The sequence below is a fragment of the Lagenorhynchus albirostris genome, chromosome 1, assembly GCF_949774975.1.
Source record: "Lagenorhynchus albirostris chromosome 1, mLagAlb1.1, whole genome shotgun sequence".
Classification (NCBI taxonomy): domain Eukaryota; kingdom Metazoa; phylum Chordata; class Mammalia; order Artiodactyla; family Delphinidae; genus Lagenorhynchus; species Lagenorhynchus albirostris.
Window position 1 is genome coordinate 192,175,099 of NC_083095.1, and position 144,179 is coordinate 192,319,277.

At 42.8% G+C, this 144,179-nt stretch overlaps 1 protein-coding gene across 1 annotated transcript; it reads left to right on the forward strand.

Moving 5' to 3' along the window:
* Positions 1-34,127: 34,127 nt before the first annotated feature.
* Positions 34,128-94,238, forward strand: MKX (mohawk homeobox). Its single transcript, XM_060121874.1, has 6 exons — positions 34,128-34,315; positions 36,044-36,203; positions 44,254-44,407; positions 44,837-45,172; positions 93,650-93,683; positions 93,789-94,238. Exons 1-6 carry the CDS (start codon positions 34,128-34,130, stop codon positions 93,973-93,975), a joined length of 1,059 nt encoding a protein of 352 aa, XP_059977857.1. The 3' UTR covers positions 93,976-94,238.
* The last annotated feature ends 49,941 nt before the right edge of the window (positions 94,239-144,179 follow it).

Here is a 144,179-nt window from a genome sequence, read left to right on the forward strand (position 1 = left end):
CATGTGTTTGTGTTTTTTACAGTTTTTTCCCCTGTAATTGATTTCTAATCTTACAGCATTGTGGTTGGAAAAGATGCTTGATACAATTTCAATTTTCTTAAATTTAGCAAGGCTTGATTTGGGACCCAAGATGGGATGTAGCCTCGGGAATGTTCCATGTACACTTGAGAAGAAAAGCGTATTTGCTGCTTTCAGATGGAATGTCCTATAAATATCAATTAAATCTATGTGGTCTAATGTGTAATCTAAGGTTTCTGTTTCCTTATTTTCTGTCTGGATGATCTGTTCATTGGTGTAAGTGGGGTGTTAAAGTCCCCTACTAATATTGTGTTACTGTCAATTTCCCCTTTTATAGCTGTTAGCATTTGCCTTATGTATTGAGGTACTTGCATGTTGGGTGCATAAATATTTACAATTGTTTTATCTTCTTCATGGATTGATCCCTTGATCATTATGTAGTGTCCTTCCTTGTCTCTTGTAATAGTCTTTATTTTAAAGTCATTTTGTCTAATATGAGTATTGTTACTCCAGCTTTCTTTTGACTTCCATTTGTATGGGATATGTTTTTCCATCCCCTCACTTTCAGTCTGAATGTGTCCCTAGGTCTTAAGTGGGTTTCTTGTAGACAGCATATATATGGGTCTTGTTTTTGTATCCATTCAGTCAGTCTGTGTCTTGGTTGGAGCATTAAATCCATTTACATTTAAGGTAATTATTGATATGTATGTTCCTATTACCATTTTCTTTATTGTTTTGGGTTTGTTTTTTGCAGGTCTTTTTCTTCTCTTGTGTTTCTGGCCTAGAAAAGTTCCTTTAGCATTTGTTAAAAATCTGGTTTGGTTGGTGCTGAATCCTCTTAACTTTTGCTTGTCTAAAGCTTTTGATTTCTCCGTCAAATCTGAATGATATCCTTGCTGGGTAGAGTAATCTTGGTTGTAGGTTTTTCCCTTTTGTCACTTTAAATATATCCTGTCACTCCCTTCTGACCTGCAGTGTTTCTGCTGAAAAATCAGCTGATAACCTTATGGGGATTCCCTTGTATGTTATTTGTTGCTTTCCCCTTGCTGCTTTTTAATATTTTTTCTTTGTATTTAATTTTTGTTATTTTGATTAACGTGTGTCTTGGCGTGTCTTTTGAGATGTTTCAGAAATAAAGAAGGAGTTTTCTAAAGTGATGGAGATTGGGTATCAGTGCTTGGAGGAGAGATTTAACCTCCCCCTTTTCTTATGAGTTTTCCCATTTCTTCTTTTCACCGCTGAGCACTCCTCCAGCTTTCCTTGAGGAAGCAATGCTCATCAACAACACATTCTTGTTATCAACTCACCTCCGTGTACTCACCACAGGTCCCCCAAGACGGACAGGGCAGACCTGGGGCTGCTGACACATGTGGCGTTTAGGGTCTCTCCTCACCCAAAGAGGCAATGATTTAAGGAAGCAAACACTCTCACCACGGCCTGACTGACGACAGGGTTCCAAACAGACAGTGTGTGAAAAACTATCCCAAAGAGCTTATGAGTTTCTTCCACGTTTAAAAGGGCCTGTTAACACCAAGCCATGTGAAAAAATAATACTCTAGAGGGGTTTCCCCCACTTCCTGATGCGATTCACATCTGAAACTACTCAAATTATGCTCCTATGAGGAAAACTTAAACAAGAAAATCTCTCTTGAACGTTAAAAGAACCTGCTTGCCTTGGAGCCTGCCCTTTGGTCTCCAGGCCTCACTCCACACTGCCTGCAGCGTGGCCTTCCTCAGGCTGCACACTGTGATGTTAGCGTCGAAACTGGTGAACAGTCACAGGTTTTGAAGTATTTTGAAAGCAGTTCTTAGCTGCTAAGAGTAGAGCCACATGAGACACAGTCCTCTGACGGTGAACAGACCTGACAGGGTTTGGGTAACTCTAGGTCTTGCTTACAGCTCTTCTGCCAGGCCTCATCATGTGACTCAGGCAGTTTATCTTTGTCCTTTCTATCTTTCCTTTTGGAAAACATTTTTTTGTCTTCCCTTTGATCTCTGTATGCTCTTATGTCAAATTTTAATTTAATAATCACCTAAACAAAAGGGAAGTTACTTAAAGCTAATAAAAAGCAGCAGTAAGGTGTATAGTAGAAAAATCTTTTTGGGACTTCCTGGTTGTGCAGTGGTTAAAAATCCGCCTGCTAATGCAGGGGACATGGGTTCGAGCCCTGGTCCGGGAAGATCCCACATGCTACGGAGAAGCTAAGTTCGTGCACCACAGCTACTGAGCCTGCGCTCTAGAGCCCACGAGCCACAACTACTGAGCCTGCGAGCCACAACTACTGAAGCCTGCGCACCTAGAGCCTGTGCTCCCCAACAAGAGAAGCCACCGCAATGAGAAGCCCGCGCACTGCAACGAAGAGTAGCCCCCGCTCGCCACAACTAGAGAAAGCCCGCGCACAGCAACAAAGACCCAGTGCAGCCAAAAATAAATAAATAAATTTATAAAAATAAAAAAAAAGAAAGAAAAATCTTCATGATGAAGTCAGGCAGGGCCTGTTCAGACCCTGTGACCTCTTTGAGTTGCCTCAGTTTCCTCATCTATAAAATGGGGTTAGACAGGACTCTCCAAGGCAGGGTTTCTAAGACTTAATTAATATATGGAGACCTTTTAAAAAATAGAACCTTAGTGTTGATTCAAAATGTTTTCTAACTTAATGCTACTGAGTTATGTGTAAATATAAAACTAGGTATGAAGTTTTTTATGCTTCTTATGCCACTTGTGTTGGTCGACTATAACAGTGCAGCAGAGCTGACAACCCCCAAGTCTCAGCAACTGATGAATGAGTTTGTTTTCAATTCACAGTAGGGTTGGGCTCCTCTCAGCTGGACTGGATAAGGATTCTGCTCCCCACACCCACGTCTTCATTCTGAGACCACAGGCAACACGGGGCACGGGTTTTAGGGTTTGTTTGGTTGGTTTGGCTTTGAGTGTTTCTTTTAATGATGTATCATGGGACTGCAAAGACCAAAGCAAATCATGCATACATATTTAAAGCCTCATCTTGTGTCACGTTCGTTAACATTCCACCCAAGTTCAGCTTCCATGGGGCAGTGGAATACACCCTGTGTACTCTCTCAGAGGCACTGCATGGTCCCACAGTCTCGCTCACGGTAATTACTCACTTTGCACACTTATGCAGTGCACTCTTCCCCACCTCTCAAAACATGCCATAAGCCTCATCCAATCACGGCGTCAGGCTCCAAGTTCAGAATCTGTGCTCTACATTGGGGCCAGATGTGGCTCTTCTTAATCCAGATATTGATCAGGAGCACTTAGCCACTTTTCTCAAAGTTGTTTTGTGCAGGTAAAAGTATCTACTGTCGGACATTGCCCTGAGGTTTGTCTTAATGGGGTTATACCTGGATTTTGTCATTTCCCTGAGGCTATTTTAGTAGGTCATTCAAATACAAGGCATTTAAAAATTTTATCTTCTACTGATTGGAAACAAGGAACAATTTTATTTATTAACCCTACAGCTGCTGGAACTTCTAGCCTCCCTACATTCCCTCTCAGTTTTGCTTACAAACTGGCCAATTCTTTTCTGAGCTCATCACTTTCTTGTTGTACCTTACCAAATGCAGTGAATTGCAGCCCGCCCAGATGGTCTACATTCTGATTCAGAAACTGCTTGTCCAGTGCTATAAGTTCATTAGGTACATGTTTTTTTTTGGCCTTTACGTTATTGAAAGGGACAGTTTTGGAGCTTCCCTGGTGGCACAGTGGTTAAGAATCCGTCTGCCAATGCAGGGGACACGAGTTCAAGCCCTGGTCCGGGAAGATCCCATATGCTCCGGAGCAACTAAGCCCGTGCGCCACAACTACTGAGCCTGCGCTCTAGAGCCTGCGAGCCACAACTACTGAGCCCATGTGCCACAACTACTGAACCTGTGCGCCTAGAGCCCGTGCTCCGCAACAAGAGGAGCCACGGCAACGAGAAGCCCGCACACCGCAAGGAAGAGTAGCCCCCGCTCGCTGCAACTAGAGAAAGCCACATGCAGCAACAGAGACCCAACCCAGCCCCCCCACAAAGAAAGTTATAACAGTTATAAACTCTTATGCCCTACTATATAGCATTAAACTATATAAATAAAAACTATGAATAAAAGATCTCATTTTAAAAAAATACCTAAAAAAAAAAAAAGAAAGTGACAGTTTTGCCAATGTTTCACTGCCACATAATACAGGTTGCTTTCTTCCCAGCCTCCTATGACATTCTGTCTTCTCTGGTGGAAGGCACTGCAAAGGCACAGGACATAAGCTTGGCTGTATAATAACATAATAGAGAAGGACTGAAAAGTTGGGAAGAATAATCCAATTTACCACACTGATATAAATCAACACAAATTGGTAGATTTGTTACAATACTCATAAAAACAACAAAACTCAAAGAAACAGCATTAACAGTGTGATGATGTTGTCTTGCTTGTACCCAGTTATTAACATGACACTGCCATGATGCATGTCCTTTAGAATATGACTTCGCTACCACAGGCCAGGTGATGACTCAAATCTCTTAGCCCTATTCTGAATCTAAACTCCTGCAAAGCCATCATTCGTTTCCTACAATATGAGATCTTTTGGCCTCTACTTGGCATACTGGTGGCATTTATTAAGTCTGCCTTTATGCCCTTCTCATCAGTCTACCTCAATTAAAGTCGCACACTGAGATACTGTGTGACTCTTTGGCTTCAAGTATTTGATGATAAAATAAGTCCTCCTGATGACCCAGAATATGCTCATGGGCTTTGTGTTGGTCTCATCCTACTGACAGTGGTGCTATCCCCAGGAATGCCAGAGGGCATTCACCAGGGCCCATATGACCTATGGCAAGGTCCCCAGACATTTACCAATGAGAGCCAATGTAGTGACTGGACCAGCCCTTGTCATTCTTATTATGACTGCAAGATGTACCTCAGCAACAAGCATCAGGGCACTGGAAAAAGCAAGGTTTATTACTCACAGGTTCTGGTGGGTATGGAACCACACAGCAAGGTCACGGGTAGAGAGCGAGAGGCAGCATGCACCCGGGGCTCTGCCTTTACTGGGGTCTTAGCGTGGGTGCCTAGGGTTTTATGGGTTCACTCTTCATTGGCAAATTTAAAGCATGAGGTGGGGATTAGGGTGCAGGAGGGAAAAGTGGGATCACTCCAGCAGTCAGTTATCGAAATTACCCAGGACTTTCTAAAAGGGGAACTTCATGGGAAGGGCCAGCCTAGTTCCTTGTCTAGCTGTTTGGCTACTAACTGTGGCGCACAGCTAGCAATCTGTTTACAGGAGATGAGGTCTTTGAAATGGATGCTTCTGTGATCAAAAGCTTAATGTCAGGCACTTACGTTCAAAGAGCTTATTGTCAGGCATTTGCACTACAACGTGTTAAACATTTTAAAATTATTTTTGATGTGAACACACAAGCATTTTAAAATCTCACCACTCACGGACTAGCAAGAATATGGTCTGTAGATCTCCAAGCTAAGAACATTGATCCGAAGGGTTAATGGGTGGTTTAAATTACATGACATTGTTTAAAGGGTTAATGAGGGTTGTAAATGACATGACACTGTTTAAAGAGTTTAACACAATACTTGAGTAAGTGCTCAATAATTTTTAGTTCCCTTCCCTTCCCTTCCCTTTGCACCTTACAGATTATAGAGTTTCGCAGTCCGCTGTGAGCATTAATTTGTTCAGCTCTGCCTTCAGGTGGGACACCTGTATAAACCCAGCTTTGAGACTATTTTTAAACTGAGAGACTTTCCATCTGTTTCGGAGTTAGAGCAGTCCGCATTATCCTCACGAGAGCTCTTAATAGCATACGTGTGGTGGAAACAAGGCTTTTAATGCAGAGGCGTTCACAGCCTGCTTGTTTCGTCTGTGCAGACTTCCCCCACCCCCATCGCAGGCACCCTTTCTGTACCAGTCTAGTTCTTCGTATTTCTGTGATGCAAACTTAGGGGACAGGGAGATGCATGAAGAACAGGGAGGGGGTTTTGCTTCCTGGGTCAGCCCTGGGTGCTTTCTTGAGGACAGTCCAGGTGATGAGCAAAGCAGAAATGAAACTATGAAAAGAAGCTCAATTCTAAACTGATCTAAATAAGAAGGAGCCAGATGTGCGGGCAGGAGGTAGAAGACAGAAGCCATAAAAGGTGGACGTTGGGAACATGCGGAGAATGAAGGAAGTGTGGAAGACAGATAATATCTTAAAAATAATTGTGTGGGTTATAACACAGATCTCAACATGTCTTTAGAAATGCACATAAAGTATTAAAATTCCTTTTAAGTTACTTTGGGCCACTGCAGTATATATTTCTTCAGATGGAACACTATGTTAAAACTGATTCATCTGGGGCTTCCCTGGTGGCGCAGTGGTTGAGAATCTGCCTGCTAATGCAGGGGACATGGGTTTGAGCCCTGGTCTGGGAGGATCCCACATGCTGCGGAGCAACTAGGCCCGTGAGCCACAACTACTGACCCTGCGTGTCTGGAGCCTGTGCTCCGCAACAAGAGAGGCCGCGATAGTGAGAGGCCCGCGCACCGTGATGAAGAGTGGCCCCCGCTCGCCGCAACTAGAGAAAGCCCTCGCACAGAAACGAAGACCCAACACAGCAAAAATAAATTAATTAATAAACTCCTACCCCCAACATCTTCTTTAAAAAACAACAACAACAACAAACCGATTCATCTGAAACCATGCCCCAACACAGACACACACACTTCACATTTAGATCAAACTAAACAGCAAGCATCCGCATTACATACTCATTAGTCTCTGAAACTCCACAAAATCACTAAAGCGCATTTTCCAGAGTGTCTTCTGTGTATTTAGTGGAAGACTTTCATTTGAACCTACTTTTAAGAAGAGAAAGTTACTAATATTGATATCACTTATAAACACAGGCACTTTTGTTGGACTTCAAAATGCATTTTAAAACTTCTAAGCAAGGCTATGTTCTCCCCAGGCACAGAGTCACGCAGTGCTAGAGAAGATCGCTAATTGATCCTCAGTCCATCCTCCTGATATCTACCTACACAGCTAGAGACTACATTTCCCAGCCTCCCTCACAGTTAGTTGGCCACTGGACTAAGTGTGCGTCAGCGGAGGTGAGCAGAGGTCACTGTGCAAGTTCTGCATCACTTACAAGAAGATTGCCTGTTCTCTAGATTTTCTCTTTCTTGAGGCTGAAGTGTGAAGGAGCTGAGCCCATTTCAAGCACTTGGACAGAACGGCACTGCAGCAGCCAAACACAGGAGGAACCCAGGTCTCTGCAGGCTCTTTTGCCATCCGTACTGGTCAAGTACCTCCTCCCAAACTGTTCCCGTGAGAGCGGAGTATACCTCTAATATGTAAGAAGTATTTGTTACTGTAGCTTAGCCATACCATGATCAATACATGTAGAATATGTCGCTTTTAGTTTAGGGAGTTATTGACTAAAATGGGTAATATAACTTACACATGCTGCTTTCTGTATTATGCCAACAATCTGGTGTAGCAAAATAGTCAATCATAGGGGATCCTCATCATGTTTAAGAAGCACCTTTCGCTGGTATGAAAGTGCATCTCTTCCTGTACAATTACGTTGTGATTGATTAAAATACAGTTCAGATTTGCAAAACTAGAGCAAAGTGTAGTGAAGCAACCAATAGCTGTCCATTCCTACAGCATTTATTCAACTCATTCGTAAAAAAAGTATCGAAGGATTTCCAGTTTCCAGCCCAGCATGTAAGGAGCTTGGAAGTCATCTCTCCCATCGACTCAAAAGAAAAAAGCTGAACAAACAGAACCTATCAGAGAACTGAGGTCAGGGGGCAAACCTCCAAAATTGTAGACAGATGGGTGGATCCCACCAGGGGAAATGTCCTTGGGAACCAGTGCAATGGCAGGAAACCTAAGCTGTAAGTGACAAGTTGCTGGAGGCCCCATGTGGACAAGTTTGGAAATTAAAAACTCTGCGGGTTAGGGGGCGAAGGGGGCGGGGTCCTGCCTTGGGGGGTTGGGCCTTGGGTTTTACCTACGGGTTCTCACAGTAAATACCAGAGGGAGTTCCCCTCTTGCTTCTGGCAGGGGGAGGAGAGAACAGCCATTCTAAATATGCCCAGCGCACCTGTCCTGCCCTCAAGAGAAACTACTTTTCAAGAGCCTTATCTACAGAGGTTATACCGGAGCCTGACTGACCTAGAGGAAGGGAAACACCCAACTCTCTTCCATTCTAGAAATCCTGTCTGACCTAAGGCAGGGAGACGTGGTCACAGCCTCACATGCGGAGGTCACAGCCCAGGGTCACAGGCTACTGAAGACTGAGACCTGATCCCAGGAGGTCAAGGATGCGTCCCTCCCTCCACACCTCCCTGCCCATCAGTAGGGCCCCTGTGAAACAGCTGAGGAATACAACCGAGAGAACTGTGTGTCTCAGATGATACCTGAGAACGAGTCTCCAGGGAAACCTAAACAATACCGAGTGCCTTACTAGGTACCAGGCCATGTCTCTGTCGGAGACATACTTATGTTAAGTGAAAGCTCTCCGTCCTGGAGCTCACATGCTCCCGGAAAAGTAGGACAAAGACAACCTAATTTCAGTCAGTGGTAAAAGCAATATGAAGAAAATAAGGTACAGCGGGGCCTGGGAAGTGCTGGGGAGAAGTGCAGACCGTTTCGGCCTAGGTGGTCAGGGAGGATCTCTCTGAGCTGAGGCCTGAATACATCAGAAGCTCGCACCGTTACAGCAGAGACAGCTGCACTCGGTCCACTCACACTTTTGCTCCTGACCCTCCAGGCGTGTGAGACCACCATGAGTCCCCAAGAAGTGGACAGAGACACAGTCCGACCTCTGATGCGTCAGGAAGATCAACTGCTTGATCTCTGATGCCTAAGGTTATTACAGGGTTATGTTTGATGAGGAGAAGAAAGTCATCAGATCCCCGGATGAGTCATGTAGTGTGTCTGTGACCTAAGCTTCCAATCCAAAGGTCTGTCAGTCTTTCAGAGAAGCCCTTCTGACTTTTGCGACCTATTTGTTGAGATTGTTTCTCATGGGCTGATGGGTTAGTTCCAGAATCATGTTCCTTATTAAATAAAATGTGCTGTGATTTGGCTAATACATCTTCCCATTTACTTGAATAATATGACTTTATTTTGATATGCTAATCAATTATACTGTTTCTATCTGGTTAAACATTGTACCTGTAGTAATTTTTATTTCAGAAATTGGGCTTTTACTCAGCAAACTTAGTCTCTATATTAACATTATTTCTATGGAAAAGTCAGACTCAAATGAGAGCAAATTATATCACTTTGACAAACAATGTTCTCTCCAGAAAAGGAAACTGGATTCCATATATAATACATTAAAAATCTGAAAACAATGGATTTTACACTCTTTCTGAGCAGTGGAAGTTCCATATGTAAAACATAAATTCTTTACGAAGTGCAATAGGGAATCAGAACCTGCTCTCCCCACCCCCCTTCTGTTGTTCCAGGATTTATCTCTACTTGTAATATTCATTTTTTATAGCTTTTTACATCCCAAAACCAGAGGAGAGGGCATGTTAAAAGCCTATGGTTGGGACTTCCCTGGTGGCACAGTGGTTAAGAATCCACCTGCCGATGCAGGGGACACGGGTTCGTGCTCCGGTCCGGGAGGATCCCACATGCCACGGAGCGGCTGGGCCCGTGAGCCATGGCCGCTGAGCCTGCGCGTCTGGAGCCTGTGCTCCGCAACGGGAGAGGCCACAACAGTGACAGGCCCGCGTACCGCAAAAAAAAAAAAAAAAAGAATCCACCTGCCAAGGCAAGGGACACGGGTTCGAGCCCTGGTCCGGGAAGATCCCACATGCTGCGGAGCAACTAAGCCCGTGTGCCACAACTACTGAGCCTGTGCTCTACAGCCCGCGAGCCACAACTACTGAGCCTGCGCTCTAGAGCCTGTGAGCCACAACTACTGAGCCTGCGCTCTACAGCCTGTGCTCCACAACGAGAAGCCACCGCAATGAGAAGCCTGCCCACTGCAACGAAGAGTAGCCCCCGCTCGCTGCAACTAGAGAAAGCAGCAACAAAGACCCAAGGCAGCCAAAAATAAATAAATAAAAAATAAAATAAATTTATTAAAAAAAAAAAGCCTATGGTTTACAAATTGTGCTTCCCAGAAACAGCTGGGTGGAGTTGCCTTAGGAGTTGGGTAGGACCAGGGAGAGAAGCAGCAGAGACAGGCGGTGACTGTAGGACCCCAGGCCCACTGTGTCAAGAGAGACAGGCTCTGTTGTGACAACACAGGGTCTCAGCGGCGTCATACCACAGACATTTACTTCTCATCCCACAAACAACCAGTGCTGTCACATGGTCCCAATCTAACTGCAAGGAAATCTGGGAGACATAAGCAAGCATCTGGAATATACCAGGAACACAAAATACTTCTGCCACAGGGCCCTGTGGCTGCCTCAGTGAGAGTAGCTATTTATTTATTTACTTGTATACAATGTTTCCAAGGGGTATTTTATATGAAGAAAGTTCTCTGCCAAAAAAAAAAAAATGTATGAAGGCATCAATTCAATGATAAAAATGATTATGTCAAATCTAAGATCACCTGATTTTGGTATACTTCTGAAAATATAAAACTTTCATGGTTTGATCAAGTTGAGGGAGATTGTTGATAGATTAACATACTGACTTGTCAGAATCAAGAAAAAAGGACACTGTCCCATATAAATGTTGAGTTTCCGTTCTAGTTCCAGAACAAGCATGAGGTATTGGTGCCCAACATCCACTCCACCCTTTCTCTAGTCGGCCTTCACATGCTACAGAAACTGGAAAACTAAGATCTACATTTCCCAGACTGCCTTGCAGCTTGAATTCCCTAAATGCATTTAGAGTTGACAAATTAGATGCGTCCCGTGTGAGACTTGGCATTCGGAAGTAAGGTAGAGGCCCTGCCTGTGCAGTTTTGCTGTTTCTGCTTGCAGACCTCCGCCCAGAGACCGCTGCAGCTTCTTGTTCCAGCGTCAGCAGATGTCCCAAGGCCCACACGCGAGGTCCACGGGTGTCAGGGGCACCGAGCAGGCCACCGATGCTCCCTGTGTGAGCCTTAGTTCTGGTGCCCCCACAAGTGGTGGCTTGTAATCACGACGTTTCCCGACGGTGCCGCAGAAGTGGTGGTGGGTCAGGGACAAGAGAGAAGCCCTTCTGTTGGTCCTGCTCTGTGCTGTACTTAGAGTCATTTCTGAAAAATCTACCTAGAGCTTACTTGTTTGGCCCCTCCCTCCTCACCACCTTAAGCTCTCAGTGATTCTGTGTGTTGCTTAGTGTCCTGTAATAAATTCCTTCCTGATTATCCTAGCTAAAGCGGGTTCTGTTTGCATCAATTTTGGCCAGACTGATACAAGACCCAAATGTCGAACAATTATAAATCTTACCTTGATAAAATAAAGAAAAAGACAGTAATATGGGGGAACATCTTGGTACCTTACTCCTAACATCCGGTACCATGGCAAGTGCAACTCAGACCCTACTTCTTAGCACTTTGTAAAGGCTGCTGGATTTTATAAATGAGCTAAACTTGGCTAAAGATGAGAGAAGAGAGGGCAATCGCCTAAGAAATGTAACAGGGGCTACAAGTTATCCCTCCTTTTCTCTCACAGCAGGAACCAGCAAACATTTCCTGTAAAGGGCCAGACAGAAAAGATTTAGACTTTGTGGCCCATATGGTCTCTTTCTCAACTACTCAGCTCCACCACTGCACAGAGAGCTCAACAGTGGACATTATGTAAATGAATGGGTGTGGTAATGTCCTAATCAAACGTTATTCACAAGATTCAGCCTGCGGATCCCTGGATCCCTCGTCCTCCTCATTTTGTAGATGGGCACATGGCCGTCTGGAATAAAGACTACAGCTCCCAGCCTTCCTCAGCTCAGTATGGCCATGGGATTATACACCATCTATGGGAGCCAAAGAAAGGTAGTGTGGGAGTGGAGGAAGCAGGCATTTTTATCTCCTGTTCTCCCTGCCCTCTGGCTGGGATGTGGTGGTAATGGCTGAGACCCCGGCAGCCATTCTGGACCAGATAATAATCTCAGGACCGAAAGCCATGCATTGGGAAGCAACAAGGCAGAAGGTTACTACACCCTTGACATCTTGGAATACCAGGTGGACTCCCGGATATAAGGAAGACGTAAACTACTATCTTGTTTAAACTATTCTGATTTGTTTTTTTTCTGTCACTCACAACCAAACAATCCTAACAGATCAGGAAAAAATTCCCAAAGTACAATAAATGAATAAAGAGCTGCTCAGTAAATAAGTTCTGCTGGATTAATAAATGACCATGAATTGAAGTAAGCACTACATGAAATAAGGCTATTGGGGCTTGGCTCAAAAGATCTAAATGCCAACTTTGGGTAAAAACATATAATTTTATTTGGTTTACAGTATTTGCAATACCAAATTTCTGTATGTGAAGTTTCTTTGTAGAAAGTGATTTGGTGTTTTCATGATAGAAAATAGAGAAAAATACATTTCCTTAAAGGGGAATAAAACAAGTCTAACTCTACTTATAAAGTGTGGATTAAAAATTCAAACTAAAACACTAAGCAATTATGGGCTAAGCTGCCATTATAGACAGTGTTCAGATTTATATCCACATTCTAGTCACTGTGCTACAGAAAGAGCTTTCTTAATTAGTTTTACAAGTTTTATTCATTAGTTTACCAGTAGCCTTATTAGTTTTAATTAGAAATTCAAATATTCCACTATACCAATAGTACTATAAAGGTGTTTTTTCTCGTCCCTACCCATGTCCACACCTCTCTCTATAATGATAGTTTCTCATTGTATGCTATTTGTTTTTCTAGGTTAAGAAAAGAAAGGCTGAATTAGGCTGTAGGGAAATTCTTTACAATCTTGCTATTCAAAGTGTAGTCCTTGGGCCATCAGCACCACCTAGGAGTTTGGTAGGAATACAGAGCTTGGGCAACCTTGCACCAGAATTGGATTTTAATAAGATCCTCCAGGTGAGTTTGCATGCATGTTAAAGTTTGGGAAAGCTGTTTTTCAATTCTTCTACACTAACATCAAGTGGCAAATACCCTTTAACTTCAGTTAGCGCTTTCAATCTCAAAAATACTAACCACCTAAAAAAAATACTTCTGATCCCTAAACTACCCGCAAAATGCAGTAACTCCGGTCAAAGATCTGGAAACCAGAAAAGGGACTAAAATGAAAACGTATGTCTCATAGCATCATATTCTTTCCCTTTTATGGGCTCAAAGCACTTAAAAAAAATTTTTTTTACTAGAAAGCATCCAGGATTGGGTTCCTCTCTGGTCCTGAGATGAAGAATGGGATTTTAGTGATAAATCCTAAGAATCAGATGTCCTACCTGTAGAACCATTTGGAGATCCTGCAAAATCTATTAAACTCTGATAAGTTAAACTAATAGTTTTATTCCTTGAGACATGAATTTATTAAGGGTTTTCAACAATAGGCTATTATATAATACTTTGTTCATTATAAATGTCAGTTTCATGAGTGCCATAATTCAAATATAAAAACTTGTATTACAAAGTAGAAATTGTTTTCTCCCAAAGAAAAACCTCTGCTTGCAGCCCTGCTTGGTTAATACACCCATATCTATGCTTCAGGAATTTAGAGGAGAGCCACAAGTATAAATAAGGGTTTGAAAATACACTTCGAAAAAAAATTAAAACCTTCTAGAATTAAAATACTGCAAGAGAATTGAAAAATAATCTCTAAACTTTTGTTAAAGAATGATGCCCTACTGTTCACAATTACTAGCAGCAACCAGAGAAAAAGATTAGTCTCCTGTAAAGCATGAGAATTTTAGGTAAGATATAAAATTGAAAATAGAATATTCTCTTCTTTGAGGGTATTTTAAAAATATATTGGGTAGAATCCCACCATGGTCTAATTGTGGCCTTGACTAGATATGGAAAACAGACTCTATAACTTCTCAAGGTCCCTTTCAATCTAACATTCAATGAATAGTCTCTATAGAATAGTACTTACTATAAATAAAATTCCATAGTGAAAATCAACTCAAGCACATTTTACCTCACACCATTCCATTTTCTAAGCTTTGGCTGAAATATTCAATATATTGGCAACTATATTACCTCTTCTAAAGTAGTTAGATACTTGGACCCTTTTATACTGGCAGTTTTAGACACTTTTAATGCATTCCTGATATTTCTAACAATTCATATGTACTTAAAAGGTAATTTCCCTGCCAGTTTGACATATCAATTTGTTTTTGAATTAAAGACTTCATTAAACATTTGAGGCAGTTTTAGACACTTTTAGTGCATTCCTGATATTTCTAACAATTCATATGTACTTAAAAGGTAATTTCCCTGCCAGTCTGACATATCAATTTGTTTTTGAATTGAAGACTTCATTAAACATTTGAGTTAAGACCAGGAAGATCCATCAGAGATCCGTTGCTTGAATGCCAGGCTGTTTCTCATTCTGACAACTTTAGGGTGACCAACCAGCCCATTTTGCCTGGGACTGGAGGGTTTACTGCGACACGTGACTTTCAGCACTAAAACCGAGACAACTGGTCACTCTATAATTTAGTAATACACCTCTCAATGCGCGTGTGTGCCTGTCTGTGTCTGTGTGCATACTCACACGTTTATCATTATCATTTTCTTCTGGGTTTAACGTCACTTTAGAGAGCAGAATGATAGCCAAATATAAAGCTCTTTTCAACGGATGTGCTCTGTAATGAACTGTGCAATTAAGCCAACAGTTGGCTATTCAGCAACTCATTTTTTAAAAAAGGAAGGAAAAAAGTATAAAGTTCAATAGCCACAGTGTTAAATTTTTTAAAAATTCCCCAAACAGAAACTTCTTGTCTGGACTGTGGTACAGGTGAACAGTTCTTGAAATGGTGTTTCTCTTTAAGTCTCAGTGAACCCATTTTCCAAGAGTAAATTCATTGTAATCACTTGAGGCTGACAGATTGAACATTAGACACCACACCTGGTGGAGGGCATTTTCTGGGCTGAGTGACCCGTCATGTGTAATGAAAGCTATTTTCACTGTTTGGGTCAATCTCATTTTTTCAAAATGTTCATAAAATTGTAGATTAGGCGGTATCTGAATAACACTAAAGAGTAAAACAACTGATACTGAATTATTCAACTCACAACTTCTTAGACCAAAAATGTTACAGGGATGTAGGGGCATTGACTGAATCACTGAAAATCCATGAATAGATAATGATACTCAAAAAAAAGAAAGCAGCCTCCAACTTATATGTCATCATTTGAAGCAGTTATTAGGTCACCTCCTTCCTTTGATAACATGTATCTAGTGGGAAAAATTAAACATTTATCCTATGTTTCCCGTAAGACTATATTTCATAGTAACCAAAAAAAAAAAGAAAAAAAAGAAAAACTTCACGTAATGAAAGAAAGCTTTATTTTACAGAAGTATGCCACCTATTAAGAGAAAAGGAAGGATTAAATTAGAGTTTAATCATTGTCAATCCCTAATGAAATTACTGACCCAGGCAAGGGTAGTCAACTAGTGTTAAAAGCATTAAGTGGGGCTTCCCTGGTGGCGCAGTGGTTGAGAATCTGCCTGCTAATGCAGGGGACTCGGGTTTGAGCCCTGGTCTGGGAGGATCCCACATGCCGCGGAGCGACTAAGCCCATGCGCCACAACTACTGAGCCTGCACGTCTGGAGCCTGTGCTCCGCAACAAGAGAGGCCGCGATAGTGAGAGGCCCGCGCACAGCGATGAAGAGCGGCCCCCGCTCGCCACAACTAGAGAAAGCCCTCGCACAGAAACGAAGACGCAACACAGCAAAAATAAATAAATTAATTAATAAACTCCTACCCGCAACAGCTTCTTTAAACAAAAAAAAAAGCATTAAGTGCATGGTTTATGGGGAATCCGACATTCCCAGGGTCCCAAAGTAACCCCACAAAGGTTTCCTTCTAGCCACAGGAGTAGGACCTAAGTGCCAGTTCATGGAGGGGTCAGACTTTCATCCCAACGCAGTGGTCAGATCTGGCCCCGTGGATGGTGGAACCATCAGCTGCTGTGCCTCCCGCTGTGCTACACAATAAAGCACAAACCATCGGCTGTGGCATAGTCTAGTCCAAATGTTTAACATGAGTCCAGCAAGCGTTTAGACTTAATTTTCACCATAAGAAAACAGAGGGAATAGGGAAAGTTCAATGACAGCACCAGAGGTACCCAGACAAATGAAGATGGCGAATCATCCTTTGGGATCCTTGGTCTGGTCTATCCACCAAGTCAAGTGTGTAGCAGGAAGAGAAATTAGGGATGATTCTACATTAGAAGAAAACCGAGGGACATACAACTAGGTTCAATATGTGGGCCTGAATTAGACTCAAATTTGGGCAAACTAGCTCTAAAGGGTATTTTGGGGTTAATTGAGGAAATTTAAATATGGATAGACTAATAGACAACAAAAATTTTGAATTATAGAAGTAAAGATCATTAACCTATAAAATCAGGATATAAAACAACTTGCAAAGTATTATTTCATCTTAATAAATACATACACACACACATATATGTGGTACCTGAAAATGTAATCAAAAAGATATTAAAGATAATCTCCAGTGGTAGGAATCCAGTGCTTTTATTTTCTTATTTTTATCTTATTTTCTAGCTTTCTCAAGGCACATATACAGCTTTTGTAACAATAACACGTATTTCTTTATTAAAGAAAAAAAACAAAGAACAAAAACATTGTGTGCTGAGGGTAGGAGTGCCTTGATTCAATGACCTTAAAGTTTTAGACCTTTCTGTTACCTGGCACTGATGACTGTAGTAAATGTGGACGGATTCAGAGAACTTTTCACCCTAGGTAAGGACTGTCGGTGAATATCTGCTCCTCCCATCCTGTTTCCTGCTAATAATACATCTTCTGATGATAAGAAAGGAATTCTGTCTTACTGAAAGGAAGAAAAAAAAAATAAACAGAAGTGTGGATAGGAGGAAATCTGTGAAGAGGAAATGGTGACAGAACGTGGAAAGTGAAAGAGAGAGCACTTGATATCCATTTTCAGGTACTGTGATAAACAAATGAAAGAAGGCCACACTCCACCCAGCCGACCGCAAACCATTCCTTCTGGAAGCCTTCTCTGTCTTCCCAAGTCTGTGCACAGCCATTTGTCCCTACAAACAATCTCAACATGCTATATGAACTCCATACCCACGTAACCTGTTCCTCTCTAGATTGCAATGTTCCTGAGAGTAAGGGAAAGATCTTTGAAACTGCTGCATCTCAAGACTCAACACAACGCCTGGAACAGAACGGATGCTTATACATTGACTCATTTGGAGGAAGCAGTCCAAGAAAACACAAACGAATATTTATAACAATCAAAGAAAATGCCCCCGTCACGAATATTACATCTCTATATATGTCACAGAAATTAAAGAAACACATTCTGAAGCAAATGATATCCCAAACAACCAGACAGAGAATTCTTGCCGAGAAGTTTGCAGACCTCAGGAAATCCATGCCCCACAAGCTCAGCTGATGGTTTCAGATACTCCAGCCTCTGCTCTGTTTGCAGACTGAAGACCGCAGAGGGCACCTTCAGTGAGAGGGAGGTCTGCTTCCTGAGTGTGTAGCATTCAGCCCCCAGGTACCCTCGAGTACCCCTTCCATCTGACTGGGAAGGCAGAGTTGAATCGTGATGAGTAGGTCCAAAGCCATACAGCACGGTAATTCCTCATTAGCCACGACTGTCATTCCCAGACCTGCTGGGCTCCTGAATCCATTACTCAGCAGCTGTGTGACCTTGAGCTCAGAGTCCTCACCCATAAAAAGGCTGATACATTGGTGTGAGTATTGAATGAAGTGCTGCAACACGTGAAAGCCCTAGAACCGTGCCTGCCCCTAAGGGCCCCGTTACGATTAGCTCTGGTCACTGTTACTATTCTCTCTCACAGCGAGGATTCTGCCATCTACCCACTTAGGGCTGAGAAACATCCCACAGGCCCTGTTCCCCTCCCACAGTGAATGGGGTGTCCATGACTGGCATTTATGATTGCTCCGTTTTTCTAGGATAGAAATGAAAGTCGTGGGCATAAAATAAAGGCCTCACATTATCTAGCCTTTGCCCATTTCTTGGCAGTCTCATGATTTTCACTATTTCCTTAATATCTCCTCAACTTCAGCCGTAAACCACAGTAATTTGTTCATCTTTTTAGAAATGTGACTTTCTATGAGCATCTACTTTATTTAAAAACAAAAACCATAAAACACTCTTTATCTGCCCCCTTCAGGTAAAGATGACATTTAACAACAATGAGAAAGTTACTGCTTTCCAAAACACACATGATTAAAAATGTACCCATCACCGTGTGATTTTGTTCCTGAAAATGACTGTATTGCCAATTGAAACTCACCACATTTTAAAAACTTGGAAACAGAATTTTCAAATCTATTTTAAAATCTCTCAAAGAGTTTCAGCAAATTATTAAAGTCAATTGTTGAAAGTAAAAATGTAATTGTGAAAAATTTATAAGAACTGATGGATCTCAAGGAAGACTTATAAAGACAAACCCTTCATATAATTTTGTGGGTAAGACGGAAAACAGGTACAAACACAGTCAGAAATCCACTTCTGCTGTGTGAACCTGGCTTGTCCTGAAGCATCTCTTTTAAAGATGACATTAAAAACAAGTCTCTAATTCACCTGAACTTGAATCCCAATCTTTATATCATTATTAAATCAAGATTTTTTTAAAGTATAAAGCAATTCAAATTACATTGCTTTCACTAAAAATAGCCTGTTGACCATATTATTAATTATTTATTCATTAACAGTGACAGTTTGGTGGGAGCAAAAAATATTTTGTATCATTGAGAGATAAAACAAAATTATTTAAAAATATTGTTTATTTCATTTTTGCCTTTTAGAAAACTTTGTTTTGTTTTACTATTTACATGACATATTAGCATAATAGTACATGTATACTGTTTATACATAAATGACTATATATTAGATCCGCCTGCCCAAAATATTTTAATGATAAGGGAGTATAATTAAAAAAAAGCTTAAGGGTCATTGATTTAGACTAATTTTTCTCAAATCCTAGTTTGAGAAGCATCTGTGTAAGTATCGCTATAGGGCCTAAGCTCAGAACACCTCACTTGGAGCATGTATAGTTGAGATCTGGAACATGTATTTTTAACAAGCACTCCTACTTAAGGTGGTTCATAGGCTGCATGCTGAAAAAAATGGCCCTGAAGGAAATAAAAAGCCTTCTATGGGGACCACAGTGCCTGTGAGCAAGGTGGTTAAGTAGTAGCCATGTGCCACAGGCAGTGCCCACAACCAGCTGTCTCCTTGTTCGTCCTGTTGAAAGTCGAAGGGAAGACTTTGCAAAACTGACCTCTCCCAAGTGTATAAACCTCTGACCCTCAGTGAAGACATTATTTCCTAAAGGATGATTCTTAAACAATTGCCCCTGTTAAAAATATATGTCGCCCCCCAGAAGGGCTTTAAAAATAACTCTGCTTTCTGCAACTTCAGAAGTTGTGGTTTGTATTAACGACTGCAGGATCATCAGAGGAAAAACTCATGGAAAGGCTCCCGTAAGAGTGATTTCATTTTGTTGCATCACAGGGTCCAAGTTTAATACTTTAAATAAAAATAAGTAAAAAATATGTCAATAAATAATACTTATTTTAAAGCATTCCCCAAACCAGTACCACTCTTAGACCAAGGCAAAGGGCCACTGCCCTGAGCCCTTCTTTTAAAGGCCTTACATCACACACGGGTGCGCATGCGCACACACACACGGAACTTCAAAAACATATGATGTCTCTGTCATTTGGGATTTAGGGCTCAACAGCATACAGTGCAACTTTAAACTCAAACATCTGCTCTTGTGACCAGCACCACTGAGGACCCACGGAAATGCTTCCACACATCACTTGCTATATGTCCTCAAAGTCAAAGGTGATCACACCCAAATGGCATAAAGGCTCGGGCTGTGCTGGTAAGAACACTGCTTCCAAGAGCAGGCAGAAAAGACCATTAATCAACCTGGCAGATCACGCGAATGCAATGTAGCCTTTCCTCATGCACTATCATTTCCCAGGAGGCCTGGCATTGTTTTCTTGCTTCTCCAGTGCTTGGCTCTGCAGGTATTGAATATTTAGCAACTCTTTGCAACAGCTGCACCTGGCAGCAGAGGGACATTTTGCAATATTAAACAATTCATATCACTCCTAGGTTGGTAAGTCTATAGATCTACACAAATAATTTATGAATATAACACTAATACTTCACCTTGAAAACCAGCTGCATTAGCAAATACTTTTATTTGCATAAAATACTTCAAATTTATTTTCCAAAAAATTAAATAAAATTTCAGCCTTATTTAGAATCTTATATTCATTACTTATAATTTTTCTTTTCTATTTGTATGTGTAACTTTGAGTATTTTAGAATAAAAATAGCATTTTATAAATAATATGTATTAAATAAATTTAATGTTAAATTGTTCTATATTTATATTAATGTACATTATTGATAAAATATATTCAAATTTTGGACCCTTTTAGTAGAATTACATTTTATTTGTAATCCTTCAGAACACAAATTATGATGGAATATTGATTATAATGACACATTAGTGATTTCTGCTGAAATGAAGACAAAAATGTCAATTTAATGGAATATATAGTAAATTATGAATTATGTCTCTTTCATTTTATTACTCTTCTGAACATTTCCAGTCCAAGGACAAAACACTGGGACATGCAATAAAAATTACACTGATTTCTCTTTGATATTTTCCCACCAAAACCCATAACTTTACATAGTTTTCCATTCTTCCTTCTGATGGTATATTTGTCAAGGTAGAAGGATGGAACATATTTTATTTAACTGTGTTTTAGCTGATTTTATAACTTTTAAATATTTAGACATATGGTATGTGGGCGTTCGCTTGCACTCTTGCCTTGGGCTATGCAAATGTAAGAGGCAGGCCTGACAAAGGAAAACAAGAGGAAACAAAACATAACAGAGACGAAGCTGCAAGACAGGATTAGGAAGCTGTAGAGACCACTGCCATCTTAATCAAAGCTGCTGCTTTTTACTGCACTCAAGATACACTGCTTAAACCATGCTGTGTCCACTCCTGCAACAGATCAACTATTCCAGCTGCCTTGGCTGTTCTACAGCCTGCTGTTTTTCATTGCTGAACCACTTCATTCCCAGTGGGAAGGATGCTCTCCAGATTTAGAGAACCCGCAGAAGATTCAGAAGTCACTGGCTTTTGAGTGTGAGCTCACACAAGAAGGTCCACGTGAAGTATAGCCTTTTCACCACGATGTCAGAGCCAAGGGACGTCCTTTTCCAGGTGACCCTACGAGTCCACTTTCTCCTCACCCAGGATGAAGGGCACATACGGAAGGGAAATGAACACACTGGCACTGAATGCCCTGCTCTTAAGAGAGAAGCCAAAAGGTCCAGCTACACAGTCAGCTGTGCCCACAATTATGCCGGCACACGTTTAAAGTTCTCTCTCTCTTGATTTGAGTCTTCTCCCTTTTTTTCTTGATGAGTCTGGCTAATGGTTTATCAATTTTGTTTATCTTCTCAAAGAACCAGCTTTTAGTTTTATTGATCTTTGCTATCGTTTCCTTCATTTCTTTTTCACTTATTTCTGATCTTTATGATTTCTTTCCTTCTGCTAACTTTGGGGTTCTTTTGTTCTTCTTTCTCTAGTTGCTTTAGGTGTAAGGTTAAGTTGTTTATTTGAGATGTTTCCTGTTTCTTAAGGTAGGACTGTATTGCTATAAACTTCCCTCTTAGAACTGCTTTTGCTGCATCCCATAGCTTTTGGGTCATCATGTCATTTGTTTCTAGGTATTTTTTGATTTCCTCTTTGATTTCTTCAGTGATCACTTCATTATTAAGTAGTTTATTGTTTAGCCTCCATGTGTTTGTATTTTTTACAGATCTTTTCCTGTAACTGATATCTAGTCTCATAGCGTTGTGGTCGGAAAAGATACTTGATACAATTTCAATTTTCTTAAATTTACCAAGGCTTGATTTGTGACCCAAGATATGATCTACCCTGGAGAATGTTCCATGAGCACTTGAGAAAAATGTGTATTCTGTTGTTTTTGGAGGGAATGTCCTATAAATATCAATTAAGTCCATCTTGTTTAATGTATCATTTAAAGCTTGTGTTTCCTTATTTATTTTCATTTTGGATGATTTGTCCATTGGTGAAAGTGGGGTGTTAAAGTCCCCTACTATGAATGTGTTACTGTCAATTCCCCTTTTATGGCTGTTAGTATTTGCCTTATGTATTTGATAAAGGAGGCAAGAATGTACAGTGGAGAAAGGACAGCCTCTTCAATAAGGGGTGCTGGGAAAACTGGACAGGTACATGTAAAAGTATGAGATTAGATCACTCCCTAACACCATACACAAAAATAAGCTCAAAATGGATTAAAGACCTAAATGTAAGGCCAGACACTATCAAACTCTTAGAGGAAAACATAGGCAGAACACTCTATGACGTAAATCACAGCAAGATCCTTTTTGACCCACCTCCTAGAGAAATGGAAATAAAAACAAAAATAAACAAATGGGACCTCATGAAACTGCAAAGCTTTTGCACAGCAAAGGAAACCATCAACAAGACCAAAAGACAACCCTCAGAATGGGAGAAAATATTTGCAAATGAAGCAACTGACAAAGGATTAATCTCCAAAATTTATAAGCAGCTCATGCAGCTCAATAACAAAAAAACAAACAACCCAATCCAAAAATGGGCAGAAGACCTAAATAGACATTTCTCCAAAGAAGATATACAGACTGCCAACAAACACATGAAAGAATGCTCAACATCATTAATCATTAGGGAAATGCAAATCAAAACTACAATGAGATATCATCTCACACCAGTCAGAATGGCCATCATCAAAAAATCTAGAAACAATAAATGCTGGAGAGGGTGTGGAGAAAAGGGAACCCTCTTGCACTGCTGGTGGGAATGTGAATTGGTACAGCCACTGTGGAGAACAGTATGGAGGTTCCTTAAAAAACTACAAATAGAACTACCATATGACCCAGCAATCCCACTACTGGGCATATACCCTGAGAAAACCATAATTCAAAAAGAGTCATGTACCAAAATGTTCATTGCAGCTCTATTTACAATAGCCTGGAGATGGAAACAACCTAAGTGTCTATCATCGGATGAATGGATAAAGAAGATGTGGCACATATATACAATGGAATATTACTCAGCCATAAAAAGAAACCAAATTGAACTATTTGTAATGAGGTGGATAGACCTAGAGTCTGTCATACAGAGTGAAGTCAGAAAGAGAAAAACAAATACCGTATGCTAACACATATATATGGAATTTAAGAAAAAAAAATGTCATGAAGAACCTAGGGGTAAGACAGGAATAAAGACACAGACCTACTAGAGAATGGACTTGAGGACACAGGGAGGGGGAAGGGTAAGCTGTGACAAAGCGAGAGAGAGGCATGGACATATATACACTACCAAACGTAAGGTAGATAGCTAGTGGGAAGCAGCCGCATAGCACAGGGAGATCAGCTCAGTGCTTTGTGACTGCCTGGAGAGGTGGGATAGGGAGGGTGGAAGGGAAGGAGACGCAAGAGGGAAGAGATATGGGAACATATGTATATGTATAACTGATTCACTTTGTTATAAAGCAGAAACTAACACACCATCGTAAAGCAATTATACTCCAATAAAAATGTAAAAAAAAAAAGTTCTCTCTCTCTGTCCTTCCTACGCACCTGCAAAGAGGCAGTTAGTCAGGCAACTCAGCAAACAAGCTCTGGCATCTCCCTGATTCCATTTAGATCCTGGCTCCACAGTTACCAACCTGTGACTTGGGGCAATTCTATGCCTAGGTGTCCTCTTCTACAGAATGGTTTTTAAGGGGTACTTACCCCAAAGGGTGGGTGCGAGGATCATATGGGCTAAGTTCCTAGAATAGTGTGTGGGCCTGTAGTAACTGCTACATGTATATTATGCAAATAAAAGTATCCTTAATTATGCCCCCATTTATAAGAGTCTGCAAGAGTACTATTAGGACATATGTCTTTTTTTAAATTAAAGTATAGTTGATTTACAATATTATATTAGGTTCAGGTGTACAACACAGTGATTTGATATTTTTATAGACTATACTCCATCTAAAGTTATTATATAAAGTTATATTCCCTGTGCTGTACATTACATCCTTGTGTCTTATTTTATACATGGTAGTTTGTCCCTCTTTTAAGGCCCTACCCCGTCTTGCCCCTCGCTCCATGGTGACCACTCATTTGTTCTCTATACCTGTGAGTCTATTTCTGTTTTGTTATTTTCATTCATTCATTTTATTTTTTAGAGTCCACATATACGTGAAAACATACAGTACTGGTCTTTCTCTGTGTGACTCATTTCACTCAGCATAATGCCCTCCAAGTCCATCCATGTTGTTGCAAAATGAGGTCGTATGTTTTGAGCTGACCACTACTGCAGGTCCAGGGAAGAAGAATTTGTGCTACTTGGCTATTGCATGGCTCCCCTTACCCTAGACTCTGGGCCATTTAACTGGAACAATTAAGTGGCATAGCACCTTTCTCCTTCTCCCATTCTCATGGTCCAAGCTCCCCTTTAAACAATATTTGTGGTAGCCTACAACACCGAAGCCCACTTCACAAAGTTCAATGAATACCAAAACAAAGAGGAGGTGAATTACTTAGGATCACAATGTAGTCCAAGGTGCAGCTGCCTGCCCGTGGCTCTGCGGCCCAGATACACGGGTTACCCACAACAGAGTTACCCACAACTTCTCCCTCCAGCCCTCTCTCCTTTCAACACTTTTCCGAAAAGTGTAAAGGTGGAGAAAGGTTCGAGGAGGCCTGGACAAGGGAAGAAAGAAAGATGGTGCACTAACCTCAGGATATTTATTTACTCTTACTGTATTTTTTTCCAACAGAAGCTCTAAAAATCTCTCTTGAAACCCAGAGGTTTTGGGCATAAAACTGGAAAAAGTCTGATGTAAGAGGTGAAGATGCTGTTTTTCGAGCAGGCTCAAATTTCTGAAATAATGATCTCGTTTTGCATGTTTTGGGGAAGAACTGTCTGTAATACGGTTACAAAATTTTTAGCAGACACACCAAATGGCCCTTCTATCACTTTCAAGGTCCTCGTGCGTGTCTACAGATGATTTGCAGGTTACTGGATTCAAGCAATCTTTACATCAGACACCCTAAAACTTTTTAGATGAGGTATACTTGTTTCCCTGTGTTTTCTTAACCAGTCTGTAAACTAGGCAAGGATCATGTCTTTTAAATCAAATTTGATGCAGTTCTTGGCAGGATTTTGCATGCAGTTGCCCCATAAATATTTATTGTTGACTATTAAAAAGGAAAACAATGAAAAAATGGTTCAAATTTCATGGGGTTTTTTTGGGGGGGGGGAGGCTAAGTCAGAAAATAGCAATTCTTATCAAGTAATCACTATTTTCCATGACTACAAAAAACACAGGTATCCAAACCCAAATATCAATACTGGGTCTGAAGGCATATCAATACCTTAAAAACAAGTGGTTAAAATGTGAAAAGTACCTGACGTAAACTATTGTGAAAATAGTCAGACTGATTCTCTAAACACACGCAGCATGCTCGAAGTAGAAGAGAGGGAGGCAGTTTGTCACTCCATCTCCTTCCAGTTCTTGTTTATGGCAGCCTCGAGCCATGTAAAAAGCACCTATCCAAGTCCACCCATGGTGACTGAGACCATCTTTGAACAGGTGTGTATTACATAGGGTACCGGCTAAGTTCTTTTAGCCAGAAACCCCAAAATACAGTGACTTAAAGAAAAGGAACTTTACTTGTCTCCCATTAGAGTATTACGGTGCAGGGGGTGTGGGTAGGAGACAACAACACAGCCTGGGGTCAAATCTAGCTTGCTGCCTGTTTCTAAGGTAAGAGTAGTTTCTACACCTTTAAATGGCTGAGAAAAGATCGAAGGTAGCATATTCTGTGCCACATGAAAACTTCAGAAAATTCAATCTTCAGTGTCCCTTAAATAAAAGTTTACTGGAACCTACCCACAACTCATAGTCAAGTATTATCTACAGCTACTTTTCACTACAAATGGCAAAGCTGAACAGAGACTTTATGACGTGCAAAGCCTAAAGCATTTACTACCTGGCGCTTTACAGAAATAATCTGCTGAGCCCAGGCCAAGGAGATCTCACTCAAGGGGTCCATCCAAGGCCCCAGGTTCTTTCCATCCTGTGCTGGCTCTGCTGGTCTCCATCCAGGTTGCTATCTGATTGGCAGATTTGGGTCACTCCCATATCCATGTTCCAGCCCTCTGTAACAGGGTAACAGGGAGCGGCTACAAAGGCGGGCAAGCAATTGCTTTTTAAGTATGGTAAGCAGAAGTTGCACACAGCACTTCTGTCACATGCGTTCTTCTGGTGAACTTATTCAAATGTCCTACACGGTTTGCTGTACAGCAGAAACTAACACAGCACTGTAAATCAACTATACTCCAAGAAAAATTAAAAAAAAAATCTTACACAGAGATGAAGGCAATGAGGCTGAAAATGAAAGCAGGGAGGATGGAGAGAGGAGGGGGTGAGGTTCAACCAAAAGCCTGATACAGCATGGATACATACAGTAACTAAATCTCAAAAAATCTACTGAGTTCCTTAGGTCCATTGGGTTCCAAATACAGAGTCACGCTAGCCTGTGATGAAAAGTCTTCACTATATTTATTACAATGGCCACTTTCTGATGTGAAGGCAAATTGATTTTCAAGCTAGAATAAACTTCTGCAAGAAATTCTTGTATTTCAATGCACATGCTGAGGACAAAATGTCCAGGTTCCCCTCCGGACCCACGTAGTGAAGATGCAGTATTCGCCGGCAGTTACTGAAGCTATTTTGGAATCAATAGAAAAGATGGAGTCTTAGTTAGGGCTGCAGGGTTACTTCAGGCCCTGTCTCAAGCTCTATGAAGTAGAAAAAGACATTAACCCACCGGGATCTCAGCTCTGCTGACCGCTTATTACCTGTATTTTCTGCACTTATACGTAGCTAATGTTTTCTAGAAATTTCGGTGATTAAGTTTTTGCATTCTTGTCCAGAGTGAGTTTGCCTAATTTGCAATCATATCGAAGGTTCTCATCTCGACTGGCTGCTTTGTGAAAAAAAATTAATTCACATTCCATAAGGAATTGAGCAAGAAGAAAGATGAATTTCCCTTTTCAAATCACGGATGGCAGGGCATCATCACTTCTACAAATAACCTATGTTACCGGTGGTTGGTTGTCACTTGGTTACATGGTGTGTTTGAAGAGCTCTAATCAGTGTACTCTATTCTGGAGAACATGGCTGCCTGGAACTACTCTCCTGTTTCTGAGCAGGACCACGACAGAAAAAACGGCACCTTCATCCTAGAACAGATTGAATTAGTCTTCTAAATTGGAAACATAACCAGGCCACGCACATTACTATTCCGATACTTGACATGTTCTGAAATTAGAAACAGAATAATATTGGAAGTCTTTGGAGCGCAAGATGGTTTTAAAAATGTGAAGATTAAATTTATTACAGTCTATTGGGTGCAACATCTCTCAAAGCCTTGTTAGACCAACCTACATATGGAAAGGAATTCACCACATATATGAGGAAAGTTATTTCAAATTGATGGGGGAAACTCTTTAATAAATTCCATAGGAATAATTGACCATTCAGTTGGAGAAGAAAAAAATCAAATTCGACTTCTCCCTTACTACATACACAAATTCATTCCAAAAGGATTAAGGAGCTGAGTGAAAACAATTTTTTAAACTATTAGAAGAAAATATAGAAAAAGTCTTTGTGAGGAAGGCACAAAACCCAGACTCCATACAGAAAAAGACATATCTATTGACCTTTATCCACGTTTAAACCTTCTGTAAGGCAAAAGACAAACTAGGTAAAAGGCAGTCTTCTCAATGCATATTGTCAATACATAAAGTATATATTTCATGGAAAAGTGTTTTTTAAAGGAACTTTTATAAATGAATAAGGCATCTAATAAGGATATAAGCAAATTTCTTCAATTAAGAAATGTAAATGCTTATAAATAAATGAAAAGTTTCTCAAACAATGAGACATTACTTTACTTATATAGGGAAACATAATGAAGACCAAACACATGAAATGCTATGCAGCATGTGAGGAAACGGGGACTTTGTGGGGCTGGAGGTTGGGGGGAAGTTTGTAAGGACCTATCCAAATGTTAAAATCCTGTTTCCTTCAGTTGAGCAATTCTACTTCTATGTAGTTATGCCTTGAGAAATACTTACACACGTACAGAAAGAATCATATACAAGAGTATTTAACGTTTATAACAGTGAAAACTGAAAAGACAGAAACGTTCATAGGAGGATGGATAAACAGATTATGGGGCATTATGTACCAGTTAAAAAGATGGAGTTCCATTTATATGGACCAATATGAAAGTGCTCTATGAAATCAGGAAGTGAAAAAGCAAGTTTCAGTTTAATATTGGGTGTGTGCGTACACGTATGTAAAGTACGGTGTCACTGATTTAAAAAACTCACACAACAGAACGATAATGATCTGTTTGTATTCATGTCCGTGACTGTGTGGAAAAGAGTTGAAAGGATGCCCACCTCCTGGTTGTTGCCTCTCAGGAGTGGCAACCGGCGGGAGAGGAAGTCTCACTCGTACTCTGTTCTTTGACGTTTAAGGGCGCATTTATGGAGAAGGCCCTCGCTGAGAGAATTTATTCTGTACTATGTATGCAATTAAAGTTAAATTATAAACAAAGCAAAAGTGAGATACTTCGGGCCATCCATCCTCCTAGCTCACTCAGGATGTTTCTGCAGCGGAGTCTCTCACTGCTTGTTCTGTTGGCCACTTACACACTCCAGTGTGTAGCTTTACAAGGCAAACTGGCCGAGTGTGAGGTGGAACGGCTATTTGTTCATAAATTTACTACTTTATACCATTTGGAGGGGAGGCAACACTCATTCCCTGGCTTTGTAATTCATTTCATTGCTTATAAGTAATAACTGGAAAAGAGAGTTTAAAAGCAATCATTATTTTCAAAAACTTTGACCAATATTTGTTCTGAAATGTCAGGTTCCTTGGTAAAATATCAAAAGGCTTAAAATGTAGGCTTCTTATTTTTTTCTTTATTAAAAAGTTAACATTACTTACATTTATAACTACACTCAAAGTCCAATAGACTGGATTAAGATTTCTGCCAAATGCTCTTACTTAACATTTTTCAAGTTTTAGCAATAGCAATTTTTACTTTCACATTGAAAAAAAGTATCTTAGTAGCGTAAGGCAAGTTTGTGGAAAACTAAATATCTTCATTTTACACTTCAGTAGATTCAGCCTAAACCAACATCAAATTAATCAGAATTAAGATTAGGGCTCAAGTCTTGTGACTTGTAGCCTAAGTTCTGGGTTTTTTCCCCCATATATGGCCGATGCCCACAAACTACATACACTTTCTTAAATCTTCTGATAGTGCTTTCTAAAACTGAAAGCTTTACTTCTGAGGCTTATAATACAGTATTTCACATACCGAGATTGGAATATAGCAGAAGAAGCTGAGTAAAATTCATTTTAGGAAAAGATGAAATTTAAGATAATGATAAATGGATCTGTATTGTGCATTAAAAGCAAGAAGGAATTTCCCTCTTGCATAGAGGGTGACACTCGCAAAAATAAACTTCTGGTCTATCACACAATAGATGCTCATTTGTATATGAGAGAGGGATTCTCCACACTATTTCATTTTAAAATGGACCCTCCATTGTTCTTAGATTTTTTTAAATGGACTCTAATTATTAAACTATAGTCTAAATGAATTAAAATGTATTAATTTTTCAGTAACTTAATTTGAGACTAAGGTGTATGTTATTCCTATAACAAATTTAAAATATTTTGCAGAAAGACTTTTTGCTGTATATATCAGGTTTGTAATGATATTACATGCAAAAATGCGTTAAATCAAAGTCCTCAAAATGCATTTTAAAGTTGAGTAAATACAGTTAAGACTAAAACCACAAAATTCACTTGTCCTCTACTGGCCTATATACTACAGCAAACAGCTAGGTAAGCCAGTAGAATGCTGTGAAATTGCTAGCAACGGCATACATGCCTGGTGCTTTATCCAGCACAGCTGAGCAAAATAAATGTCAGAGGGGCGTGTAACAGTTGGTTTCATTATAACGTCTGGTGACCACCACCAGTCACAGTCTTTAGAAGAGAACCAATCTCTCTCCTCCTCTGAATTATAAATTAGATCTGCTTTTGTTGTGAAACTTATTCGCTGCAAGTCGGTGACTGAAATTTTATGATGTATCCCTGACTTTAAGTCCCCACGGCGACGTCTGCAGACACACGTCTGCACTGAATCCACCCTGCAGAAGTCAAGTGCAGCGCCAAGGGCAAGATGCGGCAGCGCCACAACCGCAAACCGTACGATAGAATAGAACCAAGGACATCTGGAAACAGGATCAAACGACAATATTTATCTGCCAGATGCGCAAAAATTTAAACCCACGCCTCTTTCTGCTTTAGATTGTGCCCCTGCCCGGTGTGCAGTCACGTTTTTGGGGTATAACATAATGGAAAATTCGAGGGCGATTAGTGTTGGAAGTAACAGATTTACTGTACATTTTAACCACTTCCAGGCCAAATAAAAGGAAGCGGCTTAGGTGGGCCACCGCGCCAGGATGGCCAGCCACCCTTAGGGGAGAAAAGAACAAATGATGTCATAACTTTCAGGTTTGGGGGAAATCTACTTTTGCTCTTTAAAAAGAGATGAAAGGTGTCGCTGCCGCAGTGAGGCCTGCGGCGAGAACGCGGGCGGCTTGGTGCGCTCGGCGCCGCGAGGATCACCTAGGCTGCGAGAAGCTCCGAGCTTCCAGTGACACCTAAACCACAGCTTTCGCTACTCCCATATTTGGGGTGATAGTGGGAAGGCAAGTATCACCTCTAATAGAATCTGATAGGATTCTCTCCCCTTGCACTGTGTCCAGGTTCGGGATTCTTCCAAGTTCCCTCCCCTTTGCTCCATGCAGATCCTGGCCCTGCCTGCACTCGCCGTCTCTCCCACACCTGGGTCGCCGTGGGTTGAGTACCTGGGCCCGCCTCGACCCCGTCTTGCCTCCCTCCTCTCCAGCGCTGGCTCTGGAAGGTGACTGCGTGCCTGGCTTGGAGACACCCAGGACCGCAGAAGCCCAGTGACACGAGAAATGGGGCGCAAGCACCTTCTGCAACCCGTTCTCACGCGTTACGGGCATAAACCGAGCTCTAACTAACCTCCCTCCAGCTAACCGCGAGCGGGAAAAAGGGCGCGTGGCAGTGCCCCCTGCAGCCTAGCCACGCGTGGTGAAATTTCCGGCGCTCGGTGCGGCCAAGACACGGGATCTGCACCGCAGCCGCTCAGCTCCCAGAGCCCGCGCCGGGCGCTGCTGCGGCTCCTCCAGTCGCTCCCCGAAGTGCGAAGGCCATCGCCCCTTTCGCTGCGCGCCTGCGAGGCCGGCAGCTCTGGGAGCCGCGCCCGGCTGCGGAGCACTCGGCGGGCCGGGGGCTGCCCGGAGGCGCCGGCGCCGGCGGCTCCTCCGCGAGGGTTAACAGCGGTCCCCGCGGAGGCTTCCCCTCGCCGGCCCGGGAACGTGGATACCGCGACCGCAGGATGTTCGCCGGCTGGGCCGGGCAGTCAGGAAACATGAGAAGGCCTCGCTATTCCTGTTCCCGGGCCGCGCGCGCCCGTCTGGGTAAATAAAGCCGCGACGCCGGCGGTGGCCGCGGTGAGCGCGCTGGAGCCCGCGCGGAGAACATGCGGCGGGGATGGGAGCGCGCCTAGCCTCGACGCGGGAGAGCCAGCCGCCCTGCCGCCGGCCGCAGGCCCCCCCGCCACCGGTACAGCTCGCGGTCGCCGCGTCCCGGCGCGGGGCCGCGGGAAGAGAGGCGCGCTACGGCTCCCGAGCCGTTCCTTCCCCCTGCTCCGCGCGCCTGGGCTCTCCCCGCCCTTCCCCCACCTCCCTCCGAGGCCCTTGGGGACGCGCCCGAGGGGGGGTGGGGGCGGCGGCCGAGGCTGGCCCGAGGGTCTGCGAGGAGCCGGGGAGCCCACCTGGTTCGCGGGCGTGGGGCGGGGCGGTTCCGCAGGGAGGGAGCTCCCCAAGCCAGTGTGGAGTGAATCCGGGTAAGTGGGGAGCACGGGAGCCGAGAGGCGGCGTTGGGGACCGCGCGGGGACCCAGCTCCCGGCCCTTGGCCGCGCCTGCCGCCTGCAGACGCAGCCGCGCCGGGGTCTGTGGTTGCGACCTCGGCGTGGGCTTGGAATAGCGGGGAGGGTCCGCGTGGCAAGCTTCGCGGCGCAATGGCCGGGAAAACACGCCGTGGCCAACAGGAACACAGAGCTGAGGTGGGGACAGACAGCGGGGCTGGGAACGGGTTGCTTCACAAATAGAACAGCCTGAGTGCAAATCACCGAGCGCACGGATTTAAAAGGAAAAACAAGGCGCCTCCTGACGCCTCGAACGAGGGCTGCGAGCACGGACCTTTGCTCTCACACTGGCCGCGGAGGCTGCACGGACGGCCCAGACACGTACCTGTCTGCGGGGGGCAGCTAGCAGAGGTCTGACTTCACCTCCCCGCGAGCACTGACGGGGGCTGTCGTTTAATCTCTGCGGTCACAGCACTACACGTCGCGCGTGGCCCCTGCTGCGATGGCCGGAGGGCGGGGCTGGGGGTCTTGGCGAGCGTGGGCACGCGGCGTGGGTGTGGGGGCGTGGCGGCCCTAGCCGGGGCGGGGCGCGGTTAAGGGGCGCCAGCTGTGAGGCGGGGGCAGCTCGGGAGCAAAGCGAGCTGCCCCCAGGCGCGAGGCGGGGAGGTAGGGCTGGCTGGGGCTGCTGCACGCCTCCGGGCGGTCACCCGGCTGCTCCGCGGCGGCGCGGACCGGCCCCCGACGCTCACGCGCGGCGGGCAGAGGCTCCGGGCCGCCGCGACCCGGGAGGTGAGCTGGCGGCTTTTCCCGACGGGGGCAGCCGCAGGCCCGGCGGTGCGCAGACCGCGGCGCCTCTTCCCGCTCTTTAACACCTTCTCAACTTCTGAAATGGTTCTCTGAGACCCCAGAGAGGGGTGGGTGTGGAAGGACTCCGAGCTCGCGGCTCGCACCCGCGCCGCGGAAGAGGACAGCACTGGCCACTGGCTCGCGGGGGGGGGGGAGCGGGCGGGGTGCCGGACCCAGCGCGTCCGGAGCGGGCTGTGGGGTGGTAGGAGACTCGGAGGGAGGGAAGGGCATGGTGCATTTGTCCCTGAGCCCACTTCACTTTCTAGCTCTGGAATCTGCTAACTTTCCTGCCCTCACCCCCGCGCCAAGGGCTGTAGCCGGAAAAGGGACGCAGGGGTTTCAGCCAAACCATCCAGGACCTAGAAAACATGCAAATCCCCGAAATCCCAGTGCGGCCTGGGACTTATTGACTGGGGCTTGCGAAAGCGGTTGTTCATGTTCCCCCCAATTTTTCCTTTCTTCCAACCCCTCCTTACGACCCCGAGTGGGAGCTCTGAGAGGCTGTAGTCTTCCGTTTTGACTGAAGAACACCGCGCGGCCCCGCGCCTGCCCTCCGCTTTCCGGAGCGGGCTTCATCCAGATTAAAACCAACTCAGGCAAGGCTCCTTGAGGAGTCACTTTGCTTCGCCCCCGCGGGTTAACTGTTGCCGGCTGAGATTCTTTGGGAGCTGGGTGGCCGGGGCTAAGAGGAGGGTGGGTACCTGCCCCGGGAGCGTTCGGGGGCGGGTGACGGGCGTTGCGGCGGAGCGGTGTAACCAGCCAGGGGGGAGGCGGGGGTTCCCGCGTTCAGGTGCGGCGGCGCCGCTCCTCCCCTGGGCTCCGCAGCCCCGCGCCGCGGCCAGGTTCGGGGCTCGGGACGCTCAGGAGGGTGAGCGCTCTCGGCGAGTAATATACTGCATTTTGATCTTCTAGAACCCGAGCCCCTGCGGAGCTCCCGGCGGCCCGGCCCCAAGGCGCTGCGGCCGCGCCGCGCGGCCCTGTGTGCGCGCGCCATGAACACCATCGTCTTCAACAAGCTCAGCGGCGCCGTGCTTTTTGAGGACCGCGGGGCTCCGGAGCGGGAGCGGGGCGGCAGGCCCTACGGCGGCGTCCTGGACAGTACGCACGCTCGCCCCGAGGTGGGCATTACGGACGGCGCGCCCCTCAAGGACAACCTGGGCCTGAGACACCGGAGGACCGGGTATGCGCACCCTCCCGGGGCCCCCGCCCGCTCCGCGAGAGGTGGGGGCGGTGAGAGGCTTGGGCGTGCTGGTGTCAACCGGGGCCTGCGCCTTAGGGCCCCCGACTTTTCCGGGAGGAGCGGTCTCCGCCTCCTGGGTTCGCGCATTCACATTTTAAGGGAGTAGTTGTTCAAAGTGTGGGGGGTCGATTCGTCAGAAGGGCTCCAAAGAGGCTCGTTGGAAACTGAGGACACCTGAAACCGCCTCTTAGTCCTCAGATGCCTGGACCTGGGGGCGGGGGTTACGTGCCTCTCTCCCGACCGCGGGTGCTGACGCGCGGCCGCTGGGGAGGCAGAAAGGGCTGAGCGGGACGCACGGGCGCAGAGCAGGGCCAAGCAGTCGGGGCTCCCCCCCCCGCCCCCTCAGGTCAGGCCAGCCCCGTGGGCTTCCCCCCTTGTGTCACGACAGGGCCTTGCATCGGCCAAGGTGTTGGGAAGGTCGGCCCTCCGCAGGATGCCCCGGACGCGCGCGCGTCTCGGCGGGGCCCGCCGCGAGCCCGGGGGGGGGGGGGGCGCGGGCCTGCCGGGCCGGGTTTCGGTTTAGCGACCTGAGGGGCTGCGGGGGTGGGGTGGGCGGGGGCGAGAGCTCGCGGGACACCAGCGGCTCCGGCTGCGGAGGAGGGCCGCCTGTAGCCCCGCCACGTCCCGCGGCTCCGGGAGCGCCCCGCGGGGGGAGGGGCGGCCGTCCTGGCCGGTCCACCTGGAAGATTGCATCAGCTGCTTGTTGTTGCTGGTTAGGGAAATAAAGATTAGGTTTCGTCAAAATGTTACTACCAGTCCTCACGGATGGAATTGCATTTCAAAGTGTTTAAAGAGGCAGAAGTCCCGGAGGCTGCGGCGCAGGCGCGCGAGCCTCGCGGAGTGGCTGGGCGCGCGGGCGGCGGCGCGGCGACACCTCGCGGAGCCGCTGGGGAGCGCAGCGCCGAGGCCCGGCTCCCGGCTGCTTCCCGCCCTTCCTCGGAATATGCTTCTCCCGGGGTCTTTTTACGTTACCCCGTGGGACAGACCTTCCATACTTTTAAGCTCGCCCTTTTGTCGTGAAAAGCTCCCTACAGTGTTTTGGGTTTTTTCTTTCCGCTTTTTCGTGTGTGTTTTTGTTTTCGGTTCTGCATTTTTCCTCCACAAACCCCTTCTTGGAAAGCTTCCCCTTTACACGAGGATCAAAGGGTACAGGGGAGAGCTTGAAGAGAACCAGGGCAGCGGGGCGGCCATCACCCCTTGCTTTGTTCCCAACGTCCAGTGGGCGACGGGAAGCCCCGAGCGGCGGGCAAGAGTCCCTGAAAGAACATTCGAGAGCCGGCCGCAGCCACTACTCATCCCCTGAGGCCAGGGCCCCTGGAGGGCGCGGCGCAGGCGGGCGAGGGACGGTGCCGGCCCTGCTGCGCAGGTCTGTGGCTTGAATAACAAAAGAGCTTCCCTCAGATCACCTAAACCTCTAACTTCTGGCTTCAGGATTTCCCCCTTTTCCATATAAACCTGGCGGCCTTCGCCGCCCCACGCCCGTCCTGTGCCACCCGGGCCGGCCCCGCGCGCCCTGACCCTGTGCGCCTCCCACCCCTGCCTGGCCTCCGCGTCCGGGCGCGCGGGGCCGGGGTCGACCGGGCTGAAGCGCGTGCGGACCCGGGGGCCCGGCGGGCGGCGCTCGGCCGGCGCGGCTCACCGGGAACCCCTCCTCTCCCGGTGTCCCAGGGTCCGGCAGAATGGCGGGAAGGTGAGGCACAAGCGGCAGGCCCTGCAGGACATGGCGCGGCCCCTCAAGCAGTGGCTGTACGAGCACCGCGACAACCCGTACCCCACCAAGACGGAGAAGATTCTCCTGGCGCTCGGCTCGCAGATGACGCTAGTGCAGGTAATCGGGGCCCACGAGCCCCGACCCTCCCTCGGCGAGGCTGAGCGGCGGCCCTGCGCCTCCCGCCGCTGGGCACGGGTGGGCCGAGACCGGCCGTCCGGACGCTGCCGCCGCTCTGCCTGAGGCTGGTGCGGGGCGGGCCCGGGGCCGGAGCGGTGGTCTGGGGAGTTGCTGCGTCTCCGACCGTCCTCCGGAGGCTTGGCGCAGCAGGGGTCGTGTGGCGCTTGCTAAGGAGGGCAGGGCAAAGGCGAGCGCGGAGCTCGTGCACGCGGCGGTGGCTCCGGCGGGCACTACCCCGCAGTGATTTGCGTCGGGGTCGCCCGAGGGCTCGTTAAAACACACGCTGCCGCCGCCCCCCACCCAGCCCGGAGTTCGCAGGAGGCCCTGGCTGGGGACGGTGCTTTGTATTTCTAACACGTTCTTGGGGTGATGCGTAAGCTGCTGGCCGCACCACACTTTGAAAACCAGGCAGAAGGGCACCCCACATTGGGGCCCCATGTTAAAGGTCAAGTTACAGGGTACCTTTCAAGTTGACCGCTCCTGACAGAGCTAGTAGGTGGGCTGGAAGGGCCAGAAGCGGGTTTGTGAGGTTTTTCCTTTTTAAGAGGCACCCTGGGCCTTAGCTAGACTCCACGCGGCTTTGCTGGCGGTATCTTTGTCCTTGGGTTAAGGGGCAGATCTCAGATGGCGGGTACCTGGTCAAGTGCATAGGGGCGGCCTAAGCTTGCTCCATTTCTAGCGAGCAGTACTGCTGTGCACAGGTTTCCCTCCGTGGCGGCACCTGATGCTCGCAAAACCCGGTGAGGTAGAGCACGTGTTGTCAGCCTTTCGCAGGTGATGTAACCAAGGCAGGAGAAGGCTGTGTTGAGGGGTAGAGGTGGGCCTGGAAACGCCGCGGGTCCATACCACGTGCTCTGGCCGGCACACCAGTTTCCTTTCATAAATGCAGTGACGTGAACTTTCATGCGTGCAGGCAGAGCAGATTCACTCAGAAAGAGGAGAGGAGGTGCTACGTGAGCTGAGAAGTCGCGTCCGTTGCAGTAGCACTGCATCACTGCATTTGTGAAACTTTGGTCGTTCTATGATGGGTATAGTAAGTGAGAACCCCAAAGTAACAGGGAACGTTTAACTACTAGATAACATAAAAATTGCTTTCCAGAGTATTTAAGATTATCATTTTAGGAATTACTAGAAAGTTGGACGAAGCATGAAAATTGACTTGTACTCAGACTTATTAAAACTGTAATAAGCATTTTTCTGCTTGTTTTCAGAATACAGTTGTAGAGAAAAACAAACATCTCTTCTGCTTTATATTACGAGGCAATAGTATTAATGGTGATTTGCTGCGGCGCTGGAGGGGAAAATTAATTTAGTGTTCTTGGCCTAATATCTGTTTAACACAAAACTATGAACTTTCAGTGATTTTCACAAGTAGTTTTTAAATAAGTAATTTCAGCCAGAAAAACTTAAGAAAATAAATGCATACATTCAAATTCGACTTTAAACTGGTATGCTATTTATTTTCAAAATACACTAATTTATAGAGCTATTTAAATAGTTCACTCTGATGTCAACAGTAAAATATTAACTTATTGATTACATAGTTCCATGTTTAATACTTGCCATTCTTTCAGACAAAAAGCAACAAATGTTTATGGCATATTTAGGACATTTTTAGCTACGAAAAGTATTATTTGGCATTAGCAGAGACATTTAAATTTTCACCTGTGGTAGTTTTTCTGAGTTGCAATACAAGTAGCTGTCATTCTAATACAGAATCAAATTATTCTCTACCTGTAATGATAGTTCAAATACAAATAATTCTTTTTGCGTTAAGATCTTGGTAAGACTATTGCATTTTTCTAATTTACATGACGTTTTTGTTCATGTAATGAAAATCTTTCCCATTATATTTTCTCTCACACTAGTCTTCAAATAAAAATGCATGCAAATATGTAATTTTTAAATGGGGCAAAGAAAGGTAATTATTTATAATTATAATTGATACCTATTTAATGATTTCCAAGTTTTATAATAAATGAAGTTGGTTTCTGGAACTTTAAAGTGATAAATGGAAAAAATCAAACGTATAGAATAACCAAGGGACCCTTATATACCATTCAGGTTGGGTCCACCTCTTCTCCATTAGGCACAACGGAATGTCTGTGTAAGAAAAAATATATATATTTATGAATATAAGGGGTTTGTATAAGTCAGACATTTACTAAACATCCAAAGCAAATTCTGACGCTGTGGAAACCAAATAAATTATGTCAATACATTTCACTTCTGGGGGAAAAATATCGAGCTGTGATCTGAATAAAGCTTTTGAGCCCTGCAAATTAGACCCCTGTTTCATGAATCAGGTTCTCCCAGTGAATAAATTTCTCCTGTGGAGTCAGCCTTCTTGAGAAGAGTGATCATGTCTTATTCATCTTCATCCTCCCGTTTCACCCCAGCCCAGTACTTTCCATATAGTAAACTCTTCATACATGTTTGCAGACTGAATAGGTTCTCACTGGGGAATACTACTGTAATCACCATGTGACTTCCCCAAACATATTGTGGAAAACTGGAGAATGTCTTGAAATCAGACTAAGATATTCTAGTTTTAAAATCCATCTCACTGTAGGGAGCACACAGAGGGCAGCTCGTTAACTTTAATGGTACATGTTCTACAGAACAAGCATATAACTCACCTTATTATTTTTAGTATATCTGGAAATATGTCATATTTTATGTCAATAGACAAATATGGAGGGTTTCCCATATTTCTAGCTCCAGTCTCTATTTCTTGTTTATTATAATACCTCTTGTCTCTGCTTCTCATAATTTATATTAATAAGTTGTCAGCATAATTACTTTATTCCTTAACTACAAGAGTGTCTTTTATTTTTGAACATTTCTTTTACCCTTCATATTTCCCTTTTGGTTGTGTGTCAAGCTATCAAACCTTTCATAAGCAGTACTTTTGCCTTATTTTGCTACTCTGAAGGGTGTAAAACTTGGTCAGCAATCTCCATTAAGCCTGGAAACAGAATGCTGAAGCTTTAATGAGGGAATTTTTTAGGACCACAGAAGTAACTTTTTCTGATAAACAGAAGCTCTAAGGACATTAATCAACACTACATTTTGTTCATTCCTGACAGATGAGGCAGAGAGAGGTATTTCTGCAGCTTTCTTTTTTTTCTACTCACTAGACTTAGCAACTTGTCTTAATTTATTATAACTGTTTGCATTATTAATCTGCCATCTTCCTACTAAGATATAAGCATTTTTATAAAATTAACAGGAAGATGATATGTGTGTGTGTGTGTTTTCACTTTAACCAACCGAAATACTCCATTTTGCTTGGTTTCTGTGACTGACCGTTGTTCAAACATTATAAAAATATACTCTCTACTCTCAAAATATAACTAGAATAACAGTGTGGAATAACAGATATGCGACTGGGGCTTTGTATTACTGTAGGATATGGAGCTTACTCAGGGAATAATTGCCCCTGAAGAAGTTTTTTAAAAGAAGGGCAGATGGGGGCTGTACCTGGTTTCAATATTTCCCATTGTTTATGTGTATATATTTAAAATATATTTATGTTTTTTTCTGGATTATAATAGTGGAATGATTATTTTTATGATCACATTACAGCGTGCAATGCAAGTGGAGTTTGAGACTACATTTTAGTGATTGGATGTTAATGCTCCCTTTTCTTACAGTAGAAGTTTCCAGTTCCTGTGACACAGCCATGTACCATTTGGTTAAATCTGGGGTGTTGCAAGATTTTGCCCCTGTGTTGACATAGCTTTTGCTTGGTATGGAGTGCTTCTGCTGAGATGTGTGTGTACTTATCAGCTGCAAGAATTATGGCTACTGTTAAATATTCAACAAAATCTCAGATTGGTCCTTCTACGTTATTCCCAGTGTCAGACTACATGGTGTAGAAGTGAGGTGTTCGATATTTCAGTTGAATGACTGAATCTGCGTTGTTAATTCTGTGTGTTCAAAGGTGGACAGATGCCAGAGTATCCCCTTGGGTTTACTATAATGATTGCTCTGCCAGTGTGATGAATGTAAACACGGCTGCGTAGGATGAAAGCTACTGAGCTTTCTCTTCCAGCTTCTAGATATTTTGTTCTCTAAGCTTTCGCTATAAAATGCAGTGTTTTTAAAGCTCTGAGTTTGACGTTAAAATGCTGTTGCAGAACCTGTCCTTGGTAAGGAGGCCTGTTTCATGTAAAATAGAATTTCAAAAGAATTTGAATGATAACCTGAAGGAATCCATAGTAAGTTAAAGGTAGAGCATTTGAGCTGGTGCTTTTTTACCTTCAGTGAAACGGATGGCATTTGCATCACTTCATCAGGAAAAAACTTGTGAGCTGATACTCGTGCAGATTTGTTCACCAACTATTGTCTGCTGTTTGCATGACTTAACACAAGAAGATATTCAACACCCCTGACTATATCCAGCCCTTAGGTTGTACTGTAAGTTGCTGATAATAAAACACTGGCAGAGTAAATGTATTAGTAGGTTGGGTGCCGGTCAAACTTACGAAATCAGTTTAGAAATAGCCTGTTAGACACCATCAAACCTTTATGGAAAATCTTCTGATGTATAATTAATAAACTCTGTTAAGAGCTATGAGTATACAAAACGTAAAAAATGATACGCCTCCTATATATGAAAAGCTAGTTAATGCCGCCATGACATTTAAAGGTCCCTATTTTTGTATGTTAGAATTATAAGTATATTGATTGTTTTTAAAATTTGAAGTCCATCGCATTTTAATAAAAATATGAAGAGTTTCATAAGAATTGGATTTTACACTATGTGGTACTGTGTGTTGCTTGTATTAAGAGTTAAGGTCGGGGACTTCCCTGGCGATCCAGTGGTTAAGACTTCGCCTTCCAATGCAGGGGGTGCGGGTTCGATACCTGGTGGCGGAGCTAAGATCCCACAGGCCTCGCGGCCACAAAACCGAAACATAAAATGAAGCCATATTGTAACAAATTCAATAAAGACTTTAAAAAAAAGTGTTAAGGTCAGTTAAGATTTAAGATTAGCCTCTGAATTACATGATGTTTAGTAAAGAAAGTAACAAAAAAAGTTTGGGAGTTGGATTCTAATAAATATAAGTGACATAGGCATGGGGGAAGTTGCAGGCTGTCCTCTGTGTGCAAAAGGAACAGAGAAGGACATAAAACACCTCTCTGATTGCTGAAGGGAGTAGTGGTCAGGAGAAGATAGGTTGGTACCAACCATAAAGGAGATGAATGAACACTTTTTAGGGGAGCATGGATGACATTCACAGATCTTAATTTTCAGAGTTGGCAAGGATGTCAGGAACCATGAAGTTCTGAAAAGATGAATGAGTTATGTAAACTCACACAGCCTGTTTTTGGCTAAGTCAGAACAGGAAACCAGGTCTCCTTCCATTATACCACAGTTAGAGGATGACAGGACATGCATGAAGATGTGAAGACGTTAAGTAAGTAATTAAATCATAACGGTGCACCAACACTTGAATTTGATGATGGTTGTTAAGATCCATTCAAGTGGATAGAATGGAAGATAGGGAAGTTCGAAAAAATTCTGTTCTAAAATTCCCAGTTGGTACTCATGAGGACATGGGCGAACATTTTGGCCATGCCTTGGAGAATAGAGGGAGGTTTGAGAGGAAATGGGCCAGGCATTTCATGCTTCCATAGTGCAGGTTCACCCATGTATCATAGTTAATCACGTGTAGCTCTTCACTTTTAGTCCTTCTGTGTGTGCAGGGCACAAAGTTTATTCATTCCTAGCACTTAATATCATGGCTAAAGCACAGGAGCTACTCAGTATGTGTTTGCTGAATGAACAGTCCCAGAAGTTGTCTGTAGAGGTTGGAGGAGACAGAGAATTCAAAGTCAGACTAAACCCTAGTAATAATAGCACAGCTTGGCAGGAAGAGGGGTTGGTGGAGCCGAAGGCTTCTGAAGTGCCGTGGTGAGATATTACACCACTGCACATAAATTTGAGGACAGTTATCATTGCTTAAGACACAAAGGGAGGTAACACTGAATATATATTATATATGATATGGTTTGTGCATATATAAACTGGGGAAGACTACCATGTTTTACCCATGGGGGAAAAAAAATTATAGTTTTGGTTTTTTTTTTAATGTAGGATTCACCACAGGTTCATTCAATAATTAAGGCTTGAGTAATGTGCAAAAGTTGTGTATTTATAGTATAAATTTAAAAAAGAAAAAAAAATTCCAGTGCAAGCATCACCACACAAACCATTAATGTGCTGTGGAGTCATGTTATGGAAAAAATTGGTAGAAAAACGTAATCCTCTTTCCACTTTTCATCCTTTTCAAGGCAAGTATTGGCCTTTCATGTTTTTAATATATATATTCTGATGGTAGCTTGATGTTTAAAAAGAAATGTCAAGTGACATTTTAGCCTCTAGAAATCCAGTAGCACCTTAAACAAAAACAATGGAACTAACCTTGTTTTGCAGTGTTCATTTCTTTGCCATCACCTATTTGGAAGCACTAGATTTTTAGCTTAAAGCTGGGTATTATTTGGCTTTTTTCTCTCTCTCTGCTTGTCTGATTGCTCTGTCTCTGACTGTTTTGCCAGCTCCTACCTCCTTAATTGCTGGAGGTTTCCAGGGTTTGGTCCTTGACCCTCTTTGCATTCTGTCTGCTCTCACAGCTTCAGCTCTCACCTTTGTGCATTTGACCCAAATCTGATCTTCCTTGCCCTTAGATCTCAGATGCCATTTTTATTTTCTTGCTGCACATTTCACCTGTATGCTTTTCTAGTATCTCAAACTAAACATTCCCAAACCAAAGGCATCATGTCACCCTCAAACAATTCTACTTTCTCAAATTGGCACTATCTTCTCTTCTTACACAAGTTTGATAACTCAAGGGCATCTCTTTCTTCCTTCTTAGTTACCTACCACAGTGTCTCGGGAATTTGACTTATATTTGTTCCCATGTCTTCTTTGTTGGAAACACACTTCCCTACCCATTATCCCTGACCTAGTCCTTCAAAATCTAGCTTAAATTCTTCATGAAGTCATGAGTCACATCAAAGTAACCCCTCCTTCGTTGCACCTGTAACATTATATTTTAATGTGTCTTAAGCCATTTATCACATTCTTTCCTATATTAGTTATTTGTTTTTTTATTGAAGTAAGTTGGTTTACAATGTGTTAATTACTGCTGTACAGCAAAGTGATTCAGTTATACATATATATATACAAACACACACACACACGCACGCACACACATAGATATTCTTTTTTGTTATATTCTTTTCCATTACGGTTTATCACAGGATATTGCATATACTTCTCTGTGCTCTATAGTAGGACCTTGTTGTTTATCCATCCTGTATATAAAAACTCACATCAGCTCATCCCAAACTCCCAGTCCATCCCTCCCCCAAACCCCTGCCCCTTCGCAACCACCAGTCTGTTCCCCATGTCTGTGATTCTGTTTCATAGTTAGGTTCATTTGTGTCATATTTTGGATTCCACATATAAATGATATCATATGGTATTTGTCTTTCTTTTTCTGATGTACTTCAGTTAGTATGATAATCTCTAGGTCCATCATGTTGATGCAAATGGCATTATTTCATTCTTTTTTATGGCTGAGTAATATTCCATTGTATATATGTACCACATCTTCTTTATCTATTCATCTGTTGATGGATATTTAGGTTACTTTCATGTCTTGGCTGTTGTGAGTAGATACTAGAGTTATTTGTGTACTCTCCTACCTTTCTTACTAGACTGAAAATTTTATGGCAAAGCCCTTCAATATTTTTTTTGTTCCCAGAATACAGTTAGTGCTCATTCTGTGTAGTAAGTGCTCAGCACATTTGTTGAATGAATGAATGAATGAATGGATATAAATGTCCAATACTGTTATGTCATGAAGATATGTAATGATCAGAGATTATGAGAGAGGCTTAGGTCCTTTCTGGGAAAGTAATTGTAGGATGGGTAATTTTTTTATGGTGTGTTAATTGAGAAATAAAACTTTTTTAGGTGTCAAATTGGTTTGCTAATGCAAGACGTCGGCTTAAGAATACTGTTCGACAGCCAGATTTAAGCTGGGCCTTAAGAATAAAGTTGTACAATAAGTATGTTCAAGGAAACGCTGAGCGGCTGAGTGTAAGCAGTGATGACTCATGTTCTGAAGGTTTGTTAGTATTTTTATCTTGCTTTCTTTGCTCTGCCTTTGTAAGGGGACGTTCACTTCCATTGCTGTTTTTAAGGTTGATCCCACAAAACACGATGGTGCCGTAATGGTTCTTTTTATTGCATGAGGTGGCTTTACTTTTACAATACTGTAAATGAGCAGCCAAATTGTGGCTGCTTCCTCTTGTTCATAGATTTATCATGTGTCAGAATAACATTTTTTGTGAAGTTCACTAAAATTAACATACCAAAGGGAGAGATTATATAGATTCCTGCTTTCCTTTGCCTAAAAATTAATCTTAACTATCAAAGATAATTTTATACACTTTAAATATTCTTCCTATATATATTTTAAATCACTAAATGTAACAGTTGGGTGGCTGGGGAGAAGTATGTGTAAGTACTACCTGGTGATATTTTTCCCCCTTAGATGGAGAAAATCCTCCACGAAACCACATGAATGAAGAAGGCTATAATAATCCAGTTCACCATCCTGTGATTAAAAGTGAGAGCTCAGTCATAAAAGCTGGAGTGAGGCCAGAGTCACGGGCCAATGAGGACTACGTATCGCCCCCAAAATACAAGAGCAGCTTGTTGAATCGTTACCTTAACGACTCTTTGAGACACGTCATGGTCACAAATGCTGCCATGATGGGAAAGACAAGGCAGAGAAACCATTCAGGATCTTTTAGTTCCAATGAATTTGAGGAGGAATTGGTATCTCCCTCATCGTCAGAAACCGAAGGCAATTTCGTCTATCGCACAGGTAAGTCTGTGCTTTTCGTGATACCTTGTTTGAAACAGAATTAAAGCTGCAGCAGAGGGCTTTCTTTTGACAGGTGTAAAGGCATAATTTTTATTGCTTGTGCATGAGATTATGTACATATGGCCTATAATTCAGTTTGAAAGCTTTCATTTTGTTCTTAATTAGCAGATACGCTTGTTAGTAGATGATGGTTTACTGGGAAGTTTTCATCCTTAATAAAAATTTTTAATCTTAGTGATAAACATTCTTAGAGGAGATATGTATTGGCTTTATGAATAAAGCATAATGGAGGAATGTCCCAGATTATAACCAGCCATGCAGATACTCTGTACTCCATCTTTTCTCTTAAGTTCTTTGCTTGCTTATAGTGATGGAAAATGAACACAGAGTAGCATGGGTGCCAAGACGTTTGTGAAGGAAACGTGGCTTAAATTCCTTTGGAAATCTTACTTTTATTCCTGAAACGCACAAGTAGGGCTGTAAGTAGCTTTGAAAGTTTTGCTTTTAGTCCGGAAAGAGTGAATCAATTTCTACGTGTCCACAACTTTCAGATGGAGTGGCAAGTTTGGTAAAATTTTCTGTCTTGACTTCAGTGCTTCGTTACAAAGGATTGTGTGCCCTACATCTGGTGTAGGTAGACTCCGGGTCCTGAAAATGCCAGGCAGTGAGATTTAGAAATGTTACCCCTGGAATTGGTAACTTCAGGGGGCATGCAGCTCAGCCACATTATGTCACAGATAAGAAAGCCCCGACCAAGGAGACGCAGCGAGTTACTCTTCTCCAGATCGGTGGTGGTGTAGCTGAGCCTGCACAAGAGGTTGGAGGAGCCTAACTACTGCCAGACGACTGTTACCGCTACTGTTACACATATTGCCACCAGTCATTTATTGAATAGTTGTGATATGCTAGGTTCTACGCAATACTACACAAGTACTACTGCATTTAGTCCTTATAACATCAAGGAGCTTGATATGTGAACAGTAGAGCTTTATAAAGAAATTTAAAGTTGGTCTGTTTAATATATCCTTAAGGTTATTTAGCCAGATATCTGATTTTTAAGTGTCTACAAATATGTACAAGATCTGTGAGGATTCAGAGGAAATCTCAATACATTTTGGACTTCATCTCATTTTCTGTTTGTATCTCCAACTCCAACAATGAAAACAACTCCAAACACTCAGAAATACATAGCCTTGTAAATAATAAATTGGGTCTCGAAAGAAGTAAAAGATGCAATAAAAGATAATTTAGCCAATAATGAAAAATTTAGAACTATCTACTAATACCTAACTGACAGAACTTGTAAGTAATTCAGAATGTTTTGAGAAAAAGGAAAATAAACCAAGTCATTCAAGTAGAAATAATTGAAAAAGAATAAACAGAAAACAAAAAGTGGTAAAATGGAAGCTGAAAAATAGATAAAAATCAAGAGTTGGCTCTTTGAAGTCAGTAGTAAAAACACTCAAGCAGGGGCTTCCCTGGTGGCGCAGTGGTTGGGAGTCCGCCTGCCGATGCAGGGGACGTGGGTTCGTGCCCTGGTCTGGGAGGATCCTGCGTGCTGCGGAGCGGCTGGGCCCGTGGGCCATGGCCGCTGAGCCTGCGCGTCCGGAGCCTGTGCTCTGCAACGGGAGAGGCCCGCGTATCGCAAAAAAAAACCTCAAGCAAAAATGAACACAAATTGAAGTTGGAAATAAGAAAGGATATAGCAATCATTATATAGTTATTAAACAAAAAATATTTTTAAAAATTATAAAGTACTATGCACAATTGTTTGACAGTATACTGTATGCAAATGTATGGATGAAGTGAATTGCTATTATCCACACAAATTAAATTATTAATTCATAATAAGAAAAGGTTTAAATGACCACTAATGCAGGAAAAATTAAGGTTTTTAGTAAACTCAGTTCCCAAAACACTTGATAGATAACTTGGTAGATCCATTGGATTTTTTTTCAAACTTTGAAGAAATAATTAATTCCTATGCTTTATACATTTTTCTGGAACATATAAAAGCATGGGAAGTATCCCAACTTTTAAAAGTGTAAATGTTATCCTAATCCCAAACCAGATCAAGATAGCATAAAACTCAAAATTTTTATTTGTACTACTGATACTGACTATGAAACAACATGCGAAATATTGTAAGTTTAAGTGAAAAAATTTTAATTGTGGATACACTGAGTATAATTATGACAAGTGTGTATGGACAAAAACAAGAAAGATAAAAACAATGAAAATTACAATTTGATGAGGGGGTGTAATTGAAGGACCGTTGTTTAAAATTTTTTTTCTTGTAAATTTATGTTGCCCAGTAAAAACAAGGTCACGTGCCTATGAAATTTCCCCAGTGTGTTGGGTCTTCTGAAAATCCATGCTCTTTTCCAAGGTGACAAAATGTAAAGTCAAAGAGGGACTAGCATGCCTGTATATTGATGCTTTTCGAAGTGAAGTAGCTTGGCCATGTATTTTTATTAAAGCATTCCAACTGCACTTGGTCCGTGTCATGGACTATTCACTTGCCAAATTCTAGTTTTAAATCAAACCTATCTTTTAGTTATGCAAGCAATGAGATGGCAGCCTAGACACGTAAACTTCTGGATTTGCGTGCATATGTATAAGCTTAAAAAGAACAGAATACAATTTTGGGGTTTGTGGATGGAGAATGAGGAAAGACTGGTTGGTCTCAAACTGGTCTACTAAATTTCAGACGAAGACAGGAAATGGCTGTCTTCTGTGGGAATTGAGTGACAATGCTGCTGCAGTTGTATCTGGGTTAGCAGTCATGCATAAGTGGTGGAACAGAGAATTTCAGTAAATACTTTCTGAACAACTGCTTTGGTTTTCTCTGGCATACAGGCTATTCTGAATCCCTTCAGTTCCTTCTGGTTGTATCTTATCTTCCTCATCCAAACAGCAACCTTCTAAGTCTGCTCTCAAACACCATCCCCTCCACCACCCTAGTTCTATAGTAGTACAAAGATTTCGGCTTTAAAATTTTTTTTTTTCAGAAGAGATCACCTTTAAGTACAAGTTATTGGTTTATCTGTGCTGAGAAATCGTATCCGTTTTTCCATCCATTTTTGTAAGACAGCTGCTATCACATGATGCATTTCCCTAAATATAGGGAGTCAAAAGGCCAAGTGAAAGAAAGAGTTGGTGTTTGGAAGGGTAATGTATCACTGAATTTCATTTCACTTGTTAAACTCTAGCAGGGAGAAGTCTGGTAGATTATAAAGCAGTAATCCTAATTGAAGATATTGTTAGACACCATCCAAGTAGGTACAGACATGTTTTTATTGATTTTATGTGGACATTAAATGTTTCTCTCTAGTCTGCAGTCTCCCACAACATGCAGGAAAAAAAGAAAAGATGTTCTTTTTTCAGGGGCATGGTAGACTCTCAGTCAGCATTCTGACAGCAGCAATTATAACATTAGAATTGATCAGAATTATTAAGGTTATTGCTTCGAAATACAGTTAAGTAATACACAAGAAAATCTAGTCACAGAGTGTCATCTGTTGAATGAAGTCACCTAAATTAAAATTACAATCCTCTTCGTCATGTTAGGTTAACGGATGGTAATTTTCAGATATTTGATGGAGGGGGTCTGCTCTCTGAGGTGTCAGGATGAGGACCCTAGCATCATACGTGCCTCCGCTCCTGTTGACCCAGTGTTCAAGTTCCCTAGATGGGGCCATCCGTGAAGGAGCCAGCCGCCATCTGTAGCATCTTCCAGAGTGAGTCCTCACTAGAGGCTTTCCTAACTTGGATTTGAGTTTAATTTACCCTAAGCCAAGCCTATTAAATTTCCTTCTTCAGTGAGGGAGAAAGGAGACATTTCTAAGAAGTATACTTGGTGAGGGGAGTGTCAGGCAAGTCTTGAAGCAGGAAGTGTGAACTTCCCTGCTCTGTTGCTGGCACGAGGACGAGTCCCTATTCTGTTCTTTCTTTTCGCAGCTCACAAATGACCAACTTATAAATGGCTAGTACACTCTAACGGTTACTCTCTGAGCCCCACTGCTTCCCCACTGCTTTATGAATTTATATAATTCATAAATTTACTCTGCTCCCACGAGGCTGAATGTTTCAACTTCATCTTGTTAAACTGCCTAAAATCCCTGTTAATTATACACATCTGGTATAGAAAAACCATATTGGCGGATAGAACTCTTTTCTATGTTAGTGTGAATTAATCAGATTAGCTTCCCCTCCACTTGACTGAGGGTGAATATCCCTGAAGAAATGGAGATTTTTTTTTTTTTTTTTTTTTTTTGGCAGTACACGGGCCTCTCACTGCTGTGGCCTCTCCCGCTGCGGAGCACAGGCTCCGGACGCACAGGCTCAGCGGCCATGGCTCACGGGCCCAGCCGCTCTGCGGCCTGTGGGATCCTCCCGGACCGGGGCACGAACCCGTGTCCCCTGCATCGGCAGGCGGACTCTCAACCACTGAGCCACCAGGGAAGCCCCAGAAATGGAGATTTTGATGGGCAGAAAAAAGTCATTTATTTGGTGCACAGGACTCTTTGGGAGGTGGAGTCCATTTGAATGGCCTGCAAAATGGGGCAAAATGAGGGAACTAGGGATTTTGGTTACTGGGGAAAGACAAACAAGGCAGTAGAAAGTAAATCTGGGAGAATGACAAAAAGCTAAATGCCATTTCCAAATGTTTTTTCTTGGCTAATGATGACCCCGGTGGGTGGTGGAGATGGTCTTTTTTCGTTCTCTTCCTGCACGCTTGTGTACTTTAGAATTTAAACTGGTACTATCAGTAGTAAAAGCCAAGGATGCTCATGAGTTCAGTAAACCATTGGATTAGCCTGGGATTTAACCCTAATTTATAGCACAGCTTCTTTGGCGAAATGGCGCTCTCCATTCTAAACTGCTGACTTCACAGTAAACTTCTGGGACACAAGTCCTTCATGTACGAGGTGCCCTTTCATGCCTTCATACCGCAAACAAAAACGTTCTAGGCTCGCTGGAGCCCTGGGCCTTACTCATCAAAGAAATCGTAGTTTAAGTGAAGCAGAGGAAAGATTTAAAGAACTGCCTTGTCAGATCCTTTTGAACAGTGAATAACCATTCCTAATTTGTTTCATCAGTTTTAGGTGTTTGTGGGTAGCTTAAAGAAAGCTTCATGGTAGTTGACAGAAGGCTTTGTCAAGAGCCAGCTGTCAAGGGTAGCATGGGTTTCTGTGTACATGCTAGTTTCTCTTTGGAATTTTGTTGACCAGTAAGTCGACTTTGGATACTTTCATCTTCTTTTATTTCCCTTTTTGTGCTTGTCACTTCCTTGTTTTTAGTGAAAGATTAAGCTTAGCCCTGTTGGATGATTCCAGACATTCTTTTCCTGGCATGCAAATGACTGTTGATGTACTCCAGCAGAGAATAATAAAACCCTGTATCACCAGCCCAGTTTGTGACATTTAAAGGATACTTGAAAGGTTATCCAATTTTTTGTCCTGTGTCTTTACTGCAGTAATACCTCACCTATCAGATACCATCTGGAAATGAGGTTTTCCACCTAAGTGAAATTTCCAGATAGAAATTTAAGGACCGATTTTAAAAAGATAGACTTTTCTGCTCTCCTAGACTTATAGTATGAAACACAGCATGTGAGGCGTGCCTGAGCATCATCCTCTCTCTTCTCTAAACCTCCTGCTCCTGTTGCTTTTTATGTTTCCACCCTTCAAATCAGTAATTCTAGGATTAACCACAACTGTAAACTTGCTCTCCTGATGCCTTTGAAGAAAGAACGATGTCTTTCTGATAGCCTTTTAAAAAGGGATCTTTCCTAATTACTTATTCCAAAGCAGTAACCTTCGAAATGAGACTTATGGAAATTCTGAGCTTTGGGGAGGCTTGGGGTAGAATTATAAAAACTTAATAAGCATGATATTCTGAACACTATAGATTATTAAATGTTTATCAGTGATGATGATGGCAGAACACATTCACATGGATTATTTCTGAAATGCACATTAGCTTGATCTTTGAAAGTAAATTTTCTTTATGGATTCACTTGCAAAATTTAAATGAAACTGTAAGTGTAAGTGTTCCACCTACTGTTAAAAACTGAGAGATTCATGGCAGACAGAAATAGAAAAAGAGAACACATGTTGGCATAAGCAGTTTGCTGGCTCCTTCAGGGGTTAGTTTTTCATTCACTTTTCTTTGTTTGTTATTTGGTATCATGTGAGAGCCTGAGAAAGTCTATATGTAGAAGCTGAGACTTAACAGCACCATTCAACAACCTGGCTTACAAACAGATCAAAAATATACGGCAGCCTAGCTTAGAAAAAGTACGCATTTTTAGGGCTGTGTTTGATCCTGAGTTTTTTGTCCCTTTATATTGTGTTCCCTCCATGTGGTGCCTTAGAATGACAGCAACACGTTTCAAATTTGTGTGAATATAGACAGATTGCGTCTGAAATGCAGCTGCATCCTATCTCTTCTTTCATGCAGATACTCACTGCCTTGTGTGTATTAAAAGCTCTCCGAGGCCCTGAAATGGTATTTTATTCATTTTTATAGTCCTCCTAGCACCTAATAGTGTCTTTCACGTATTTGCTCCGGAACTGTTTCTCAAGGCAACGAGTTAGTGTTTTCGTGATTTAGTCTGCCTCTTAAATCATGCAAGACATTTTAATGTACATATGTATATGTTGATCTGTGTCTGCGAACATGACAAGGGAAAGGAAATGGTCCTGAATGAGTCGAAATGGGTGAAAAAAAAAAAAGGCAAATGCAAAAAAAGTTAAAACCAGTAGAAAAAAGTAAACAGAATGAAGCTTAAAACTGAGATGTTTAAGAGAGTTGAAATAAAAACTTAGAAAGTATAAAATGAAACTAAACCAATTTTCAAGTTAAAAGAGTGACTTTCAGGAAAATGCAAGGATGATAAATGGAAAAGTTTAGTTGGTTTAAAGAAAATCCACTGAAGAATAAAAAGTATAGCAGACAGGCAAATAAAAAGAAAGGGGACTTTTATGAACTTGACTTCACTAAGTAATGATACCTATTGTCTACTTATCTAGGTCACTGCCTTGTGGGTGAGATTTAAGAAACAAAGCACAGATTTAGATCCAATGATTTAAGCTCTTCTGCCCCATTCCCTCTCGGGGTTGACATGACTACTTTGGCTTTTTAAGAATGACTATTTTTAATCCTATGATAGAATTGGAGAACATCGATGCAGAAATTTTACATTTTCTCTCTTCTCCACATGTAAGAGTAAAGATCCCATACGTTTTACCTGTTTTTCTGTTAAAAACAAGTTTATCAACATGACATTTTGATTCTGCAGGGGTATCCCCTATATTTTGGCAGGACTGTCTCCTGGCATTCAGTCTGTTGTAACTGATTTTCCGACACTGCATTTCGACTGGCTGGAGTGGTCAGTCACACCTGGTGCAGTTTCGTAGAAATGCTGGTTCATGTCACTGTATTGAAGACTGTGTCAGTATTTCCATTAGAGACTTTTTTTTCATTCCCTAGGGCTTCTAAATAAGTCATAAAAACTCAAGCCAAACTCAAAGCTGGCATAAAAGGACCTTTTTCCCCCTTCTCCTGTGTATAAGGAATATAAGTGCCTAACTCCCACTAATTCTAACTTCAGTCAGGTTTGTAAACTCTTTACACACTGACAAGACCAAATAAGACCCGTTGACACCTCTCCAGCCTGGGCCTGAAATGAATGTCAAAAAGTTGTTACTGTCTGTGAAAATAACAAGACATTCTATTTAATGAGCGTGGAAGTGGTTTCTTTTCTTTCTTTCTTTTTTGGTGCGTCACAGTTAGTTTTTCCCTTCTGCCTCCCAACTTTGTTTCTAAAATTAAACAGGTATTTTTCTATGTCAAAATTCGTCTTGTTGATGTAACAGAATTTTTACTCAGAATAAATATGTGTTTTCTTCTAGTCCTGAAGTTTGGTACTTTTAAATTTTGGAAGCTTGTGCTCTTGTTTTCTATTAGAAATTATATCATTTTATAATTGTGAGTTTTGAGGAAGAAAAATAATAATAATAATTTTCACTTCTTTTTTTTTCCCATTTGAATTTTTTCATGGTTTTCAGTTTAAATGAAGGATGGCATGTTTAAACAGCAGCTGCGTAATGAACCTTTCCTCTCTGTGTTCCCTAATTTATCTTATTTTCATTGTACTAAAGAGGAAAACAGGCAAGGATTTTTATAAATTCAGCATTAAACATTAAAGGATCTTCCAGTTCAATCCCTTAATTTGCAGATTAGGAAATTGCTTTGGGCTCTAGGCGTTGAAATTGTTGGGTTTTTTGTATGCAAGGTTACTGGGCTGCTTGGAAATGCGATCCTGACCGTTGGTACAGTACGTCTACGGCTTTTGGCAATTTCAGGTACTTAATTGACTTTTATTTTAAAAAGCTTGTCATTAGTGTTGAACTTCTTAGAATTTAGGATAAGTGAGTGTGTGCATTTTTTAAAAGAACTAATCTATTTTAATGGCTGCAGTGGAAAAGACTTCACATATGTTGGTAGATTATAGATTGTAATAGACATCTGGTCTTAACTGTGTTACTAAGGGAAAGAGGAATGGTTTGTAGAAGATCTCTAACAGTTAACTGCTGCTGGGCAAAAGTCTCTTTGTGTGTGTGTGTGTGTGTGTGTGTGTGTGTGTGTGTGTCTGTGTATAGCAGTAGTAGTAGTAGAATTGAACATAGTTGGGAAAAGAAAGTGGCTTTTGAAAATGACCCGTGGTATCTTCCCCCTGCCGTGGGTCTACCCTGGAGACCTTGAGTCATTACCTGAAAGTGGTCTGAAAAAATGTGAGTCATACTAACAACCCAATTGGAAAGTGATTTGGGGAACAAGGTTGGGCTCAGCTTTAAGCACCGACATCACTCATCAGCTTCTCACAGTGTTGAGTCTTTTTCTCAGGCCAGTAAGGTGAAGCAGTGCAAGATAACACTGAGGTGCTTCAGGGTCAGATTCGCCTGTAGCATTTCCTCAGATCAGACACTTCACTAAATTGCTCTGTAGACGTCACCGTGCCACAGATTGGGCAGTGCCTTGCTGTGTGGCCAGATGGCACTGTGGGCTTGTGTGGTGTCTTCCACAGTCACCCGACTGCGGATGGGGTTAGACACAGCCTCTTGCCCACTGACTCAGTGCTTGATATAGTGACCAAGATGGACATCTTTGACGGAAAGCCTGTGTTCCCTTTTTCGTATCATTATATAAAGCAATTTTGCCTTTGATCAGGCTTTATTTAAATGAAGAGAAGAACGTTTGTTAGAATAGTGGTTTTGAGAGGACCAGTTTGGTGAGATGAAATTAAAATGGAAAAACAACGCAAGTGAAAAGGAAACCTTTTAAAGTGCTGAAAAGTAGTCAGAGACAACCATTCACAAAGTGGGATTTCCAAGAAACAGTTGCTGTTTAAGCTTCCACATAGTTGCCCCTGTATTTAAAATTTAGAACTGATAGCCCGTTGATCGAGCCAGACTCAGGTTACGATGGACAGAGCTCTCAGTATGGCAGAGACATTTGAAGTAAGAATGCCCTGTTCTGCCAGGACTGTCATTACGACACTAAAACGTACCCTTTTGCTGAGGCCAGAATTCAGAGTCGCTGCTTCCAGTTTCTGCACTGATTCAGACAGCAGATGTGTAAAAGGCAGAGTGGTATTCCGGATCACTTGTCACATGGCTTCGGGGCAAGAGGATGGGTATCTGGCAAGAACAGGAACCGTAAATGTGACTGGGTCTTACATTTCTAAACGCAGAATCCCTGACCAGAAGCTGCTGGGTGCCAAGTGCCTTTGCTGTGATGTCTTCGCCCAGCACAGAGCTAAATGGCTGCTTGAGAAGCCACCAGCCTTCTCCAGTTTGCAGCCAGGCTGACTGTTATCATTGTTTTGCATTTTCTTTTATCGTCTTGGATTGCATTTAGTCTCGCTGTATTTTTTCCTTCTTTACTCCTCTTCTGGGCTGCTAACTCTATCCAGATGGATCAAGGAGTATTTTTACAACTTTGTCAGTAGTGCAGTTGGTCTTTAGTTTTTACTGTGTCTCCTGGGCTCCTTTACCTCAGACCTATTCAGAAATCATGGCACCAGTTCAGATTTACTCCCAACCCACGGGACCTCCCGTTTATCTAACCTGTGTACTTTTTTCTTCCAGAAGATTTTTTTTTTAATTTATATTTTGTTCTTAAAATGTCCTTTAAAAAGTATAAACATAAATCATCTGGAAGAGTAATTCTCCACTATCTTGAAAGGTGTTTGAGGACTATTTCACAGTTGCTATGATTGAAGCAGTAAAATTTTAGTTTATAGTTACAGTAACTTTCCTCTCATTAGGAAAATATTAAAAAGCTCAACTTTACGATTTCATGACATATTACCACCCCCCAAATACTGTTCGTAATCCCTGCCCCCTTACACACGCTCGCTGAAATGCTAATAGGAAGCTCAGAGAAGACCCAGAAAAGTGAATGATCTATGTTTGACCTCATTCTCTCAGGTGCTTTAATTAAAATGATAGTATAATGGTCTGGGTGGAGGCCCAGTGGAAGCATGACAAGTTTAATGTATATTTTACTATAGTTAAATATCTGCTGTGTTAAACCATCTGTGGTTTGGAAAAGGACTTTCCGTATCCAGATTTCCTCTCCATCCTCCCTCTTACCTGACCTGAAATTACCCACTTGTAGATTAAGCCCCAGGACGTTATACCATGGAAAGAGCAGAGAGCATTGCCTTATAAGTCAGGAGCTCTGTATTCAGCCAGAACTGCTAGCAATTGGGTATGTGTTCTAAGGCCGGTGCCTTTATTAACCAGGGCCTTGGTTCCATTAGCCATCACATGAGGGCTGTGATAAGATGGTCCATAAGCACCTTATTACCTCTGATAATCTGAGATTCTGTGAAATTTCTAGGGAGAGAAGGAAGCCCACAGCGTACTGAACGTCAGAGTTAAATACAGACCGTGTTATCTCTGTTAGAAGCAGAACTTGGGCTCTGAGCAACAGGAGAAACAGCTCTCAGGAGTGTTAGGAGCCCCTGGCGGCAGGTAGAGGGCCTGCCTGGGGCGGTGGGCCCTGAGATGGGGAAGGAGGCCAGGAAGGGAGGGGACCTTGGGTTAAATCTGCACGGGGTCTTCCTGTCCTGTGTCATGCTTCTGCATTTTCTTCTACTGCTCTTATTATTTTAATTGTGCACTTACATGCTCAGAATCTACCTGAAATGTTTCTATAAATGGTACGAGGTAGTGATCTGATTTTTTTTCCAGATTGGTAGCCAGCTGTCCTCACACAATGTCCTGAGTGCTTCCACCTTTCCTCACTGATTTGAAATGCTTCCCTTCATGTGTGTGTGTCTATTTCTAGACTGTACTGTATACCATCCAACTTAAAAGATACTCCTCTGTCAGCAGCACGCTGTTTTTAGGACTGTAGCTTTGTTGTGCATGTTGACATCTGGCAGGCTATGTCTACTTTATTTTCACTCTTTTCAAAATGTTCACATCTAGACAATTGAGTGTACTTCTCTAGTTGGACTTTGGAATAAGTTTGACAAATTCTATTTTAAAAATTCCATTGGAAATTAATTTAGGACAGCACTGAGTTTAATATCCTTTTTATATCAGATCTTCCCACTCAGGAACAGTGTTTGTTTCTCCATTTATTATGATCACCTCTCATGATACGCAGCACATTTTTGTAGGTTTTCTTTACATAGGGTCTGCATATTTCTCATAAGTTAATTACATCTTTTATTCTCTTGCTCTTATTGTTTCTATTGTGGATGACTTGTCTACTACATTTTGTACTAGCCATCACTAATATATAGAAATCTGTTGGGTTTTATATATTTTCCTTATATCCAGTTGGATTGTCAAAGGACGCACAAGCATATTAACTTCAAATAGTAACTGTTTTAGGCATTTATTCTCCTCTCTCTTTCCTTCCCTCTTTGTTTCCAGCTATTGCACTGCACTGACCAAGTTTTCCAAAACAATGTTGAATGATAGCAGTGATGACAGACATTAAAGGGAATTTTCCTCATATTTTACCATCAAGTATAATTTTCACGGAAAGCTTCTGGTATAAACGCTTTGTCGAGTTAAGGGATTCTCTTTCCATTCCTAGATTATTTAATAAGGAGTCCCTCTACCCCCAAACACACATAACTAAATAGAGTTATTGCATTTATCAGATGCTGTTTCCACAGTTTTTAAGAGCATCATCTAGTCCTCTTTTAATCTCTCTAGAGTAAATTTCTTAGTGTTCACCTGGCCTTGAATTCTTGGGAGAAGTTCTATTCCATCATGATGTGTCATGCTTTTTAAGAAATTTCTGGATTCAGTTTATTGGCATTTTATTTAGTAATTGTATATCAAAATTCTCAAGTGAGATTTTTTTTCTTCTCATGCTCTGCTTGCACAGTTTTGATGTTAAAGTTATACTGGTCTTGTGGAACGAGCTGGAAAGCATTTCGTCTTTTTCTACTCTAGAATAGTTTAAGTGAAGTATGGATCCGCTCTTCCTGATACTTGAAGGTTTGAAAGAATTCGCATGTAAAGTGATCTTGGCCTGGGGTTCCCTGGTCCTCTCCTTTTCCTCTTACATTTTTCATCTTTCTTCTTTATTTTATGAACGGTTTCCTCAACTTCTTCTCCCGGGTTACCAACTTAGTCTTCAGCTGTGCCACTGCCGTTCTGTTAATCAGCCTTTCTATTGCAGTTTTAATTGTGGTGTCTTATTTTTATTTTCCAAGAACATCTCTTTTTCTTACTGCTCCTTCTTCATAGCAGCCATGATGCCTGTGGAGATGAGAAGTTACCTGAATCTCCGCTCTGCACGTCTTCATTGCCTTCATGCTAGAAGCCCTCTTTAGAGAGGTTTCCTAGGTTGTTTAAAGAACATTTGCAGAAGCTGTGTCCTGGGGCCAGATGACCCAGAGACACCCCACTGACCCGGGGCGGAAGCGTGGCCTCGCTCTCCCCCACTGACCCGGGACGGAAGCGTGGCCTCGCTCTCCCCCACTGACCCGGGACGGAAGCGTGGCCTCGCTCTCCCCCACTGACCCGGGAAGGAAGCGTGGTCTCGCTCTCCCCCACTGACCCAGGGCGGAAGCGTGGCCTCGCTCTCCCGATGTCTGTCCCTTGACAGGCAACCCTCAGGAGTCCCTTGCTGGCCCACTTGTTCTCCAGCTGGAGTATCTTTTGTTCCTGCTGGGAGCAGCAGCTCGCCCTGTGCCATGGCCTTGCCCTCCTCCTGTTTTTTTTTTGGTGTGTTAGTTTCTGCTTTATAACAAAGTGAATCAGTTATACATATACATATGTTCCCATATCTCTTCTCTCTTGCGTCTCCCTCCCTCCCACCCTCCCTACCTCCTCCTGTTTTGAGTGTGGTTCTCTGGATTTCCCCACCAACGTGATGCTATATGCATTTCATCTTCCATGAATTCCTCAACTCTTCTGATTTGGTGATGGTACCCTTTATTGTTTTCGAGGACTGCTAGGCATTTATTTGTTTTTAATTTACAGTCTGTGATTTTAATGGTATTTTGAGAGAGAAGCAAATAAAGCTTCTTCAGTATACCATCTTAAAGGGTACTCTGTAGTACAGACTTTCAGCAAATGATTTTATCATAAAAGGTGTTTCCTTTGTTTCTGGCCGTTTTCACTGGGAACTTGCACACATTCAGAATTAGGCATAGATTCTGAGTATCAAAGGAATAATAAAAATAGAGCTGTTATGTACAGAGTGGGATGTGGGAACTCCTGGAAAATTTCTGATGGGTGTCATGTACATAAACATGACACGTTATGATGGGTAAGACTTTCCAAACAGTAGTGCTTGAAATAGCTAAATATAATTTAGTTAAATAAAAAATGCCTCTAATTGTACCACTATGTTATGGTGGTACTTGGCAGCCATGCACCTAATAAATACAACACTTTTGAAATGTGATTAGAATCCAAGTGGGTTTTACTCTGCAGTGAGGCATGTGGCAGGACACGCTAGCACTGACTTTTCTTTTTGTCTTTCCAGTGGAAAACTGAACTTCTTTGTTTGAGTGAGTACTGTTGGGAATTTTTAAGTAAAAACAAGAAGCTAAGAATTCCATTCCTTTTTGCCAATCTTTCCTTCTAGCAAAATTATCAATTAACGGAGCATTAAATAATCATTTGCTTCATATTATTATTCTTACCCTTTCATACTTGGATTATTTTAATAACTTTTAGCTGGTGCTACAGATGTATTTAATTAAAGTTATGCATCAAAATAAAATAATGACATGGGAAGGAAAGGGTTATTATGTTTCAAAAATACATTAATAAAGTACATATTAAAATTTGGATATTCAAGTGATTTTGAAAATGTCAGAATATCTTGTCTTCCCCCAATATCTTTCTTCCTTCTTTCTCTCTCTCTCTTTCTTCTCTCCTTCCTTCCTTCCATCCTCCCTCTCTCCCTCCTTCCCTTTTTCTGTTTCTTAACAATAAAGCCCCTTGTCTTGTTCAGGGCTCTGCTGTCCAGATTCTTTCTGGGTTTGTTTGACTGTGGCTCGTTTGACTGATATTTCACCGTATTTCTGGCTCTGGGCAGTGGTAGACTGACCACAGAATACTCTTCTATGAGTTTGCTTTCTTGCCTCAGGGATATGCTTGATTGTCTAGCTGTCAGCATGTGGACACTGTGCTGATTAAACATTAATGAGTTTAAAATGGGCCACTGTTCCCATTATCATTCCTAGAGCAGCACCCTCTCTTGCTGGAGCACCTAACATTCCCAGAGTCCTCTGCTTACAGGGACTTTATCTGATATCTATAACATATCAGTATCTGTTAATCTGGGGAGGAGGGGTTCTTTCCCTGGATCCTGTAGCTGATGCTTTGGCACATCCTCTGAGGCACTAGAATCCTTCTGATGTGGATGAGGTCAAGAGCTTCACGTAGTATCGCTAGTTGATCTCGCCATCGGGCAGCTGCAGAGGCAGGAAGTACCCAAACACAGTTCTCAGCCGGGCATGACATCATATCCCTTCACAGGGCTTCTCCTGGAATATAGGGATGTGAGGGGTTTTCTCTTCAGTGATCCTGCACACCCTGTTAGAGACGCTAAATGAGCAGCAACAGCTCCAAGCACTTATTTTAAGACAATATTCAGTGAAGCCCCTGAAACAGAGACAGACAGACAGAGGCCAGAAGACCAGCTTGAGCTCATGGCAGGCACATCCACTGCCAGGAGCGGCAGCTTGTGTGTCGCAGTCAGGAATGGAGTATATGCTGTTTTTTAATTAATTAACCATGACAGGTTCAAAAGTGGTGACTGTGGTTATAAATCAAAGACTGGGTTTATGCTTATATTTTGGTTTTCTATTGCTGCATAACAAATCAGCACAAACTTAGCAACTTAAAACAATGGTAAATATTATCAGTGTTACCTCAGGTCAGCAGGCTGACACTGCACAGCCGCACACTGTGCTCAGAGCCTCACTAGGCTGACATCAAGGTGCTGGTCACACAGGGTTCTTACCTGGTGGTACTGGGAAAGAACCCACTCACAAGCATATTTAGGCTGTTGGCAGAATTCATTTCCTTGTGGTCGTAGGACTGAGGTCCCCCTCCCCTTACGTCTCAGCTTCTGGTAGCTGACCCGTTCCTTCTCTCCGGTCCAGCAACAGCATGTTCAGTCCTCCTAGGCTTGAATTTCTCTGCCTTCCCCCTGTGGCCCCAACCAGGAAAAAGCTCTGTGTTTAAGGGGCTCACGTGATTACATTGAGCCCACCCTTCATTTAAGGTCAACTGATGGGTGATCTTAGTTCCATCTGCAGAGTCCCTTTTAACATGTAACATAACACATTCACAGATGTGACACTAGGGGGGAAAGTTATGGGGGCAAAATTCTGCTTATCCCAGCAGAGATCACACAGCAGGAGGATTTGGATGAGGTTTTGCCCGTTCAACCTCAAATGTTTAGACAATAAGCGTGGTCGTTAGTGTGATCTGTCAGTTATGAAGTATAAGAAAGATGCTGCTGTAAAAGCTTTGGGTATGGATAATCTGTAAACTGAGTAATCAAATCTTGTCTAAGTAAATTAGTTGAAATGTAAATAATTATCTACATGTGAGCACACACAAGAAACCCCCCCCACATTATTCTCTTTACACATTTGCTTACTCCTGCTTCTCTGAAGCGTACGTACCTTTTATCTGTAACACGCAGGCAGGCATCAGGCGGCTGACTGTGTTTCTAAGGTAGCTGGCTAGGCAGTGGTCTGATGGGTGTTTACTGCACTTACTAACAACAGCTGCTGTTTACTGAGCGCTCACTATATGCCTGGATTGTCCTCTACCTACATGTGTTATTTATTTAGTCCCTGCAGTGATTGCGTGGTATATGTGTTTGAGGATGAGAGAACACACTTAAATAGCAGAATTTGCCCACCTGTGTTGCAGAGCCCGGATTCAGACTCGGATCTGTTTGACTCTAAAACTTTGCTCTTGACCACCGTCTTTTACCTTTTCCCAAACCTGGGGAAAGTTGCACAGATGGGGGTTTACCTTTGAGAGGTCTTCCACCTCTGTTTATCACTCTTCTACCTCCTGGCTCCTTTTCACCTCTCTCCAGAGGAGCCTGTGTCCTTTTGCTGTGCTCAAGCCCCAGCCCATCATATAGGTACTCTGCTGCCCCTTCAGTCCTCCAGAGTTAGTGGGTATCCGTGTCTCCATCAAACACTGCAGGCCTTCATCTCAGGACAGCTGATACCTGTGACGCCATGAAAAGAGCATGGTCAAAATAGCTTACACCAGGGCACAATAAAGACAATAATAATAATAATAGTAACCATAGCTGGTGATTACTGAGCACTTAGCACTAAGGCCCTGCCCTGAGCCCTCGATCCTCATAACCGCCTGGTGAGGCAGATACCATTATTATTCCCATTTCCCACAGGGTATTTTATATGCAGAACTTGTAAATCACCAAGTGATTGAAAGTGTGAGAGAGCTTTGAGGGCGCCTCCTTGGCTACTCTGGGCCGCCGTCATGCTTTCTTCACTCCAAAGAGGAGGATCAGCCATGGGGCTCCTTCATCTCTGGTTACAACTTCCAGTCCAGCATTTATTTCGCCTCTTCCTTTGTCTTACTGCACATTCTTTCTTTCCGAGTCCCACTATGGGCATTTGAGGCTGTGGATGGTGCCATTAGGATGCCATCTCTGTAGGGCAGGCGATGCCATTCTGGCCTTAGAATCCCAGGAAGGAGCATAGACCATCTCTGTAGAGAGGAGAGGGGATCCAGGGACATAAAAGTGGCCAGAGGGAGACAAGCGTCTGCCTGAAGCAACCCTCCTGAGAGCTGTGGAGTCCAAAAATGTGGTGAAACGAGATAAAACAATCACACAGGACAAGGTGATGGGGTAGGGAGAGCTGTTACTTTGGAAGGGCCAGCAAGTCTGTTGAGCAAACAAGCAGACTGCAGTCAGATTCCCTCCTGCAGCATCCTGAGTGGTCCCAGAGCGCCAAGGGTGTGCGCGGCAGCCCTTGCCTGGAGCCTGGGGTCTAAGCCTGTGCTGACTGCCCTTGCTGGTGCACTTGACTTAAAGTTTCTATTTTAGGCCACTCTGTATAAATCCACAGAACATAATAGACTTGTGCATTGAATTTTTAAATAGGTACATTCTAAAAATATTAGATTTAAATTGAATCAAGTTTTAAGGGTAGCGCAGACACTTGGTATTTTAAAACAATCCTGCAGTGAATCCTTTTGTTGTATGAACAATGGAACTCAACTTCTGTGTTTCATAAATTTAGATTCCATTAGGCTTTTCTAACATTTAAGGGTAAACAACACTATGAACTGCCTTTTATTAGGTCTGTCGTTGTTTCAGCAGTAGTGCCTGTTAAAATATTGCATCCTGGTCATAAAATACAACTGAAATCACTGGAAAATATAATACTGAGTAGATGAACTGTGACTGTCATAGTTTAAAAACCACAAAAATGTTGTCTTTATGTGTGAGTGTAATGCTCTCAGGTTTTGGTCTTCCTGTACTAATAAAGATTGTTACTTTAGGAGAACTAATTTTTTTTATTTCAAATGCTTTCTCCAGAATTGGGACTCAATAGCATTCCTTAAAAAAAAAAAAAACAAAAACAACCTTTCACTTTTAATCTATAATTAAAGCCAAAGTTTTCTTTTAATTTTAAAAGCTTGTCCTTGAACTAAAATAACATGGAACATTTTAAAACATGGCTCCAAGTTACTGTAGATACATTTTATTTAAACCACAGAGACTGCAGTTAAATTTCTCAGTGCCAGACAGACTGCAAATTACAACTGTAGCAGAAGTGACTATGAATTTCTGGATGTTGTAGTACCAGCAAGGCTGGTTGTTATTCTGGAGCTGTTCCTTCCTTTAGGTTCTGCTCATGAATGACTTAATCCCTGTGTAAGATCAAATGTCATGCGTGTTGCCATGCACAGGAGAAACCAGGAAAGCTTCCTTTGTAACTGCACAAGTTCAGCGAGCACCTGCAGAGGGAGCTGGCAGGAGGAAGGAGGAGTCACGAAACAAGCTGGAAAGTGGGGCTGGAACACGGTGAAGCTCCCAAAGTTGGGTCAATGATAAAAGTATCCTTTAAAGCTGAATGCCATCATTTATTATGGCAAGAAAAGGGGATAATATCCATGATGGAAATGTAAAAATATTCTCACTAAGGTCATTTTTGTACTTGCTATTCTGGTATTTGGTTAGCAAATCTAATGCCAGATTAGATCTAATAATATAGTGTGTTACTCTATGTACTGTAGCAAGTGCACGGGCATCTGTCATTTTACTGGGTCCTCACTACAACGCTGTGAGGTACAAATAAGGATGATGATCTCGGCTTTCTCGAAGGATAGGATGGAGGGACCCACTGGTGCACAGCTACCTAATGGCAGAGCCAGAAAGAGAAGCTGAGTCTCTCAGCTTCTCGTTCAGACTCTTTCCACTCGAGTGTACGGTGTTTTCCATCCTCATTAAGTGTACTCAGATTTTTAAAAAAATAATCATTTGTGGAGTCGTGGCCTCTCCAAAACAGTGACTCTTCACTTATTTGGAGCTGTTCCTCCGCTTTGACAATTGGATAAAAAGCCTTGGATCTTGCTCCAAAGAAACAAGCACTTCCCCACCGCACAGTCCTCTGCAACTGGGATGGCAGCAGGGGTAACTCTGGTTCTTTGGATCTAAATAGGATTCCCCTGGACACGGTTCCTGCTGTGGAAGCTCAGGCCCTTCTGAAGATTTCTGATGATACCTAAGAGTTCTGTCTTTGAAGCATGTCGGGAACGTTTACTTTCCAAAGTGCGTTCAGTTTGTGGTCACACTGCCATCCCACACGTGTGGTCCCTGTTCTGTACCACGTTGATTCAGAGGTGCAATGTGCTCCTTCCTCCCCCACTCTCAGAAGGTGTGTGCGTGCACTGGGCTGTACGGAGAATTTGGAGGGGATGAAGGAGGGCTCTGCATCCCAGCAGTTCACACAGCTTCCCACAGAGCACTGCGTTTCCTCGTTCTTAAGCGTTCCTTGGCCGTTTCGCGTGGGACTCTTCCCTGCCTGCTCTGTCCCACGTGGTCCCCACAGCAGCACAGAATCTCCCAGCTCCAGGCCTCCCCCCTTCCATCCTCTGCTGCTTACCACCTAATTCCCCAGTTGCTCCCAAATCTCCAGGTTCTTCCCACATAGTGTTGTGTAATCCAGCTCTCTCTTGCGTCAGCTACAAACCTCTGTCCCAGGCCTGCTTTGTGCACTCAACCCTCTCCCGAGGTACTGAGCAAATCAGAAGGGCCTTGAAGTTCATAACCTTCACTTTAGAAGACATTTGTGATGTTAAATGGCAACTTACTTTCTTCAGTTATACCTGTTACTTTAGGGGTTTCAAAGATTTCCTAAAACCCCCCTATTTGGAGGTAGCTCTGGGGTTTCTGGGCTTCTTGGGGCTGTGTGAGTTGAGGACTTAGCTGGGCTTGCTCTCTGGGGCAGAGGGAGTGATTACGCACAGAGACCTCTCAGGACCGCTGCAGGGTCGTATCTAGTTGGGGAGATGGTGTGGAGCCCTCCCAGGAAAAGTGAGAAACGTGGTATAGGAATAGAAAACGGCATAAAATTGTATAATAAAGTACATAGTGATTTCAGGAAAGGAGTCTTTTAGATCATTTCTTTCATTTGATTTAAATTTGAAACTGTGTTGTTCTGGGAGATGAATTCTTTCCCTAGTGATGGAGCTCCCCTCCTTGGTCTGTGATTTCAGAGTCCCGCTGCTTGAGGTCTCCCTCTATTTCAGGGTATGCTGGCCTGTATGGTCTTGTTCTTAGTTGTGATTGAGCAGTCCCAAAGATTTTCATCCTACTTGAAAGCAGTGATATGATTGGGCTAGAATTTATCATATTTCTGAAGGAAACTCCCTCTTCAGTACCGTGCTATGACTTGGAAATATCACTGGTGAACACAAATGTTAGGAAACTGACAAGAGACCTGGAGCTGGGGAGAGACTAGAGATGTTGTACCCACTGCAGTTCTGAAGTTGCGTTGCAGAGGCAGAAACCCTAAAACTGGACATGGCGCCCTGGCCATGCTTCCTTCCAGCAGTGGGCGCCGCCTGTGGTCCCTGATGCCTCAGTCCGCTCCCTGATCAATTAGAGGAAGCCTGGGAGGAAGCAGTATCAGAGTGTTAAACCAAAGAAGCAGCTTCAGACACGTTTTGTCGTGTCTAACCAGCTTATCACGATTCGACTGGCCTCTGCAAGTCCTTCCTGCCTTCATAAAAAGACCCAGCCAGGGTTAAAAGGCACCGGGTTCATCGCTTTATTTTAACCACGGACCATTTAAATTTGGGACAATTTGTATATCAATTTCTTTCCTGGGAAGGAAGGGCTATCTTAATATTTGACTCTGTATCAGATAAATATATTTTGATAAAGAGTTAGAGAATCTGATTTTGAAAAAGAATAATCCAGAACAATGATATTAAGTATAAATATGATTACATGCCAGGTATAAGAAGTAATGATGTCAGAGACAGAAAGATAAAAGAAACAATGAACAATAGCAAAGAAAATCGAGAGGAGAAAGATCTAAGAAAACGTCATAGTGCTGTGGGGAAAAGGACCTTTGAAAGTGGATGGAATTGAAAAGGAGAGAGCTGGGGGAAGAGGGGAAACTCGGAGAGTGGCAGGGCAATGACTCTTATTTCTGGATCAGGGTCTGCCTACTAAGGGTCAAAGGGTTGTCAGACGCCAGGGGTTATTGACCAGTTAGGCTGAATGGGCTCTTGAAGGGATTTGTGGATCCCATGTTGAGTAGTGCTGGTTGAGTCTTTCAACCAGTATTCTTTACTTATTGATTACTGTGGGATTTAGTTTAAGACTTTTATAAGTTTGTCCAGTCTTCTCCCAGGGGCCCATGAACAAGATGGGCCTTTAAGGGAAGAAGACTGTACTGACGTGTGCTGAGCCAGCAGCACCAAGAGGTAGCCCCTTCTCACGCTAACGCAGAGGCTGGGGTAAACTGGCCGAGGGGAGCCTAACCTGGGCTTCGTGACCAATTGGTAGTGAATCCAGAATAAGAGGTTCCTTCAAGCCAGAGCTTGAGAATAGGAAGCAGAGTACATGGTCACAAACCAAGCCCTACCTTGTCTTCAACTTTTTCATTGTAGGACGATTCTAGGAATCTCTGCTCTCACAGGAATTCTGTAGCAAACTGCGGACATTTCTGTACGTTTGAAGATTCCTCAGAATTCACTCTGTCACTGTGAGATTTAGGGAATAGCTCAGGTGTCCATTCTATGTAGAGTCGCTTAGAACTGTGCTATCCGATAAGACAGCCACTGGCCACGTGAGGTGACAGAGCCCTTGAAATGTGACTAGTCCAAAGTAAGGTGTGTTAACACGTATGGCGGGAAAAGCATGGGAAATATCTCATTGGTAATTTTTATATTGTTTCCATGCTGAAATGATAATATTTTGGCTGTATTGAGTTAAAGAAGATATTTTATTATTAAATCTGTGTTTTCTTTTTCCTTTTACTTTTTCACACGTGTCTGCTAGACAGTTTAACATTGCTTATGCGGTTTGCATGTGTGGCGTGCAGTATAATCCTGTTGGAAAATAGTGCCTTAGTGGTGGCAGGAGGCAAGTGGGTGAAAGGCCTCCTCGTTACAGCTCGAAGGTGTGGAGTTGACCTTCAGGAAACCCTGCTGTCTTCAGGGTCCTTCATGCATGTGGCCTAGAGCCATATTCATGTACCTGCTCACCTTTGTTTTATTTTTGTTACCAGACCTCAGAAATCAGTGTGAAGAACAGAAGTAGTTTGCCACTCTCCTTAGATTCTGACTTCCCTACACTATATCTCACTCATCTCCAGCTCCCAATGTACCAGGTATAGAGTTGGTTTCATGTGTGTGTTAAAGAAGTACAGAAATGCATAGCTGCTGAATGGTGCACAAGGAAAATATAGGTCCTGTAGGTTCAGGTAGATAATCGAAGACCTTGTGACGGTCAGTGAACTGAATGAGGGGAGGAAGCATGTGAAGTTGGGAGCAAAGCTTTTCCTACAGCAGGTGTTAAGTATTTGACAGTGTGCCCCAGTGTCCCCGTCTTTACAGCCAACATGTCTTCGAATTGGTTGGTGTACATGCCATACCAGCTGTTGAATTCTTCAATATTCTCTGGTTGGGAGTATTTCTTAAGCTTTTAAAAAATTTTTCTTTAAATCAATGAAGAGAGGTAATAGCTTCCCTCCTCAGGGAAAGAATGTAGGAAAACATTATTTAAAAATTTTATAAAGGCTGGCATCATCCACTTGCCCATTTTTTTAAGGGCACAAAGTTGCCAATGGTCTAACCTGCTCATTTCTGATAGAATGATGCAGAGGCCAGTTTAATTTAATCTGTACACATATGACATGAGTCACTGGGCTTTCAAACGAATTTTTAAAAAATAGGATATAAGCTTTCATTTAGAAAAACATGGTTCTTTAAAAAATTAATTTCCCTTGAAAAACAAGTGGATTAACTAGAGGAACATTTAGGGGTAGGGCGGGAAGAAAGTTCTGTTTTCTTTTTTTTTTGAAATTCAAAACCTAAGTTCGTTTTGCAGGTCTAGCCCATATTTAATGCGGTGGTCGCCGGTTGCGGTGGCGTAATTGTCAGAGGGCAGAGAAACGTGGTGCGGAAGTGGGGAGGTGAGCTTCAGACGGCTGGGTCACACGTGCTGGGCTCCTGCATCCTCAGCCTTGGGCATCCTACGCCTGCTTTCTTCGAGGAATCCCTCCCACTCCTCTGCTCTTTCTTCATCCAGGGTCAGCTGCACACTGCACACAGTAGCACAGCCCACTTTAATCTAATGCTTCCATTTTCATTTCTTTTAAAATCAAAAGAAAAATGAGTATAATAACAGTGAACGTACGATCGGTTTTTTAGGGCGGGAGGAGTCCACAAAGGCAGAAGTCCCTAGAGCCCACAAGTCATAACGCAGCCTTGAGCCCACCCCTTAACTCACCAGGATCTTCCTTCCTGCTTTCCAGCGGACTGCTATGATGTTCTGACAGTTTAGCATCCTAGTAACCTGATGTATTCTGATGTGATACATTCCTCTCTCTCCATCGGTTAGTCAGTCTGTTCGCAAAAAATCATTGAGAACCCTTTCTGCTACGTATTGGATGTAAAACGGTGAACGTCACAGACAGCATATCGTGGAAGGCAAGTATTGAACAAAGAAGGGTGCCAGAGGCTACGAAGGAACGCAGGATATACCATATGATATATAACAGAGGGATGTTGTCCAAGTACATTTTGAAGTATTTTTTAATGTATCCTTACAGAGAATCTTTATATATTTAAGAGCAAATATGAATGTAAATTCTTTCTTTCCCCAATTTTTATATAAAATATAGACTATTCAACTCAACAACAAAAAACAAACTCAATTAAAAAATGGAAAAAGGTATCTTTAGGATTTTTTATGTATAGTATTATGCTGTCTGCAAACAGTGACAGTTTTACTTCTTCCTTTCCAATTTGGATTCTTTTTATTTCTTTTCCTCTCTGATAGCTGTGGCTAGGACTTCCAAAACTATGTTGAATAATAGTGGTGAGAGTGGACATCCTTGTCTTGTTCCTGATCTTAGAGGAAATGCTTTCAGCTTTTCACCGTTAGGTATGATGTGAGCTGTGGGTTTGTCATATGTGGCCTTTATTATGTTGAGGTAGTTCCTTCTGTGCCCACTTTCTGGAGAGTTTTTATCATAAATGGATGCTGAATTTTATCAAAAGCTTTTTCTGCATCTACTGAGATGATCATATGATTTTATTCATCAGAAAGAACACAAATAAAACATGTCGGAGAGGATGTGGGGAAAAGGGAGCCCTTTGACAGTGTCGGTGGGAGTGTAAATTGGTGCAGCCACTGTGGAAAACAGTATGGAGGTTCCTCAAAAAAACTAAAACTAGAACTACCATATAACCCAACAATTCCATTCCTGGGTACATATCCCCCCAAAACCAAAAACACTAATTGGAAAAGATCCATGCACCCCAATGTTCACAGCAGCATTATTTACAATTGCCAAGATATGGAAGCAAGTGTCCATCAACAGATGAATGGACAAAGAAGATGTGGTACATGTATACAATGGAATATTACTCAGCCATAAAAAAGAAGGGAATTTGGCATTTGTAGCACATGGATGGACTTGGGGGGTATTATGCGATGTAAATAAGCTAGACAGAGAACCACAGATACTGTATGATATCACTTATATGTGAAATCTAAAAACTACAACACACTGATGAATGTAACAGAAGAGAAGCAGAGTCACAGATATAGAGAACAAACTAGTGGTTACCAGTGGGGAGGGGGGAGGGGCATTGGGGGGGCAGGCAAACTAATAAGTGTAAGATAGGCTCAAGTGTATATTGTACAACACAGGGAATAGAGCCAATATTTTGTAATAACTATTAATAAGTAACCTTTGAAAATTGTATAAAAATTTAAAAAATAAAAATAAAAATGTTTTTAAAAATGGAAAAAAGACATATTAATTAGACATTTCTCCAAAGAAGATATACAAATGGCTAATAAGAACATGAAAAGATGCTCAACATCACTAATTATTAGAGAAATGCAAATCAAAACTACGTTGAGGTACCACCTCAAACCAGTCAGAATCCTATTATTAAAAAGTCTACAAATAACAAATGCTGGAAAAGGTGTGGAGAAAAGGGAACCTTCCTACACTGTTGGTGGGAATGTAAGTTGTTGCAACCACTATGGAGAATGGTATGGAGGTTCCTTAAAAATCTAAAAATAGTGTTGGCATATGATCCTGGCAATCCCACTCCTGGGATTATATCTGGAGAAAACTCTAATTCGAAAAGATACATGCACCCCTGTGTTCATAGCAGCACTATTTACAATAGCCAAGACATGGAAACAACCTAAATGTCCATTGACAGATGAATAGATAAAGAAGATGAGGTGTGTATATATACACAATATGTAATTTTACTCAGCCATAAAAAAGAAGGCAGTCATGCCATTTGCAGCACGTGGATGGACCTAGAGATTATGATACTAAGTGAAGTACATCAGAAAGAGAAAGACAAATATCATATATCACTTATATGTGGAATCTAAAATATGACACAGATGAACTTATTTGTGAAACAAAAGCAGACTCACAGACACAGAAAACAAACTTACGGCTACCAGTGGGAAGCGGGGGGAGGGATAAATGAGTTTGGGATTAGCAGACGCAAACTACTGTATACAAAATAGATAAACAACAAGGTCCTCCTGTATAGCCCATTGAACTGTATTCAATATCCTGTAATACACCGTAATGGAAAATAATATGAAAAAAATCTATGTGTATGACTGAATCACTTTGCTGTACATCAGAAACTAACACAACATTATAAATCAACTAGACTTCAATTAAAAGAAACAAACCCAAGAAGAGATGCCACTTCCCACCAATGAAGATGGCTGTTGTCAAACAACAGAAATTAACAAGTGTTGGTGAGGATGTGGAAAAACTGATTCTCCTTTTGATTTTTCCCCATGTAGCCTCTGAAAGAAATGTAATTACATTTACTGATATTTCTTTGGCTGCTAGATTTTAAGTGATAGAACTTCCTCACTTCAAAACCCTAAAGGGAGTATCCCAGGTTTTCTTCTGGTATCTCTGTGAGTCTCAATTTGTAGCTTAAATATTTTATTTCTTTGGAATGTATCTTAGCTTGAGAAATGGTATAATATAGTGTGAAGAAAATGTCCAATTTTATTTTTTTCCATAGAGCTACCCAGTTATTCTAACACTTTTTATTGATTTGTCTTTCTCCTCCTTTCCTGGTTGGAAATACTACATTTTAAGTTGAGTCTCTGTTATCTTGCTGGTCTCGATTTTTGTTTCTCCTCATGCTACAATCCCACAGTGTTTTAACTATTGAGGCTTTAGAATATGTTTAAAATCTGGCTATGCTTATTCTTCCTCTGTCTTCTTTTTTCATAGTTTTTCTAGCTATTGTTGCTTGTTTTCCACTATTAACTTTAGGATCAACTTGTCTCCTCAAAAAAAGTTTTGTTATTTTTATTGGGACTGTGTTACATTTATGAATTAATTATAGAAAATTTGATTTTTTTTTAAGATATAGAATCATCTTATGCAGAAGCCTGGTATGTCTGTTCATGTCTCCTTTTGTGGCCATTAGTCGTGTTTAAAATGTTCCAAATAGGTCCTTGAACATTTCTTGTTAAGTTTAGTCCTAGACCCTAATCAGGGTCCTTTCTTCCATCACTTTTTTTAACTTGTTTTTACATGAGAAAGCCATTCCTTTCTGTATGTTAATATTGTACTCTACTACCACCATGAATTTGCTTATCATTTTTGGTAGTTTTTTCAGTTGACTTTCTTGTGTTTTCCAGTAATACAATTATATTATTTTCAAAGAGTAATGATTCTACTTGCTTTCTGAAATTTTTGCCATGCATTTTTTCTCTGGCTTATTGCTTGAGTTGTATATCACAAGTAATGGTGGTACACATTCTTGTCTTGTTTCTGACCTTCCTGGCAATACTTCTAGTGTTTTCCCATTACTTGTGATGCTGGCTTTGGGCTTCAGTTATAGTACCTTCAGATTATGGTTTTAGGCTTTAAAGATCTGGGTTCAGATTTTCTTCTCTACCAGTAACTAACTAAGAAACATCAGGTAAATCATCTAACTTTTCTGATTTATATCAGTATCTATAAAATGAGAGAAAGAAAAAATCCCTACCTCACACAGCTATTGATAATAATTGTGAAAGCACTTGATAAATTATGGGGATAAATGTCCCTTGTAATTCCTGTTTTCTCCTGTACAGAATGCTTCCCTACAGAACACTAGAGAATTGTAGAACTGGATTTCCCTTTGTGGCTCTGAGCTGTTTTGTAATTCCATTCACAACACAGTTCCTACATATACTCCAAGGTTGGAAAGAAATAGTGCTGTTTGAATGATGAGCAAATTCCTTTGCTGACATTTAACCAAAATGTATTCCAAACCTGAAGCTTTTTGGAAGGCTAAGAAAATGTTGGTCACCGTCTTGTAAAAAAGTGAAATAAAAAATGTTTATGTACCTCAGCCCTTCCTGACTGAGCTGGAGTGAGTGCACTGAGGTGGTGTTATTTTGTGGTGTTTCAGTTCTGGGAAAAACGAAACCAAAAAATATAGGAGATTTTTCAAGATTTTTGGTTGTGAAAGCTTTCCTTTTTTGTCTACTTTGGTTAACATTGAGAGGGCTGTATAAATTTGATTCAACTGCAGCTCTTCTGCAAACTGATTGCGGCCAGTGATCCGTAACTATAAATGTTGCTTCTGTGTGGAAGTCTGCGTTTTAGAGAATGAACTCAGCGTCCAGAGATACTGGCGGCTGCGCTCCTTTGTCAGACGTAACACGGTCTCCCGATAGCCTTGCCCACGTGTACAGTAACTGGCGTGTGGAGGAGTTTCGTATCCTTTTAAAATGAGCTTCTGTACTAGTTTCTGTGCAGAGTTGTGTCTTGGTCCAATCTGATAAGATTTGCAAATGTACTTTTCCTTTGTAAGAAGCCACCCACAAGTAGCTCCCTTCCTCAGAGGCTTTTTGTTCCTTGAAGTGTATCAGCTGCTCCTTCCCTCCGTGCTTGAAAAGTAAAATGTGTGGTCATTTGAATGTCCCTTTTGTTTCCTAACACCACTTACCTTCCTCTTTGAGACAGCTCTCAGAGGACCTAGGTATTAAGGTGGTAAAGTTACTTTTTCAAGCTGCAGCAGCCTTCTTCACCTGGTTTGCTGGTACATCTGTGGCTTTGGAGATGCCTCTGGCTTTGTCACGTGGCTGGGCTTCGGAAGAGAGCTTCGTACTTCCTCATTTTCCTGGATTCCCTTCTCTGACTACATGTTGAATTTGAGGAACCTGCCCTTTCTAGAATGATTGTGGATGCAGTTTTGCATTAAAAGCTAATGAGGCCTTAATGGATTTCCTCACAAATACTAGTCTGAAGACACTCCCGTCTCCAGCACACGTTCTGGATTTGTTAGATGATCTTTAAAGGCATGCACATTTGCAAACACAGTCTGTCTTTATTTATATATGCAAAATCATCTTTTGTGAACCGACAAAGCAAACGCATCATGAGAGAAGACAGTGGGAGAACGTGCCGTAAGGTCCATCGGTGGATTCAGTCCTTTCAGGGGAGTTTGGAAACCCAGCTGATTAGGCGTGAGTGGCTGCTGCCCCAGCAGCAGTGCCGTCGTTTACATTATTTCACTTCACAAAGTGCTTATCAAAGCAAATTTAGTACATTAGAATAAAAGCCAAAGTAGAGAGCACTAAATGAATCACTCAGAAACTAACCCCATTACAAACAGAGCCAGAACTGCTAGAGGGAGCTGGTACAGCAGAGCATCTGACGCTCCCTTAACACACCCACCGATTCCAAATGAAGGGCCCCATCCCTAGGTTAACTCAATAATAAGACAGGAGTCAGGGGGAAAGTGTGTTAGTTTTAGTGGGGGAGCATGCTTCCTAATTGTATAAAGTAAAATGAACAACCTAGAAAATGACAGTATGTGTTCAACGTATCATTTTTCTCAGTAGACAAACTTCAGAGGACAGAAAGCACCTCCTCCTTGCTCACTACTGTATTACCAGCTGTTAGCAAAATGCAGTAAAGATCTGTTGATTGATTGGTTCATTGATTGATCGCTGGGGGATATAATGAGTACTTCCACCTTTGAAACAATCTTAGTTTGGAGAGGAAAGTATGTCTATCTTTTGTTATGTAAATATAACAGCAAGCAAAGTAAATAAGATGGGCCGGAATCAATTCTTAGGTAATCGGGAACAGACTCTGCCATGGGGATGGTTTACATTTTACTCCAAAAGCAAAATTTTGCATTTAGTGTAAGAAATAGTGGTAAAACACCGAGCTTTTGCTTTCTACCAATAGTGTAAACATTACTCTAACATGTAGTCTCTGGAAATAATTTAGTTAACTCTTATTTTTATACGCATGTTCTGTTCTGGAGACTTGATGCAGAAATACTGATGGAAAGTTTTTTCTCTAAGTGACAGTTTGTTTACAGAAATCCCTTGAAATCTTGATGTTATTGAAAAGTCTGAAATAAATGTTGCCTCGAAATTGCCTGTTACAGAACAGCTCCACACCTCCCAGAGCAGTTCCCCACTTCGTTAGTAAATCACCTAAAACCCATGAAGGTCATGGAGACTGCTCCCTCTGTGAAATGAAATATTTATGTTCCAATCCCCCAAACATATTGCGGATCGTTTTGGTGTTTTAAGTTGAGGGTACGTAGTAAATTATTCCAAAATTATGGAGGCCAAATGTCATTCCCTCCAGAAGTTTGTGTAATATCTATTTATCTGTGGGCAGATGACTGCTCAGGATAATCAGACGCAGACTTTGTCAAGTTTAGTCTAAGTAAACACAGCTGAACATAAGCAAGTTGGACTATAAGGGTTTTTTGAGCTTTGCCAACAGCATATGACCTTGGAGAATGCTGCTTTTTTTTTTTTTTTAGTACAGTCTGCTTTCAATGGAAAAGAAGAATTCTTTTTGTTTCAAATTAACAAGTGATGATTAGAAGCTTGTTATGTTCTAATTTTTAGACGCAAGACAAATGAACATCATGCACATACCCAACAAAAAGCTGCCTTCCTGAGGGAGTTATTCCCCCCTTAAGGAGCTGAATTTAAACCGCGCGAGTGGAAGCCAATTAAATGGAGTTTCTTTCTAAAAGAAAACGTTTCTTTGTTGTTGTTTGCTTGTATTTTGGTTTTTGTCTCTGTGCCATTTCAACAGATTAAAATTGTGTCTCCAAATATGCCAGTAGAAAATGGACTTTACTGACTTATCCATTCTTTAAGAAGCATGTGTCCTCAATAGGAAAGAAACTTTGCATTGTCATTAACGTTCGGTCTTCAGTGGAAATCCTCATTAACTGCGTTATGCTTTTCACAAGTCCTTTTTTTCTTTCTTTTTTTTTTTTTTAAAAAAATACATGTTTCTTTTCACTTACCTAATACGTTCTTCTTTTAGCCTAGTATGGAATCCGATGTTACATTTTTTAAGGGCACTTTGTGGTTAAAATAAAGTTCCTATTAAATGTTTCATGTCAAAAGGTGGACTTTAAGTGCGAACTTTGGTAAAAGGTGGATTAGTGGAGATTTGCCTTGAAACTTCTAGCTTTTCAGTGTTCTCTGACAGGCAGGGAGCCAGCTACATGCTCTGCTCTCTCTGTTCCTTCGCTTAAGGAAACTATTTCTTTCCTTTTCACCCTTCGGGTGTACATTTCCTTCTGAGAGCAAATGCAGTATGGATAAAGGGTGTGACTAATAAAGTTTTTAAAATAATTCATCTTTCAAGACTTTGGTATTTGACACTTTTTTTAATCACACGCTGGATAGTATTAGCCAGCATATGGGAAGATATTTAGATCTATGTGCTGAAACATTATTCGTGTAAGACCCATCCATATTTATTTATTTGTATACCTCTTTTACCTATATGCCGATCGAGTTCCATGTTACGATGACTACTTTGAGGAGATAACATCACAATGTTTCTAAATATGTTGCTACGTAATGCGGCCACGCTGCGTCCTCTTCTTGTTCAGGGCGGCGTCCTGCATCCCTGGGCACATCAGCGTCCACATTCGAAGGCCCTCAAAGCACTTCCTACTCTCAGCATGTCACCGTCAGACTCCCGATGGCCCGTGCCCTCCAAGCTGAAACGTGCTCTCCCTCCGTCCTTCCGGACTCAGAGAATCCCCACCCACCCAGTCACGGGAGGCAGCCCCAGAGGCGGTAGAGGCTCCTGCCTCGTGCTCCCAGACCCCACCTACCCTTCAGCAAGGCTGCCCCCGAGCGAGCGTCCCCACTGCTGCGTCCTCCACCCCCACTCCTCACCTGTCTGAGTTCCTGCCGCGATCTCACCTTCCACTAAGGCAAGGGGGATCGTTCTGAAATCCAGGTCCAATCGTGTCACTGTTACACATCCTTTCAGGATGGAGTTCACCTTCCTCCTCCTGGCACCCAAACCCAGGAGCCCCTCAGCACCCGGCCTTTGCTGATCTCTCACCTGCCCCTTCGCACGCCTCATTCGTTTCAGCTGCACAGAAAGATTTGACACAGGGGTCAGGTGCCGGCATCGCCCTGCCCTTTCATACAGCTGCCCCTTCACCTGGAACACTGCTCCCCACCTTTGCCTCAGTGGCCGCCGCTCATCTTTACCTTGGCCGGTCGCTTTCCTGTCTTTACTGTGTCCTGGTGCTCAGATGGTGATGGCGCTGGCTGGGCGCAGGCGTGATGGAGGAGGGTGCTTGCTGGACGCACTTGCCCGTGGCCTCTTCTCTGCCGCCCCAGAGGATGCCATCTCACTCAGAGCCCCACTCAGGGCCCCCAGAGCACTAGTCACACGGAGCTCTTGTCATTTACTCAGTGAGTTGCTTGGGGTGAGACCCATCTGTAATTCGTACAGTATGTCCCCTGCATATGAACCTTCAAGTCGCGAGCTTTCAAAGATGCGAACATGTGTCCACGTGTTTGGTCACGTGAGTTAGTTGTCACGTGCGTGCATCCTCTGCAAGTGGTCGTGCTTTTGTGTACTTCACTTACAGGACTGTGTAGACCACAGTAGTGCAGTATCTTTATTTCAAGCCCAGGTTGGCTGGAAGCAGGTGTAAAAGCAGCGGTGATGTAGCCGGTGCTGCTAAGATGTAGCGGCGGCGATGTAGCCGGTGCTGCTGAGGTGTAGCGGCGGCGATGTAGCCGGTACTGCTGAGGTGTAGCGGCGGCGATGTAGCTGGCGTCTCTTGTTGCTGACGATCTGCTTCAGCTCTACCATCTCCCACCTGCTCTCCCTCCTCCAGTCGGTAAGTCTTCTGTCCTGTTCACTCGATGCCAGCCCCTGCATGCCAGCTGTTGTACTGGACTACTGTCCTTTTCAAGGGACTGTACTGTAAGATAAAAAATGTTTTATTTGTTTGATTTTTATGTATTATTTGTGTGAAAAGTATTATAGACCTATTACAGCACAGTACTGTAGAGCCGCCTGTGTTAGTTGGGTACCTAGGCTAACTTCGCTGGACTTAACAAACGTGCTCTCGGAACAGACCTTTTTTGTAGGTAGGGGACTTACTGTATTTCTAAGGTCACAGTGCCTGACATTTAGAGTGCATTCAGTAAATGTTTGCTGAACCAACCAATGAACCTGTAGAGCGGTGAATGAAGACACCATGGAGAAGAGCCCGTTCTATTGCACTTAAGATTAAAAGATTGGGCTTCTAGTACTAGCCCTATGGTTTACTGAGTTTAGCCTCGGACCTGTCAGTCAGCTTTTCTGAGTCTCAGTTGTAAAATGGGGAAAATGATATAAGTGTGCACAAAAAGGAAATGAGATTAATGCACATTTATGACTTGCGAAATGCTTGATAAATACTGTTGTCACCACTGTGAATTGTGATAAGTTGACCTGGACCTTAATTATGCCCCCAAAAGGGGGGGGAGGGTAAAATGCTGTGTACAAAGTGTAATTTTCCATTTGATACTCAAAAAAATTTGGTTTTTACTTGGATAAGTTCAGCTTCATTGTAGTGTTGTTACCCATTCTCTATGAAAGCACCAGGCAGCCAAAGATGGCACCAAAATTCCAAGGGAAGTTGAGTATCTCTCGCATTCTGCTGTGCAGTGGGAAGAACTTTTTAATAAATGTTGGTCTCCTTGTAAGATGCCGGGAGTACTGAAATAACCCATATATTCTTACTCCAATTGAAGGATACCAAGTACAGCTGTTTAGGATAAAGCAGTGATACAATTAAGGTCTTTTAGGTAATGTCTGTTTTAAGTAGTTATTTTTTCCCTTGTGGAATTGTATCAGTCAGTGAGCTCTTCATAGAGCTTTTTACAAAGATTAGAGACCTGTCTTTTAAGAACTGGGCATTTCCAAAGCTGTTTCCCCAGATGCAAATGCCATATTCTATCTTGAGTAAAGATCTTCACAATTTAAAACTTTCTCCGAGCAATTAAGAGTAAACACGCTAGCATACCTATATGATTGCGTGGATAACACATGCAAGCTGCCAGGCCAAGAACAGCTACGTGCGCCAACCCCAAAAATGAGCAGCAAAAGACCGGTTGCTGACCTAATCCTGGAATTTGCCGTGTGTATGCTCATTCTTACTCTCATCGAAGACTCCATTCTGATGTTTTGCGTATTGTGGCTACTAAGCAACTTAAGTGACCTTCTCCAAGCCGTTGCAACACTGAAGTCTCCACAATATGCAGTCTTGCCCTTTGGGGAATTTTCCACACTGGAGTGTCAGAGACATAACATGCCTGCCCGTGACCCAGGGGAGACAATTCAAATGAAAAAACTATTTTGAATTGTTGTGTTATTCATTATCTGTTCCATTTCAGGGTAAATCTTCAACATTGCCTCCTAGTTTGCTGCCACTACAAAGACTTTGCAATTGTGGAATAATTATAGCTGCTCTTTATTGAGGATGCCTGGCTGCCTGGTGGTTTGCAGTGATTATTACTAATTTCTGCAACAGTCTTCATCATTCCGTATTTTGTGTCTATTTTACAGATGAGAAAAAAAATGAGACGCAGAGATATTAACCGACTTTCCCCAGACCACATGCTAATAAGCAGCAGTGCTGGGATTCAGACCCTGAGCTCTCTGGTTTCAGATCTGCTCTCTTCCATTGCAAGTTACTGTGGGAGGGGGAAAGTGTGATTAAGTGAACTTCACCCTTCCCAGTTCACACTGATTAGCAGTGAACAGGTGCACTCAATTTCTCAATTCAAGATAAACCAAAAAAAGGCACTAATCCCATTAAAAGCAGCTGTAGGAATTTGAGTAACTAATTGGGTTATTCTCTTTCTCTGTCTTAATGACTGCTAACATTAGCATGGAATTTCCATTTGAATAATTTTTCAATTAATCATAAACTGGGACTCCCATTTCTCAAGCAGCCTTTTGACAGATGCTTTCAACACTTGCCCCACACAACTCCCATTACCTCCTTTTTTTTCCTCCAGTATAAAAATAATCATCTTTTTTTCATTTCTGGGCCCACTTTCTGCTTTTCCTAGCCCTGCTAATTATTTTTATGATGATGACGATTACTCGTGAATAATTAATTCAGTGCATTTTCATCATTACACATCCTTCGTTTCTTTATGCTTCTCCAGGGGGTCCTATAAATCAGGACAAATACAGATTCCTTTGCCTTTCACTTTGAAAGAAAGGATTTTTGTGCATCCTTTTGTCCAAGTAAGAATCTATTATCTATTATCCAATAAGCTATCTAATAAAATAACTTTTATTTTTTAATTTTTTAAATTAATCTAATGATTTTATTATTTTTTCTAAGAAGATCATTCCATTTTTAAAATTGAAGTATAGTTGATTTACAGTATTTGTGTTAGTTTCAGGTGCACAGCATAGCGAGTCAGTATTTGTACAGATTGCACTCCGTTAAAAGTTATTACAAGATAATGGCCACATCCCCTGAGCGGTACAATAGACCCTTGTTGCTCATCTGTTTTATACACAGCAGTTTCCCCTGCCCCTCCCTCTCCCCACTGGTAGCCACTAGTTTGTTCTCTCTGTCTGGGAGTCTGCTTCTGTCTTACTGTACACATTTGTTTGTTTTATTTTGTAGATTCCACATATAAGTGATATCATTCAGTATTTGTCTCCTAAAGTAGGCTGAAAATCAGTGGGATAATATATCCAGTTACTTAGAGTTTGGAAAATAAGAGAAATATATTTCCTAAAAAGCCCGACCGACTAACTCTTATTCCCATCTTGTGCTGAGGGCTGTGTGATTAATGCTGCCCGAGGCCTGAATGGAACAATGGCTCACTTCTTCCTGCGTGTTTGTAACGTCCTGTGTTCAGCTCCCATTGTGGTGGCCTGGGAAGGATGGTTTCTCCTCCCTTGTTCAATAGATGCTTTTAGCTCCCCTGGCTTTGGACCCATGTGCAAACCGTATGCATAATGAGTGGCTCACTCCTGCTGGCTTTAACTGGGTGTGCGTCTAACAGGACAGACCTCTAAAACAACAGAGGATACAGTGAGCATCGCCGTGGAACATCTGTAGTTTCAGGAGCCTTCCCAGTTCTTTAGTTTTTGTGAGTAACTGTTCTGCCCCTTTTGCGTTCCCCTTCTGAGTGTGGAGAGTTACCACTAGGGAGGGGAGAAACCACATGCCTGCGAGAGCTTGGGAATCTTGCAAGGAATTACGATTTTCCTGGCTGTCATTACCCAAAGAAGGGGCAATTTTTTGTGCTTTCATGATGAAAGTATGTAGTTTGTTTACCCTGGAGTGTGAGAGCCAGGCTCTTTTGTGTAGTCCTTTGATTCAAAGCAATGACTATGATCTTCTGCACAGTGCGTATTCATCACCTAGTTCTGGTTCTCTAGAGAGAATTTAATATTTAAATCACTTGTGAGTGTATATAGTGCATCCCATCACCAAACCCAAAAGTGTGACTAAGTGGATCTGGTTGGTCCTACGAATGTAATTTTTGATTCTTTTCTCTGTTTTTCCACAGCTTTCTGCTTTTCCCTGTCTCTCTTTTGTTTATTTCAAAATTAGTTTACACAACTGATTGTTAAAATATATTTCTCTCTATAGTCATCAGAAAGTATGTGAAAGGGTAGAAGATATCAGGAATTACAGAGGATTGCTTTTAGTCCAAAAATAATATTGGGTTCATTGTCCGTTTCTCTAAATCAGTCATTTTTAATGATTAAAACAAATATGTTTTCTCTTTTATTTCTGGGTGTCTTATTTACTTTTAAAACAGGCTGTGACATTTACAGGGCATTACCTATGGCAACTGCTTGGCATTTAAATATATTTAAGTCATGTGAACATGCCATTCCTCTGCATTTAAATTTCCGTGAAATGGCTTTACAAGAACTTTTCTGTGTGCTGTACTGATGCTTCTTTCTGGTAGTCATCAAGCTCTGGTATTTTTTTTTTATCTAAGACCCTAAGAGTGTTGCGCTCTTTCTTTACAGTTTCTTTGCTTCACGTTTGAGTACTGTATATTTACTATCTTGTGATAGAGACACCCCTCCTGAAGATTGCATTGCTTAAGGCTGTAGCGTGGAGCCTGTGTGTCTAATTTGGGTCATCGGTGGCGGGTGGTGGTCCCAGCACAGGAGGGACCCACGTGCTCTGCAGGAAGAAGGGGCTCAGCTCACCCTCCAGCAGACACGGCCGAGGGTCGTCCCTAGTTCTCAGCCTGTCCCTGGGCCTCTGGGTGGCTTCCAGGTGCTGGTCACTAGCACTTTGATCCTCTTCAGCCCTTTGGTCCCAGATGCTCTGCCATTTCTGCTCTTGTTCAAAAGCAAAGCCACCAGCAGGCCTAGACAGGACCCTGTCACTGCTCAGTTCAGCATGCTGACCACTGAGCTCTACTGTAGTGATTTTGGTCCTGGGGGTGACCACGTTGTTTGCATGGTGGTTCTGTTCCCCTATCCCTGTTCCTCTTTAGAGATCATATAGCTCCAGGTGCCTCTCAGGGCTGCTTTAAAAATAACAGATTAAAAATAACCAAAAACGGTTTCTAAACCTCATCACAATGTATAACAACACCATGCTCTGTTCTTCCTGAGGCAGGCCTGAACAAAGTATTCTAAGGGCAGCAGAAACTAAGTTTACTTGAGTTTATAAAAGCTTTTTATCCTACCCTAGGAAGAAAAAAAAATGCACATTAGGTTGAATAATTACTTTTTGATGACCCCCATCTGGATTACTATTTCCCAAAGGAAAATTTAAAAAAATATAAGACTCCCAAAAATAAAAGTCCCCACCATGACAGCAATATAGAGCTGGGCCTACGTGTTTATTTTCAAAACAGAAAACACAGATCTTATAACAGTCTGTTATTACCATAGCTGCTCCAGTTAGAAGAGAATGAGGGTGATTTGATTATTCTGAAGTATTGTGTAATATATTACAATGAAAATCTTGGGTCCCTTTATCCTCAAGTTTGTATTTGTAATGACTCTCCCTGAACTATATACATCACAGCATAGCAAAAACTGTAATACCCGGGGAAAGTAATGCAAGTAAACTTTTATTACACCATCCCCCCCCAAAAAGGCATATTTTAAGTGGTATTATATTCATGTTTAAGCAAAAATAGACAAAAGCATTTTGAACCTAGAGTCACCCATTTCTGAACGGCATTTTCCTAATACAAATGTTATATCTGCTACTGATACGAAGGTAGAATCAGGAACTTGGTTCACTAAACGCAGCCCCGACGGATCCTACTGAGCCATAGGACCCTCGGCACCCCCAAGGGACCTGGGGTGGCCCCCTCAGCGGGTAAAGGTCGACTGCCATGCTTCACTTCCCTCAGGGAGTCGTGACGCCAAAGCCCTTCCTGTGCACCAGGCTCTGTTCCACAAGCTTTACACTGGGCACCTCATTTAATCCTCACTGCAAGCCCGGGAAGGAGGGGTTACTCTTATCCCCATTTTATAGGTGAACCTGAGATGCGATGCACATAAATGACTCACCCGACGCCCTGTTTCTAGTGAAACCGCCAGCTATTTTCTTATGGTCCTAAGATACATCCTGTGCCTTAGAGAAATTATTGTACAAAAAGGTGGGTTTGATCTATGAAATGTTTTTGTTTTCTCCCCAAATAGATCAACTTGTTAGGTGAAAGCAACTTATCCCCTACTCGCTTCTAGAAATTTCTTGTATCCTACATTTAGGTGATAGCAGGGAGATAGGATCTATATGCCACTGGAATTTAATGAATGGTTTGGGGTGTCGATTCCTAGTGACTATCTGGTCTTCTCTGGTCAGATCGGGTCATCAGAAGACCTCTAGACTAGGGACACTCGGACCCATAGCCACGGCCCAGGCCCGCAAGGCCTTCTTCCTCATCTTTACGCCTCTCCCTGCTTTTCAGCTTCTCCCACCTTCAACAACATCAACAAAAATCTTCCCAATTTTCATTTGAAAGTCCTTCCCCACCCTAGTTTAGACTTCAAATGACTGTTTCTGAAATTAAAAGCAGAAAATCACAGAACCTTTAAATGTAGAAATGTGTGAACATAGAACACTGACATGCCAAGTATAATTTTAACATTTTAAGTGTATTAGGAGCATCAAAATGTATCTGAAATGTAGGAGAAAGACTCGTAATACTGTTCATCTTATGTCTAAAATATGCTTCTTTTCTATTAATAAGTACAGCAGACGAACTGTGAGTAGAGAACTGTCACTTGCACCTCTTCTGGAAGATCCAAGGGGTTGGCGAACGTCACCTCTCTTGTTGTGTCATTTCTGGTGTTAATGCATTCAGACAGGTTTAACAGCAAGATCTCCTAGTCTGAAGTGTCATTTCTGGTAATTTAAGGAATTTGAAAAGCATGGCCATAATGTGAGCCAACTCAAAGATACACTTCAGTTCATATATCAAAGCAAAAGTACTTTTTGATTTTTCAGAGATACTGAAGAGCTTGAAAATACATGGATGGAGCCAGACTTTCCAGCCAGTTTCTAGATGATAGCAAATGCACATTTTTCCATTTAAAAGGCCTTTTTTTGCTGAAGAAAGTTGTATTAGTACGTTGTAACCTAACACTATTCAGCTACATATTTATTAAACATTAACCTCCTAGACCTGTGGTGTGGCGGCTGTTATGTAGCCCTTGTGCTATTGCAGAACTTAGAGGATGAGTGTCGGTGTTGGGACACTGGGACAGAATTAAAGTTCAGCTGAGAGTCAGAGTAAGACCACCCTGTTTTCAGAACTAGTAGCCCAACTTGCATGTGGAAGGGAACGCTTTTATAACCAACTCGCGCCCCTTGCAGCGCACGGGCACACACGGAAGTTACTCGGGTATAGTTAGGAAGTCATTTTCTGAGACTTTGGCTAGAAACCTAGCTTTCATGGATGAAACATCTGGGGTGACATCTCCAATATTCCCCTTGAGAAAATGAAGTAACAAAATCCATTAGACACGTAAAGTTCGTAGATATTCTTTAATGTGACTCCAGTTCGTAGATATTCTTTTTTTTTTTTTTTTTTTTTTTTTGCGGTTCGCGGGCCTCTCACTGCTGTGGCCTCTCCCGCTGCGGAGCACAGGCTCCGGACGCGCAGGCTCAGCGGCCATGGCTCACGGGCCCAGCCGCTCCGCGGCACGTGGGATCTTCCCGGACCGGGGCACGAACCCGCGTCCCCTGCATCGGCAGGCGGATGCTCAACCGCTGCGCCACCAGGGAAGCCCCTAGATACTCTTTAATGTGGCTCCAGTGGCTCCAGTGGCCCCAGTGCCTCCAGTGGCCCCAGTGGCTCCAGTGCCTCCAGTGGCCCCAGTGGCTCCAGTGGCCCCAGTGGCCCCAGTGGCCCCAGTGCCTCCAGTGGCCCCAGTGCCTCCAGTGGCCCCAGTGCCTCCAGTGGCCCCAGTGGCTCCAGTGGCCCCAGTGGCCCCAGTGCCTCCAGTGGCTCCAGTGCCTCCAGTGGCCCCAGTGGCTCCAGTGCCTCCAGTGGCCCCAGTGGCTCCAGTGGCCCCAGTGGCCCCAGTGGCCCCAGTGCCTCCAGTGGCCCCAGTGCCTCCAGTGGCCCCAGTGCCTCCAGTGGCCCCAGTGGCCCCAGTGGCCCCAGTGGCCCCAGTGCCTCCAGTGGCTCCAGTGGCCCCAGTGGCCCCAGTGCCTCCAGTGGCTCCAGTGGCCCCAGTGGCCCCAGTGCCTCCAGTGGCTCCAGTGCCTCCAGTGGCCCCAGTGGCTCCAGTGCCTCCAGTGGCCCCAGTGGCTCCAGTGGCCCCAGTGGCCCCAGTGGCCCCAGTGCCTCCAGTGGCCCCAGTGCCTCCAGTGGCCCCAGTGCCTCCAGTGGCCCCAGTGGCCCCAGTGGCCCCAGTGGCCCCAGTGCCTCCAGTGGCCCCAGTGCCTCCAGTGGCCCCAGTGCCTCCAGTGGCCCCAGTGCCTCCAGTGGCCCCAGTGGCTCCAGTGGCCCCAGTGCCTCCAGTGGCTCCAGTGGCTCCAGTGCCTCCAGTGGCCCCAGTGCCTCCAGTGGCCCCAGTGGCCCCAGTGCCTCCAGTGGCCCCAGTGGCCCCAGTGGCTCCAGTGGCCCCAGTGGCCCCAGTGGCTCCAGTGGCCCCAGTGGCTCCAGTGCCTCCAGTGGCCCCAGTGCCTCCAGTGGCCCCAGTGCCTCCAGTGGCCCCAGTGCCTCCAGTGGCTCCAGTGGCCCCAGTGCCTCCAGTGGCCCCAGTGGCCCCAGTGCCTCCAGTGGCCCCAGTGCCTCCAGTGGCTCCAGTGGCCCCAGTGCCTCCAGTGGCCCCAGTGCCTCCAGTGGCCCCAGTGGCCCCAGTGGCCCCAGTGGCCCCAGTGGCCCCAGTGCCTCCAGTGGCCCCAGTGCCTCCAGTGGCCCCAGTGGCCCCAGTGGCCCCAGTGCCTCCAGTGGCTCCAGTGGCCCCAGTGGCTCCAGTGGCCCCAGTGCCTCCAGTGGCTCCAGTGGCCCCAGTGCCTCCAGTGGCCCCAGTGCCTCCAGTGGCCCCAGTGGCCCCAGTGCCTCCAGTGGCCCCAGTGGCTCCAGTGCCTCCAGTGGCCCCAGTGGCCCCAGTGCCTCCAGTGGCCCCAGTGCCTCCAGTGCCCCTCGTCTTGGCGTGTCACGTGCTCTGGCACAAAATGGCATCAGAAAAGCCACTTTGTCCCTGAAGAGCATAGATTCTGCACAATTAATGCATTCATCTGTGCTCGTGGGCTTTGGCCAGAGTTAAAGCATTTCATCCTTACATAATGGTTTTCATATTAAATCTCTGAACAACACTGTTTTTTCTGATGAACTAACATTCAGCCCCATATTCTAGATGTAAAAAATACAGTGAGAGGAGAGGTTAATTTTTAGAAATGTTTACAAGGATTTATATAGTTCTTGGTATACATGCTTAAGCTTTCTTCTAAGTGTTCTGGAAAACATGAAGTCCTCATAACCTGAGTCTAGTGTGATTAGCCCTGCTTTCCAGGTGTGAAAGTTGGAGCACAGAGTAACTTAGCATTGAGAACCTTTAATATCTTTAGTGGAGAAGATGGAAAGTGGAGTTGAGACATTCTAATTGGGTGGTACTCCGCTTATTTGAAAAGTTACGTTCAAATTACAGATCCCACCTCCTGTGCCTTTAGTCCTCCAGTCCAGACTGATGAGGTCAGAATAACTGTGCGTTTTACCAGAACAGAGGTTCAGCTGGGAGTTAATAAGGAGCCACCGGCCTCAAGTTCTTTTCCTCCACATAATCAGAAAAGCCGTAGGACAGCTATGTAGCTCCCTAAATGATAGGGAGCCCATCGACACTTAGAGGTTTAGCCACGGTCATGGGTGCTCCCGGAACAATAAAGATGTTCTGCTGTTGTTAATGGAACTATAACCTATCCTGAAAGCTTTGAGGTGTCAGCTACCCCAGTCTTCACTATTGGTCCAGAAGAGAGGGTTGTGGTTTCTAATTTTTTATTTTCTGGGAGGAGATCGAGAGGAGGACGCATTGACAGAAAGGCAGCTGACGGTGGGGACCCTGCGGATCCAGGACATCTGGGCACTATTAGCTATAGTGAGAGGCCAGCCCACGTGAGAGGTGGCAGGAAGGAAAAGAATCTTTCTCCAGATGGTGGAAGTCATGGCTGGAGAAAACACTGGCTTAATTTTTGGAAAAGATTTTCTTTAAACTCTGAAATAATTTTGGAAGCCACTCATTCTTTAAGGCCTCAGGATAAATAATTTAACTAGTATATTGCAAAGGGAAAAGAAATACCAGCTCCATCCATGAAGATGAGGCGGGTTTCATTTTATAATTTTCACTATTCCGAAGGGCTCCACTAATCCTTCCATGAGCGATAGCCTTGATATTCACCAAGTTTTGGTGCAATCTCTTCCTGTCATGCTGAAGCTTTAACGTGTAATTCACCTTCAGTCCATGGCACTGGAAAAAGCAGTTTAATCATCAACAGATAAGTGTTACAGGTTGTTGGGTAGGTTTTTATCCTTCCTTTTTGAGCAAAATCACTTGGGATGATTTATCTTTACTTATTCAAAAGCTCTAACTACCCCAAAGAGAGGATGACCACAGACATTTCCCCTAAAGTGATGCAGCAACGGCTGTCTAGCAGTTACTTAGCAGCAATTCAGTCCTGGTGATGCAAGAGTGATTTTAGGGGTGTCACATCTATTAAAATGTCTAATTTAAAGTCTGAGGATGAGCTCAGCGGAGCTTTAGATTTCCTATTCTGTGATTTGGACTGATTTTTTGATGTTACAGATTAAATAATGAGGGAAAAAAGTCATTTTTTTGTATCTCTATGGTCTAGAATACTAGCAAAAGGTATAGAAAAGGTGTTTAATGGGCTTTCTGTGTAAATAATGCATTAGACCTTGCCATGGTCTTTGAAGGTGGCTTTATCAACTGAGATTGCTTAAATGATGAAATGCTAGTAATTGTTGTTTTAAAGATAACCCCTTCTTGTAACATTCGAGACTCTCAAAATTCAAGTTTAAACCGGGCGAAGCTGGATTTTGAATTCTTTCAAGCCGTTTCTTTTTCACAGGCGAAAATACAAGAAACAAAAAAAGAAAACAAAACAAAAAACATTGCCACATCAGGGGAAACCAAATGATAGATTATTATCTCGTTTGTTAACAAAAGGGTAAGGGGTAGGGTAAGGAAGATGTAGAAGTTCAGTGAAAAAGCAAGTTCTAAAATGCATACAGAGACTTCCCTGGTGGTCCAGTGGTTAAGACTTTGCCTTGCAATGCAGGGGATGCGGGTTCGATCCCTGGTGGCGGAGCTAAGATCCCACAGGCCTTGCGGCCAAAAAAAACCAAAACATAAAACAGAAGCAATATTGTAACAAATTCAATAAAGACTTTAAAAATGGCCCACATCAAGGGCTTCCCTGGTAGCGCAGTGATTGAGGGTCCGCCTGCCGATGCAGGGGACACGGGTTCGTGCCCCGGTCCGGGAAGATCCCACATGCCACGGAGCGGCTGGGCCCGTGAGCCATGGCCGCTGAGCCTGCGCGTCCGGAGCCTGTGCTCCGCAACGGGAGAGGCCACAACAGTGAGAGGCCCGCGTACCACACACACACACACAAAAATGGTCCACATCAAAAAAATCTTAAAACACGTACAAAGTGACTCTTTTTTAAAAAATGTATATAAACTTGCTTTGGGAGTCAGTACATCCAAATATTAATTTGAGTTATCCGTCAGTGCCCTCTATTTTCTCTTTTACACTTTTTCCTGGATTTTCTGCAGCGAACCTGCATGCCTTTCTTATTAGAGAACAACGACAAATGCTATTTTTAAAAGTAAAGAAATGTCCAGCCGCGGTGGAACCAGTCTGTAGGGGTGTGTGAGCCCCGCCCAGATCCAGTGTGTGGGGAAGTAGAGAGAGACGGGGTCGATGCTGTCTGGTGTGAGTTCCTGCAAATCTGGAGCGATCGGTATTTCAGAATATTCAGTGAGGCTTTATATCTACCCGACTCACCAGAGCCTCGTGGTTTATCTCAGTTGTTCCAAGTATGTAAATAGCTCCAGAAACTGGTCTCGTGCGCCAGGGTCTCTTGGGACCCCTGAGACCAGAAACACTGAAGCCTGGCTGTCCACATCTGCTGTCTCCAGCAGCGGCTCCCAAACCGACCAAGTGTGAGAAGGCACATTTGTCAAGCGTCTGGAGCTCTCTTTCCATTTTAATTTAGGGAAACATATAATACATGATTTTTAGATTATGTAATTTAAAATACTTGTTTTCTTAATCTTAATTTTATTTACCTTTCAGTGGTGTGAGTAGTATTTTGTGGAACATTTTAAAACAAGACTTACTGATTAAATTTGAAAAAAAATCTCAGTGCAAAAGATTTGGCCATATTTTTTTCTCTTTTTACGACTAGAATTATTACCTCAGGAATATATATCAGAATGAATATTTCTAAACTGCATTTCTCAAACTTGAATGGACACTTTGCCCACAGGGCTTTGTGCTTGCACATCTCGAGTTGCAGTAGAACTGAATTTTCTTGATAATTGTTTCTCTACTTAACTTTATAAGGAAACACATGTCCAAACTGAGGATAGCCCCATTTTAAGTTTCAACATGGTTTGGGTTTTACAGCATCCAAGATTTTCCTAACGACGCATCTCTTTTTTTCATTCCTTTTCTTTTTTGGTCTTAAAACACGCTCTTTTGGCTGGTTCAGTAAGTTGTTCCTGCCAACCAGTTGCTTTTATGATAATTGACAGCGTAGCTGATTTTTGGAACCTTGGGATCTAAAAAGGCATTTTAGCTCAGACGTGGGACCGGCAGAGCCAAGCTACTTGCAGAGTGAGAGAGGCAGCTGAGCTGGCCTCGGACCCGGGTCTGTGCCTGGGCAGTGACGGCGGGCGGGCGTCTGCTCAGACCCCTTCCTGCTCCTGTCACGTCCTCTCTTGAGCTACTGGGCGCCGCTTCTGGAGGGGGCTGGTGAGAGACCTCCTGTCTGCTGAAGTGGCGTCGAGTGGTGGCCCAGAAACCCACCGCTGCTTAAATACTGACGACTGGCCGAAGAGACACAAAATACTTGAACCAGATAAGCGCCGGTGAGTTTATACTTCAAAGGAAAAGAGCACATGAAAAAGAACATTCCACATTTAGCACATTTAATAGAATGAGCGGATTGTAAATTGTCTGAGTCCCCCTCAAACGACCTCCATTCTCTGAAGCCGCTGGGGCGTCTCCCCAGGTTTCATCTCAGCATCAGGAATAGAGAACAGTCTCCCCAGATTGCCAGATGCTTATACTCCTTTGCTTTCCTACAAAAGTACAAATGTTTCAGAGTACAAGGGCCCCTGTCTGCTGTCTCCCTTCTGCTGGTGCTTCTGGGAACCGCTGCTCTGCAGGAGGTGGCTCTCGGACGCACAGAACCCCGGCGACGCGGGCAGCTCGCCAGCAGCAGCAGAAGCACGCCCTTCCAGCACCAGCTGAAGTTTTGCACCGAAACTACCCTCGGCACAGAGATGCCCCCAAAGCAGCGTTTGACCCCCCAGCAGTCAGCTTTTGCTTGTTGGTTTGAAATCTTTGACATCGAACTTCGTTACATGCTGTTTGAACATTTACTACTGATAGAGAAGCAAAGTGTGTCTTCTCTTCATTCCTTTTTATGAAGCCTTTTCTTCTGTTGCTGGGAAAGGAACCTGAATCCATACCAAATGACATTGAACTGAGTGCCCTCTCTGCCTTAGAAATAAATTACAGGACTCATCTTTGCTGCGAGGACATTGTTGACATTCGTGAAACTAATTAAGAATACCCGAACGGGGATCGGGGTCTCTGTGTTTACACTTCAAAGGTATTTTCATAGGCACCAAACTGTAAAACACATACACTCCAAGAGTAAGCAGAGTTTTATAATTTCACGGTTGGCCGTAGTAAGCTTGGTTCTTGGTGGCAGGATCCTGGTAGGCAGCCATGGGGGCTGCTGCTTGTGGCGTCTGGCTGGCCGCGGGGATGCAGAACACCCTAGTTCACACTTCACCTTAAACCAGCTCTCGTGGACCTTCCCAGGGACCTACGTGTCTTCCTTCCACCTACAGAGTTGGCAGCCACGGGCTTCCTTCCTGTTGTCTGCACTCTGTTGCCCATCCAGGTGGGGAATCGGATGCTGGTCCCCTGTATACATGCGAGACAGCTTCGTTCGTAAGCCAGAGCATCAGTTACATGGTCTTTTCTGAATTATGTTTTGTTATTTCCCTAATGTTATTTAACCTTCATGGAACTTATTCTGCTTTTGCCAAGTCTTTCCATTGGATAAATATCTCCATAACCTATTGCTTCACTTTGGCAACAGAATTGTTGCAATTTGTGGGCAAAATTGAGCAAAGGCCTAACTCGTTTTTTTTTTCTCTCTGTAAAATGTCCAATGTTGTTAGCTTTTCTTGTCCTAAACAAAGGCACTGACTTACTCTCTGTTCTGGTAGTGCCTTGTATCTGTCATTATTGAGCAGAGATTTGCAGTTAATAGCACCAAACGGAGAAAGACTTGACAGACAGCAGAGACACTGATGCTGGATAAGCCAAGACACAAAGTGCTTGGAGTTGTGCCCACATGTAGGACGTGATCTGTAAGCGAGGGTTACGAGGGTCCTGTGAATTCAAAGTTGTCATTCTTTTCCTTCTGTTTACATAAGCAATATTATAATTCCAAAATTATCAAGCAGCAGAGGTGTAGCTAACCATCCAGGCCTACCTCATAGGGGCCGAAAGATCCAGAGGCTAGCAGGGCTCTGGAGGGGGACCAACTACGCAGGAATCCAGTTATTTTTCCAAAGATCCCTAAAACGAAAGGAGACCAAAGGGACTAACGTTTATTGTTCCATTTGGGGCCAGACACACTTCATCTCACTTACTTTTCGTGACAACCTTGCCGTTTATTCACTACGCGCTTTTGTTGTGTTTGCTTGTCTTCTTTTTCGGCAGGGTAGGTAGGGTGGCCCTGAGTGAAAGGCTGTGCAAAGAGCTCAAGGTGACCGTTACTATCTCCCGGTCTACACTGCCTGGCCTGACTCAGGATGTGTTAACAGCTTTCCCTGACTCTTTTCATCCATCGAGGGCATCAAGGTTTAGCTGCCTTGTCGACACGGTCACGTCCCTGGGAAATGTCGCCCTGCTGGGACTATATCATGATCATGTTCCTGATCTCCCCCCCAGGTCTCTCCGAGTTCCACGACTCTCTGGGAGCCCAGGGCTGGAGATGAGGCTGCACCGCGGCAAACTAGCTTTGAGCACTGCCAGGGAGTTAGGGGAGGAGAACAAAGGGAGGGAACTGAGGGCAGGAAAAGCCAGCTTTCCAGAGGCCGTGGAGCCCAGAGACGCTGTGAGCAAACTCCCTGTCCCCATGCTTCCTGTGTGGGGTGCAGGGCTTCGTTCTGTAGGTTCTCAATGGTGTTTGTCGCTGATGGTGGTGGTGCTGGTGGCGGAGGTTTAACTGCTGTACTTCTGGCGTCTCTAAGGCTGCTGGGAGCTCCAGCCCCACTCTGTGTTCTAACCTCCCGTTCCATGCCGCTGCCCCCCTTTACCCTCTGGAATCTTTCCCTCCAGCATGTCTATTTTTGTGTTCCTGATACCTTGCTCTTTTGGCCAGAGGAGCTCCCCCAGAGAGGGTTAATCCGGATCAAGAACCCATTTCATCTTCCTTTATAAGGTGTGGTTTTGATAGACATTCGTGCTCCGAGTGAAGCAGCAAGCCTGGCTCTCCTGTCCTGCGGGATGAGGGGTCCGTGTGGAGCTCACAGACCAGTGCCTGCTTATTCCAATCCGCCAGGAGTCCTGCGTTGCTGTCAGCACTGGGTCTGTTATTCATCGGCTAACTCGCCAGAGGGGACTACCTGCCAGTCCTGTTTCTGAGATGAAGGTTTGATTTCCATGAGATCATAGACTGCCAAGCCACAGGCACCCTGAAGATCACCTAGGAGCTCCTTTATTTTATAGTTCAGGAGACTGTACCCCAGACCTCATGCAGCATCACAATCTGCCCAAAGGCACACGGCCGGCGAGTAGTGGGGTGAGACCAGAACCTGCCCCGGAACGGTCAGCACTCTCTCCCTGTGCCATCGCCCTTCTCACCAAAATGCCCAATCAGTGTCTCAGAACAAACTGACCGCAGATATTTGTATGTTTATGAGAGCCACTTTTTATTCTGTATTACCTGTTCTCATCTTATTCCCGCTTCTTTGCAAAGAGATTTTTTTTCACACCTTCTTCGTAAAAAAAAAAAAGTGTAATCAATTTTCAACATGTTTCCTGATGAACTTTCATTCCTCGTAATTAATGATGAAAGGCCTGGGATTCAAAAAGATAGCAGAAAAGAAAAGTAATCAGATGTTTGCTTTTCTTTACAGACACTCTGGAAAATAGATCCAGTAAGGGTGACAGGTGAGCGGTATGTTTTTATTTGCCATTTGTGCTTTTCAGTGGTGGTCTTCTCTACGTGCGCTGCAGTGAATTTGATTATTTTCTTTCTGTTCTGCTTAAATGTAGTGCAGCTAATAGAAAGGGACCAAGCAAGGACGACACGTACTGGAAGGAGATCAATGCAGCCATGGCCTTAACAAATCTCGCACAGGGAAAAGACAAGCTGCAGGGGACCACCAGCTGCATTATCCAGAAGTCGTCCCACATTGCAGAAGTGAAGACGGTCAAAGTGCCCCTGGTGCAGCAGTTTTAAGAGTTCGTCACCTTTCAGATCGATGGCTGTTCTTCACATCAGTGTTTTTTCATAAACCCTCATCCTAGGGGCTGGAGCAGCAGTGAAGATGACTCCTTTTCAAGCCTCTTCCTATTTTTAATCGTCCTAAATATATCATTTAGTTGCTTCTATAAAAGACGTATAAATTATAAGACCTCACTTTAATCAAAAATATTAACTTATTTTATGTTACTCCAAGTATGCATAAAATGTCTGCATTGCTATTACAGTAAGTGCCTTGCTTTCCCGAAAATAAGCTGCAACGTGGGCATAGTAGAGCAGCTGTGCCTCAAAATGACAACACCACAATGCTCATGAGACTGTGAGTGCCATTCCAGATGGACCTACCCACGCCAGGACTCAAACCATAATTGCTGAAAGCCCTTGAAATGTATTCACTAATTCACATGTTAAAACTTGGAAATCTGTTCAGCCCAAATGAAATGTTCCTTTAAAAAAAAAAAATTCTGAAGTATTTAAAATTGTTCAGTGTGCTTTGCCGAGGGACAGTGAGAATTTTATGCACGTATCTTGCCTGCATATCTGGTTGGTTACAAACTTCCAAAATAAAAGGTTCAGGGATCACATAATGTGTACATTCAAGAAAAATGGCAATGAACGTGATCAGAAAAGAAGTTTTTAAGCACTGCTGGAAAACACCACAATGCTCTTCAGAATTGATTTGGATTTTCTTTTTCTCAAGTTTTGCCGAAGTTTTCAAAAAGTTTATTATCTAAATAACTCGAAATGTTCCCGTATAAAACTAAAACTATAGTTTAGGTTTAAAAACATAATCCTGTTTGCATTAGAGTTCAGTGTTTTTTGTAATGGAAACTGTTTTTCATATGGAATAGCTAAAAACCTCTTATTTGGTCCATTTCAAATTACAGTTGCTGATGGACAACTTATATTGCATTGAGAACAAGGTAATAAAAGAAATGTATCTCGATGTGAATATACATATACACACAAAATTGATTTTTAAATTTAAAACATATGGGAAACAAAACATTGAACAGTCTCTGACTTTTGCCAAATAGGACATTAAGGTGAAATCATGTATTAAAAGAAAGAACATTTTGTTTCTAAATTAGACTATCGTGGAGTGAGAATAATCAATATCAAGAAAGATCTTTTTCAATCAAACGTTAATATTCTAATCAGCTTGGGGAGGCTTGAAATTTGAATAAACAGTAGGGATGCCAAATATAACAGAATATTTGTGCTCAGAGAAGTAAAAAGGATTTGTCTCTTTTATGGCGGGATGTTTTTTCTGAGTATGTAACCTATTTTATAAATTTTTTTTGAAACTGGAAAGCGCTTTTGTGAGTGTGAATGACAGCCAACAGTGCAGCCACGTGGTGACATTTTTCTTTATTTTGCAAAATGCTTTTAAAACCAGAGGCTGCTCTAGTTGATACATGGACAGTATCAGTCTTGATATACATTGTAGGACACTTTTTCATGTAACATAACATTTGGGGATTGGGTTTATTTAGTGTAATGAAAATAATTTGATATTAAGATATTTTGTACATATATATATTTTTACTTTGTTTTCTAAATTGCTGTTTGCAGTAAGAGTAAGTGCAAAGCAAGATATGTAAGTTATGACTGTATGATCAGATGAAGTATGAGTTCTTCTGGTTTACAAGATCCTTAAATAGTTACAGATCCATGATAAAACTTTGGAATCTTTATAAAACAATTTTTCGAAAATGTGATCATGTCAGTGAAAACTAAGGACAAGTACTTCACTCTTTTTCATACTATTATAAGTTATTCTGGTATTAAATATTTTAATAAAATTGTTTTTGTTTTTACATATTTCAGTTAGATGAATGGATGCTGGTTGTTTTTTAATTTGAATTAGTCATAATTCATTTTTACTATCTTTTCAAAAAGAATCAACAGATTTGTTCTATGTTATAAACCATGGATGACAAGCCAGTATAGGACAGCTCTTCACATGATTTTCTTTAAATACCAAAGCTTGGAGTCTGGCCTATAAACACAACAAGGCGATTTGACAATTAGCACATCCTGGCATAATAGCTCCAATTGCAATTACTTTTACTTTACTTTTTCTTTTGCTGCTTTCACATTTTCTGGAAATCAAAGTCCCCCCGACCTTTAAAAGCATCTTCAACAATGCTGAGTCAGCTGCTGAGACTCTAACTCATAATTTATGTTGTAGAGAAATAGAATTACCTCTATTCTTTGTTTTGCCATATGTAATCATTTTAATAAATTTAATAACTGCCAGGAGTTCTTGACAGATTTAAAATAAAAGTTAATTTCTAGACCTCAATGATCATATGAATTTTGTTTTCCTTTGAGAGCTGACCAGGTGGAGAGGGCAGTAGAACACAAGGGTCCATTATATGCCATAATTCTCCTTAGGTTGGTCAGGGATATGATATCGGGGCACTGCATTTGTATTAGGGTTGAATTTCATCACCTTAGACCACCAACCCACCCTTTAAGAGCCGAGGAAAAGTAGGATGCTAACGGTTAAAATACATAACTTTAGAATGAAGATTTTTATTAAAAACCTTCCAGTAGCTAATACAATACGCATTATTACTGGGTGCTGTGCACTGGAGAGAACCTTGGCTTTGAGGCTAAGCAGATGTACGTTTGCATCCCAGCTCTGCCACTCACTACTGTAGGGTCCAGACTCAGTCACTCTCAGCTTCAGTTTCTTCACCTGCAAAGTGAGAGTAATGAGTTATACCCTGTAGACTTTGCTGCAGGGTTCAGAGATAATATACAATATATAAAGTGCCTACCACAGTGCTTGGCATTTAATAGGTGCCCAATAAATGGAAGGTATTATCACATAATTTTAATTCCCTTATATAGGGTTTATGTGCAAGAAAGTAGAAATATAAATGGAATATGAGATGTGGGTAGTTTAATAAAGAGCCTTGAGAAAGGAAAGCTGTCTGATGTGAAAGACTGCAGTGAAATGGTAAAAGTTGGTATCAGAATTAGAACGTCAAGAAAGATCATTTCATTGTCATTAGTCTGAAACTCCTGGAGAAAAGCTTAAAGTAGAACAAAGGTAGGGAAGAACAGACGTGCCCGTAGAAAACGCAGCGTGTGCGATGCCTTCGTTCCGAACAGCAAGAACTGCTTTCCCCTCTTTTTGTCCTGCTTGATCCTGTTCAGGATGACTAAGAACTCAAGCTGCTGTCTGTACTCTGCCTGCTCCAAGTAGCAATGCTTAGCAAACAGTGGCAACGGCCGTGGTCTGCTTTTAAACTCATCCAGCTCGAAGGCATCACATCGTGCAAATAAACACAGAAAATAAGAGCAAGCGCGCAGACTCTTGCGTCTGGGGCCGCTTAGGTCAGCCACGCCTTGGAAGGCAGTGCGGGGTGGCGGTAGAGCTTGGGCCCGCGCAGCCTGGCTGGGCCTCTTCACTTCTGAGTGACTTTGGGGAGTAAGCATAAGGCTTCTGTACCCAGTGTTTGCATCTATAAAATTTGATCTATGAAATTTACCTACTCCAAAGGTCTGTTATGAGGATGAAGTAAGACAGTGGATATAGAAAAGTGCTTTGCCAACTGCATGGTACTGTACAACTGTTAACGATTATTAATGAGTTCCAGATGACTCGGAAAGGCCTAATATCCCATAATTTTTGGCAGAATAAATTGTGGTTTCCGTGACGCATAGAGGACCCCTAGATTTTGAAGACTTGTTATGTGCCCCCACCTTTGGGCCTTCTTGAGTACAGAGTCTTTTGGTCCTGCGCTTCTTCATAACAGTTATGATCAGAATTAGGTCATTGATTGTCACACTGCAGGGACAGAGTCCTGACTTCACCGCTTCCTAGCTTTGAGACCCATCCTAGAGACGAACTAAAAATTTGGTTTGGTTGGTGTGTGCATTGGCCATAATGAACTTTTTTTTAAGGTGAGAAAAACAGATTTCTGAGTTTGGAAAAACAGGCTGATGTGTTGTTACATCTTTACACAGATGACTCCATGGAAATTCATCCCATGTAAAGATTGTCTCAGTAAGTCTTCTGAAACAAATCTCAGCCCAAGTTTCCAGTTTCTGGAAACCTGATCTGCAGTGAGCCTGATTCATGACTTCTAAAGAAAACTTTTTAATTCATGTTTTAAAACATTATAAACGTAGCTTGTGCTAGTTGTAGAGACACTGAAGCAGTACAGAGGGACACAGATAAAAAGCCCCATGCCCTATCTCTCCACGATCCCAATCCCACGTCCCAAAGATAACCATGGTTCACAACGTCTTGTGTATGCTTCCAGAAACTCTATGTACATACAACCTTGTGCTTTTTCATCTTGTACTTGGTACTATATTCCTACTGCTTTGCAACATTTTTTACACTCCATCCTATGTGTGTGTACATATACAGTATATATACATATATACTATATGTAGCTTTCCTTATTTTAAATGATTGCATAGGATTTTGGTTCAGGTTATTAAATGTATCCAACAAATACCCCTATGGACTTAAGAGTTATTTCCAATTTTTAGTTATTACAAACTAGTGCTATTCAAAGTGCTGTTTCACATCGAGATAAGGAGCTTTCGTCCAAATACAAATCAATATACTGTTTTCTTAATCAAGAAATTCTTTCTATGAGAAAAGATTGTCACCTGAACTCACAGTGCTCCTAGAAGTGTAGCTGAATTACATCCTGGCCCCTGATCTCCCAGCAGACCAATAACAAGCCATCTGTAGATTATCACTGCTGTGCAGACCGTGTTTCAGTAGCACTGTTATAAATACTGATGCAGTGAACCTTCTTGTGTGTATATGTCTTCAGCCACTTATATGTCTGTGGAAGTAATGTGTCGAATGATAGGTACGTTAAACATTTTGATGGATGTTGACAAATTACCATTTTAAAGTTTTACCATTTTACACTTCTAACAGTAGGGTGTGAGTGTCTGTTTTCTTCCAATTGGTCAAAACACTGAATATTACTAAACTTTTCAATACTTGACAATGTGGTAAATAAAAAATGATATCTCAGCGTTGTCTTAAATTATACTTTTTAAAGATGAGTGATATTGTGCATAAGCTTATTGGCCTTTGGTATTTCTATTCAGTGAACTGCCTGTTTATATCTGTCTGTCTGGTTTCCCTCCCTCCCTTCCTTCCTCCCTCCCTCCCTCCCTCCCTTCCTTCCTTCCTTCCTTCCTTCCTCCCTCCCTTCCTTCCTTCCTTCCTGCCTCCCTTCCTTCCTTCCTTCCTTCCTTTCTTCCATTTGTCAGTGATTTGTATGAGCTCTTTGCAAATCTAAAACTTCTAAATCTGAAGTACCTTATCTATAATACAGGTTGCAAATATTTTCCCAGTTTTTAGTATATTTTTTACTTCCCTTATAATATTTTTAAAATTCAGAACTTAAACATCGCATGTGCATATACACAGGGTGTATAAGAGGTACTACATGTATTTGGTCATCACAGAAGCAGTGTAGCTCTAGAGCCAGAATGCTGAGGTTCAAATTCTGTCTCTTCTGCTAACTAGCCCTACAATCTTAGACAAGACACTTAACCTCAGTTTCCTCATCTTTAATATGAATCATAATAATACTTACTTCCTAGTGCTGTGAGATTAAATTAGTTATTATATACAAGAGCACTTACAACAATAGTACCTGGTACATAGTTAGTGCCTAGATTGTAAAAAGATTCACCCAATTTTCTATTAGATTTTTGGTTCACTTTTTTCTTTTTTTTATTAGTTATCTAGTTCATACATATTAGTGTATACATGTCAATCCCAATCTCCCAATTCATCCCACCACCACCACCACCCGCCCCGCTTTCCCCCACCAGTGTCCATACGTTTGTTCTCTACATCTGTGTCTCTATTTCTGCCCTGCAAACTGGTTCACCTGTACCATTTTTCTAGGTTCCACATATATTCGTTAATATGCGATACTTGCTTTTCTCTTTCTGACTTAATTCACCCTGTATGACAGTCTCTAGGTCCATCCACATCTCTACAAATGACTGAATTTCATTCCTTTCTATGGCTGAGTAATATTGCATTGTATATATGTGCCACATCTTCTTTAACCATTTATCTGTCGATGAGCATTTACGTTCCTTCCATGACATGGCTATTGTAAATAGAGCTGCAATGAACATTGTGGTACATGACTCTTTTTGAATTATGGTTTTCTCAGGGTATATGCCCAGTAGTGGGATTGCTGGGTCATATGGTAGCTCTATTTGTAGTTTTTTGAGGAACCTCCATACTGTTCTCCATAGTGGCTGTACCAATTCACATTCCCACCAACAGTGGTAGGAGAGTTCCCTTTTCTCCACACCCTCTCCAGCATTTATTGGTTGTAGATTTTTTGATGATGGCCATTCTGATTGGTGTGAGGTGATACTTCATTGTAGTTATGATTTGCATTTCTCTAATGATTAGTGATGTTGAGCATCCTTTCATGTGTTTGTTGGCAATCTGTATATCTTCTTTGGAGAAATGTCTATTTAGGTATTCTGCCCATTTGTGGATTGGGTTGTTTTTTTGATATTGAGCTGCAAGAGCTGCCTGTAAATTTTGGAGATTAATCCTTTGTCAGTTGCTTCATTTGCAAATATTTTCTCCCATTCTGAGGGTTGTCTTTTCATCTTGTTTATGGTTTCCTTTGCTGTGCAAAAGCTTTGCAGTTTCATGAGGTCCCATTTGTTTATTTTTGTTTTTATTTCCATTTCTCTAGGAGGTGGGTCAAAAAGGATCTTGCTGTGATTTATGTCATAGAGTGTTCTGCCTATGTTTTCCTCTAAGAGTTTGATAGTGTCTGGCCTTACATTTAGGTCTTTAATCCATTTTGAGTTTGTTTTTGTGTATGGTGTTAGGGAGTGTTCTAATTTCATTCTTTTACATGTAGCTGTCCAGTTTTCCCAGCACCACTTATTGAAGAGGCTGTCCTTTCTCCACTGTATATTCTTGCCTCCTTTATCAAAGATAAGGTGACCATATGTGCGTGGGTTTATCTCTGGGCTTTCTGTCCTGTTCCATTGATCTATATTTCTGTTTTTGTGCCAGTACCATACTGTCTTGATTACTGTAGCTTTGTAGTATAGTCTGAAGTCAGGGAGCCTGATTCCTCCAGCTCCGTTTTTCTTTCTCAAGATTGCTTTGGCTATTTGGTGTCTTTTGTGTTTCCATACAAATTGTGAAATCTTTTTTATTGTAGTTCTGTGAAAAATGCCCTTGGTAGTTTGATAGGGATTGCATTGAATCTGTAGATTGCTTCAGGTATTATAGTCATTTTCACAATGTTTATTCTTCCAATCCAAGAACATGGTATATCTCTCCATCTGTTTGTATCGTCTTTAATTTCTTTCATCAGTGTCTTATAGTTTTCTGCATACAGGTCTCTTGTCTCCTTAGGTAAGTTTATTCCTAGGTATTTTATTCTTTTTGTTGCAATGGTAAATAGGAGTGTTTCCTTAATTTCTCTTTCAGAGTTTTCATTATTAATGTATAGGAATGCAAAAGATTTCTGTGCATTAATTTTGTATCTTGCTACTTTACCAAATTCATTGATTAGCTCTAGTAGTCTTCTGGTAGCACCTTTGGAATTCTCTATGTATAGTATCATGTCATCTGCAAACAGTGACAGCTTTACTTCTTCTTTTCTGATTTGGATTCCTTTTATTTCTCTTTCTTCTCTGATTGCTGTGACTAAAACTTCCAAAACTATTTTAATAACAGTGGTGCGAGTGGACAACCTTGACTTGTTCTGATCTTAGTGGAAATGGTTTCAGTTTTTCACCACTGAGAACGATGTTGGTGGTGTGTTTGTCATATATGGCCTTTATTATGTTGAGGTAAGTTCCCTCTATGCCTACTTTCTGCAGGGTTTTTATCATAAATGGGTGTTGAATTTTGTCAAAAGCTTTTTCTGAATCTATTGAGAAGATCATATGGTTTTTCTCCTTCAGTTTGTTAATATGGTTTATCACATCGATTGATTTACATATATTGAAGAATCCTTGCATTCCTCTGGGATAAACCCCACTTGATCATGGTGTATGATTCTTTTAATGTGCTGTTGGATTCTGTTTGCTAGTATTTTGTTGAGGATTTTTGCATCTATGTTCATCAGTGATATTGGCTTGTAGTTTTCTTTCTTTGTGATATCTTTGTCTGGTTTTGGTATCAGGGTGATGGTGGCCTCATAGAATGAGTTTGGGAGTATTCCTCCCTCTGCTGTATTTTGGAAGACTTTGAGAAGGATAGGTGTTAGCTCTTCTCTAAATGTTTGATAGAGTTTGCCTGTGAAGCCATCTGGCCCTGGGCTTTTGTTTGTTGGAAGATTTTTAATCACAGTCTCAATTTCAGTGCTTGTGACTGGTCTGTTTATATTTTCTATTTCTTCCTGGTTAAGTCTCGGAAGGTTGTGGTTTTCTAAGAATTTGTCCATTTCTTCCAGGTTGTCTATTTTATTGGCTATAGTTGCTTATAGTAATATCTCATGATCCTTTGTATTTCTGCAGTGTCAGTTATTACCTTTCCTTTTTCATTTCTAATTCTATTGATTTGAGTCTTCTCTCTTTTATTCTTGATGAGTCTGGCTAATAGTGTGTCAATTCTGTTTATCTTCTCAAAGAACCAGGTTTTAGTTTTATTGATCTTTGTTATCATTTCCTTCATTTCTTTTTCATTTATTTCTGATCTAATCTTTATGATTTCTTTCCTTCTGCTAACATTGGGGGTTTTTTTTGTTGATGTTCTTCTTTCTCTGATTGCTTTAGGTGCAAGGTTAGGTTGTTTATTTGAGGTTTTTCTTGTTTCTTGAGGTAGGATTGTATTGCTATAAACTTCCCTCTTAGAACTGCTTTTGCTACATCCCATAGGTTTTGGGTCATCGTGTTTTCATTGTCATTTGTTTCTAGGTAGTTTTTGATTTCCTCTTTGATTTCTTCAGTGATCTCTTCGTTATTAAGTAGTCCCATTTGTTTATTTTTGTTTTTATTTCCATTTCTCTAGGAGGTGAGTCAAAAAAGATCTTGCTGTGATTTATGTCAAAGAGTGTTCTTCCTATGTTTTCCTGTAAGAGTTCTACAGTGTCCCGCCTTACATTTAGGTCTTTAATCCATTTTGAGTTTATGTTTGTGTATCATATTAGGGAGTGTTCTAATTTCATTCTTTGACATGTAGCTGCCCAGTTTTCCCAGCACTACTTATTGAAGAGACTATCTTTTCTCCATTGTGTATCCTTGTCTTCTTTGTCATAGATTAGTTGACCATAGGTGCGTGGGTTTATCTCTGGGCTTTCTGCCTGTTCCATTGATCTATATTTATGTTTTTGTGCCAGTACCATATTGTCTTGATGACTGTAGCTTCATAGTATAGTCTGAAGTCTTGGAGTCTGATTCCTCCAGCTCTGTTTGCTTTCCCTCAAGACTGCTTTGGCTTCTCAGGGTCTTTTGTGTCTCCATACAAATTTTAAGATTTTTTGTTCTAGTTCTGTAAAAAATGGCATTGGTAATTTGATAGGGATTGCATTTAATCTGTAGATTGCTTTGTGTAGTATAGTCATTTTCACAATATTGATTCTTCCAATCTAAGAACAAGGTATATCTCTCCATCTGTTTGTGTCATCTTTGATTTCTTTCGTCAGTGTCTTATAGATTTGTGAGTACAGGTCTTTTACCTACTTAGGTAGGTTTAGTCCTAGGTATTTTATTCTTTTTGTTGCAATGGAGAATGGGATTGTTTCCTTAATTTCTCATTCCGATCTTTCATCATTAGTGTATAGGAATGCAAGAGATTTCTGTGCAATAATTTTGTATCCTGAAATTTTACCAAATTCATCGATTAGCTCTAGTAGTTTTCTGGTGGCAACTTTAGGATTATCTGTGTATAGTATATTGTCATCTGCAAACAGTCACAGTTTTACTTCTTCTTTTCCAATTTGTATTCCTTTTATTATTATTTTTTTATCTGATTGCCGTGGCTAGGAATTCCAAAACTATGTTGAATAAGAATGGCAAGAGTAGAAATCCTTGTCTTGTACCTGGTCTTAGAGGAAATGCTTTCAGTTTTTCACCATTGAGAACGATGTTGGCTGTGGGTTTGTCATATGGCCTTTATTATGTTGAGGTAGGTTCTGTCTATGCCCACTTTCTGGAGTTTTTATCATAAATGGGTGTTGAATTTTGTCAAAAGCTTTTTCTGCATCTATTGAGATGATCGTATGGTTTCTATTCTTCAATTTGTTAATATGGTGTATCACATTGATTGATTTGCATATATTGAAGAATCCTTGCATCCCTGGGATAAATCCCACTTGATCATGGTGTATGATCCTTTTAATGTGTTGTTGGATTCTGTTTGCTAGTATTCTTTTGAGGTTTTTGCATCTATATTCATCAGTGATATTGGTCTTTAATTTTCCCTTTTTTGTAGTATCTTTGTCTGATTTTGGTATCAGGGTGATTGTGGCCTCATAGAATAAGCTTGGGATTGTTCCTCCCTCTGCATTTTTTTTGGAAAAGTTTGAGAAGAATAGGTGTTAGCTCTTCTCTAAATGTTGGATAGAATTCATCTGTGAAGCCATCTGGTCCTGGACTTTTGTTTGTTGGAAGATTTTTCATCACAGTTTCAATTTCATTACTTCTGATTGGTCTGTTTATAGTTTCTGTTTCTTCCTGGTTCAGTCTTGGAAGCTTATGCCTTTCTAAGAATTTGTCCGTTTCTTCCAGGTTGTCCATTTTATTGGCATAGAGTTGCTTGTAGTAGTCTCTTAGGATGCTTTGTATTTCTGCGGTATCCATTGTAACTTCTCCTTTTTCATTTCTAATTTTATTGATTTCATTACTCTCCCTCTTTCTTAATGAGTCTGGCTAAAGGTTTATCAATTTTGTTTATCTTCTCAAAGAACCAGTTTTAAATTCATTGATCTTTGGTATTGTTTTCTTTGTTTCTGTTTCATTTATTTCTTCTCTGATCTTTATGACTTTTTCCCTTCTACTAAGTTTGGGTTTTGTTTGTTCTTCTTTCTCTAGTCCCTTTAGGTGTAAGTTTTGATTGTTTATTTCAGATTTTTCTTGTTTCTTGAGGTAGGGTTGCATTGCTATAAACTTCCCTCATGGAACTGCTTTGGCTGCATCCCTAAGGTTTTGGATCATCGTATTTTCATTGTCATTTGTCTCTAGGTATTTTTTGATTTCCTCTTTGATTTCATCAATGATCTCTATCTCTTGGTTATTTAGTACCGCATTGTTTAGCCTCCATGTGTTTGTGTTTTTTATGTTTTTTTTCCCTGTAATTGATTTCTAATTTCATAGCATGGTGGTCAAGATGCTTGATATGATTTAAATTTTCTTAAATTTACTGAGGCTTGATTTGTGACCCATGATGTGATCTATCCTGGAGGATGTTCCATGTGCACTTGAGAAGAAAGTGTAATCTGCTGTTTTTGGATGGAGTGTCCTATAAATATCAATTAAATCTATCTGGTCTATTGTGTCATTTAAAGCTTGTGTTTCCGTATTAATTTTCTGTTATAGCTGTTAGCATTTGCCTTATGTACTGAGAATCTCCTATGTTGAGTGCATATATATTTATAATTGTTATATCTTCTTCTTGGATTGATCCCTTGGTCATTATGTAGTGTCCTTCCTTGTCTCTTGTAACATTATTTTAAAGTCTATTTTAGCTGATACGAGTATTGCTACTTCAGCTTTGATTTCCATTTGCATGGTATATCTTTTTCTGTCCCCTCACTTTCAGTCTGTATGTGTCCCTAGGTCTGAAGTGGCTCTCTTGTAAACAGCATATATATGGGTCTTGTTTTTGTATCCATTCAGTGAGCCTTCGTCTTTTGGTTGGAGTGTTTAATCCATTCACATTTAAGGTAATTGTCGATATGTATGTTCCTATTACCTTTTTCTTAATTGTTTTGGGTTTTTTTTTTTTTTTGTAGGTCTTTTTCTTCTCTTGTGTTTCCCACTTAGAGAATTTCCTTTAGCATTTGTTGTAGAACTGGTTTGGTGGTACTGAATTCTCTTAGCTTTTGCTTGTCTGTAAAGCTTTTGACTTCTCTGTCGAATCTGAATGAGATCCTTGCCGGGTAGAGTAATCTTGGTTTTAGGTTCTTCCCTTTCATCACTTTACATATATGGTGCTACTCCCTTCTGGCTTGTAGAGTTTCTGCTGAGAAATCAGCTGTTAACCATATGGGAGTTCCTTTATATGTTATTTGTTGTTTTTCCCTTGTTGCTTTTAATAATTTTTCTGTGTCTTTAATTCTTGTCAATTTGATTACTATGTGTCTTGGTGTGTTTCTCCTTGGCATTATTCTGCCTGGCGCACTCTGCACTTCCTGGACTTGGATGGCTATTTCCTTTCCCATGTTAGGGAAGTTTTCGACTATAATGTCTTCAATTTTTTTTTCAGGTCCTTTCTCTCTCTCTTCTCCTTCTGGGCCCCCTATAATGCGAATGTTGGTGTGTTTAATGTTGTCCAGAGGTCTCTTAGCTGTCTTCATTTCTTTTCATTCCTTTTTCTTTATTCTGTTCCATGGCAGTGATTTCCACCATTCTGTCTTCCCAGTCATTTATCCATTGTTCTATCTCAGTTACTCTGCTATTCATTCCTTCTAGTGTATTTTTCATTTTATTTATTGTATTGTTCATCTCTGTTTGTTTGTTCTGTAATTTTTCTAGGTCTTTGTTAAACATTTCTTTTTTTTGACATTTTAAATGTAGTTTTTAAAAAACATCTTTATTGAAGTATAATTGCTTTATAATGTTGTTTTAGTTTCTGCTGTATAACAAAGTAGATCAGCTATACGTATACATATATCCCCATATCCCCTCCCTCTTGTGCCTTCCTCCCACCCTCCATATCCCACCCGTCTAGGTGGTCACAAAGTACCCTGTGCTATGTGGCTGCTTCCCACTAGCTATCTATTTTACATTTGGTAGTGTATATATGTCAGGGCTACTCTCTCACTTCGCCCCAGCTTACCCTTCCCCCTCCCCATGTCCTCAAGTCCATTCTCTATGTCTGTGTCTTTATTCTTCTCCTGCCCCTAGGTTCATTAGAACCAATTTTTTTTTTTTTAGATTCCATATATATATGTTTGCATATGGTATTTGTTTTCCTGTTAAACATTTCTTGTATCTTTTTGATCTCTGCCTCCCTTCTTTAACCGAGGTCCTGGACCATCTTCAGTATCATTATTCTGAATTCTTTTTTTGGAAGGTTGCCTATCTCTACTTCATTTAGTTGTTTTTCTGGTGTTTTATCTTGTTCGTTTATCTGGTACATAGTCCTCTGCATTTTCATTTTGTCTGTCTTTCTCTGAATGTGGTTTCTGTTCCACAGGCTGCAGGATTGTAGTTCTTCTTGCTTCTGCTATCTGCCCTCTGGTGGATGAGTCTATTTAAGAGGCTTGTGCAAGCTTCCTGACGGGAGGGACTGGTGGTGAGTAGAGCTGTGTGTTGCTCTGCTGGGCAGAGCTCAGTAAAACTTTAATTCTCTTGTCTACTAATGGGTGGGGCTGAGTTCCCTCCCTGTTGGTTGTCTGGCCTGAGGTGACCCAGCACTGGAGCCTACAGGCTCTTTGGTGGGGCTAACGATGGACTCTGGGAGGGCTCACGCCAAGGAGTGCTTCCCAGAACTTCTGCTGCCAGTGTCCTTGTCCCCATGGTGAACCACAGCCACCCCCTGCCTGTGCAGGAGACCCTCCAACACTAGCAGGTAGGTCTGGTTCAGTCTCCTTTGGGGTCACTGCTCCTTCCCCCTGGGTCCCGACGCACACACTACTTTGTGTGTGCCCTCCACAAGTGGAGTCTCTGTTTCCCCCAGTCCTATTGCAGTCCTTCAATCAAATCCCACTAGCCTTCAAAGTCTGATTCTCTGGGAATTCCTCCTCCCGTTGCCAGACCCTGAGGTTGGGAAGCCTGACGTGGGCCTCAGAACCTTCACTCCAGTGGGTGGACTTCTGTGGTATAAGTGTTCTCCAGTCTGTGAGTCACCCACTCAGCACTTATGGGATTTGATTTTATTGTGATTCTGCCCCTCCTACCATCTCATCGTGGCTTCTCCTTTGTCTGGATGTGGGGTATCTTTTTGGTGAGTTCCAGTGTCTTCCTCCAAACTCTGGAACTCCACACTCCCATACTCTGGAAGCCTCCCTTTGGATGTGCTGCATCTCCCCTTCCGTGCAGGTCCTTTTGGTTCATTTTTGTATGTTTAAGTCTTGGCCATTTATTTTGGCATTAAACCTGAGCTGGGCACTCCTAAAAATTAAATACTTATGTATAAATCTAACAAAATATGTACAAGATCTCTATGAGGAAAACCACAAAACTCTGATGAACAAAATCAAAGATCAAAGAAGAACTAAAAAAATTGTTCCATGTTAATGGTTGGAAAGACTCAATATTGTCAAGATGTCAGTTCTTCCCACTTTGATGTATAGATTCAATGCAATCCCCAGCAAAATCTCACCAAGTTGTGGATGTCAACAAACTGATTCTAAAGTTTACATGTAGAGGCAAAAGTTCCAGAATAGCCGACAATATTGAAGAAGAACACAGTGGGAAGATTGATACTACCTGACTCCATGACTTGCTATAAAGCTCCATCAGGGCAGTGTGGTGCTGATTAAAGAACAGACAAGTTCAACAGTGCAACAGAATAGAGAGCCCAGAAATAGACTCACACAAATACAGCTAACTGATATTTGACAAAGTAGCAAAGGCAATATAATGGAGAAAAGATAGTCTTTTCAACAAATTGTGCTAGAATAACTGGACATCCACATGCGAAAGAAAAAAAAGAATCTAGACACAGTCCTTTCACTAATACACAAAAATTAATTCAAAATGGATCACAGATCCATTTACATAAAACGTAAAACTACAGAACCCCTAGAAGATAACACAGGAGAAAACCTTGATGATCTTGGGTATGGTGATGACTTTTTAGATACATCAACAAAGGCGTAATACGTGAAAGAAACAATTGATAAACTGTGCTTCATTAAAATGAAAAACTTCCGAAACACAATGCCAAGAGAATAAGACGAGCCACAGACTGGGAGAAAGTATTTGCAAACAACACATGTGATAAAGGTCTCTTATCCAAAGTATACAGAGAACTCTTAAATTCAAGAAGAAAACAAGGGGGCTTCTGTGGTGGCGCAGTGGTTGAGAGTCTGCCTACCGATGCAGGGGACACGGGTTTGTGCCCCGGTCCGGGAAGATCCCACATGCCGCGGAGCTGCTAGGCCCGTGAGCCATGGCTGCTGAGCCTGCGCGTCCGGAGCCTGTGCTCCACAACGGGAGAGGCCACAACAGTGAGAGGCCCATGTACTGCAAAAAAAAAAAAAGAAGAAAAAGAAAACAACCTGATTTTAAAATGGGCCAAAGATCTTAACAGACACCTCACTAAAGAAGATATACCGATGGCAAATGAGCATATTGAAAGATGCTTCACATCATATGTTATCAGAGAAATGCAAATTAAAACCACAATGAGATGCCACTACACACCTATCAGAATGGCCAAAACCAGAACACTGACACCACCAAATGCTGGTGCGGATGGGGAGCAACAGGAACTCTCATCCATTGCTGGTGGGAATGCAAAATGGTGCAGCCACTCTGGAAGAGAGTTGGGCAGTTCCTTGCAAAACTAAACATACTCTTACCACATGAACCAGTAATCGTGCTCCTTGGTATTTATCCAAAGGAGTTGAAACCTTGTCCACACAAAAACCTGCACATGGATGTTTACAGCAGCTTTATTCACAACTGCCCAAACTTGGAAGCAACCAAGAAATCTTTTAGCAATTTAATAGATAAATAACCTGTGGCATAACCAGACAATGGAATATGATTCAGCAGTAAAAGCAAATGAACCATCAAGCTACGAAAAGACCTGCAAGAACCTTAGATGCGTGTCTAAGTGAGAGAAGCCAACCTGAAAGGGCTGCACACTGTGTGATTCCTACTGTATGACACTCAGGGAGAAGCAAGACTATGGAGACAGAATAAAGATCAGAGGTTTCCAGGGGTTCAGGGATAGGGCAGGATGAGCAGGTAGGGCACAGATGACTTTTTAGGGCATGATACCATAGTGATGGATACATATCACTATACATTTGTCCAAACCTATAGAATGTACAACACCAAGAGTGAACCCTAATGTAATCTATGCACCTTGGGTGATAATGATGTAGGTTCATTGTAGGTTCGTCAATTGTAGGTTCATCAGTTGTAACCAATGTACCACTCTGGTGGAGGATGTTAAAAATAGGGGAGGCTATGCATGTGTGGGGGGCAGGGAGAATATCGGCAATCTCTGTACCTTCCCCTCAGTTTTGCTGTGAACTTAAAAGTGCTCTGAAAAGATAAAGTCTTAATTTAAATAAATAAATAAGTGAACTAGATATCTAGCTCTCCCCCAAAATACCCCCACTCCTGCAAAAGAAAGTCTAGCTGTTGTCTCAAAACTATTTACTAGATAATCCACTAATCTAAATATTTGCTTCTCAACTCTTTATTCAGTCTTTTACTACAGTAGTGAGTATAGAATCCTTCATTACTATTCTTTTTTCTCAGAATTTTCCTGGCTCTTATCTCATCTTAACTTATTTTTGTTTTTGTTTTGTTTTGTTTTTTTGCGTTACGCGGGCCTCTCACTGTTGTGGCCCCTCCCGTTGCAGAGCACAGGCTCCAGACGTGTAGGCTCAGCGGCCATGGCTCATGGGCCCAGCCGCTCCGCGGCATGTGGGATCTTCCCAAACTGGGGCACAAACCCGTGTCCCCTGCATCGGCAGGCAGACTCTCAACCACTGCGCCACCAGAGAAGCCCCATCTTAACTTTTAAAGATATACATGGTGAATTATTTTATCAGATTCCCCCCCACCAATTGTGTTGGTATTTGTTGATCGCATGAAAATATAGATGAATTTACACTTTGCAATATTGAATTTTATTGTCCAATTTTCTTCTTTCATTTGTTTTTTTTTAATAATTAATTAATTAATTTTTGGCTGTGTTGGGTCTTCGTTGCTGTGCGCAGGCTTTCTCTAGTTGCGGCGAGAGGGGGCTACCCTTCATTGCGGTGTATGGGCTTCTCATTGAGGTGGCTTCTCTTGTTGTGGAGCATGGGCTCTAGGCATGCGGGCTCAGTAGTTGTGGCTTGCGGGCTCTAGAGTGCAGGTTCAGTATTTGTGGCACACGGGCTTAGTTGTGGGATCATCATGTGGGATCGTCCCGGACCAGGGCTTGAACCTGTGTCCCCTGTATTGGCAGGTGGATTCTTAACCATTCTTAACCAGAAGGAAGTCCCTTTTCTTTCATTTGATTCTCAACAACTGTATTTTTCTTCATATGTCTTATTAATTTATTCACTGGTGTTTATTTTTGTGTTGCAGTATAAATGGGATTTTTCCATTTTTATGTAATCTTAATTATCATTTGTTTGCAGGCAAACTATTGATTTTTAAATATTATTTCTGTTAGCTAGCCACCTTAATTAGAAAATTTCAAATTAGTTTTCCAGATGTTTCACTTTGATTTCCAGGTATACAATCATATTTTTCCAAACAATAAAAATTTACTGACCCTGATATTTGTACTCTATTTTTCTTAACCTTCTGGCATTGACTAACATTTCCAGAATAATTTTTAATGGTGGGGTGGCAGCCCCCGGTGTATTTTTTCTTACATTAATGGGATCATTTCTAGTGTTTAAATATTGTATATAATAATATACACTGGGTTGAGATAGTAATTCTTTTTAATATTTTAAGACAATATTCTCTCATTCTTGATTTACTAAAAGATTTTATTATAAATGGATGTTGAATTTTTTCTAAGCATTTTAATTAAATTGTAGCATAGAAAACGTTACAAACCATAGATGTACAATTCAATGAACTTTTACAAAGGGAATATAATTGCATGACCAACACCCAGATCAAGATAAAGAACAGAAAGTATTCCAGAAGCCCCCCTAAAGGTAAATATTTTTATGACTTTTGTCCATTTCTGAAATTTAAACAAATGGAATCACAGAATTACACTGTTGTTTCTGTCTTCTTTTAGTCAATATTGTGTTTGTGAGATTCATCCATCCTGTTGCATATAGCAGCAGTTCACTCTTTTTATTGCTATACACTATTGCACCAATATGTGAATATACCACAAATTATTAATATATCCTACTGATAATAGACATTTGTATTGTTTTCCATTTTGAGGGCCGTGACAAATAATGCTACTATAAGCATTCTTGTACATTTCTTTTGGTAACTTTATATATTTTTTGCTAGGTAGGAGTGAACTTGTTGAGTTATGTTCAGTTTTAGTGGATATTATCGAACAGTTTTCTATAGTAGCAACACCAGTCTGCATCTCTACAAGCAGGACATCAGAGACCTAGTTGCTCTACAAAGTTTTTGAAGCAAATTGTTTTAAGTGTTTTAGCCATTAGGGTAGAGTTGCAGAGGCATCTCATTGTGGTTTGAAGTTGTGTTTTTAATATGAAAATAAAATAATATTAACTATATCAATATTATATGACACTAATATTTAATTTGTGTTTCAATATGTATTGACTATTTGGATATTGCGGAGTGCCTGTTCCAGTTTTTTGCCCATGTTTAAATTGGAATGTCTGTTTTTTCTTAGCGATTTTCAAGTGTTCTTTAACACGTTCCGGATGTGAATACTTTATCAGATATGTAAGTGTGTGTAGCAAATATCTTTCAGGAAAAAAAACGTTGTATGATGCTACAACTGAATCTCCTTGAGCATATCTGTTTGTTTATCTTCAATCTGTAGTAGTTCTCATCCAACAGTTGCTTCAGTAGAAACTGCCTGCTCTGGATATTATTTTTATTATTCCTCAATCTGGCTGCTCAATCACCAATTTTTCATTGCATGCTCAACACTTTCTTCAATTAGAAGCCCAGGTCCATCTTAAGCAGTGGAAAGCTTATGACAGGGGGTGGGGCAGACATTTTCAGCCCTTGGGATCAGGAGGTCGCCCAGTGGCAAACTGTCATCCCCTGCTAAGTCGCCCAGAGGCATCCCTTCTGCTCACCAGGCTGCATAATTCTGCAAAAAGTAGGAAGAACTCAGCCAATTGCTCAGGAATCTCACAGCACTTCGAGGGTCAGGACCTCACCCCGTCTAGTTGTCTTCTTCTCGGAGATCTCTGTATGTTCACCAGCCAGGCTTTCTCCATGAGCTAGAGCTTGCCGCTCACCTTGGGGTTCTCCTCTCCAACACCTCAGGTTCTACTCTGGACAGAGGAAACAAAGAAACGACCCCCTCCCTCCCTTCCTGCCCTCCTCTCCCTCCCTCTTTCCTTTCTTTCCCTCTCCCCTTGTCCTCCTCCTGCCTCTCCCCCTCTCCCCTCCAAGGGCCAAGTCCTTGCTCAACCCCACGGCCTCTGACTGGGAACTCAAGCTTAGCCTCCGTGAGGAGCTCATCTGAAGCTGGCAGCAAGAAGCACACTTGGGCTGCCATTTTCCGAATCCCTATTCCTTGAGCTGCACACGTTAAGTACTCTCTGTTGGATCCTCAGTATGAAAAATAAAGCAACTTCCTCTTGTTCGCACGCGCCATTTAAACAGTTTTCTTAAGTTTACGTTGTCAGTATCTATGCTACTTATTCTCTGAAACCGTAACCCCCACTGTTACCGAAATAGGTTGAATGCTGACTGTGAGTCCTTTCATATACTACTTCCTCTTCCTGAGTTCTCTACTTTGATTTATCTTTTGGTTGGATGGATTTGGTCATTTATTTTCATTCAAAAATGAGCTCATGGGGGCTTCCCTGGTGGCGCAGTGGTTGAGAGTCCGCCTGCCGATGCAGGGGACACGGGTTCGTGACCCGGTCCGGGAAGATCCCACATGCCGTGGAGCAGCTGGGCCCGTGAGCCATGGCCGCTGAGCCTGCGCGTCCGGAGCCTGTGCTCCGCAACGGGAGAGGCCACAACAGTGAGAGGCCCGAGTACCGCCAAAAAAAAAAAAAAAAAAAAATGAGCTCATGAATGCTGTATTCCCTCAGGTTGAAGCTGTCTTCTGGTCCCTTACACATTCATGATAACCTAGATAAGAATACAAGTCTGGAGTCTTACTCTTGCCCTTGGAAATCTTGTTATTTCTCCACTACTAAGTGACAAATTGGATATTAGCGTGGGGAACTCTGATCCCAGCCTCATTTCCCCTGATACATTACTTGTAGTTTTTTTTTTTTTTGGCCTGAATGCCCATACACGTCTTTGTTCACACCTAAAGTTGAGTGACTTAATGAGAATGTATTCAATATCTGAAGTATTCTAGAGCATTCTCTGTCTTTTAAATCTCCAAACTGAAATCAAACTTATTTCAGGAAAAACAATCTTATATCTGAATTATTCCTTTTTTTACTTTTTTAAAAATATGGAAAAAAAATTCCATATACTCCCCATAGTTGTCTTTATTTTTATTAATTAATTTATTTATTTATGGCAACACAGCTTGGCTTGTGGCATCTTAGTTCTCCAACCAGGGATTGAACCCGGGCCCTCAGCTGTGAAAGCGCAGAATCCTAACCACTGGACAGCCAGGGACTCCCCCTGAATTATTTCTTAAGTTACCTTTTTCTGTTATCGTCTTCAAAATTACCATTTTGCCTCATACATTTATTCAAATATATGTACTATGCTATTCCAGGTACTTTCCTAGGTGTTGAGTATCAGTAATGTATACTAACAGAGTATAGCAGAATTATAGTTAAATCCCCTGTGTCCATCTTTCATACCTATTTTTAGCAGTGTCAAATTATCCTTTGGTTGTCTTCACATCTCTGTATTGTTTTTTTTTTTAAATTATCTTCTATTTTCTTTCCTGCTCTCAGAGACTCACTTTTCATGTCCTTATTATTCTCTCCTCTGTGACAGTTATATCATTCACATCTTTTTTTCAGTGGTATGGATCTCATTTATTTAAAACAGTATTTCTCATCTTTCTCAAATGAAGACTGCAAAAAATAAAAGCAGTGCTTTATTGAGCTGTCGTTAACCTGGGAGCAGTGCTGCTGCGTGTTCATTTATATCTTTTTGAACTTACTTTTCAGGACATATTTCCTTTTTAGCTCCTTTGAGTATGTAAAGTAATATTTGTCACACATGTTCTACTTTTCCTGGAAAATTATTTTCATGCAGGTTCTTCATTTGCTTTTTGCTCGTTATGTTTGCTTTTTTCCTTTTGGGGAATAACATTCAGGTCCCACTTTTTGTCTTTTATACTTATTACTACTCTTTGCCAGTTACTGAAATGGGTCTAGTGCTGACTATGAGCCCTTTCGTACACTACTTCCCCCTTCCTGAGTTCTCTGCTTTGATTTACTCGTTGTTCAGGAAGAGCTGTTGGGACGGGGCAGACACAGGGTCCCTGGCAGCTGCAGTCCACATATGTGTTCAGAGCAACACCCTCCTCCTGTTTTTACCAAATCTGCTCCATGTCTGTAGAGAGGGCATAACTCCTCTACCCGGGAGGGGCAGGAATTGAAGACGCTCATAGTGAAATATTACTCACAGATTACTTCTTTGTTCAAATGACCCAGGTCAGCAATTGCAAACTGGCTCATTGTTTTCTCTCTTTTTACAGGCCTGTCTCACTTCTAGTCCATTTCTTGAGAGGAGAAAGTAAGTCTTGCAGTTAGGAAACTAAATGCCCCTTGGGATTTACCCCTTTTCCTGTGGCCTGCTTAAGACTCAAGCCCTTGTCTTCCTAAGTAAGGGATTATTCATTGGCTATTTTAGCATTTTGTTTCACTTACTTTTAGAGCAACCCACAGCCCGCTTGAGACGTAGAGAGGCATGCATCAACTCTTACATTACCCCTCAGTGTGGTCCAAGTGTCACTGCACACAACACGTAGTCTTCATCTTCCATGGCTGGGTCCAAGCCACGTTTCATCAAAGGTGAAACTTTGCCCTCTGCTCTTCTTGTTGGTACTTGTGGGCGCCCTGGCAGAGGAGTCAAATAAACATAACTTTGTACTGTCGTCTTCTACCAGAAGCCTCAGGGGAAATTGCATTCTCATTATTTTTCTTTATTGTAGTCTTAAAAATTCCTGTTCTGATATTTCAGTTTTACTTTTTTGGTAAAGTTTTTTTGTACCTTCGCTAGATTTGTAGCACTCTCCAACACTACCCACACCCCACTCTCCGCTTTCTGCCTGACAGTATCATGCTACCTGCAAATGATTTCTTCCTTTAAACAGCCTCGGTCTTGCCTTGCCTAGTGTGTCACAAGACCCCCTGAGGTCAATATGAACAGAGTGGCTATGAAGAAGTGATAACCTCTACTTCCTGTTCACTTTCTCACAGGCAGTTAAGCTTAAATGTGTGCTATAAAATCTCTTTAACCAACAAGCCCAACCATTTATCACTATAGTCTTAACTACCTCTGCTTTTGGATATCTTAACTCCCCAAAGGACTGTCAATTTAACCATAACTGCCTAACAACTGCCAAGCGTCACTTTATGAGCTGCTGTTGAGAGTTTAGCTATTTAAGGCTGATTTTTAAAAATTTTTATTGGCACCTCATGGCATTTGCTTGATTTACTGTGCTGCAAATAACCACAAATTAGGAACATTTCTTTACTTTAAGGTGTAGGCAAAGATTAAAATGGATACTGAATCATCTCTTCTCCATATTATTAACTCCTTACTGGGTCACTCTTGCAAGTTTGCCCAACTGGAAAAGGTCAAATGTGGTCAGTTCTTGACGGAGACCTCTGTGGGTTCCCTAAGCCAGCAACTCTTTTCTTCCCCAGCCTGAGCTCCAAGCAGCTGTTTCTCCACCAGCCCTCGTGTCTTTTCTTAAGGCAAAGGCTTTGATGACACGTGTGGCTTCACACGTCTCATCGAGGACCCTGTGTTTTTTGCAAAGGTATCCAAAGTGGGAAAAATTCAATGGTTAAAAAAGAGACATTGAACATTATTTAGCCGTAAAAAGGAGTGAAATTCTGACACATGCTACAACACGGATGAACTTTGAAGACACTGAGTAACGTAAGCCAAACACTGATGGACAAATATTGTTTGCTTGCCCTTAAGGGACCTGGAATAAGTGAATTCATGGGGACAGAAGGCACATGATAGGTTAACCAGGGGCTGGGGGAAGGGCAATGGGGATTTACTGCTTAATGGTTACGGAGTTGCTTTTTGGGGTGGTGATGGTTGTACAACATTGTGAACGCAATTAATGTCAACTGTGCATTTTAAAATGGTTTACATGACATTTTAAAAAGACATACACTTCTTTAAAATGAGACGTGAGGACGTCATTTCAGGACTTCCACCTCCTCCACACTCACCCTCTGCGGGGACCGGGAGGGTTCTGCCCTTCTCTTCACTCAGAGCTGAAGCCCCGGGGCCTCTGTCTTGGTGGCTGTCTCTCCATCGCCCTCCGCCCTTTCTCCCGTCCTGGCTCTCCCTCCCGGAGAGGCCCCACCTGACTCCTCTCTCCCACCCTGCCCCTCTCTGAAGACTCTCTGCTCACTTCTGAGGCTGAGTGACCCTCCCTGCTGGAGTCCTCCGCGTGGGAAGGCGGGTGTGACAATTCCAACCAAGGCCAGCCAAGATCTGACAAAACGCACTCACCCAATTCTGTACCGGAGCGAGGACCTTTGGGCAGAGGCCATCACGGCTCCTGTCCCTCTGAGCCACCTGAGCGGCGCGAGAGACGAAAGGCACCCAGAGCAGCCGCCTCCTGAGTGTGGCCACGAAGAGCCACAGCCTCGGCCCTGCCGGCCCCCTGGGGACCAGGCCAAATCACTGGAGCCGGTGTTCCAAATCACCGAGTGGGCTGGTGACCAGCCCACTGACTTGTGCCCCAGCCCTAAATCCTTCAAGCCAGGGGCGCTAGTTTGCTGCGGTTTCACTGCCAGAAGCAGGGGCAGGTCCAGGCCCGTGGAAGGGCAGGGCCTCAGGAGCAGCTGCGGGGCACGGGTCAGCCAAGACAAACAGTGCTCAGAGAAGAAGGACCTCTCCTCTTTCCAAATCACGATAGAGGCAGCGGCAGATGCTCCTGCAGAAGCCCAGGCCAGGGGTCAACTCTGCCGGAGGAGGAAAGACAGGAAGCCATCTCAAAGCCGCAGTGACAAGGACAGAGAGGTAGGTAGGGTGGGAGACCTGCGCAGAAGCCCAGGCACACCCGAAATCAGGGGGAAATCCTCAGTAATTCAAGAAAGTAGTCACCGAGTGAACTGATGCTTAGTGAATTTGCTTTTGGGTAACTGGAGTGTCTAGCCCAGCAATTCTCAGTTAGAACCAACGCTGGTTCTTATAAAGTTGATTTTCAGATTTCTCAAAAAACAGAATTTGTCACATAACCACAGCAGGAGAGAAATAATATGCCAAAATATTTATTAAATATTAAAGTTCTTTTACTTAGTGATGACCAAGAGTCCCAGGGAACACAGGAAGTAGAGTTTTATTGCATACATCTGCTTACATTTGTTAAGAGTCCTCAGAGGAACTTTCGCATGAGCAGGTGAAGGTGGCAAGAAGCGGCCGAGCTTCTGAGGCAGTGTGGCCGCCGGAGCCGCAAACGTACAGGAGCATCAAGGGGGCTGTGTGTCAGCCTAAGAAAAACACCGTTAGGAAGGAGACCTGCTGCTGAAAGCTCCACCGTCATCTATCACGCACCCCAAAGCCAAATACACTGGAAGGGTGTGTTTATCCAGTGTCTGGAATTTTCCAGACTTTTGCCATTGGCCAACGGAGAAACAGCCTCAGCTTCGAGCTGGCTCATTAAGACCTTTCAGAAAGGAGCCAGTGGATTTTAGCATCTCACCCCAGAGGGAAGGCTCCTGATCACATTAAACCAGAGCGGAGCTGACGGCTTCCTGCACTGCCCTCTCAGTTCAGAGCGCAACAGCACTGAAGAACCTGGGATTACATTCCACTTTCTTTTCTGCCATTGTCGTGCCCCCAAATAGCCTACACAGCAGGCTGTTTCTCTAACTGGACGCCACTCTTCTCTTTCGCGTTCTCACTTTTCTTTAATTGTCTGCCCATCCTCCTTTTCCTCCTTTTTCCTTGGCATGTTTGTCTCGGAGTTGAAGTCAGTGCTCTGGTGGTAAAAGCAAACATAACACACACACTATGCAAAACCCCAGCAGCTCAAGTGTGAAAACTTCTTTCTGGAAACTCTGCCTTACTGTATCTGGATATCTTGTAGAATGAAAATGACAGGATCGTGTTGTGTTTTAATATGGTTTTACTGTTGAATCTACAGGGCTTAGATTGCACCCCCGTTGCTAGGTGGAGTCTCACTGGAAAGATGGAGCGATTCCTGGGCCAACTTCTTTGGGAAAGAAGCTTGAGCCTCAGAAAGGAAACTGGGACTAAGAGCGCGGACCCAGTTAGGTGTAGAAGAGGGTTCAGCTTTTCTTGGTCTGGTATCACAGGGTCTAATATCTAGGGGACCGCTCCTAAATGGTAGTTGCTAAACATAGCATTTTCAGACTGACACCTAGAAAAGAAAGTCTCAAAACAAGGCTGGATGTGATGTTCTGGTATCCCACATGTGGCTGTGACCTTTGGGTCGCAAGCTCTACTTTGCAAAGCGAACAGACTGCCACTGCTTTCAGTATTTTCTACATTTATTCCCTTTGGTTACCCCCAACCGTGATTAGAGAATTTTTCTCAGGGAGTCAAGGAAAAAATCTCTTTGCCAACGCTTAGGTCTGAATATCTTAAGGATTCCGTGAGTCCCTGAGGCTGCATGACCCTACAGAGGAAGGTCTATGGCAGGGGCAGACTTGGGGTTTCTCCCCAAAATGAGAGTCCCCTTCTGACAGTAACTTGACTCATTATGGAAGTTAGTGTTTCTTTTGCCTTCTCCTGTCCAATTCACTTAATGATCTCCTTCTTCTTCCTTCTCCAGATACTTCCAGCCAGTTACTAATTTTTGCTCAACAGAGTAAACTCTGCCCCACAGAATCTGCAATTAGGGTATGTTGCCACTAGGTGGTGGAGTACTGCAACTTTTCCTGGAAACCAGTAGTTTTAAAACTCTGGTCCTGACCAGCTATGTCAAAAATGAACTGAGATCATTTTTTTTAAAAAAAAAAATACAGATTCTCAGGCCCTGTCCCAGACCTACTCAATAAAATCTCTGAGAACAGGATTCATGAATTTGTGTTTGTTTGTTTAACTGTTCTCAGGTGAATCTGATTCACAATTGGTTTTTAGAATTCCTGGCACAAACTATGACACACTTTCACATTTTGCTTAGAATCCAACTTCAAAAAAAAAAATTTAACCAAGGTCCCTCCCTTTTATAATAAATTTTCCATCTTGCATTTACCAAAATATAAAACTTTTCACTAAGTTTACAAAGATGGCCTCTAAAACTACTTTCTCAGAATATTTTTTCCTTCTTTTCTCTTCGTTTTGAGAAATATTTTAAGCTTGTCTTCCATATTACCAACTTGATATCATTCCGGGAGAGGAATTCGGATCTTTCATTTAACCTTGTATTTCATAGCATTCTTCCTTACCCCGTTTAGCTTTTTCAGGAAATCTTAGCTTGAGGACCGATTTCAGTCCTATTTCACAGGGTCCACATTTTCTTAAATTTTATTGGGAGTCTTGACTTCCTTTTTCTGCAATAAAGCTTTCATAAAGTTAAGTTCCCTCTGCCTTTGGACTGCTGTGTTTTTATTATCAGAGAGTTTCTTCCTAGGACCGTATAAATCCGAGTTCAGTCAGGAGAACATAAGCATTCTGGACGTTTCGGACAGGGAAGCTACCGACGGAGCCTCGGCCCGGAGGTGACGGAGGAGGTGAGCGGTCACACAGGGAGGCTGCGAGGGCACCGGGACGGAGAGGCGGGAGCGGCGGGAGCGGCGGGGCGGGTGGAGGCCGGAGCCCGGCCGTCCGGGGAAGCTGGGGCCTCGGCCGCCGGACTCCGGGGGGCGGGGCGACGCCGGGGGACGTGGGGTGAGGGTGCGAGCGGCGTCCAGCGTGCTGGGGGCCCTCCGGGCCTGCGGTGCTTCCCCCGCTCCCACCCTCCGGCCTCTCCGCGGCACCTGCCGAGACCCAGCAGCGCCGGAGGCGGAGCTGGCGGCGGCGCGGGTCTGCGAGCGCCGCCTGCCCGTTCTTGGCCGCCCTGGTTTCCGTTCTCCTCTTTGGTGGACGGCGAGGGGCCGGCAGCTGTGTGCCATCCTGCCCAGGGCCGGGGCCAGAGGACTCGGGACGGGGGGCCCCTTCTGCGTGTGGCCAGCGCCCCTTGCCCGGGGGCGCAGAGGACAGTCGTGGACTTTGAGAGCCTCTCCGCTGGCTTCCTGCGAGGCCGCCGCCACCGGGGACGCGGGGCGGCTCGGCGGACACGGTTCCCGCCCCGCTAGGAAGATGGGCGCGTAAGGAGGATAGAGGCGGGCGGCGTGGCCAGGCTGCTGCTGGACACGGAGGCCCAGGGGACGGCCGGCCTGTAAGGTGGAGGCCTGAGATCCGGAGAGAACCAGGGGCAGCCTCGGGTCTGCATGGCGGCGGAGGAGCAGCAACGCGGGTGTTCCGAGAGGCCTGAGAGCTGTGGCACCAGGGCGTTCAGACGGTGCGCGAGGGAAACGGGCCTCCAGCGGGCGCAGGCCAGCCTCACAGGAGTGGTGGAGCACGACACCCTCGGGCTGCAGTAAATACAGTAGTTTAGAGACCCGAGACCAGTTGGAAGGTCAAGGCATCCTATGCTGGGCGGGGCAAGAGGGGATGGAGAGAAATGGGTGGTTGAGGAGAAACTGCAGCACCCTGGTTGACTGGGTGTAGTGTCAGGGAGAGAAGCCGAGAGGGCGATCCTGAGGGCTTTGTGGCTTGGGTGACAGGAAGAATTAAAGGCGGACGGAGCTAGTGAACAGTGAATGCAAACCAGGCCAGTGGGAGGGTTTGATTACTTCCCCCCCTCCCCGCCCCCCCTTTTTTTTTAACTTAATGAGTTTGAGGCGCTTGTGGAAAATCTGCTTAAGCTGTATGTTTCTGGAGTGCAGACATTACATACAAATTGTAAGAATGCTTGTGGATCTAGATAATTTTGAAGTTCCAACTAACAATATTTCATTACTCTATAGACCGCAATGTGTGATGCAAGGGGCAGATAATACTGAAGATGCTCTGTCTCTGCTTGGAAATGATTCCAGATCATGACAGTGACAGTTTTCATGAGAGCATGCCTTGTGGTGACCTGTTCAAAGTTCTACAGGTCAACAGATCCACCTAGACTCAGATCGATTTGAAACACACTGAAAGGGCAGCTGAAGCATCGGCCCACACGCACAGAAGTCCCTCGTGGAACTGGCTGGTTCTCAGGAAGCTCTGGCTCCCAATGACCAAGTAGGACACACAAGTCTGTCTCTCTGAGCAAACATGGCCAAGTCAGGAACTGCAAAATTTGGTCTCTATCAAAAAAGTCCCCGGACAGCCTGAAACTCATTTCGAACCGTTTCAGGGAGGACCCTTTCGAGGAACATGACTGGCCTCGCACAGCACATTTAAAATAACAACCTTCCATGAAGCTGTGAACACGAGGGAAAACATTTCTCCCAAATGTTTGTAACCAACTTCCAACAGAGCATTGCCTTATGCAGCTGCCCTGGCTGAAACACTGCTTTCGTTCCATGAGGAGCTATGGGACCTCCTGCAGACAGAGGCAGGCTCCCAGGGCACGGCCCTTTGCAGCTTTTTTAGGAGCAAGATGGAGTGAGAATTCTCCACGTCATTTGTAATATTCTTTGGCTCTGTTTCATTAAAACATGTACTAGAATGAAAATAATGGTAAGATGAATATGGGTTTACTATTGAAATGCCATTCTTCCTTTAAAAAATTAATTATGAGCACTTACTAGATGCCAGGCACTGTTATGGGTGCTGGTGATAAGAAGTTAACTGTAAGGTGTGTCTGTTCTCATGAAGGTCACATTCTGATATGGAGAGAAAGAGAGTTAGCAAGAAACTACACATGAACAAGAGAATGTCAGCTTGTGCTGGGTTGTATGAAGACCTGCATCGAGGGGTACGGAAGAAAGTGAGGGGCTGGGGTGTGTGTGCAATTGAAAGAGCAGTCAGCATTTCACTGAGGGGAGTATTTCATGATGTGAAAATTATATAAAGTTCAAAATTTAGCATCCATAAAGTTTCTGTGGAACTTGGTCATGTTTATGTGTTGTCTATTGCTAATTTGTGCTTATAACAGCAAAGTTGAGTCGTTGCAATAGAGATAGTATGGCCTGTAGAGCCAATTTCACTTTACTTTTCTTTTTTTATATTTTTACCTTTACTGTGTCGTTCTTTACAGAAATAGTTTTCTGATCTGGTCTAGATTTAAGAAAACGAGAAGGCAATGTTAAGAATGCAGATATTTAAATGTTAAAATCAAGAGTGTTGTGTCTTTTAGTGTTATGTTATGAATAGCACAAAAATTGGGAAAGATATTCTCCCAGTATTCAAAAACTATTGTCCAATTCAACAAATAAATCTCTCACATCTTTACCAAACAAGTAAAGATCTGGCATACTTCTATGTTGCTTCACTTTTTTCTTAATCAAGGTAAACAAAATTATCAACTGACTTTCATGATGTGAGTGATTTCTTTGCTGAATCAGACAGTAATCAAGCATTATTCGTAGCCTGATTTTATTGACACTATTGCTAGAAATAGTATAAAAACAGAGAGTGGAGGACTGACGTCAGGGAGGATGGTAGAGTAGGAATCTCCAGAAATCCACTTCTCCACCCCACGACAGTTGTCCTCTCCGAATCTGTCTGATGTAACTATTTTGGAACTCTTGAGTCCATTCAAAAGCTTTCAGCTTCCAGGGGAGGCTTGGCCTGTAAACTGAGGTTAATTTCAGTCAATGTCAGCTCTCAGTAGGGTGATGGCTACCAAGGTCCCAGCCCCCAGCCCCATAGCAGGCAGCCATGCCAACATTCCAGAAGTAGCTCCTGGGAACCAGAGTAGCCAAGAAGGACCTTGTCCCTCAGATATTGGGGGCCTGTGTTCTGATCTCTGATTGCTGTTTCTGATCATAAAGTTGCAGACCCAGAAGTGGGCGACCACCATTGCAAGACACATCCATTGACAGCAGTGTCTTCCAATGGATTTAAAGAAACAGAGCCTATTTCTCTCCCCTTCATTTTCTCCTTTTTCCCTTTTGGGAGCCTGACATTTAAGGATTAGGACATTTAAAAGCAACCACATGTGTGGGGCCATTTATAAAGTCACTACACATGCCCAAGGGAAAGACACAGGCTCAGAAAAAAATCTGAGGAGGTCTTAAGTTTATGCCTCAGGCTATTCCCAGGCAGAGATACCCTATGAGAATGTTTTTAAGCAAACCCTGGGCAAGGAGGAGAATCTTATTTCCAGAGTTACCACATTATAAAATTCAAATGTTCAGTTTTAAATAAAAAATTATAATACACTCAAGGAAACAGGAAAATATGGCCCATTCAAGGGGAAAAAAAAAAAAAGAAAATGCCTATGAAGAAGATCAGATGGCCAACTTACCAGAAGAAGACTTTAAAACACTGTCTTAAAGATTCTCAAAGAGCTATAAACTAAGATATAGACAAATTCAAGAAACTGATGTATGAACAAAATGTAAATATCAAAGACATAGAAAACAAAAAACAAAACAAGAAGGATTTTGGAGCTTAAAATTGCAATAACTGAAATGAAAAATTCACTAGAGAGATTCAAAAGCGGATTTGAACAGGCAGTAGAAAGATAAGTGAATTTAAAGAAAAAAACCTCAAAATATCAAGTCTGAGAAACACAAAGAAAAGAGACTGAAGAAAAGTGAACAGAGCCCAAGGGACCTGCAGGATGTATCAAGCAGACTGACACATGCACTGTGGGAGTCTCACAAGGAGAAGAGAGAGAGAGGGGCAGAGAGATTATTTGAAGAAGTAGTGGCCAAAAACTTCCTGAATATGATGCAAGATATGAATCTACAAACCCAAGAAGCTCGAAGCTGGATGAATTGCAGGTATGATAAACTTAAAAGAGACCCCCCAGAGAGACACATTATAATCAAACTGTGAAAAGAGGAAGAGATAATCTTGAAGATTCAAGAGAGAAGTGACTTGTCACATGCAAGGCATCCTCATAGATTTAAAAAGATAAATATTATACAAAGTTTCTTCTCCAGCCATAATTAGATGAAATTAGAAATCACTAACAAAAGGAAAAGTGGAAAATTCACAAATATGTGGAAATTAAATAACACACTCTTAAATAACTAATGAGCCAAAGATGAAATAACCAGGGAAATTAGAAAATATTTAGAGATGAATGAAAACAAAATCACAACATATCAAAACTTACTGGATATAGCAAAAGCAGGGCTAAGAAGGAAATATATAGCTGTAAAAACTTACATTTAAAAAGAAGATTCCAAATCAACAACCTGATTTTATACCTTAAGCAACTAGAAAAGAACAAACTAAACCCAAAGCCAATGGAAGGAAGGAAATAATCAAGGTTAGAACAGAGATAAAATAGAGACTAGAAAAAAATAGAAAAAATTAACAAAACCAAATGTCTTTTTCATTGAAAAAATCAACAAAATTGATATAACTTTAACTAGAGGACTAATTACACAAAGAGATTAGGCTAAAAATACTAAAATCAGAAATTAAAGTGAGGATAATACTACTGATTCTACAGAAATAAAAAGAATTATAAGAAAGTACTATGAACAATTGTATGCCAACAAATTGGATAACCTAGATGAAATGGACAAATTCTTACAAACACAGAACCTAACAAGACTAATTCAGGACAAATAGAATATCTGCATAGACCTATAACATATAAGTATGGAAACAGAATCAGTAATCAAAACTTCCCAACATAGAAAAGCCCTGAACCAGATGCTTCACTAATGAATTATACCAAACATTATTAAAAAAAAAAGAAAGAAAGAACAACAATCCTTCTCAAATGCTTCCCAAACACTGAAGAGGCAGAAACACTTCCTAACTCATTCTATGAGGCCAGCATTACTCTGATACCAAACACAGACAAAGACACTACAGACAAAACAAAACAAAACAAAAAACTGCAGACCTATATCCCTGATGAGTACTAATGCAACAATCTTCAAAAATATACTAGCAAACCAAATCCAACAACATATTTAAAAAATTATACACCATGACTAAGTGGGATTTATTCCTGAGACATAAGGGTACTTAAACATACAAAAATATCACACTGGTCAGAATGGCCATCATCAAAAATTCTACAAACAGTAAATGTTGGAGCGGGTTTGGAGAAAAGGGAACCCTCCTACATGGTTGATGGGAATCTAAATTGGTGCAGCCGCTATGGAAAACAGTATGGAGATTCCTAAAAAAACTAAAAACAGAGCTACCATATGACCCAGCAATCCCACTCTGGGGCATATATCTGGAGAAAACCATAATTCGAAAGGATGCATGCACCCCAGTGTTCACTGCAGCACTATTTACAATAGCCAAGACATGGAAGCAACCTAAATGTCCATCAACAGAGGAATGGGTAAAGAAGATGTGGTACATATATACAAATGGAATATTACTCAACCATAAAAAGGAATGAAATAATGTCATTTGCAGTGACATGGGTGGACCTAGAGATTATCATACAGAGTGAAGTAAGTCAGAAAGAGAAAGACAAACATCATATAATATCTCTTATATGTGGAATCTAGAAAAAATGGTACAGATGAACTTATTTGCAAAGCAGAAATAGAGTCACAGATGTATTAATAGAAAACAAACTTATGGTTACCAAGGGGTAAGGAGGCATGGGGTGAATTGGGAGATTGGGATTGACATATATACACTACTATGTATGAAGCAGAGAGCTAGTGGGAACCTAATGTATAGCACAGGGAACTCTACTCAGTGCTCTGTGGGGACATAAATGGGAAGGAAATCTAAAAAAGAGGGGATATATGTATACCTAGAGCTGATTCACTTTGTTGTACAGCAGACACTAACACAACATTGTAAAGCAACTCTAATAAAAATTTTTTTAAAAAACATAAATTAATCAGTGTGATACAACACATTAACAGAATGGAGGGAAAAAATCCACATGATTATCTCCATTCATGCAGAAAAAAATTGGAAGAGTGCAACCCTTTAATGACAGAAACACTCAGCATACTAGGAATGGAAGGAAGTTACCTCAACACATCAGCTTTTCCTTGGAAGTAAAGCAGCATCAAGTTTCTCTCACCTCCACTGCTACCAGGGTTTGCAACCTGGGTTTGCACCCTGGTGCAAACCTCCACCCTGTCTCATCTACAGAAGCTTCATAGCTGGTCTCCTTGCTTCTTCCCTTGTCTGTTCTCAAAATGGAACCAAAATGATCCTGTTAAATTTTAAGACACGTCGTGTCCCCTCTCTTCACAGATTCCTCCCGTGGCTTCCCATCTCACATGAGGAAAAAGCTCGAGTCTTCATCATAAGCTACATGAGCCCCGCAGCCTCTCCGAGGCACCTCGTGCTGCCCTCCCCTCACTCAGCACCCCAGCCACTCTGGCAGTCACCTTCTTGCCTCACGGCCACCCCTCGTGGTCCCCTCTATTGAAATTCTCCCTTCTCACGTCCTCCAGGTCTTTACTCAAGTGTCTCAAGTATCTCCTCAGTGAGAGCTCCCTGGCCGCCCCGTCTAAAATGTCAACCACCTCCATCCATCCTGGCGTTTCCGAGCCCCATCCCTGCTTCAGTTCTAAGTCTCAGCATTCACCACTAGCTCACTATCTAGTGTGCATCCACTAGATTGTAAGCAACATGAAAGCAGGATTTGGGGCTCTGTTTGGCTTTATCTCTCTGTAGCGCTATATCCTTAGCACTTGAACAGTGCCTGGCACCTGGTGCTCAGTAACTATTTGTTGCATAAATGTAATACATGGCAACTGCCCTTAAGTGGGTGCTTGTGTGTTTGGACCCAGCATGGAACATTTCCACTGTAGCCTGGGTTTTGTGATTCAAAGTAATACCATGCCGGCCAGGTGGTAGGGACCATTCAGCCGTCATTTTGAAAGGAATAATCATTTCCAAACTCAAACTTTCTTCAGAGGCTGCAAGTGAGGGCAAAGATGAGGTGATATTGGTTGTATTCAAGATTCCTATTTTTGAATATATTTTTACCTGTATTGGGATTAGAGGAATCAGTGATGGGCAGCCTGCAGCAGAGAGAAGGCCCGTGAGCAAGAAACAGGAGAACCCTTATGTGAGGCGAAAAGATGGGGCAAGGGCCAGAGAGAAGTGAGAGCAAAGGGCCAGGAGTGATCCAACCTCTGGCTTTGTGGCGTAACCCAGACAGAACTGAAACCCACTTGGCTTGGCTTCAGCACATACATTCTGATTCAAAGAACCACACTCTGCTGAAAAATATAAATGAAATCAGTTCCAAATTTACTTAGGGAGGAATTGCCAAGACGTAGAGAGAACTGCACTTCTAATGCACAGCCAGTCGTGGGGCGTCTCCTCTGTGCCCCTACTCTCAGCACTCACCCCAGAGGCGGCCGTCGCCCAGAAGCCTCCGGTAGCCTCGCCTCGGCCCCCAGCACTGCTCCTCTCCCTCCTCTCTCTGTGCACCCTCCCTTCCAGCTCCAGTTTTCTTTCTCATGAATAATCTCGTCCTTTCCAACGTACACCCCGCGTCCTGGCTCGTCCAGTTGTGTGTCTGTCTCACCCATCGCCTCAATTCCACATCATGCACTCTGAGCTGACAAAGCTAGATTCTCAAGACAGGCAGGAGGGGTTCTGGAAAGGCTGTGACCACAAAACATTAATAATTTTCTTCCCTGTCACAGTAGAACAAAGTCTCTTTTCCCTCCCTGGATTTCAAGTATCTTAAAATATCTGATTTCAAAAGAAGGGGGAGGAAGAGCCCTTGGAAAGACAGAAATACTAGTGAAAAGAGAAATCCCTCTTGTTGGGGGTTTCAGCCAAGTGAGCTAAAAAGCCAGGTTCTTCTTAACCGTCCATGCCACAAGATGTAAACGAATCTATTTACTCAGCAAAATATTTCCTTATTACATTTTGAGTAATTTCCCATTGAAAACAAACAGTGCATGTCAAGAAGCTCCAAAGTCCCTCAGGCCCTCGAGGCTGGAACGGCCTCATCCCAGTCTCTTTCCTCTTCCTTCAAGGGAGAAAGGCAAGTTTATTTTTACTCTTGTCTTTCTATTTTGACTTACCAAGCGCCACTACTCAACTGAGCTTTGAAAAGGACAGACAAAAGCAGCGACCACCTTAGCTTAGAGTGACCACAGAACATTTGAGCCGAGAGGGGCTTCGCTGGCAACTCATTTGATTTGCTCTGTTTTCTTTGCTCAGGGAGCTGGGAACAGTCGCGGTCACCAACTTTGACACAGCGTGCCCAGCTGTCGCCAACTCTTCATTAATAAACCGCTGAAAAAGAAATAAAATCACTTTCCTTTCCTTTTTCTAATGATTACCAACACAATTCATGGGACAATCTACTCTTTCTCTACTGATGTAAAATGCCACTTTTGTCATCTGCGGAGGTCTCATAATTTAATTCTACTCTGTTATACTGAACTGTCCTTTCTGGCAGCAGAGCCTTACTCTTTTAATTCCTGTAAATTTATGATTAATTTTAATAGCTTACATGATAAGTAAGGTATTATCTTTTATATTTATTATTCCAGGTGAAATTTAGGATCATCTGACTGATTTTGTTAAAAACGATTAGGATTTATGTACTAAAATAGGGAGCATTTAACATAATTACAATTTGTTAAAAAATATTTCTCTTTAAAAATTTTGCTGTTTTCTGCATATAGATATAATCCAGGTGTCACGTGCCCTCCACACGTTGTTAAACATTCAGATTGAACTGTCTTAAACCTTCCCCCAAATGGAGTGGAACCCAGAGTCGGTGGACCCTCGAGGACAGGTTGGGCTATCGGTTAAAAGCTCTCCAGGTGATGTGCAAAATCTTCAGAACCGATAGCCTGCGCTCCTCTGCTGACTGGATGACTCAGTTGGGTCCTGCTGAAGGCCAGTTGCTTGGGCTTCGAGAACACAGGGATCTTGCAAGGAAGGGTGAGAGCAGTCTTTTCATTTGGGCTGGGCAGTTTCCTCAGAGAGGGATCAACTAACCTTCTGCCAGACGGTTCAGGCTGGCTGTTAGTTTTCTGAGACCCAAGTGGAGGAAAGGGGCCAAGGTCTCACCACTGAGGACGTCAACTTTCATCTGATCCTCTGTTTTCAGCATGGCCCCTCACTCTCACTTCTCTGTGGTGTGGGGTATCCCCAAGTTTGGAACCTGTCAGATGGACCGTCTCCAAAGAGAAAACTTTCAGACTTCTACTGAAAATGGGGAGAAGCGGTGACGTGACACTGTGAGGTCAGGGAGAGGATCCAGGAGTCTATCTGCTCAACATAAGGACTTTTAACCAGTCTTCCTGACCTCAGCCACTTGCTATACTCTTGTCTTCCTGAGCTTTTCTGGAGCCATGTGTGGAAACTCTCTCACTTCCTGTTGGTTTCTCTGCCCTATAGGCTTAGATTTCAACTTTCTCTCCACTTTGTTAAGTCAGTCACCACTTTCCTGCTTCCAAAATGTTGATATATATATATTGTCTTCTATCCTTTACTTCTTGTGCTTGTGGATTTAAACCTTTCGAATATTCTTTTACAGTCATTTCAGGGGGATTTCAAGAGAGAGCGGAACCTGTGCTTTCAATACACCATGTTTCCGTCATGTATTTTTAAAACTTTTCCTATCATTTTTTTTGAGATGTGTCTTTTTAAAACGGCATATAGTTGCATTTTTAAACTCATTTTGAGTCTGTTATTCTTTCTTTTTTTTTTTTTTGAGGTATGATTTACATAAACAGCTGAAGGCTGCTCACTGACGGCACTCCCAGCGGCTGGAGCAAAAAATCCTTCCCTGAAGGGGGTCTGGGCAGTACCTCCTCGTGTCTGCCATATCCTCCTTGTCAGTAACTCCCAAGGAAAACATCATTCTCACTTCTATTACCATAGATTAGTTGTGCTTAATTTTTAATTTCATTTAAATGGAATCACAGGGCGTGTACTCTTTTCATTCTCGTTTATTTTGTTCAACAATATGTCTGTGAGATTCATCATCTTGCTACATGTAGCAAAAGTCATTCTTTTTCATTGCTATATAGTATTCAATTTAAAACCCATACTACAATTTCTTTATCGACTCTTTCATTAACGGAAGTTTGGGTTGTTTCCATTATGGCTATTATTAAAAATGTTACTATTAACATTCTTATACATGTCTATTTCATGTCTTATATACATCCTATTATAGAGGACATAAAAACTAAATGCTCTTGGCATGTATCCCAAGAGCAGAATTGTTGGATCATAGGATATACCCATGTTTACCTTTAACAGATATTGCTAAATAGTTTTCTTAAGCGGTATGTACTGCCAGTTTGTTGATTGCATTTCCATTATATCTTTGCTATCTATGTCATTGATTTGTGCTTCAGCTTTATTTTTCCTTCCATATACTTAGGATTTAATTTGCTTTTTATTTTGTAATTTCCTAAGATGGAGACTTCAATCATTGATTTCCAACCTTCCTTTTTCTAATATATTCATTTAAAACTAGAAATTTCTCTTTGGTCAGAAACTGCATTCCACAAGTTTTGATATGCCAAATTTTTATCATTATTGAGATCAGAATGTCTCATAACTATTACTGTGATTTCTTTTTTGATACATGTGTTATTGAAGTTGGAGGTTTTCTACTTATGTTTCTGTTATTGATTTCAAGTTTAATTCTACTGTGGTCAAAGAGCATTTCCTCTTATGTTCTCAGTCCTTTGAAATTTTCTGACTTACTCTATGATCCAGCATATGGTCTATTTTGGTAAATGTTCCACATAAACTTGAAAAGAATGTGTTTTGCAGTTGTAGGGTGTGATGCTCTATACAGTATTTGTCAATCGGGTTCAGATCTTCCATGTTTTTATTAGTTTTTTCTCTATGTATTACTATCAATTATGATCAGTTACTGAGAATGATGTATTAAAGTCTCCAAACTATAATTGTGGATTATCAATTTCTGCTTTTAGTTCTATCAACTTTTGCTTGATATCTTTTATAACTATTAGGTATATACAGGCTTTAAATTATTATGCCTTCTTGATGAATTGGCTCTTTTATCATGGATGTCCGTCTGTCCTTATTAACATTTCTTACCTCAAATCCCATTGTTTGCTATAATAGAACTACACCTATTCATATAGTGTTAGTGAATCGTTAGTGTTTTGTATGAAATACAAAACATTAGTGTTTGTATGGAATCTGGTTGTGGTTAGGGTTTGTATGGAATCTCTCTTTTGTCTTCCTATTTTTCCATCTTCCTGTGTCCTTACAAATAAAGTCTCTTGTAAACAGTCTTCTATTTAAAATGTGTCTCTTGTAAACAACACATAGCTTCTTTTTTAAAAACCAAATTGGAAAATGAGTTCAGCAAAAAATATAGCTGGTAATTGCCAGATGACCTCAGAACTGGAATTCAAATTCATCTAGTTCTGCTCCCACAACTGTCCTTTGTCTTTGAATATATAATTTTGGAAAATCTCAGGATTTTTCTAGTTAATGTAGTGAGAACATTGGGTGGCTATGACCTACTCTATTCTGCCATAAACTGCAAGTCCTGAGTCTTTGTCATTTAGTAGCAAGTTTAACTACTCACATAACTATTTTACTTGCTCTGACTTCTTATATCTTATTTCATGCTTTGTGCCTATTTTTCATTTTACTTTTTGATAGATTTATCTTTTTAACTCTAATACTGTAGACACTGTGTATACAGATATCACACGACTTCTTGATATTTGAAAACAGTACAAAACCATTGACCCTTGCTACCACATTCAATGAGAAATCTAACATCCTCTCCACGATTTGGGCACGTTTATAGGCACTTACATTTTCATGACAAATTTTGCTTCTGATTGTCTGTGTCTTCCACATTCGACATGTCTTGAGCACTTTCCTTGGCTGTGCAATACCCACAGCTTTGTCCTGGCCCAGATGTTTCTCTATTCCCTTTCGCTTTATTCCCCGCATCAACCTCTCCACCCCTCCAAACTTTATACTAAACTTTTAATTACTTCCAAACCTTCTGCAAAGCTTTTACTGAAGACTTGAGGTGATGAAGGGATGACCAAACTTCTTGGGTCATCCTGACATTATAGATTCCTTACGAACCACCTTCCCCCACAGGGGACTGTTCCGTCACCATGTAAAGCTGACACTGGACATTTACTTTTGCATAGGTGATATTTGAGCTCTCCACCCCTAGCCAAGCCTACCCACATTTGTAGATCCCAAAACTCATTAACATGCTAGAAAAAGGACGTGCATTTTATGGATCTCATGCTCACCAGCACCCAAATATTTGCCTGTGATTTTAAGTTTCAGCCTTTGCCCCAAATTGTCATTCTATGTGGAAAGGACCAATGGAAAGGCTTATTTTTCCCTTTGACATGACTTACACTATAATTTTTTTTTTTTACCTCTATTCCTATGTTTGTTCTATAGGAGGTTGCCTTTCAATAATATTTGAGCCAAAATTCTTGGTCACATCAAGCAAAAAGAAATCACATCTGGGCTTCCCTGGTGGCGCAGTGGTTGAGAGTCCGCCTGCCAATGCAGGGGACGTGGGTTCGTGCCCAGGTCCGGGAGGATCCCACATGCCGCGGAGCGGCTGGGCCCGTGAGCCATGGCCTCTGAGCCTGCACGTCTGGAGCCTGTGCTCCACAACGGGAGACACCATAATAGTGAGAGGCCCGCGTAATGCAAAAAAAGAAAAAAAAAAAAAGAAATCACATCTACTCATTGCCCCTCCCTCGTGTAAAATAAGACACTTAATAGCCTTTTATGTCATATGCCCTAGCTCCAAACTGCTTTTGAAATAATCTAAGCTTTTTGATCCAAATTACTAGTTTTTTACATTATATATATTACCTTTCAAGTAACTTTTATTAATCTGCCCAGGAGTTGCTGTCTAAAAATATTAGGATCAACTCTCCCTCCATTCACTGCTCTTTTCTGTCATACTTGCTTTTGCAGAAACCACGTAAACACTGATGCAGATTTCTCTTTTATATATTTATTTGGTTATTTCAATGGGAATTTGGAAGGGAGGAAAAATTATCAATTCCTGCATGCTTAAATGCAGGGGAGGTTATCTGCATCTTGAACTAGAAATCCATTTGTTTACTTTTACTGAAGCAAGGTCTCCTACTAAAACTCATTCCTTAGATGATATCATGTCCAATTTTTAAAGTTATATTCACACTCCCTTCCCCAATCCTACATAATCCTTCAATTTTCTCCTTCCACAATGACCCTTCCCTTACACTTTTAGGCCACCATCCTGATACTTGCCTAGTAAGAGTTTATTCAAAGAATACAAATTAATTTTCATATTCACCCCAGTCTGTTTTTATTTTTAAATGCCTACTGCATTTTTACTGCATAACACAGACGTTATTTCTAAAATTCTGTTTAAAATTGATTTTTCTTGGTAAATTAAATGCACTAGCAGAGCTGTTATTTAAAGAAAGATTTCGGTGAATCATTTTGCAAAGTAAAGAATTTTTATGCAATATGAATAAACTCCTATCCCAACTTATTCCCACTCCTCTTCCCACTAACAACAATAACAACAAAAAAATCTGTTTTGTAAATTTGGAATGCTGAATAGTAAATAGGGTTTACCATATTTCATTTAAAAACCAAATACAAACATCTACAGACTCCGCACTAAGGCTCTCTCATACCCGTATAAATAATTATGCATCCTCTTTATTTGAGAACGTGCTATTTGACTGCTTTCACTTTCTCTTTTTTCTTCTCCCCCCACCCACACTGTGCAGATGCTTAATGGGAACTGAGAGACAAGAAAGATTAGAGAGAAATAATGTTTTTCTTTGTAAACGTTAAAAAACTCTTAATTTTTCTTCCTGGGCTCAAAGCTCCTTCAGCTTTCTTCTGTCATTATTATTGGCCTTCAGAGATAAAACAAATGTGCTAAATAGCGTGGACCCACTGGCGGATTTTTGTGTTTGCTGCTTTCTCAGGCAATGAAGCCGGCAGCCTAGGATAATCAATTCATTTGCTCGAGTTTAACTTTTTGGCAAAAACCACCACTCCAACATGAATGTCCATTCCCATTTCAGGAATTTCTTTGCATGGGACCTTTCCCAGCACTGCACTCTTGATGAGTTAGTAATGATGACTGTAATGGGGACGAAGTTTCCAAAAATGAGAAAACCTTGCAGTGAAAGATAAGCTTTTGCAGTTGTCCAAGAAACACAATAAAGTGCTGTTACCGAGTGGCGGTGCTCACTAACGGACCTGCTTCTGATGATTAAGGGAGAGAGCTCAGTGGGCTTCATGCTGAAGTAATTAGCAGAATTTCTGATTATATTCTGACAAGTTCAATACAGAGTTGTTTGGTTAGTTTCTACAGTCGCAACACACATGGAGAACACATGTGGCATGGACTGGAGTTCCTGCTACTTTAGAGGTATTGATAAAATATTTTTAAAAATGTAATTCACAAGCCTGTAACATTCCTCAACCTTACGGGATGTGAACCTACCTCCCAGTCAAAGGGCAAAGTCTTTGCCAAGCACCCCAGTGCTACCCAGCTGTCTGTACCACCCCAAAGCAGCACCACCCTGCCCCGGCCCCGACCTTGGCCTCAACCCAGGCCACTGCTGGGACCTGGCGCAGCACAGGAAAGCTTTGCATTCCAGAGACGGAAAACACCAAGCTGGGCCTGCTCTCATTCTCTTCCCTTCCAGCTCTTCCAAGGCTTCTGTGCTCCTGGAACCCGAGGACCAGGCTGCCAGCAGAATCCAGTGTTAAATCTTAGAAGGCAATATATAAATGACCAATGAACACAGAGTAAACACAAACACCAAGTCCTTGTGATTCCTCTTCTGAATTCATCTGTCATCACGATCAATCTCTTAACCCTGGCCACCATCACCTCTACCTTGGATGAAGGCAATAATCTCCTAAAATATCATTCTTTTCTCCAAAACATTCTTCTACTGCGGCCAAAGTCATATTTCTACAATGCAAATGTGATTGTGTTTCTTCCCTCCTCAAAGGCCTTCACCGCCTCCTTGGGCCTTCAAGATTGAATTCAAATTCTTTGGCATGGCTTGAATGAGGTGACTGTATCATTTTGGGGTCCAAACCAATCATTACTGAGAGTGAAGGAGGGGAGAGGGTGGCTGTTATGCTGGGATAGCAGGTGTAAGTGGAGACTACCCCAGGGCACATGGGGACATCTGGTCACCCAGAGCACAAGGGATCTTCATGAGCTGATCCCAGCTAATCTCTCCTCCCTCACTCCACTCTTTTCCCATTTTTGCACATGCTGTTCTCACTGCGTTGAATTCTGTTCTCCTTACCACCTACCCCTTCACCTGGTGGTCCTCCAGGACCCTGCTGAGGCTCTTCTTCTAGGAAGCCTTCCTCAAACTTTGAAGACCAAGTGCTCCCTTTTGGGTACTTCTCTTCCCCCGTGCTAACTACAGCCTTAGCAGAGACCACACCCTATTGTTTCCTTGTCTTTCTCCCCCTGTTGATTGCTAAGCTCCTTGAGAGCGGAGATCCTGGTATTGGTTGGCTCTCGATAGGTATGGACTGAGTGTTTGTGTCCTCCCAAAATTCCTATCCTGAAATCCTAATCCCCAAGTAGATAGTATTAGGAGGTGGGGCCTTTGGGAAGTGATTAGGCTGTGAGAGTGGATCCCTCATGAATGGGATTAGTGCCCACATAATAGGGACCTCTTTCACTCCTTCCATCATGTGAGGAAAGAGAGAAGACCAAGAATCAAGGTCCTCACCAGACACCAAATCTGCTGGTGCCTTGATGGTGGACTTCCAGCCTCCAGAACTGTGAGAAACGAATTTCTGTTGTTTACAAGACACCTCGTCTTTGATGTTCTGCTCCAGCAGGCTAAGGCACCACATAGAACTCCAGGGGCCGCTGCAGTTGAGGAGCTAGCAGTCTGCGGAGAATCTGGGCCGCGGTGTCGCGCTGTACCCCGCGCGGCGCCGGGAGCCGGGAGGCTGGGTACACAGCACACCCCTGCCTTCAACTCACTCTGCCCTGAAGTTCTGGCACAAGATAAACCACTGTCGTCTGTAGGGACTGACAGGAAAACTAATTTAGGGCATAATGATGAGAGGAAGGGAGCAGCGCCTGGCAGGGAGCTGAGTGAGGCTTCTGGGTGCTGATCACACAGACATGTTCAGCATGAGAAGGGGCGCTGACCTGAGGGTCACACTTCCCTGCACACACCTTATAAGACGTTCTCAAGTAGGATGAATACTTTCTAAATCCCGTCTCCAAAGGGGATCCCTCGGGAATCTTAGGACCTCGACTCTAGCAAGTCCCGCCTCCATGCTGCCCCCTAGCCACGGAACGGCTCTGCAAAGCCTTCCGTGGGCTTAAAGGGATCTGACCACCGCCGCAGCATTATGGCTTGGCGACCGAGCGCCACAGCCCAGCAAATCGAAAGGAACCGCTTGCTAATTGCCTGGGTGCACGTTCAACGTGTCTAAGGTATGCTTTCATTTTTGTTAATGGCGCATGTGTTTCCAATGAACATTCCAAATGTGTGTTCGAGCCCTCCGCCCTTTGGGGGATGTTCACAAACAGCCTCCAGTATACCCTGCATATGTGCGTGCTCACATTCCATTTGAAACACACACTGGCCAGACATGCATATTTATGGCTGCGCCTCTGTCTTCAGCCTCCCCGCCCCGCTCCTCTCCCAGTCCCCTGCCCCCGATTTCCATTTTTGCTTTCCTGGAAGCAGACTTGTCCAGGAACGCCTGGGATTTTCACTGGCCCGTCCCCGTGGTTCTAATATGACCCGGGCTGCCGACATCCAGTGGCTGCCTGGCTTCATCACAGACGTATATTCTGCCTGGTTATGCTGGACCCTGTCCCTCCTAAAGGGAGCCCTGCCCAGAGCTGCCCAAGTGACCCCAGCCAGAGGGAAGGGTCACAGCTGCTGCCCCGTGGTGAGCAGAGGCCCTGCGGTGCCTGGACCGCTCTGCTCGGGCTTCGAGGGGCGAGGCAAGGGCCCGACCACCCAGGGCAGCCGAGCAGCCTCACGCCCTGCGAGCCCGTCCCCGCCCCTTCCTCCACCGTAGAGGCCTAACCGGCACTCATTTCCTGACAGAAAGCTCAACTTGAACTGTGAAACAGAAGCCATTTTAAAAGAAACCGACTCCGCGTTTTATTATTTTTCCAGAGAAAACAGGTTCCGCCTTGGCCGGGCCTCGGAGCCGCGCGGGACGCGCCTCCGCCCATCCCCCCCGCCGTTCGGGGGCGCGTGGGCCACGAGGGGCTTTATTTCAGAGGAAATCCTTCCCTTTGAATCCGAGACTGAGGGAGGGAGAGAGAGACTATAAGAAGGAAAAAAGGTTGGTTTTAATATATGAAGCTGGTGCCCCTGGGGGAAACTTTAATTCTTGTCAAATGTTTCGGGAGAACGCAAAAGGGAAACTTGCCACGTTTGCACATGCCTTTCACGGCTCTCCAGCTCCGAGGCTCTGTGCAAAGCCTCTCGCATCCAAGGAGATGCTAGAGGGATGGAGCCCCCCCACCCCCCGATGGCCTGGGAAAGGGAAATGAAGGGATGCCCAGCAAGGGACAAAGCGGCTGTGCAGCCGCAGTCAGCACCACGTGCCTGGGGGGTCTCAGCGGGAGGCGACCGAGGCAGGAGCAAGGCGAGGAGCGGGGCTGGCGGGCGTTCAGGGGCGAAGCAGCCCCTTCCCAAGATGGACGAGGCTGAGAAAACGCTTCTCATCCACCTGCCCTTCTTCACAGCCTCTGCAGGTCTAGGGGGTCTGCGTGTCAGGAGACCCTGGAGCGCCAGAAAAGGGAGTTAGAAGACAGGGCCCTCCACTGATCCCGAGGGGCCATGTAAGTGGAGCCATGGTTAGCGTCGCCAAAAACCCATTTCCCAGCCCTAGTTTCTGAAATCCAACGCCCTTGGGACGAAACAGTCAGGATTCGAATTCTAACTGGTTACTCTGGGGGCACTTCTGGGCATAGCTGGGGTTTTGGAGAGGAAGGGGAGACGGTGGGGAGAGCAGGCAACTCCAGAGATGAGATGGGCACCCTGCAGACATTTCTCCTGCAAAAATAAAATCACCCTGCAGGTTGGTCAATATTCTGCAGATAAACAAAGGCTGTGACAGCCCCAGAGTTTAAACTGAGATGGACTGTGAAATGAGATCTTATTAGATCCCCTGCCCAAGACACACATGGAGCCTTCAGCCTCGGGGGACTTCAGAAGCGTTTGGGGGCACAGGACTCTGGGCATGGTCCCCAGGGACGGCTGGCTTCTCTTGGGCTCTCAGGTCCATTCAGGTGGTCTCTATCACCTCCCACATCATTGCCCTGACCTCTGGAACGAGGTAAGATCTTGTCCCTCCCATAACTTCCTTCCCACAATGTCATTTTTCTGTGTTTAAAACCCGTCTTCCTAGTTGGACTGGTGGCTTTCCAGGGGCGGAGCTCTGCTGTGTTGCTCACCTCTGAAGCCCCAGCGCCTCCCTTAGGGGGGCACACGGCAGAAACTTAACAGCTCTTTGCCGAGTGAATGAATGAATGAGTGAATGAACCCTCTCGCTTGCTGCTAGTGAAGGCGAGTGCTGGGAAGGGAGATGCGAAAAAAGAAGAGGTGGAGGTTTTTAAACCCCTAACTGGCCTAATTTGGTTTAGCGCAGTTTAGGAAAGAGCTTGGAAGGCATAAATCCCTTGGGGCCATCCCCAATACTGCCTAAGAGAAGCATGGCCTGGGGACCCATGGGGGTTCCCACTGCGCAACAGGAGCACCTGTCTGCCATGCTGGGGGCAGGCTTTGGGGAGCTGGTTGCACAGCGCGAGTTGCCAGACACACAAACAAGCAGATTGTGAGGAGAAGGCCAGCTTTATAGAACAAGCAGCAGCTCCCGGGGGATGTGACGACGCCAGTCCCTGGTGTGAGCACACATTGCCCGGCCCCATTCTTTTGGGTTGAGGCACAGAGGGCTGCCATTAAAATACAGGTGTTATCTTGGAGGACACGCTAACAGGAATTTAGGAAACGAGTTAGGTAAGTTCTTTCATGGTCCATGAAAAGCATCTTGGTACTTAGAACAAGGAAGGAAATGGATCCAAAAGGGAAACGAAGAAGAATGCCAGCAGCAAAGGCAGCAAAGCAAATAGGTGCCTGAGAACGTTATTTAGAAAAGAAAGCTTCTACCCACATGGCTGACACACGTTCCTATTCTAGGTTTAGTTCCAGTGTTTACAGCGTCTCCAGGCTGATAGGTGCGGAAACTGTAGTGGACATGCTATGCAATGATTTCAGCAAAACGTGTGACAGAACATCCAACAATATTTTTATAGAAAGTGGGGTGAAGCACGCGCTGGATGATAAGAAGTTTAGCTGGATCTGAAATGGATAAATTACTGGATCTGAAGCGTGATTAACAGCCTGATAACATCTAGAGAGTTGTTTCTAGACTTTAACTTTTTAATCAGTCATTTTTATGGGGAAAATATCAATGTTCCAAGTGAAAAACATCAAGAGAGAGAGCTGGTATTATAGACAGACTCATGATTCAAAATGCCATCAACAATCTCAAATATTGGCTACAATTGATGGAATGAACCTTAACACAGAAGGAAGATGGATAATGTCTTATATTTAATCTCCAAAATAAATCACAGAAAAACAGGATGGAGGAGACTCAGGTTGGCATGAGCTCATAAGAAAAAAATCAGAGGGCTAAGAACAACTAGAATGTAAGTGGAGGAGAAAGAGAAAAAAACAAGAGAAATGACTGAAGAAATAGGATGTGCTACCTGGAAAAGAAAGTTTGGGGACGTGTGAGTGTTCTCTTCAAATATTTAAAGGACAGTCTATCAAGAAGAGGAGGGGGTTGCAGAAAGAAATCAGGGTGACAGACTTGTTCAACAAGAGAACGGAGAACCTCCGAGGAACTGGTGAGGCTGCCTTGTGAAGCAGTGAGCTAAGCTCCCTGTGCTGCAAGACCAGACCAGATCCAGCGCTTCTGCTGACAGACATCTTTGCAGCCAGAGATCTTGCAGCGGATGGTAAATCAAACTGGATGATTCCTCGGGTCTCCTCTCTTGCATAGCCTCTGATTCTAGGAGCACCGAGGAAGCCTTTATTTACAGCACTGAATTATACACAAGTACCAAGCACTACAACAGACCCTCTTGATAAGAATGCACATCCTAGGAAATAGGGAATAGAGAACAAAGCACTAAAACAAAGCCCAAGTGGACAGGAGGTTTTGTGCATGTAGTTTGGGGGTGGGTGTTCCAACCTGTGGACAAGGATGGGTTTGAAATAAAAGACAGCAAAGGTGGAGGTTCCATAGCCCACAGTGGGAACTGTTCAGTGGAAGGGTGGTCGAGCATCTTAAAAGTTCCTCTCAGACTTTTGATTGTGGGTCACTTTTTTTTTTTTTTAATCCCTTTCCCTGCCTCTTGGCGAGGACACATATCGTTAGGTCGCTGAGTTTTCCTTGTGAATCACTCACAGAACAAGCAGTCGCTCTGCCATGTCGTAAAATATTTTTCCACTTAAGGACACAAAAGAATTTGTTGTGAACACAGAGAACCCTGACATGCTGTCCTCTCGCCAGCAGTCCCAGAAATTGTCTGCAAGAAGAGTCTGAGGAAGGAGGAGAGAAAGGGCTGTCTCCAGACTCGTAACGCACAGGGCTCCCCCAGGCAGGTCTTATTCAATCCGTCTGGCTGGTCTCATGAAACATTCTATTCTGTACCTTCTGGGCTGTTGAAGATGCAGAGTGGAGATTTATAACAACAGTTGTTCAATCCAGCCCAACTGGCTTGGCACAGGGAGGAGCTATGTTTTTCAGAACAGCTTTTCGACATTCCTACATGAGTTGAGATGCATGAAAATTTCAGTTTTGAAACAACCAGATGTTTTTGTCAGGAAAGAAATAGATGACCTCAAGGAGGCCAGGAGGATAAACTCAGGGCTCGGGGAAGAAAATGGTACCGCGGGGAGCTCATGTCTTTCTCATAGCCCCTACCAGCCACACCATGATTACCTACTTGTGCCAAAGCCAGACCCCACTCAGCATTTTCCTTCCCACTGGGGCTGCAGTGCTAGGAGTTAAAGACACAGCCTGCCATGTTCCACCACAGACACCGGGAGTGGGTGGGTCCACGGCTGGGAGCACACCTCTCAAGGCGGAACTAGCCCACATGAAGCAGATACACAGTGAGCTGCAGAAGGCAGCAGAAACAGCACCAAGCTTAAAAGAGGGGCTCTGGCTTCTCAGCCACTGATTTGGTTATTTCCTGGAGCTCCAGCCTCATCTTCTGTCAAACGAGGGGCTGGGAACAGATAAGCCCTAGAGCCTTTTGCAGCCCAGTTGATTCAGGAAATCTCCGAGTCCTCTCTTCCTTACAAACAGATGATACATTGAGATTAATTGTGAGGCAATAACTTCTCTATTACCAGTTACCAGCTAAAAGATAGAAAGGGTTTTATCTCAATAAAGATGGCATTTCCTAATTTGAAAAGCAAATCACTTCAGTACATTCATGAATTGCACCTATATTACAGTGACCACAGTCACAGACTTTTCAAAATTGTCTGGATTTCAAATATTCTCACCTGCTATCTCACCATGAGTTCCGATTTTCTGTTAAGAAACCATGGTCAGGGACTTATAAATACTGGTGGGGAAATGGAGAAAGGAAGAAAGGCACAGAGTTCATATTTCATGTGACTCTTTTTATCCCGCACGTGGGGTTTTCTTGTTACTTCTTCACATCCTTTCTGGTAAGTCCTTTTTTGGGTTCTCGAGCAAGAGAAGCCCAGGAGTGAAACACCTCTGCCTCCCTGGTCTCCAGGAGCTCCGAGTCCTCGGTGTGTCTAAGACATTGGGCTACACCAGGCGTCTGTCTGCTGCTACGGTCAAGAGCTAAGCCCTCTGGGCACTTTAACTGGTGCTCCTCGGTGGTCTGCCACCTGCTACTATTTCCACTCTTGTTATCTCTCTCCTCTGTTTTTAGAAAACCCTGCTTGGTCACGGGGAGGCCTTGACCCGGCCAGAGAGCTCTGAGGGTACCTGTCTTCCTCTGTGTTCACCACACATCCACCCCCAGCGCTGCCCTTTGCCCGATGAGCCCCAGCTCCCCGGGCAGCTCCCCTTGCTTTCCGGGTGCTACCAGCACCTGGGTGACTGGCCTAGCTGCTCTCGTCAAGCCACTCCCTCTCCTACAGCCGCGCCAGCACGCCTCTCTCTTCTTCGGAGAGAGCTGGGAGAGACCATCACAAACGTGTTCAGAATTACACATCCCCACTCTCCTTGACAGAGAAGCTTTGCAAACCTCATTACGAGAGCTGGAGAAAAGACCACGGGACATTTCTGGGTTCATGGTTATTATTTTGCATGTGTTGCTGAGCTAATAGAGTGTGACCTTGGACATCCGTGATCCAAGGGAAGATGGTCGCCCATGTCCAGAGGCTATCCTACCAGCGCAGCAGAGATGGCTACCATTTTGGCTACTCACCCCCATTCACTCCACTTGCAGACTTCTTGAAAGGCAGGAGAGCCAAGGAGACAAAGATAAAGCGGAAAGGAATACATGTGGGCGGGTTTGGGAATGAGTCCTCTCACTTCCCTCCTCTTTGTCCCCCTCCCTCCTTGCTTTTCAGATGGTGGATGGACTGATTAGGATTATATTATTATTTTTCAGTTTTTCTCTGACTCTGTGAAACTGAGCTCTACCAGAGCTGGACTTAGACTTGTAAATACTCTTCTAGAGAAGCCTTGCTAAGTGGAAGCAGCCTGTTCAGTTCACTTTTCTCCTCTGGTTACCACCGATGACCTCCAGACATCTCAGTTTTACATAATTCTCCAGCAAGTAAAGCCACCTCTCCATTGCCTCTGTTGGAAAGAACGTCATGCTTGACCTGCTCCCTTGCTGGTGTGTGAGCCTGACAATGTGCGAATCAGCCCAGCTCAGATAAGGAAAACTCCAGATACAGACCTCATGGTTTTATATCTTCTCC

Coding starts and splice junctions, on each gene's coding strand:
- MKX (XM_060121874.1), top strand. CDS start 34,128: ATGAACACCATCGTCTTCAACAAGCTCAGCGGCGCCGTGCTTTTTGAG. Junction 36,204..44,253: donor CGCAGATGACGCTAGTGCAG/GTAATCGGGGCC, acceptor AAACTTTTTTAG/GTGTCAAATTGGTTTGCTAA. Junction 44,408..44,836: donor TGATGACTCATGTTCTGAAG/GTTTGTTAGTAT, acceptor TTTCCCCCTTAG/ATGGAGAAAATCCTCCACGA.